At 33.0% G+C, this 125,567-nt stretch overlaps 11 protein-coding genes, 3 long non-coding RNA genes and 1 pseudogene across 14 annotated transcripts; 10 read left to right on the top strand and 5 right to left on the bottom strand.

Annotated features, from left to right (window-relative positions):
* Positions 1-971: 971 nt before the first annotated feature.
* Positions 972-2,387, bottom strand: LOC126683118 (uncharacterized). Its single transcript, XR_007641609.2, has 2 exons — positions 1,534-2,387; positions 972-1,245 (listed from the first exon to the last, which is right to left on the bottom strand). It is a non-coding gene; the product is annotated as an uncharacterized LOC126683118 (long non-coding RNA).
* A 17,256-nt stretch (positions 2,388-19,643) lies between these two features.
* On the bottom strand, positions 19,644-22,104 carry LOC130015591 (uncharacterized). The gene is made up of 2 exons (XR_008790793.1): positions 21,091-22,104; positions 19,644-19,801 (listed from the first exon to the last, which is right to left on the bottom strand). It is a non-coding gene; the product is annotated as an uncharacterized LOC130015591 (long non-coding RNA).
* A 2,072-nt stretch (positions 22,105-24,176) lies between these two features.
* On the top strand, positions 24,177-26,800 carry LOC126683448 (UDP-glycosyltransferase 73C5-like). Its single transcript, XM_050379348.2, has 2 exons — positions 24,177-24,663; positions 25,579-26,800. The coding sequence occupies exons 1-2, from the start codon at positions 24,201-24,203 to the stop codon at positions 26,757-26,759; spliced, it is 1,644 nt and encodes a 547-aa protein (XP_050235305.1). The 5' UTR covers positions 24,177-24,200; the 3' UTR covers positions 26,760-26,800.
* A 1,455-nt stretch (positions 26,801-28,255) lies between these two features.
* Positions 28,256-35,958, top strand: LOC126682218 (probable flavin-containing monooxygenase 1). Its single transcript, XM_050377817.1, has 5 exons — positions 28,256-28,837; positions 33,366-33,603; positions 33,765-33,940; positions 34,251-34,609; positions 35,434-35,958. The coding sequence occupies exons 1-5, from the start codon at positions 28,271-28,273 to the stop codon at positions 35,774-35,776; spliced, it is 1,683 nt and encodes a 560-aa protein (XP_050233774.1). The 5' UTR covers positions 28,256-28,270; the 3' UTR covers positions 35,777-35,958.
* Positions 35,959-36,063: 105 nt separating this feature from the next.
* LOC126682217 (protein DETOXIFICATION 45, chloroplastic) lies at positions 36,064-43,648 on the bottom strand. Its single transcript, XM_050377816.2, has 15 exons — positions 43,518-43,648; positions 42,751-43,129; positions 42,215-42,357; positions 41,171-41,311; positions 40,722-40,897; positions 40,346-40,481; positions 39,505-39,601; positions 39,313-39,413; positions 38,929-39,092; positions 38,508-38,579; positions 38,255-38,371; positions 38,077-38,172; positions 37,849-37,970; positions 37,002-37,059; positions 36,064-36,305 (listed from the first exon to the last, which is right to left on the bottom strand). Exons 2-15 carry the CDS (start codon positions 43,104-43,106, stop codon positions 36,294-36,296), a joined length of 1,791 nt encoding a protein of 596 aa, XP_050233773.1. The 5' UTR covers positions 43,107-43,129; positions 43,518-43,648; the 3' UTR covers positions 36,064-36,293.
* Positions 43,649-62,514: 18,866 nt separating this feature from the next.
* Positions 62,515-63,812, top strand: LOC126682924 (two-component response regulator 24-like). Its single transcript, XM_050378703.2, has 2 exons — positions 62,515-62,864; positions 63,472-63,812. Exons 1-2 carry the CDS (start codon positions 62,589-62,591, stop codon positions 63,655-63,657), a joined length of 462 nt encoding a protein of 153 aa, XP_050234660.1. The 5' UTR covers positions 62,515-62,588; the 3' UTR covers positions 63,658-63,812.
* Positions 63,813-67,557: 3,745 nt separating this feature from the next.
* On the top strand, positions 67,558-69,257 carry LOC126682923 (two-component response regulator 24-like). The gene is made up of 2 exons (XM_050378702.2): positions 67,558-68,075; positions 68,949-69,257. Exons 1-2 carry the CDS (start codon positions 67,797-67,799, stop codon positions 69,132-69,134), a joined length of 465 nt encoding a protein of 154 aa, XP_050234659.1. The 5' UTR covers positions 67,558-67,796; the 3' UTR covers positions 69,135-69,257.
* A 2,507-nt stretch (positions 69,258-71,764) lies between these two features.
* LOC126682858 (lysM domain-containing GPI-anchored protein 2) lies at positions 71,765-75,666 on the bottom strand. The gene is made up of 4 exons (XM_050378622.2): positions 74,863-75,666; positions 72,710-72,830; positions 72,424-72,623; positions 71,765-71,963 (listed from the first exon to the last, which is right to left on the bottom strand). Exons 1-4 carry the CDS (start codon positions 75,521-75,523, stop codon positions 71,872-71,874), a joined length of 1,074 nt encoding a protein of 357 aa, XP_050234579.1. The 5' UTR covers positions 75,524-75,666; the 3' UTR covers positions 71,765-71,871.
* A 15,196-nt stretch (positions 75,667-90,862) lies between these two features.
* LOC126679794 (uncharacterized) lies at positions 90,863-92,608 on the top strand. Its single transcript, XM_050374776.2, has 7 exons — positions 90,863-91,001; positions 91,148-91,220; positions 91,651-91,734; positions 91,831-91,870; positions 91,980-92,048; positions 92,125-92,234; positions 92,323-92,608. The coding sequence occupies exons 1-7, from the start codon at positions 90,950-90,952 to the stop codon at positions 92,456-92,458; spliced, it is 564 nt and encodes a 187-aa protein (XP_050230733.1). The 5' UTR covers positions 90,863-90,949; the 3' UTR covers positions 92,459-92,608.
* A 920-nt stretch (positions 92,609-93,528) lies between these two features.
* Positions 93,529-94,563, top strand: LOC126680352 (inorganic pyrophosphatase 2-like; annotated as a pseudogene).
* A 331-nt stretch (positions 94,564-94,894) lies between these two features.
* LOC126681499 (uncharacterized) lies at positions 94,895-96,557 on the bottom strand. Its single transcript, XR_008790674.1, has 4 exons — positions 96,386-96,557; positions 95,732-95,834; positions 95,445-95,633; positions 94,895-95,367 (listed from the first exon to the last, which is right to left on the bottom strand). It is a non-coding gene; the product is annotated as an uncharacterized LOC126681499 (long non-coding RNA).
* A 7,815-nt stretch (positions 96,558-104,372) lies between these two features.
* LOC126681498 (uncharacterized) lies at positions 104,373-105,089 on the top strand. Its single transcript, XM_050377039.1, has one exon. It carries the CDS (start codon positions 104,373-104,375, stop codon positions 105,087-105,089), a length of 717 nt encoding a protein of 238 aa, XP_050232996.1.
* A 20-nt stretch (positions 105,090-105,109) lies between these two features.
* LOC126681497 (uncharacterized) lies at positions 105,110-107,894 on the top strand. Its single transcript, XM_050377037.1, has 4 exons — positions 105,110-106,005; positions 106,099-106,136; positions 107,003-107,111; positions 107,807-107,894. Exons 1-4 carry the CDS (start codon positions 105,110-105,112, stop codon positions 107,892-107,894), a joined length of 1,131 nt encoding a protein of 376 aa, XP_050232994.1.
* Positions 107,895-110,698: 2,804 nt separating this feature from the next.
* On the top strand, positions 110,699-115,041 carry LOC126683480 (O-fucosyltransferase 6-like). The gene is made up of 10 exons (XM_050379390.2): positions 110,699-111,047; positions 111,144-111,215; positions 111,292-111,382; positions 111,953-112,029; positions 112,264-112,352; positions 112,440-112,623; positions 113,302-113,483; positions 113,638-113,740; positions 113,836-114,167; positions 114,288-115,041. The coding sequence occupies exons 1-10, from the start codon at positions 110,844-110,846 to the stop codon at positions 114,688-114,690; spliced, it is 1,737 nt and encodes a 578-aa protein (XP_050235347.1). The 5' UTR covers positions 110,699-110,843; the 3' UTR covers positions 114,691-115,041.
* Positions 115,042-119,465: 4,424 nt separating this feature from the next.
* Positions 119,466-120,563, top strand: LOC126680096 (uncharacterized). Its single transcript, XM_050375143.2, has one exon. It carries the CDS (start codon positions 119,709-119,711, stop codon positions 120,516-120,518), a length of 810 nt encoding a protein of 269 aa, XP_050231100.1. The 5' UTR covers positions 119,466-119,708; the 3' UTR covers positions 120,519-120,563.
* Positions 120,564-125,567: the final 5,004 nt, after the last annotated feature.

Here is a 125,567-nt window from a genome sequence, read left to right as displayed (position 1 = left end):
AAATATTGAGGTTTTTTTTTTAATTTTTTCCACTTTTTCTATAGAGAGTGTAGTTCATTTGCTTGGGTGAGAGTGAAAAAAGGGGCTTTTTGATACAAAAACGCAAGTTTTGAGTTTGTTTGTACCAAAAGCGGAAGTTGAGGGGGTGAATTGATCCTTTATTCTATATAAATTTCATAAAGTTTACAATTTTACTTACAAGTTTTTTAGTTTTAAAATTAGTTTTTAAGGAAAACTAATGAATTCTATTAATTGACTATATTTATCAGAGTTAATTAAAACCAAATATCAATGTATATAGATTTTCTTTTGAGAAAAATAAAATATTGTGAGCGGGCGCTCGCCCACGCTTATGGCTGACTTCGAATCTGAAAAGATTTTGAAAAATGGAGTCGTCACGTAGCTAACTAGAGAATGTTCTTTATACCAACTGGCTCTCGCATGGGTGAGAGCACCTTACATCGGACTAAAAGATTGGGTTCGATGTACACTATAAAAATTCTTATACTTGTTTATTGTTGCATCGTATGTACATGGCATATCCAGTTATCTCATGGCAATCATACATGCAGTCTATAGGATAATGTGCTGGAAACGTAAACAAGTTTGGAAAACGGTAAAGTATGTGAGACGTGCATATGACTCGATCTGGACTAACATGTGAGACATGAAGCATGTATTCCTAACACAATCATCTAATCATGGTGGTTTTCATCATGTAGCAAACAGAGGTGGGTATTTGTCATACATGCACAAAACCTAAACATGATGTATAAGCGAGATTGATTTTATTAGGTCATCTTAAATGGCTATACAACCACTATTACATTTTCATACCAGCACTATGACTTCTAAGTGATTTTCTGAACTTGCTGAATTTAGAGTTAAGGTAGCGTGGTTAGGTTCATTAGCATGTTAATATTTGGATCTGAACTTGCTAGATTTAGAGCTAAGTTAACGTGATAGGTTCATTAACTTGTTAAAATTTGGATATGGACAATGCTTTGAGAAACGTTAAAACAATACAAACATACACAAGAGCAGTATATATATATATATACATGAAAAAGGTTAGTAATACTTTTTAACTTTATAGACCCGGAGTGTCTTGCACTCGGAAGTTTTTCATCTTGTTGGTACGAATCCAGTAGTTAGAAACGGGGTTGAATCCGAGCTAGTTCAAACGAACCTGAAAAAGTTTCTATAATATCCTGGTCTCCGCCGGGCTTGCACTTCAGGGTCCGGCTGCATGGCGGATTAGAAAACAGAATTTTTGAGTCCATATAAGCTAAAAAAAACTGTTTCTAATACAAGTATTAAAATCATTTCAAATGGTTTTAAACAGTTTTTTAAATTATTTGAAAATATTTCTAAAAGTCTCAAAATGATATTTTGAAAATCTAACTTTAAGATAAGATGAACTAGTCAAATTTGTTTGGAGAAATCATGATGTGCAAAGTTGCAAATATATAATATGGCAACTCAAGTAATATAATTTTAAGTAGAGTAGTAATTCTAGGAGGATTGAGTTACCTGGAGAGCATCACCTTCAAGAATTAAAATCTTCAAACCCTTAAAAATTACCCAATTCAATGCTTCCCTTAAAGTCATAAACTCCAAAATTCCAGGATCCCATATATATCGAAAACAAAGCATCAAATCGAGCAATGATTACATCCGAACTATCTTTAGCCATCACAGCTACAACAACAAAAGAATGTTTAGCGGATGTAGCAGCATCAAAAATGAGCTTGATAGTACCTTCAGGAATTACCGAAGTATGAGAAGTAGTAATTGATGGAAGTTGCTCAGTAGATCCTGCATTCAAAGCCTGTTTTTGTAATGCATATTCAATCTGAGCTTGAAATGCCAATGATACTGTTTGAAGTTCTGAAATTATCTGATCCTTAAATATTCTGGAGTTTCTAGCTTTCTAGATATACCATAAGAGAAAACAAAGCAATTCCATATTTGCACTAGAATCATCAATTAAAGAAAAGCTAGTTTGCAATTGTTTCCACTATACATCAAAAGATATTAGTAGAAGAGAATCAGACCGCAGAGAAAGGGGAGAGGCAAACCATACTTTTTGAGCAAAACGACACATAAAAAATAAATGATGTAAATTTTCCTCATCGCCACAATGAACACAAGGAAAATCTCTGCCTAACCTAGTTAATAAGCCAAAACCAGTAGGCAATGCTTGATAGAAAGCTCTCCAAAGAAAAATCCGAATCTCAGAAGGTATATCAATGTTTCAAAATTGTTTCCATTCTGATTTTGAGAAGGCTATTATAGGATATATATGATCTGAATATTTTTCTTTATGAGCAATATAGTACCCAGATTTCGAATGATATTACCAGAATTAGTGTGTGTCCAAATAAGTCTATCTGGTAAACAAATATAAGGTAAAGGCAATGCCAATATACGATAAGCATCTTCAGGGACGCCCAAAGTAGCAATTTAATCTATTTTTGTGGGGCAAAAAATATCTCTCTTTAGATATCTCCAAATGACTTAATTTTTAATTTACTAAATTTTTTAGAATAACTAGTTCAAATCTTGTGAAGAATAAACTTATTTAAAGTCTATATTTTAAATTATTCACTTAATGCAAAGGGGTCACATATACAAGTAAGCAAATTTAATCGGATGTCAATCTTCAAAACATCATAAATTGGAAAATAGACCTCTGCTCCGATTGATTTTTGATACATTGAAAATATGAAAATGTCTACTGTAATTTTAATATAGAATATTTGCTCATTTATGTTTTTAAAAATGACAAAAATATTAATTTATCATTAAATTTAAATATATTTTTTCGTTTCTTTGCAATTGTTTATGATCCTTAATTTATCTATTTCTTACATAAATTATCTATAATGTTTTTATAAGTACATTAGCTCATTAAACAACATGATAAGTCACATCAAATCCGTTAAGATGTATACAAAATCTTCTTATCAAGTTATAAAAACAATTTCACCGTCTTTGAAGAAAAGACAATAATATATGAAAAAAAAGAAGAATCATTTATTTGTCCGAAAATATAAGAGAAATTTGCACAAAATACTTTTTTTTTTATAAAATATTTACAAAGATACTCCATTTTGTAAAATATTATTTTTTTACCTTTTTTCTGAAAATTTATTTTTTTTACTCCGAAAATTGATTTTTTTACTCTGAAAATTTGTAAAAATACTCCGTTTTTTTTTTGAACTGTTTGAAACTGTGTATAAACTGTTTTCAAAAATGTTAATTTAGAAACTTTTTGAAACCTTTTGAAACTGTAATAGAAACTGTTTTTTTTAAAACGGTTTCAAATTATTTTTTAAAAAACCGTTATAAACCGTTTGAAACCCAATTAGAAACTGTCTTTGAAACGGTTTATAAAACAGTTTCAATTTTTTTTGAAACCGTTTGAAACTCTATTATAAATTGTATTTGAATTTTGTAAAATAGTTTCAAATTGTGTTTTTTGAAACTATTTGCAACTATTTGAAACTGCGGAGTAAAAAATAAATATTTAAATTTTTAGTTACATTTGTAAACTTTCGGTTTTTGAAGTAATTTTAATAAATATTCTTAATTTTTTAGATATTTTTGTAAATTTCTCAAAATATAGTGGGTGTTTTGGTTTATCTTTTTGGTGGAGTTTTTAACTTTTACTTTTCAAAAAGTTCCATTAAAGTGTTTGATGATAATTTTCTAAAAGTTTTTTGAAGCTTTTTAGACTTCTAACAAATGGTTTTTGAAAAAATTCATTTTGGAGCTTTTTGAAAAACTTTATTTTGGATATTTTTGCTAACAGTTGATAGCTTTTTGCCAACAGCTGACAGTTTTTTTAATATTTTTAATTATTTAAACAAAACTACCCCTATTAGGATATATTACTTTTTAATATATATATATATATATATATATATATATATATATATATATATATATATATATATATATATATGTTTTTATTAACAAAACTATAACTCAATTATTTTTTAAATAATCATAAATAAATTTTTAGAATATTTGAAACATTTTCTATCTATTCGTGAATCAAACCGAAAAATTTGTCATTCGTGAATGGATTAAACTTGCCGATTTTGATGATTATGTTTGAAACTTTTTTTAGCGAAATCAACCCGAGTCGCCTAATTTAGTCCATTCACAAATGATAATTATTTCGATTTGGTTCACGAATATTTAGAAAAGATTTTATATCTCAAAATGAGTTAAATTAGTCGGTTTTAAAAGATTTGATTATAACTGATAAAATCCGCAATTTTATTGGGATTAATCTTAAAAAAATAGATAAATTATGTTTTAAAACTAGAGTAATTTTACAAATAAAGTTGGAAAATAGCATTTTTTTAATGATGATGGCTAGCAAGGAAATTTACATAGAACAAAGGGTCAACGCGCCCCCTAAACTTGTGACACGGGGTCATCTAACCCAATTTATACTTGTTTGAGCAACTAACCCCAAAACTCTTCATTTTTGAGTCAAATAACCCCATAATTATATTTTTAAAACGCGTAAAATACAAATCGGAGGTAAGGGATGTGATAACTTGTAACCTTGAATCGTAGCTATCTCTGATGAACACTTCTAGGCCGTACCTACAAGGTACAAAACAACCGTGAGAAGGGTGCCGGAAGGGGATTCCGGCAAACCACTTCGACGGTCTAGTTAGTAACTGCTTTAGTGAGAGAAAGAATAAGAAGTGAAAAGAGGCTAAGAGTTTTAGAGAGAGAAAGAGAATTAACCTTTTTACCTACTTTCCTTTTGCCTTTTATATTAAGTTCTTTGTTTCTCTTTGTCTGGGCCGACAGGTCTGACTTCATTCTCTTTGTCTGTGCAGCTGTTTTGTCTGGAATGTCAGAGTACGTTCTGACAGATTTGTCCCGTGTGTTTGGAGTGGTTGTGCTCGGTGACTACAGGGATATGCTCTATTTTAGGTTATCGCTCTGATCGGTTTGTGATGTCGTGACATTCCGGTTTATTCTTATTAGTTGCGTTTGGTGTACTTCGGTGAGTCCGAGATGTGTTGTGAGCCGCCCCTGGTGTGCTCTATTTGTTATGTTTGACCTATATCGGTGGGTCCGAGATGTGCTGTGGATTGGCCTATCTCGGTGGGTCCGAGATGTGCTGTGGATTGGCCTTTGCTGTTCTCGGTCCGTTTATCTGTTTATCACAAGTCCCCCCCTGGCGTGTTGGATATTTATGTCCAAGGATTTTATGTCCGAGTGTGTTTTGCTTTTATTGTGTGTATTTATTGCCAGCGCTTTTGTTACACGTGTCTTTTGTTTGCTGTTTGTGTCATACATGTTGTCCCCCACTAGCACATTTATTGATGTGTCCTTTGGTTTTGGTGCGTTTTTTGAAGTGACTCTTCAGTTGCCCTTGTTCGGTTTCTATAAAAACCTTTCTTTGTTTAATTTCTCATTTTCTTTTCTCTTGATTTTCTTTTGCTCTCTCAACTGTTCTTTTGCTTTTCTTGCTGTTCTTGCTGTTCTTGCTTGTTCTTACTGTTCTTCCTTATCTTCAAGATTTAATCGTAAGTTTTCCCGTTTTTGTTCCGTTTGATCTGTTTTTAATTTTTGCCTTTGTTTGTCTCTGTTCTTGCTTGTTTGTTCGTTGATCTTGTATACTTAGGGTTTATTTCTGTTGATTATCTGTTTTTCTTTTTGGCCTTTAGTGAATAAATGTCGGGCGAAGAAGATTCTCAGAACCTGTCCGAGCGAGACCTAGATATGAATATTGATGAGGACCTTAGTAGTAGTGATAGTGATCCTGTCGAAGATACCGAAGATGGTATTGTTGGTGAGAATAGGTTAGATGATTTGGTATGCTCGGAAGCGACTTCTTATGCTCGGCCTAGGCGTGTTAGACCTAGGAAGTCCAAAACTGCTGCTGTTAGGAGGGTGATGATGGAGACCACATTTGCCGAGCTTAACCAACATTATTTGGACTATTTAGGATCGAAACTTAGGATTCCGGACGGTTACACTTTAGAGTTGTCTCCCCCGGGTATAACCATAAATGCCCCTGTAGACCCGGGGTATGTAATTGTTTGTGTGGAGCATCTTCACTCTGGTGTTAGGATTCCCTTTCAGACCGACTTAGTTGATCTGCTTCGGTGGTATCAGATGCCTTTGAGTCAATTTCATCCGAACGGTATTAGGCATTTCTTTACCGTTCGGGCTCTTTGTTTAAAAAATAAAATACCTTTCTCGGTAAAAAATTTTGCTAGTATGTATTGTCTAGTTTTTAATGGCGAGTATGACTTCGCTTATTTTAAAATTCTTAAGTCGGAGCCTAGGCGAATAGTTGAGAATGTTACCACGTCCCTTAAACGTTTTAGGGTGGACTGGTTTAGACTTAGGCATCCCTCGGCTTTTACCGAACTGCCTCGCTGCTGGTCATGTGTATCTCCGGAGCATACTTTCATTAGGAGGGATAAGATCCGAGAAACAGCACATGCTCGTCTTCAGGTTTTGTTGGGGCAGATCGGCCCTGTGAATACTGAGGAGCTCATTCCTCGGTTGAGGATTGTAAAGTTTAACCCTAATCGCCAAGGTTGTTCTCGGTTTTTATTTTTGTAGTTTTTGTTTGTCTGTTGTATTCGCTTTGGCATAAGTGTGTCGTTATGTTGTACGTCGGTGGTTTTTAATTTATTTTGTTATTTTGCTTTTGTAGCGATGGATATGGCTGCTTTTACTGCTGGGAGGCGACCTAGACCGACCAAGGGACAGGCGTCTCGGACTGTGGATGCTTCTCAGCCGAAGATGGCTGATGTTCTTAAAGCTGGTGGTCCCGGTATAAATTTGGAGGCGGTGCCTCCTCTTGCTGAGAAGAAACGGAAAAGGGGGAAAACTGTTGGCAAGAGGCCTTCTGATCAGGGTGTTGATCCTTTATCTGCTGAGATTGACGCTTTTCAGGATGCGTCGGGTGACGAGAGGCCGAATGAGCCTGTTGTGTTGGCTTTGAATGCTGGTATGGCTGCTGCTGGACCGGGGGTTGAGTCCGTGTCTATCCCGGTCTTTAACGCCGATTTACCGGTGACAGATAAAGGTCTGTCTCGGAAGGGGAAGGGTAAGGCTGTGGATACCGTTGAAGTCCCAGCCGAGAATACAGCTGATCCGGTTTTGACTTCTTCTGTCATTGCTCGGTATTTGAAGAGGAAGACGTCGGCGGATACTGTTGAGAATTATCCTACCGCTCTTTCCCTGGCCCGTCTCTATTCTCTTCCGAAGGATGTAGATGGTATGAAGATTGTTCATCCTCGGGATTTTATTGATGGGGGTTGCCTTTCAGGTAGAAATTTTTGATTTTGTTTATATGTATTTTTATGTGGTTTGTGCTGATCCTGATTTTTATTTTTGATAGTTGATCAACCACCTGCTCGGTGCCCGTTCGGTTCAGGACGACTTAGTTAATCAGGCGTCTGCTGATCGGGAGAAAGCCGAGTCTGCTGCTGCTGCCTTGGAGTCTGAGCAGATTGCTCGAGCCAATGTTCAATCTGTGCTTGATAATCATATCAATGAGTATAATGCGCAGATTGCTGATCTGAAGAAAGAGGTGGCTAGTTTGACCGAGGCTCGAGTTAAGCTAAAACGAAAACATGAGTTGGAGCTCATCAAGCAGAGAGAGCAGCATGATGCGATTTTGGCTGAGCAGAAGCGGTTATCTTCGGAGGAGCTGGAGAAGGCTATAAAGGCTGTTCGAACCGAGGTTACAGCTGAGTTCGGTCAATTGACTGACCTTCTGGAGGATGATCTGAAAGATAGAGTGGGGCCTCTGTTGCTCCCTGACGCTGATCCGGAATGTCTTTATCTGGACGTAGCTGCTATGTACGAGGTGTTCCTGCGCAAGAAGGCCGAAGTGTCTGATGCAGCTACCGAAATGATAGCCGAGCTGAGCAAAGAGTTTGATCGGATAGATCAAGAGAATGCCCAAGTGGCTAGTGACCAGAGGACTGGTCAGACAACTGTTGTTCCTTCGGTGCTCGGCCATCTTGATGTGAGTCATTATGAAGAGGCCGGGCTGAGTGAGGGTGGTGGTTCCATGTCTGGAAACGGTGCGCAGTTGCCCGATGATATTTCTCGGGCTGTAATAAATTAGTTTTTGTAATAAATCAACTTTTTGTTCGGATTGTTCCAAGTGATCTATATATATAGTTTCCCTTTTTTGTTTCATCTGTGTGCTCGGTTTTTATTTGGTTATTTGTTTTTTCTTTGTTTCTATGTTGTTTTAACTTATGAGTTTGTTCGGAGAAAGCGATTGCTTTAAGTCTTTTAAAGCTATTGCTTTGTCTGGATAAAGCGATTGCTTTAGGTCGTTTAAAGCTATTGCTTTGTTCAGATAAAACGATTGTTGTAAGTCATTTAAAGCTATGGCTTTGTGCGGAGAAAGCGATTGTTTTAAGTCTTTTAAAGCTATTGCTTTGTCTGGATAAAGCGATTGCTTTAGGTCGCTTAAAGCTATTGCTTTGTTCAGATAAAACGATTGTTGTAAGTCATTTAAAGCTATGGCTTTGTGCGGAGAGGCTTTGTGCGGAGAAAGCGATTGTTTTAAGTCTTTTAAAGCTATTGCTTTGTGCGGATAAAGCGATTGCTTTAAGTCGTTTAAAGCTATTGCTTTGTTCGGATAAAGCGATTGCTTTGTTCGGATAAAGCGATTGCTTTGTTCGGATAAAGCGTTTGCTTTTTTCTAACTATGGTGTTGCACATTTCGTTTTTTTTTTTCTTTTTCTTTTATTGATAGGGGAAAAACTTGCATTTTGGGCCTACAGCCGACTTTGACCTAAATGCAAGTGAAAAAACCCCTGACAGACTCGATTAACTGAATGTTGTCTACTGGTAGAATCTTTTGAGAACTCTGGCATTCCAGGTTCTTGGTAGGTCTCTTCCGGACATGTAGGTTAAGTGGTAGGCTCCACCTTTTCCTACTTTCTTTACTTGGTAAGGCCCTTCCCAATTAGCTCCGAGCTTGGAGATGCCTGCGTTTCCTCTTGCTATATCGGCTCGTCGTAGTACTAGGTCGCCTACTTCGAATGTCAAAGGTTTGACTCGTTTGTTATGATATGTTGCCATCCTTTGTTTGTATGCTTCGATGTGCATTAATGCTTGATCTCTTCTTTCTTCTAGCAGATCGAGGCAAATTTTGGTATTTTCTTCGTTTTGTTGTTCGTCGAAGTATTGTACTCTGATGGTGGGCATGCCAATTTCGACTGGTACCATTGCTTCGCACCCATAGGTCAAACTGTATGGTGTTCTTCCTGTGCCAGCTTTTGGGGTGGTTCTGTATGACCATAGTACGTTGTGTAGCTCGTCGGCCCATCGACCTTTAGCTTCGTCGAGGCGTTTTTTCAGGCCATTAACAATGGTCCGATTGGTGACTTCTGTCATTCCGTTGCTTTGTGGGTGGGTGACCGAAGTGAACCTTAGGTCAATTCCTTTTTCCCTGCAGAATTCTCTGAAGTTTTTGTTGTCGAATTGCTTCCCATTGTCGGTTATGATGGTTTTTGGAATCCCAAAACGACAGATGATTTCTCTTCGGACGAAGCTTCGAACTCGCGCTTCTGTTATGGTGGACACAGCTTCGGCTTCTACCCATTTTGAGAAGTGGTCAACTGCTACTATCAGGAATTTTTGTTGTCCACTTGCCGTTGGAAAAGGCCCGACAATGTCTATTCCCCACATGCTAAATGGCCAAGGGCTTATTATTGGGTTTTGTTCCGCTGTTGGCTGATGGTGGACGTTTTGGTGGTACTGACATTTTTCGCATTTTTGTACCAGGTTTGCTGCGTCTTGTGCCAGTGTCGGCCAGTAGTAACCTTGTAAAACAGCTTTTCGGCAGAGAGCTAGATGCGAGATGTGACTCCCACATATACCTTTGTGTATCTCGGCCAATACATATTTCCCTTCTTCTACTGTGAGGCATCTGGACCAGGGGTGTGAGAAGGATTTTTTGTACAGAGTCCCGTCTCTGTATGAGAAGTGTGGTGCTCGGCGTTTTACTTTCTTTGCTGCTTTGTTATCCTCGGGCAGATTCCCATTCTCGATGTATGAAATGATGTGTTCCATCCACTGATCTAAAGGGTTTATGAGGAATGTGACTTCAGGATTTTGGATACTGCTGAAGTTTTGAACTGAGCATGGTATGCTCGGCATTATCTCTCTGGATGCTCCTGCCTTTGCTAGTGTGTCTGCTTCGGTGTTTTCTTCTCTGGGGATTTGCTCCAACTCCCATTTCCCGCCTTCTTCGGTAATTTTTGTAAGTAGCTCTTTTACTCGGTCTACGTATTTTTTCATTTCCGGGTCTTTCACCTCGTATGACCCGAGCACCTGATTAACCACTAGCTGAGAGTCACTCTGGATTTTGACATATTCAGTCTTGACTACTGTAGCCATCCTTAGTCCATTTATCAAAGCCTCATACTCTGCTGCGTTGTTGGTTGCTGGGAAATTTAGGTGGATCGAGTGTTGCATTTTGATTTTGTGTGGTCCTCTTAGTATTATGCCTGCTCCGGCTCCGGTTATATTTGATGCCCCATCGACCTGCAGTGCCCAGCTGGTAAGACCCTTGTCTACTTCGGTGGGTTGGTCGTGTGTTGTTGTTTCGGCTACAAAGTCGGCTAAGATCTGGGCTTTCATTGCTGTTCGCGGCTCGTATTTGATGTCGTATGATCCTATCATGACTGACCAGTTGATTAGCCGTCCTGATGTTTCCGGTCTTGCCAGCGCTTTTCGTAGGGGTTGGTTTGTTCGGACAATAACAGTGTGAGCTTGAAAGTATCTTTTTAGCTTTTCCACTGTTAAGACCAATGCGAGTGCAAACTTCTCAATTTTACTGTATCGGATCTCGGGACCTTTCAACACCTTGCTTGTGTAATATACCGGCTTTTGCTCGGTCAATTCCTCCTTCACCAGTACCGATGCCACTGTTTCATTAGTGACACTTAAGTATAGGTATAATACTTCTCCGGTTTCCGGCCTTCCGAGCAATGGTGGTGAACTCAGGAATTTCTTGAGTTCTTCGAAAGATTGTTGACATTCATCGGTCCACTCGAACTTTTTCGCATTTCTCAATGTTTTAAAGAATGGGAGACATCTTTTGGCCGAGTTGGACACGAATCGACCGAGGGCTGTGATTTTTCCATTTAGCTTCTGAACTTCTTTAGCTGATTTTGGCGCCTTCATATCTAGGATTGCTTTTGTTTTTTCTGGATTTACCTCGATACCCTTCTGGGAGATGAGATATCCTAGGAATTTTCCTGCTGGGACTCCGAAGGCGCACTTGTCTGGATTTAGCTTGAGTTTGTATTTTTTTAGCTTTGTGAAGACTTCTTCCAAGTCTCTCGCATGATCTTCTACTTTTTTGGACTTGACGATGATGTCGTCTACATAAACTTCCATATTGCGACCGATCTGGTCTTTGAACACGAAATTCATTAGACGTTGATATGTTGCCCCTGCATTTTTTAGTCCGAATGGCATTTGTTTGTAGCAGTATGTGCCGTTGTCGGTAACAAAGCTAGTTTTTTCTTCATCATCTTTGTGCATTGGGATTTGGTGGTATCCTTGGGCTGCGTCTATGAACGAGTAGACTTCGTAGCCGCTGGTTGAGTCGACCAACTGGTCGATGTTTGGCAAGGGATAGCTGTCTTTTGGGCATGCTCGGTTTAGATCTGTGAAATCTATGCACAGTCTCCACTTTCCGTTCGGCTTTTTTATGAGCACGACATTGGATAACCACTCAGGGTAATATACTCTTCTGATGAAGCCTGCTGCTAGCAGTTTGTCTACCTCGGCTCTGATGGCGATCTGTCTGTCTATTGCGAAAGCTCTTTTCTTTTGTTTGACTGGTTTGTGTTTTGGGTCGACATTGAGTTTATGTGATATTATGGCTGGGTCGACTCCCTCTATTTCTCCTGGTGTATTGACGAATTCGACTTCGTTTCTGATCAGCATGTCGGTTATCTCCTGTTTTACTGGCTTAGGTAGTTCTGCGCCTAACTGGACCGATCTTGGTGTTATACCTGCCAGACTAACTCTTTCTATCTTTCCGTGTGGTTCGAGCTTTCCTTCATCCGAGTCTGGTATCTCCATTGTTTCAATGGCTAGCGTCTCTGATACCGCTTCCATCGATACCAGGTAGCACTGCTTGGCTATGTCCTGCCTTCCCCTGACTGTTACCACTCCTTCCTCGGTTGGTATTTTCATGCACAAGTATTTAATGCATGTGACCGCTCCTGTGCTATACAACATAGGTCGGCCGAGTATGACGTTGTAAGCAAGCGGCATATCAACAACCATGAACAGTGTTTTAAATTTCTTAGTGATGCCGACCAGGCCTCCTTCTGTGGATCCGTTTTCTTTCCCCAGCTCTACCGTTAATTCTGCCACTCCTTCGGCTTGTACCGGTGTTCCCCCTAGGCCAACTAAGGGGGTTTTGACTGATTTAAGATTCAGTATTGAGCAGCCGATTCCGAGATATGCCTGTTTCGTGATTAGGTTAACTGAGCTTCCTTCGTCTACCAATTGTCTCATTACCCAGAAATTTTCTATCAAACCCGAGATTACCAGCGGGTCCTGGTGGGGAAAATCTATTCCTTCCCCGTCAGTTGGACCGAAGCTTACTTCTGGCATAGTTTTCGCCATTGATATGTTCATTACCATCTTCTGCCTTTTCCGTCTTCCTCGTTTGTATTCTGGGTCCGTCATTCCGCCTGCTATTGTGTTAATTATTCCTGACACGTTTTGTCTTTTTGGTGGCGGTGCTTCCTCTCTTTTTCCATTGTTATCCCTTTGGTTTCTTCCTCCTGAGTTGTAACTTTTGCTCTGTGCTACAAAGTCTTTTAACCGACCGACTTGTACCAAACGGTCGATTTCTTTTTTCAAGCTTCCGCATTCGTCGGTAACATGGCCGTGACCGTCGTGGAACTGACAATATTTTTTCCTGTCTCCCTCATATTGTAGTTTGGGTGGGTATCTCACTGGCTCATTGTTATTTTGTATCCACATCAAGATGTGTGATCTCGGGGTATTGAGTGGAATGAAAGCTTGGTCTTCTACTTTTACTGGTCGGTGTGGGTCTGCTCGCTGCGGGCCGGCTTGTTGTTGGTTCCTTGGTCCGAATCTGTCGTGCCTGGCACTTTGATCGAAGTTAGGCCTCGGTGTTCGGAACGATGTTGTAGTTTGTGCGGCTTTTCGCCGCTGTTCTTTGTCTAAATTTATGTAGTTCCAGGCTCGGTCCATCAGCTGGGAGTAAGTTTGTACTGGGTTTGTTATCAGGTTATCCCGGAAGGCCATCATTGTTGTGTTGTCTTTCATTGCGTCTATCACAGTATCATCATTCAAATTTCCCACTTCGACCGCTTCTGCGTTGAATCGGCTGATGTAACTCTGCAGACTTTCTCCTGGTTTCTGGTAGCAAAGTTTTAAGTCACTGGACTTTTTCTTTCGTTGTATGCTTGGAACGAAATGTGTTCGGAAAGCTCTTGCCAGCTCGTCGAAGCTTCGGATGGAGCCTTCTTTTAGGCTTTGATACCAGATGGCAGCTGGTCCTTTTAGGGTAGTCGGGAAAAGTTTGCAGACGGCCGCTTCGGACAAACATTGTACCATCATGACTACTTGGAAACAACTCAAGTGCGTGATCGGATCCCCTGTTCCATTGTAATCGTCTAACTGCGGTGTTTTGTAGTTTAAAGGGAAGGGTTCTTCTCGTATTTCTGCCGACAATGGGTTTCCGATGTTTAGGAAGCTTGTGTTTCTCGGCTCTCTCCTTCTACATTTTTCCATCTCGGTTCTGACTCTTTCGGTGATTTCTTGTTCCAGGTTCTTTTTCTTTGGTGAATTAGCGCCCGAGCTGTGTACGCTCTCCTCGATCTCAACCCGTTTTGGTGTCTTTTTATGCCCCTCTGGAGCTTTATGTCCGGTCTGTGCTGGTTCTGGGTTTTGTTCTCGTGGATTTTTCTCGCGGTTTGCTTCCTCGGGTGTTTTTTGGCCTTGGTAGAATTCCTGTGGGTAAGGTGGTGCGGTCGGTATGTATGGTGGAGTGGTAGTGTTATCCTGGGTTGCAGTTGGGGCTGTTGGTCGAGTATGGACCTGTTGTACCTGTTGAAGGAAAGCTAGCTGCCGAGTATGAAATTCGATGTATTCTTGGATTTGTGCTGGCGTAGGGTTTTGGACTTCTGTGGTGGTTTGTCCAGGTGCGGGGGTGGTGTTCGGGGTGAATGTGAGGTTGATGTGGGTTACGCCCGGTCGTAAGAAAGTTTGAGTGGTTTGGTGCGTAGGGGTGGAGTATGATGTTGGAGGAACGTTACTCGACGATGGCATTCCCCACGGGTAATAAGTGGTGATCCCTGACATAGGGCTCGGGTGAACGCCCGCCATCGATGTAGTGACCGGGCAAAACGAGCTTTCGCCGCCAGCTCTTCTCGGTGGAGCGTTGAGTCCCTCTCCCGTTCTACTGCTTTGCGTATTATTGTCTCCGATTGCAGGATCATCTCCTTCTACTCTACTCATCCTATTAGTTTCCAAAAGGATAGAAAGGGGAAGCTTTCTTATTTTCTTTCCCACAGACGGCGCCAAATGATAACTTGTAACCTTGAATCGTAGCTATCTCTGATGAACACTTCTAGGCCGTACCTACAAGGTACAAAACAACCGTGAGAAGGGTGCCGGAAGGGGATTCCGGCAAACCACTCCGACGGTCTAGTTAGTAACTGCTTTAGTGAGAGAAAGAATAAGAAGTGAAAAGAGGCTAAGAGTTTTAGAGAGAGAAAGAGAATTAACCTTTTTACCTACTTTCCTTTTGCCTTTTATATTAAGTTCTTTGTTTCTCTTTGTCTGGGCCGACAGGTCTGACTTCATTCTCTTTGTCTGTGCAGCTGTTTTGTCTGGAATGTCAGAGTACGTTCTGACAGATTTGTCCCGTGTGTTCGGAGTGGTTGTGCTCGGTGACTACAGGGATATGCTCTATTTTAGGTTATCGCTCTGATCGGTTTGTGATGTCGTGACATTCCGGTTTATTCTTATTAGTTGCGTTTGGTGTACTTCGGTGAGTCCGAGATGTGTTGTGAGCCGCCCCTGGTGTGCTCTATTTGTTATGTTTGACCTATATCGGTGGGTCCGAGATGTGCTGTGGATTGGCCTATCTCGGTGGGTCCGAGATGTGCTGTGGATTGGCCTTTGCTGTTCTCGGTCCGTTTATCTATTTATCACAACAAAAAAATAATTAGATTCTTCCCTAATTGTTGCGATATAATTATTCTAAATTTATTTTTTGAAATAAAAATATAAATGATGGGGTTATTTGATCCAAAAATGAAGAGTTTCGGGGTTAATTGCTCAAACAAGTATAAATTGGATTAGATGACCCCGTGTTACAAGTTCAGGGGGCGCGTTGACCCTTTGTTCAATTTACATATATACACGATCTTTTAATCAATTTTTATGTTGGGGGTACAAACACAATAATGAACGGAAGGAGAAAAAGAAAATGACGACCAAAATAAATTAATATAAATAAATGATAAAACAGAAATTGGAATGCTTATGCTTATTTGATGGCTTAATATATTGTTTGACTCATAAATTATATTATTTTATTCTTTCCTATCTTTAACTTAATTTTATGTATCGGACCTCTTAATTTTTTTTTGTTTTATTTAACCCCTCATTTGAAACGTGCACACAACGCATGCTGATGTGGATAAAATTGTCGACATGCCTTTGCTGACATAGCATTAAATAGAAAAAAAATAGTTAAGAGGTCCAATGAAACACTAAAATAGTTCAGAGGTCACATGAAATAAAAGGATAAAATTTAGGTCAAAAAATATATTAAATCTAAATATATTTCTTTTATTTAAAATAAAAAGTGATATATTATATATATTATTTAAAAAAAATCATGTAAGACTTGATTACTTTAAAAATCATAAAATTTAGCGCGTTTTTTTAATTTTAACATAAATTTAAAAAATTCAGATTAATTTGAAAAGTCTGAATTGCAAAAAATTAAAAGCAGGTATATTAAAATTTTAAAAATTAAAAATTTATGAAATACACTAAAAATTATATTTTTCTAAACAATTAAGTCTTTATTTATTATCATCGCAGTATAATAAATTTATATATTTTATAATATCATTAAAAAGAGACGAACTTCCTTTATTATTATTAAAATGTAAACAAATATTTTTTTGTATAAAAAATTATATCATGTAATTATTTGATTTAATTTTAATATATTTCATTTTTGTACATTTTCTTATTTTTATTGTTGTTAATAATTTATAAAAATATTATTAAAATATATTTATTTAAAAAAAATTATATATCAATGTAAATAAATTAATTTATATGTTTTTAATCATTCATGCTAGACATAAAATGATTGAAAATTATAAAATTATGTTTTTGAGGAGGTTAAATGGGTAAAAATTAAAAATTTGAAGGTGTAGTAGGAAAATAAAATAGTACAAGGATCAAATATAATAAAATAGTATAGTTTAAGGGGTAAATAGAACAATTTATATATTTTAATTATCTTTTAAGCGCTTTAAAGCGTTTGAAAACACACACTTTTGGCACACTGGATAAAAAGGACCATACCAGTAAAAATGTTGAAGTTGAAGGGTTAAATTGAATAAAAAAAAGTTATAAGATACAATAGAATATAAAATTAGTTTAGAAGATTTAAAAAAAATAAAAAGATATAGTTTAGAGTCAAATGATATATATATTAAACTCTTGTTTGATTATATTTTCAAACTGATGCTTTATTTTTTGTGAGAATGAGACAATTTCTTATTTTTTATTTTTAAATATTAATGTTGAAAGATTCAGTGAAAAAGGAGTCTTTAGAGCATCTCGAATGGTACTCTCTATTTTAAAGAGCATATTTTATAAGAATAAAAAGCATCTTGCATATAAAGAGTATATTTTTTAATTTTACTCCAATAGACTCGTTAGATATAACATTTTATTCAATAAGTATTAATTTATTTAATTATTATAATTACTTTTTTATTATAATTTTCATTTCTATAATTTTTTATATTAAAATAAAGTCAAAACACATATTTTTAAAAACAAAAGGATAGTCTAAATACTTTGAATTTGAAATTTTATTAAAAAAATAAGAAATAGAGAGTGAATTTGACTCTCCATATGTGGAGAGCCAAACTTACTTTCTTCTTTAAATTTAAATTATGGAGAGTTTGTTGGACTTTAAATTTTACATGAAACTCTGTAAATTAAAGAGTTTGATATATTTAGAGAGTGCATTTGGAGATGGTCTTAGGGTTATTGGATTTTTTTTCATAAAAATACGAAAGTAAACATTCTTAAAAGTTAAGACCCAATGCACCATAATAAAAAAAAAAATCCAAAAAACACCAAAAACAACAAATTGAACACCTAAAATACATTAAAAAACAATTAAAAAACTGATAATACTGAAAAACACCTAAGATAGCACGTGTTGACCACCACCATTACAAAATTTTCCAGAGAGAGCTTGGCGGTATTCTTTAGGTGTGTTTTTCAAAACAATATTTATATAAACAAAATTAAAATTAAATTAAAACTTCAAAATTGAGTGTGATTTTTCAAAATATGAGTTTAATTTTCAAAATTTTATAATATCTTTGTAAATAAATTTAAAAAGATAGTAAATATAGCACTTTTCTCTTTATAAAATTATAAAGTGATGCAATTAAAAACATTTATAAATACTTTTTGAAAGGTCAAAATTAATTTTTAAAATTATTGATTGCAAGATTTTCAAAATGTTCAATTAAATTCAGATAAAATTATTTTTGGAGATCAATTATTCTAAGTTCGACAATGTTATCGGACTATTATCATTGGACATTTACATCTATACTATATATAAAAGCACGAATGTGGGATGGGGGACATACAAATTTACTAAATAATCCTTTTAAATTTATTACTAGTCGATTAGGTAATTGAAGGTTTTATGGTAATTTGTTAACTAATTAATTTTAAATTAAAATATATATTTAAGTATTTGATTTAGAATAGAATTAGAAATTGATTTGAATAAGAAGCTAAGTAAGTGGGTACCGATTTTCCCGCTCCAACTATTACTACTCACACTCCAAAAATATTTAGTTAGACTAATATACCCTTATTATTTCTTTCTTAGTAAGTTCTTTTTATTTGGTAAGTCATGAACTATAAAATTGCTGTAATGTAGTACAAATAGACTTCATTTTAAAGCATAATTTTATACCACTGTTGTGTTGTTTTTTTATATTTATATCATTAATTCTTTTTATAAAATTAACTTTTTAATATAGATTACAAAATATTTTCACATTTTATAATGTTAAATAAATTTAATGTGATACTAAATGATAATTAAAGTAGTACTATACTGTTTTATTATTTTTTTATATTTATATCATTAATTTTTTTATAAAATTAATGAATTATTTTGTACCCGTTTTGAAACAAAATTAATTTATTTCTAAAGAAATTTTATTAAATTATTTTTTTAATTACTATATCATTATTTATGTTTATACTTATCCATGTGTCGGAATTGGATGATTTTGAATTGGAACTAAATAAGCTTGATTCTTTTAAATACAAGTCCAAGCTCGGCTATTGTCCGGCTCGGGGCTAATATTTATATCCAAACCCGCCACATATATCAAATTTATGCAAGTTCAAATCGTATTTTTTAGCGTATATTAAAATTTAACCGACTATAATAGACTAAATTCTATGTAAAAAAGTTTAATATCAGAGTCGGGCCAAATTTCATGTAAAATATAAATGTACAAATTCGGTCCAAGCAAGTATCACAATCAATAATTAAGCCAACTATATATTGAGAGTAATAAAAAGATATAATTTATTTAAATGAATAAATGTATATTGTTATAACTTCAAAATTCAAGGACTTGTATTGTTGTTTGGGGAATAAATATAAGTCAGGGTACATTAGACAATATAAAACTCATTTGGAGCGCAATTATAAAGTGAGGAGCACGAAAATCCGTCCCCTAAGTAAAACTGTTCATTAATAAAAAGTCTATTAAAACTGTTCATTAATAAAAAGTCTATTGTAATTGATATTTAATATTTGAAAGTTAATATAAATTACGGTTAATTTTTATTTTAATTGGTGGGTTGTTGTTTGTTTATTGAGTTATTAAGGAAAGCTGTGTTTTTTGTTGTTGCTTTTTGTTAATTGGGTTGTTTATTTGTTGAGTAAAATTTGTTTGTTATTTTGATGTTTTAATTTGGAGGTTGTTAAAGTGTATGCGTCTATTTTTGGAGATGTAGAGGAAAAATGTTGTGCTTGCGGGGTTAAAGGCGAAAGCTAATTTAAAAGTATGTTGGAAGCAAATTAGGGAGGCGTATATGAAGTTGCGATTGGGATTTTTGCACTCCACCATTTATACCACTCCAATTTTAATCATAAATGACTATATTATTGTCACGACCCGAAATCTCAAGTCGAGACCGGCGCTAGGGAATGGGAGTGGTTGCTCCGAAACCCGTAGCAAGCCTGAAAAACACTATAAATTTTTCGCTTTTAAAAGAAACGTATGAAACTTTTATTAAATAACTGATGGGACAAAACATCAGAGTTTAAATGCGCTTTAAAACATTTGAATACAATAAGACTATACTAATCTACTGCGGACAACTAGAACTTAAAACTTTCTTTACAGTCTTTTATCAAAGTAGACTTCCGAGAAATAAACGTTCGGAAGCCTTCTTCAAAATCGGACCAGCTTTCCTGAAAAATAATTCCACAACGTGGGTCAGATATACTGGTGAGTTCATGCCGTTACAAATAAATATTTCATAAAGTTAAAAACCGTTTTATATTTAAAACTTTATGTATTTTCGAAATCCTTTAAAAACGTCTTTAAAACAATTGAAGCCTGAGCTCACACATAACATATTTTGACAAGTCATTCCATATCAATAAAAGTCAACCATTCACCTTGACTTTTAAATTGAAAACACATTTCTCAATTCCATCCATCTATCATTGATGGCAAAACTAACAAATGTAATATACACACATATTACTATGGGGTCGATAGCATAGCTAACCGATCAACCATATTCACCTGAGACCGATAGCACAGCCAACCGATCTAACACACACACACAATATTATGGGACCGATAGCACAGCCAACCGATCAACCATATTCACCTGAGACCGATAGCACAGCCAACCGATCTAACATACACACACACAATCCTGACATCGATAGCACAGCCAACCGATGTAACACATACACACAATCCTGACATCGATAGCACAGCCAACCGATGTAACACACACACATAATCCTGACATCGATAGCACAGCCAACCGATGTAACACACACACACACAATCCTGACATCGATAGCACAGCCAACCGATGTAACATACAATCCTGACATCGATAGCACAGCCAACCGATGTAACACACACACATAATCCTGACATCGATAGCACAGCCAACCGATGTAACACACACACACAATCCTGACATCGATAGCACAGCCAACCGATGTAACACACAATCCTGACATCGATAGCACAGCCAACCGATGTAACACACACACATAATCCTGACATCGATAGCACAGCCAACCGATGTAACACACACACACAATCCTGACATCGATAGCACAGCCAACCGATGTAACACACAATCCTGACATCGATAGCACAGCCAACCGATGTAACACACACACATAATCCTGACATCGATAGCACAGCCAACCGATGTAACACACACACACAATCCTGACATCGATAGCACAGCCAACCGATGTAACACACAATCCTGACATCGATAGCACAGCCAACCGATGTAACACACATTCAAGCATAAGCAATTGCATAATAATTTTAAAAACTATGTGTGTACCTTTGTATATCAAAATAATATATACACATAGTATATGCATAAAACATACATCCATACAAGGCATGTAAACATATAACACCGCAACACATATATCACATAGTATATTAAAATAGGAGACTTTACGAATACCGAAATGTAAAAACATGTACTCACAGAAACCGTTTAACTACGGTATTACTCCGTCAATGCTCCTTTAAACAACTCCGTTAATTTCCTTGGTCCTCCGACTCGATAGCTCGACAACTTGTCGAATCTAGTTAGGATCAAAATATTAATTCTCTTAATTAATAAAATCCTACTCTGGAATTAACTCTATACCATCTTAATTTAATTCAATTAATTAATTCTAACCTCCAAATAATTTCTTATTTAATAAGTTCATAACTTATTTTATTCGTGTAATTTTTCTTTACCTATCTCTTTTTGCACATAAAACCATTTTTCAGAAATATTCATTTAAATACTTCATTTTTCATAAATATACTTTGTCATATAAAATATATTTTTTTATATAGAATAATACTTTCCACTTCAAGGTTATTTATTTAAATATATTAAAACAGCCCCATATTGTTCTAAATTCCACTTTCGGTCAAAATACCAAAATACCCTCAAACTTTTCAAAATTGACCATTTAGGTCCTTTTGTAAATCAATCGATTTTAAAATCGACAAAATTACTTAAAATAGCCAAAATAATTTTACCTCAGATTATTAACAAATATAATCTGGAAACTTTGGCTAACATACCATGTAGCCCTTCAAATTTTTTTAAAAAATACAATTTAACTCAAAAACTCTAGTTTTCGGCAAAAACATTCAAATCTTTCAAAAATCATTAAAATCATTTATAATTCTAAAAATCATTTCACATCAGATTATATACATCAATAATCTGGAAATATGGTTAAATTACAGGTTGGTCCTTTATTTTTACAAAAATTACATTTTAACCCCTAAACTTTAAATTTTGACAATCAAGTCCAAACCCAACCAAATTCAATAAATCATCAACTCTCAAACTCAGAATCCCATTTATGTTTTGATCACTCCGGTCACCAAATTCTGGTCACCGGATTCCGGTCAAGCTCCGATGAGCTTTAAAAACCGTTAAAACGTTCAAAAATCATTTTTACACAATTTTAATCACCCAAAAATCTACCAATACATATTTATTTTAATTACCATATTAAAACAGCAGCCCCAAAATTAAAATAAATTATTTTTCATAATTTTAACAATTTTAACAATTTAAAACCGCATAAACAATTAATAATCAAAATCGATTATTAATCCGTCAAAACACCTCAACTAAATCAATTAAATTCCATAAATAATCAACATATATATTTCATACATTTTTCATGAATAATTTCTGTCCAGAAATTAAAATGACAAAAAATACCCTTTTTAAACATTTTTTACCGATTAAACTATTATAAAAATTAAACCCGATTAACAAACCATTAAAAATTCACCATTAAACATTTATTCATCATCAATCCAACATTTAGATCAACCATGAACAAACTTATTTCCAGAAATTTAAAATCCATGTATTTACCCTTTTTAAGTGATTTTAAGCCTTTAAAACTATTAAAAATCGAACTCCAAACCATTAAATTAATATCCGAAATGTTTAACATTTTTAATCTACAAAAATCACACTTTAAAGCATATTTTAACCTCACTATTTAGATCAGCCCAGAAAATTAAAATAATTAATTTAATTTCACGGAAAAATTATTTTAAAACCGAAACCCAACAAACTAGCAATTAAAACCAACTAATCAACCATTAAACAACAAGTTTTAATCATCCTAAGCATGTATCTATGGTTCATTCAACATCAGCAAATAAAAGTTAAGATTTGAGCTTTGAAATTCACCTTAATCCAACATGCAAAGATAGATTAACGATCTACGGAAAATGCTCAACGTTTTTCGTTAAGAAACTTTTGTGAGTAAAGTTAAAAATCTAGGACTTGTGTTTTATTTTTTATTTGAGAGCTTTGGCACCCACACAACAATGGAGAATGAATATGTCTAGCAAAAATGAAGAAGAAGATTAAGAAACTTGGGCATCAAGTTTGTCTAGAGAAATATCTAGATATTAGTTTCATGTTTCATTTATTTACAAGTTTGCCATTATGGCATTTTTGTAAATAAATTGAACTCTAGGGGCAAAATAAACTCAAGTTTCTCAAATATTCAAAAACATTAAATCATAACATATGGGCTGAATTAAAATATTTTTGGGCCTTTAAAATAATTAAAATAATTATTTTGACGATTTTTAGCGTAAAATCGCAAAATTCACATTTAACACATAAAATTGCCAAAAGTTAAAGTTAAGGCAAAACACACACAAAATCACATTTTCACACTTATAAATTCATCTCGTGAATTTAATAACTATTTTCGAGGTCCTACTTAATAAAAATTAGACACGCGCGAAAATAAATACTATCAAATAATACGGGGTATTACAATTATTCTTCATAAAGAATCATTTATCTTTTAATTTTTACATTACTTTTATAATTACTACACTAGTTAGTTTTAATGCAATTTTCTTTGGCTTTGCCTATAATTTCTTAAGTTAGTATATTTATAACAGAAAATTCATGAACAAAAGATAGTAATTATAATTTAATATGAAAAAGTTATATTTAAAATTCATTTTACATTGTGTTATTTAACACTTTTTTATTATTTAGGTATTTTATAAATATTTGTGGTTTATATATAAATTACATTCTTGAAATTTGTTTTAGAATTTATAATATTATTTATTTATATGTTTGTATATATAATCATCTAATAGATTAAGTCAATAAAACTATTAAGTCAAACTGCCATTTTTTTTATTGAGAATATACTTCTTAATTTCATATTATCCGTGGATATATGAGGAGTGAGCGTTCGGTTTGTTCGGTTAAGGTTGAACAAAATTACTCGTAACTGAGCAAATTGAATTATTTTATTCTTCAACTGAACCGACTAAGTTAACTGAATTAACAGAAATCTTAAAATACAAAAACCGAACCGAACGAATAGTCGGTTAATTTGGTTAATTCCTTTAAACGGATATAACTATAAAGAATAATTATCAAAAATTAATTAATAGATTAAAAAGATTCGATTAACTTAATTTTTTGGCTCCAATTATTGGTGCAGCATTGCTTCTACAAGTACACTGATAGACCATTCATTCCCTGAGAAACAAACAACATTCGAACTCAAATCATTATCTAGAAGACTGATGCATTCTGAACCACAAGTACATCACCAGCCTAATGCTCCAATTTGCTTACATACACTCTTACATCACCGTAAAACAATAATATTATCATTATATATCATCGTTAATTATTATTCCAATGTACAATATCTGAAACTTGGAGAGTGGCAATTAATGGAGAATTTGGAGAGCAAGCAGGTTCATTTTGTTCTGTTTCCTTTCATGGCGCAAGGCCATATGATTCCGATGATGGACATCGCGAAACTACTGGCCAAGCGCGGTGTAGTTATTACCGTTATAACTACGCCTGTAAACGCTGCTCGATTCAAATCCAGTCTAGCACGGGCTCAGGAATCTGGACTCGCTATCCGAATAGTTGAGCTTCAGTTTCCATGTGAAGAATCAGGATTGCCAAAAGGGTGTGAAAATGTCGACTTGTTACCTTCTTCGGGCACGAAATCCATTTATTTCTTCACTGCAACAGGTATTTTAGTTGGACAAAAATTAATATTACATTAAATAAGAACACATGTGATATTTATTTAATAAAAAATTCAATTTATCTAAACAGTCTAATTTTTTTGATATTAGTGTGTCTTAAACTGCCTACCAATTTAAAATTTAAAGAGTATGTGGTTACATTTTTATGGGTAATAGACATCAGAGGTATCCAAACTATCACTATATTTCATTTTGGTTCATTACTAATTTAAATTCTTTTCAATTTGGTTATTGAAATTTATTTTCTTTCCAATTTGGCTACCAATTTTTTTTTTTAATTTGGTTAAGAAATTCGGCTGTCACGTCATCTTTTTTTAGACTAAAAATCTCTATTGAAATAATTTTAAAGTTTAGTAACCAAAATGAAAAAAATAATTACAATTCGGTCACTAAATTAATTATAGCAATAGTTTGGTACGTTTAGTTTCTATTACTCCATTTCTATTAATGCTAAGCAAATATTTGGATATTAAACTCTATAGGACATCAAGCTTTTCAAATTACAAAAAGGTCATTAGACAAAATTTTCTTACAAAATGGTCAATAAATTATATACAAATGGTTTATCTATATAAAACTTACCATATTCATACTAAAACACAACATTTTTACTTAATTGACGAATCGAAATTTCAAAAAGGGACATAGTTCAGTAATCTTTTTATAATAAAAGGTATAATCCAATGACTTTTTGTAACTTGCAAAAAATTTAATTTTTTTTTTGTAACAAAAGAAACATTTTTATAACAAAAAATATAATTTAATGACTATTTTATAAAAAAAAAATTATTTAGTAATCTTTTTATAATTTGAAAAAAGTCATGTGATCTGCAGAGTTTAATATTTCAAATATTATATTTTAATTTAAAGAATTTTATTTCAATTTCAATTGTAATAGGTAGGATGCAAGAGCAAGTGGAAGTTTTATTTGAGGAGCTAACGCCGCGGCCAAGTTGCATAATTTCAGATATGTGTTTGCCATATACATTACAAATTGCTTCTAAGTTTAACATTCCAAGGATTAGTTTCCATGGCACAGCTTCTTTTTTTCTTCTGTGCCTTCACTGCGTTCGCATTAATCGTGATATCATCGGAAGCATCACTTCCGATTCCGATCGCTTTACGTTGCCTGGATTTCCTGATCAAATCGAATTCACTAAACATCAGTTACCTCTATCGGATAAAAGATCGAAAGAATTTTTCGATCAAGTAATAGCAGCGGATTTAGCCTCTTACGGCGTGATTATCAATAGTTTCGAGGAGCTAGAACCCGAATACTACAAAGAATATAAGAACACTCGCGGAGGAAAAGCATGGTCTGTCGGTCCTGTTTCGCTCTGCAATAAGGAGATCTTGGATAAAGCACAGAGAGGTAATGACTCTTCGATTTCGGAGCACAAATGTCTCAGCTGGCTCGACGAGCAGGAACCGAAATCTGTAGTGTATGTTTGTTTGGGATCACTCTGTAATCTTCCGACAGAGCAGATGATAGAATTAGGGTTAGGCCTGGAAGAGTCAAACAGGCCGTTTCTTTGGGTTATAAGACAAAATGACAAATCAAAAGAACTCGAGAATTGGATTTCAGAAACCGGATTCGACCAGCGAATCAAGAAGAATAATAACAGAAATGGATTCCTGATTCATGGTTTCGCTCCACAAGTTCTGATACTATCTCATCCAGCAATCGGAGGATTCTTGACACACTGCGGTTGGAACTCTACGCTCGAAGGCCTGGCGTCCGGCGTGCCGATGATCACGTGGCCGCTCTTCGGAGACCAGTTCTGCAATGAAAAGGTGGTAGTAGAAGTGGCGAAAACTGGAGTGAGAGTTGGGGTGGAGTGTCCGGTGATATGGGGAGAAGAAGATAAGTATGGAGTGGTGGTAAAGAAAGAAGAAGTGAAGAAGGCAATGGAGAATCTGATGGATGAAGAAGATGATGAGGCACGAGCAAGAAGAGAAAGAGCCGAAGAAATTGCAAGTATGGCTAGAGCAGCGGTAGAAGAAGGAGGCTCTTCTTACCTCAACATAGGATTGCTAATTGAAGATATTATGCAACTACCACATTCATATTGTAAATAATTCTTTTCAATTTAATTTTGAATTATAGTTATTTTTTATCATTTGGGGAAAAGAGATTTTTAATGCTTGTAGAAAATTGATTTCATAATTTTAGTAGAATGTTGTCCAACATACATACCATTTGAACTATAATCCATCGATAATTTTTTGTTTTTGTTAGTTTATCCCTTATAATCCGTGTCTTAAAAACATAGTTCAACTAATTTAACCACTAGTTAAACAATTTAACTAAAAATAAATATTTATATATAAAAATATGAACAAAGGATAAAAGACCCTTCAACTTGGCAAGAAGAATGAAACACGTCAAATGTTGTGAAAATGAATCAAACAAATCCAATAGTTACAAAAATAGATCAAAAATATCCAAAAAGAGTAGGGAAACTTATCTCCTAAACTATATAAAACTTGATTAAATAACCTCTCCATTCAACGAAAACTACTACATTCCGACTATTGACCGCCGCAAATTCACCGGAAACCGTCGCACCCGATTAAAAAGTACTGCCAATATTTTTTTTAATTCTAAAGGAGGAGGAGCTGCTCCTCCTTTTCCGAGGAGTACTGCTCCTTAACGAGGAGCAACAACTCAGGCAAGAAGCAGATCTGCTCCTCACCTGAGGAATAGCAACTCCTCGGAACTCCTCCAATTTTTTTTAAAAAATTGTTTTTTAAATTTTAGATAGTAATTTGATTTTTTTAAAAGAATTATAAGGACTATATTTTATTTTTTATCAGGACGCGATGTGAAAGTCGATGAAAATGTGTGAGGGGTGTGTTTGACCCGATTTTCCATAGATGTGAACTTTTTTGATCCACTTTCGTAACCTTAAGCTATTTATTTAATTTTTGTGCCAAGTTCGGATAGTTTTTTTTTTATCCTTGATTTGTTCATTTTCCAACACTCATGCAGGTGTTGACGTTCCATAGTTCCAAGGTAGGATATTAAACATCCTAGATCATTGAACTTATCTGTTATTACAGAAAGGGTACTAAACTTCACTTTGTTACAAAAAGGTCACTGAGTTATACCTTTTATTACAACGGGAGGTCACTACGGCGGATTCAGTCAAATATTGTTACAAAAAAGTCACTAAACTTATCGTGAATTACAAAAAGGTCACTGAGTTATATTCCTATTTGTAATTCCGGCTTGCCACATAAGCAAAAACGGTGCGTTTAAGTGTCAAAACGGTGCGTTTTATATGAGTGACATCTCGTTGTAACAAAAAATATAGTTCAGTGATTTTTTTGTAACAAAATGAAATTTAGTACTCTTTCTGTAATAACAAATAAGTTCAGTAACTTGGAGTGTTTAATATCCTTCTAAGGTAGGATAAAGCTAAAAAAGATGGAAGATACGTTTTCTTTTGAAAAAAAAAATCACCATAGACATGGACGACGATGGATAGGAAATGTGGCACTTCAATGAAAAAAAAAAAATCAAATTTATTGAACTGTTACATCATTTAACTTTTCATTAAAAAAATTCTAATAAAACAAATGTAGATATGGGTGGGATTGGAGGGAGTGTATTCCTAAAATTTAGAAAACTCCTACCAGAAAATGACACACTGACAGCAAAGCTCTCACCACAAACCAATTATCAAATTCATCTTCCTCAACCCAAGTGTTCACCAATGGAAAAACAAATCGCCATAGTCGGAGCTGGCATCAGTGGCCTGCTCGCCTGTAAGTACGCGTTGTCAAAAGGTTACCGTCCCATCGTGTTCGAATCGCGGAGCAGCATCGGAGGTGTCTGGACAAAGACATTGGAGACCACCAAGCTCCAAACTCCAAAACAACTCTATCAGTTCTCTGATTTTCCATGGCCGTCTTCAGTTGTCGAAGACTTTCCGGGCCAGGATCAGGTGCTGGACTACGTTGAGTCGTATGCTCGCCATTTCGGGTTGATTCAATATATCCAGTTCAATGCGAAAGTGGTTGGTGTAAAGCTTGAAGGAGCTTCTGAAGAAGAGATGGGAGTTTGGGAACTATGGGGTGGTAATGGTGAAGCTTTTGGTTCAAAAGGGAAATGGATTGTGAATGTACAAGATACTAACAATCTTTCCACTAAGGTAATTCATGAAATTTCTACTTGCCTTGAAATTATTTTTATTTATTTAACCTTTTCTTTTTAATTTGATAATCTTAGGTGGCGTTTGGTAAAACTGGAAATTAAGTGCTGAAAATTAAGTGTTGAATTTTAAATGCTGAAAATAATAATTGCTCTTTTTTTAAATACTGAACTAAATAAGTCTGTTTAATAACTGTAAGTCTGAAATCACTGAATATTTATTGAAATTATTATATTTACATATTAGACCTTTTAAGATTACCTATTTTAAAAATAAATTACTAAATATAAATTATATATTATTTAAATTTTTAAATATAAATAAATAATATATCAAAATAATATTATATATAATACATATATCATAAATAAAATGATTAAATTTTAATTGCATATGTTGATAATTAGTCCTTAAAAATTATAACTATGATCCTTTTTAACTTGAAAATTAGCCCTTAAAATAAAATACTAGTTTTTAAGATTTTAGAAAATTGTTTAAATCTGATACTCTTCAAATTTGGCGAATCTCATAGAATCGGGTGTCGATACCATCAGGCTTCCGTCTTTTAGGCGAGTGTTAGGATTCTCCCATAAGGATAGATCTTGTATAACTTGGTTCTATTATAGTTATGCTGGAGTTCGGTTTCTATCAATTACAAATATAAATACAAATAATATTAAAAAGCGGAAATATTAAATAAATGACATATAGACTATAAAAAGAAAAATAAAGATAGAAAGTAAAATATTTCTAATGAAAAATATAGTACTTTGCAATTTTAAGTGTTGATCTAAATATAATACACTCATTGTGATATTAAAAAAAAAAAATATATGCGAGATAAAATATTTTTATTTGTGAGTAATAATTGAAAATAATAAGAATATAAAGTTTATTCAATGATAAAACTAATATTTAGTACTTAACGTTTTTAGTAAAAAAAAAGGGTTAATTGCAAAATAATACACAAACTTTACTCCAATTTGCAATTACAACACGAACTTTAAAACTTGGCAAATTGGTACACCGATTTTCATTTTTGGCGAATTGATACACCGAACTGGAAAAACACTAACGTGGACATTGTCATATACAGCCACGTGTTGTTGTATGATTTGTCGGTGTACTAATTTGCCAAAAAAATGAAAGTTGGTGTATTAAATTGCCAAGTTTCGAAGTTCGTGTTGTAATTGCAAATTAGGGTAAAGTTCGTGTATTAATTTGCAATTAACCCAAAAAAAATAAGTTAAAATTTTTGACTTATTATTTTAAATGGTTTTTGACTTAACTCAATAAATTAAGTTGAACCTTTTACAGTTATCAAACTAATTTAAAACAATTAAGTGCTTAATATATTAATCTAAGTAATAAGTTGGGTTATCAAACACGATAAAAAAATTAATATGGATTCATTAAATTATTGAAATCTCATAAAAATATAGGCTTGATCATCAAAATACACCAAACTTTGGGCCAAACGCGTATTTGGATCTTTCCACTATTATTTTTTTCAACTTGGGTCTCTGCACTCAAAAATATTAAAAATATGTCCTACACTATCAAGAGTCTCCAATTTAATCCGTCTCATTTTGTTAGAGAGTAAGAAGAAATAGGTATCCTTGATACTGGTTGTATTTACACTATAATTATTTTACCTATTAGATCCTTACACTATAATTTTTTACCAATTGAACCCCTGCACTATAAATCTAACTTAAAATTTAATAAATAAAAATTTATTCATTTAATTAAATCAAAATTAATATTTTTAAATATAAAATTAATTTTTAATTCTTTTAAATTAAATTTATTAGAATCATTCGTCTTTCTCGAGAGCGATCTTGATTTGTCTCGACAAAGATGAACGCTCTGCTTCATCTTCCATGTGAGGAATACAAACGAACCACATCTGGTTCGTGTGAACCAGATCTGATCGTCTTCCTCGAAATCAATTAAAATCACATTTCGAGTAAGACGAATGATTTTTAATATATTTAATTTTAAAAATAATAATTACATATTTAATAATATTTATTTTGATTTAATTAAATTAATAAATTTAAAATTATTAAGATTTTGAATTAGATTTAAAAAAAATATAGTCGGAGACGGTTTTAATGTTGAAAGCGCTAAAAAACAATTAATAGCATTAAAAATAAAATTAAATAAAAAATTTATTTATATTATTTAAATAATACGACAGAAGGACTTAAAATAAATGTTTTTAATAGTGTAGAAACTTATCTTTGAAGTTTTCTTTGTCCAGGAATTTAATTTAAAAATAATAATATTATAGTGTAGGGATCCAAATATGCACTTTGCCTTTGTTAATTGTTAACGTCATCCATATTCTTTTAACTCGTGGAACAATAGGAACTTACAATGGATGTTTTTGATAGTGTAGGCCATATCTTTAATGTTTTTGAGTGTAGGGCCCATTGAAAAAACTAATAGTACAGGGATCTAAATGTATATTTGGTCAAAAATTTGCGAGTTTTGTCAGTTATATACAAATTTTTAAAAATCGGCCCATTTTAACATGTTTTAGCATATTTGGTACATCTTGTAGTCATTTTTTTTAATCACATCGAATTTTTGACAACATATCCGCCACATACCTGTCAACTCAGCAAATTGCTGACGTGATAACACTCCTAATCCAATAAAGCCACATAATAATCCAACCAAAATCAAATCCAATTTTTAAATCAAATTATTTAATTATAGTATTATAAAAATTAATTTAAAAAAATAATATTTTCTGAATTAACTAATAAATTATTTTAATTATAATTTTTTAATATATTTGATAGATATATAATTATTTTAAATTTTATTAAAAATTAAATAAATCAAAACCGTCATTTTTATTTAAAAAATTAAATTTATATAATTTATCTTGAAAAAAAATCTAAACCATGATGTGAAATTTTAATTAATTTAAATTAGTTAATATAGAAAATATTAAATTTAAAAAAATACATGAGAGTTTTATAACTATATAATTAATTGATTTGATTTAAATATTAAATTTGATTTTGGTTGGGTTATTATATGTTTTGATTGGATTAGGAGGGTCGCCACGTCAGCAATTTGCTCAGTTGGAGGTGACGTGGCAGATATTTTGGTAAAAATTCGGCTCAATTCAAAAAAGGGCTACAAAAGATACTAAATGTGTTAAAATGGACTAAATGGATCGATTTTTAAAAGTCTGAATATAATTAACAAAACTTGCAAAAATTTAGTTTTTTATTTTTATGATTGAACTTTTCTTTTATTTATTTCAAGCGCTCTAATAAAACTCTAATCTATTAAATAAAACAAAATAGATTTAAAAATATAATGATACAAATAAAATATTAATCAAATTGGAAATAGTCAAGCCGCATATTTACGAAAGGTAGCCAAATCGGCTCTCAAAGTTGAACATATAATTATATGAGTGCGGAGTCTTAATTTATAGTATTGTTCCATTAGACCTAAAACCGCTTAATCTTTGAAACTTCATACTTTTCAAATTCCATCTTCCATGCGAATTCAAAAATTTAGATCTAATAAAACAAATTTAAGCATTAAAAAAGAATCTAAAATAACAGTTGATCATAAAAACTTCTAAAACTTCTACTTTTTAAGTTGAAGGTCTTAATTTTAATTAAGAGAACCTCTAACTATCTTAATCGGGTTAAAGAACCATCAAATCAACTAAAGAAACAAAAATCTCCAACTATAAATTTTAAAGAAAACTACTAGTTATATTAGGAGGTGGTTTTCTGACCATTAAAACCGACTCTTTAAAAATAAGGTCCTTTAAACATTTTTAAGGTAAAATGGACCTCCATCTATGTAGTTTTTGAAAAACAATCTAAATACGACATAAAATAAAAAAAACAAAGATTTAAGAGTGGAGGAGGTGGTTTTTTGATCAAAAAACCAATACCATCTTCTCCAAACTACGATTTTAATTTGTATTTCTAAAAGAGATAAAAACAAATTTATTTTAATTAGAGAGAGAACTATAATTTCTACTTAGCGGTTTATCTTGTTCAGATGAATGCATTGTTGTTGGTAATTTTATTTATAACTTTTATTTATATCATCGATTTCAAACATATTTAATTTAATCTAATTTTTCATCATATAATGGCTAACCCCCCTCAAAAACCACCGACTTTTTTGTTTTCAATAACACCATGACCTTATAATTTCGTCAATTGCACCCTATTTCATATTTTTACGTTTTAATAGTACCCTAAAATATCAAATTGAACTCTTTTTATTTGGATAAAGTTCAAAACAAATCTTTCATACAAACCATCTTTTACACTAAATTATGTTTTAATTTTAATTAAGTATTAAATATGGTTCATTAATTAAAAACATTAAATTATCTATTAGTGTTGAGGGTTGAGAATAGACTGAAAACATTAGTATATAATGACTTCATTTTGAGTACTTTTTTCAGACACTAAATGTTTGAACCGGCTTGATCAGTTGTTTTTTTTCCTGACCAAGTTGTCTATGAATGCAGGTTTACCAAGTAGACTTTTTAGTCTTGTGCCTAGGACGGTTCAGCGATGTGCCTAACATTCCAGAATTTCCTCAAGGCGAAGGACCTGAGGCATTTCAAGGCGATGTAATACATTCCATGGATTATGCAGCTATGGATTTCAAAAGTGCATCCGATTATATCAAAGGAAAACGGGTGATGATCGTCGGCCTCCAAAAATCTGCGATAGACATTGCAATAGAGTGCTCATCATCCAATGGTAATCATCTCTCTCTTTCGTATGGCTCGCAACTATATTTATAACCTATTTATTCGTATAATTAATGTCGTTTCACCGTTTCTCATTTTTATCTTTTCCATATCACCCTCCATTTTCGCACTATATAGACTGATGTAAAGAATTCTGACATTGAATTGTAGGAGTCGAAGTTCCTTGCACAGTTTTATACAAGACCGAAGAGTGGGCCGTCCCCGATTATCTTCCATGGGGAGTGCCTATGGCATATCTGTACCTGAATCGCTTCTCTGAGCTTCTGGTTCACAAGCCTGGTGAAAATTTCCTCTATAACCTATTGGCAACATTTCTTTCACCTTTGGTACTAATATTTTTATCTTTTAAGCATTACATAAATTGAATGGATAATTACTCTCATCCTGTCAAAACTATATTTTTTTTCTTCTAAATTTTAAGAATTTATTATTTCTTCCTTGATATCTTCTTAAGTATTAGGCAGCTAAAATTTTATGAGGAAATCTAATGATAGAACTAAAATATCAAGAAAACAATGAGTTTTTAAAATTCAAAACAAAACTATTTATGACATAATTTTGAGGATGATAGTAATCATCTCTACATTAAAACAAAGCGGAACTAATCTAAATCAATTTTCTATAATCACTCAACAGAGATGGATTTTTTCCAAATTTGTTGAAAGCTATATAAAGTCGAAGCTTCGTCTAGAAAAGTTTGGGATGGTACCAAGCCATAGTTTCCATCAGCAAATAAGTTCTTGCAGGGTCTCAACTATGCCAGAAAAATTCTATGATAATGTTGAAAAGGGAAGCATCATTTTGAAGAAATCAGAGAGCATTAGATTCTGCAAAAACGGGGTTCGAATCGATGGTCAAGTCGCACCCCTGGACATAGACTTAGTCATATTAGCAACAGGATTCAAAGGGGACGGAAAGCTCATAGACGTTTTTGTATCACCAACCTTTCAAGATCTCATTACAGGATCTCCCAATTCAACAGTTCCTTTGTACAGGTTAGTATCTTATTGTTATAATAATTAATCAACTACAGATTTAGACAAACTACCAATAGCAGCAAATTGTTTCTATTTTTAGAGGTTCAGTAGAGTGCGAGGAATATATGACCTTGGACTTAAGCCCCCTCAACTTATCACATAAATTAACTTCATGTGCAAATTATAGTTGATGGTTATATGGTCAATTAACTCTATTTTGAAAAATTAGCTTATAAATTGAAGGGTAAATTGCCAATTGAGAAGGCAATTAGTTTATAAATTTAGGGGGAAAATTGCTACTTACATATATATTTGAGTTCAAGAATATCAATTAGATTATTGAATCGGAAATCAATACCGATTATAAATTTTTAAAACATAGTAAACCATCTAAATTGTTGGAGGTCAATCACAACATTACCACAAAAAGTAATTTTTTTTTTGAGAAACCACAAAAAGTAATTTAATTTTAAAAAATATGCTCCCAGTAAAACATTTTAATTTATCAAAAAAATGATTTTTTTTCATACTTTACATACTTATTTTTTATACATATTTAATATCTATACATTTTTTTTGTCTCTTGTACATCTCTCATACGAGAATATACAAAGAAAAAAAATTTAGATACTTAGTGAAACTCATTAGGTACTAATTAAAAAAAATGGAAAGAGCATAGTTTTAATTTCTTTTACCGTTTTTTAGATTTTTCTGTATTTTTCTAGATTCTTGTATGAATATTAGTTATTACATGATGCAACTATCTTTATTATAACACCCATATTTTAAGTGAGCGTCCTGTTATATACAATAGTTATCTCATTTAAATTATATGACAACAGGGAATGCATTCAACCCCGAATCCCACAACTAGCAATAATAGGATTCGCAGAAAGCATTGCAAATTTGTACACCTCGGAGATGAGATGCCGATGGCTAGCTGAGCTTCTTGACGGTACCTTCAAGCTCCCGAGAATTAAAGAAATGGAGGAAGACATAAAGAAATGGGAGGGTTACATGAAGGAATACTCAGGAAAACATTATAGAAAATCATGCATTGGAGCACTTCATATATGGTATAACGACCAGCTCTGCAAAGATATGGGTTGGAATCCTAAGAGGAAGAAGGGATTTATTGCTGAACTATTTCAGCCTTACGGTCCCATGGACTACATTTCATCTTGATTTTTTCGTTACCATTAGTCATACAAGATTGATAAGAGAACTGAATTTATAATAATACACACGGTTCTGACCGACTTGATTATAAAGTTTATTTATGTAATAATCGACATGAAAGTGTTCAAACTGAAGAACAAATTAACATTTAATTTATAAAAGAAGTGACAACTTCCAAAAATTAAAGATGTTTACTCTTCCTTTCTATCAATAAAGACAATTACTATAGAAGTTGGTATAACTTCTGTAAAGAGAACAAGGAGAAGGTAGTCGAGTTCACGTGACAAGGGGAAGACAATGAAAAACTCAATATATTACTGCTGAATCGATATATTCGACTCAATAAATATCCTATAAGACATAATTCTAATGATAAAATTCTTTCTAAAATTAATGTGGAATTGATTCGTATTATTAACTTAGCCACCAATACTTATCTGCCAGTGCGAGTGTTTAACCAGCCAGCGACAAAAATACTAACGAAACTATACCTTCCAGCAGTAGGTTCTGTTTTCTTCACATCTCAACTGGCTAGCTGGAAAACACAGAAATGAAAAAAAATAACTCAGAGACAATTACACGACAGATGTAAAATAAATCAATGTATGTATAACGAATTGATGTAAACTGTTCATCATGGTGGACTCCATGTCGATAAAAAGTCAAGTTAGGGACAGAACTAATTACTGCACCAAACTCCCGACTCCGAATAGGCGAATATATTAAATCTATCTGTAGATGTCCTGAACCTAAATATAACCCGACTATTATTTCATTTGTGAAAACTTATCCAACAACGAACAAGACGATTTTTATAAACCGTAACATCAAAATGAAAGGCAGAAAACTAATTAAATCTATAAATTCATACAAGCATGTTCCAAAGACGATCATTTGTCAGTTAAAAAGAGAAGCTGACATGCTTCCAAGTTCCAACCTTAACCTTTTATACAAATAAAATTATGCTAGCAAACTGGGACACAAAATAACAGCTTTTTCTAACTATGGACGTTATTACTGAATCGAAGATCTTAGATTCTATTATTTGCATCTCAGATTCCCAAATTAATTAGATACTTCCCTTGCAACTACTGTTTTTGTAATGAAAAGATTCTGAAAGAAAGCAAGTATACAATACAGCCATTTTGCCAATAAACATGGAAATGAATATTTAATGAATGAGTTGCATGAATTTACAATGTTCAAATAATAATAACTCAAATGTACCTACCTGAATACTATGCAAGTCTTTATGTAGGAACCACCATGGACCAGATTTTGATAGTATTCTGAAATGACAAATACATAAACATAAATGGGAAAACACACATGGTATAAAATTAAAAAATCAAAGTACACATTTTTGACTGTCATTGGCAAAAAAATAACATAATCTAGAAAAGTTAGTTATGCCCGTAAATCCGTAATAGGCCATGGACTTAATTTATGTATGATATTGCATCATACATCAGTAATCAGTTGTATAAAGTAGCATTCTTTCATGTCTATTTCATATCCAAGCAACATTAAAACTAAAAATAGGTTACAAGATGGAATTTGTGACAGATTAAAACTAATCAAGTCTTTAAGTTAATCAGTTTATTTTGTTCAGTCTTTAAATTTCTTGTCCAAGAATATGAGAGAAATTCAAAGGAAGTAAATTCTGGATTAAAGCATACCAATCGACTCAAACTGGGAAAAACTCTTATATACATAAATTGATCTAGCTTGATATTAATTAAAATCTAAAAGCATCTTTTTCTCTCATTTAAATTTTCAAACTTCCTAGTTAAGATTTGAATTGACCTGATCATTTAAAAAGGCAAGCAATAAATTTTTAAAGATAAATAAATGTTTGAATAGGTCTTTTTATGATTAATGTACCAGTTCAAGGTTGAAATTTCAGAACTAAACACAATCATAATGTAAAGCTTATTTTGTTCGAATTCAACCTGCAAATAAATCTCATAAAAGAAAGGAAGAGAAGCCTATATAAACCATACAATGAGCTATATTATTATAAGAGATCTCAGAGTTAATTTTTAAAGAAGAACCTCTATAATGTGCTTTTAATGTACCTGATATACCCTGCCACTGTACGCAAACCCATAAAGAGAGCCAAACCTGACCAAACCCCATAAAGGCCAAATTTTGATGGAGCATAAAGCAAAAAGCCTGAAGATATTGCTCCAACCAACATCTGTAGATAATTATTGATGTTAGATTAATTGAAAGCAGGGACATAAAGTAGAAACGAAGTTAAAAATCAGAAGAGGACATGGAAACAGCGCAAGGTTCAAGCTCACCATAGAGCGGGCTGCATATGCAAAGTCAGAGATACCATAGTGAAGACCATCAAAAATAAAAGCCAGAGCATTCAAAGGCTGGCTTGCACTGACGAACTGGAATATTTTAGATCAAATCAGTATAATGCAGAGCCTTTCCAGAAATTATATACATTTAAATTGAAATAATTTCACAGACCAGTATTCCAGTTCTGACAATTCCTAATACTTCAGCATCCTTGGTAAACAATGTGGCCATGGAACCAAAAGATACACCAAGAATTGCAGCCAAGGTAACACCAGTCAGCAGACCAATCTAAACAAAAACATAAAGGCAAGCTGTAAGCAAAATCAAGAATATAGCATCTAATAATATCAAAATAATTATCTAACAAGCTATAATATTTGAACAGTCAAACTCAAAAATCAAATGAAAGGGAGAGAAATGAAACCTTCAACACAAAGTTCGTAATGTCTTTGACATTTTTATAGTCGCCTTTTGACGAAAAACTCGCTATTAGAGCCTAGAAAACAGATAGCATGTCAGACATCGTGAAGACAACATTGATAGGTAAGCATGTGTAAGATGAAGCACATAATATACATAGGTCAGCCGTAAATCACAGCATTTTATAGGAAGATTCATTACATCGGCCAAATTAAAAATTAGCATAAGATAATTCCTGTGTGAGAATATTTTCTTCATGAGTACCCTACAATTCAAAATATCATACTTAGAATTTTTTAAAACAGAAAGATTCCGAAGCCCTCCGTACGATAGATAGATATTAAATGAACGACCAAAATTGGATTTAAGGATAAGATACAGGCAGCTATAATTTATTGATGATCATTAATGAAGAGAGCTCCTACCTGCCCAGATGCAGCCAGTGCATCTGTAAGAAGAGATACAGCCAACCATACTTGCATGCATATCTGATGTGCAGCCATCGCTACAGGACCTTGGCGCGCAGCCATTGAAGTAGCTAATGTTGTTGTTACTAAAACAGCAAGAGTTCTCCCAATGAGAAAACCACCTATAAGATCTCAATAAGTGTAAGGATAACAGGCAGAATCTCAATACCAGAAGATATCAATAACGTACTGAACATACACCTGAAAGTCAAATAGCTATATTCAAAATGATCCAACCAATCAACGGTTATAATTGTACATTGTATTGCATTGTCCCATATAGTTACAAGAATCATTCTTTTAAAAGAAGGGAATAATAAAAGTTGAAAGTAAAAAACTCACCCGATTTCATATAGACGCCGAATTGCAGGTCTCCCAGCTTTGGGGGCAGCAATATAGCCCTCTTATTTAAATGCCAAATCATTAAGAAGGCAACTAAATATCTACAACATAAAACTATTAGCACAATTAGTACAGATATATAAAAGTTAAAATAAATGTTTTAGAAAGGGATCTAATATTTTGAGGACATACTGAGATATGACAGTGGAAATAGCAGCACCATTTACACCCAATTTAAATGTATACATCAGTATTGGAAATAAAAAGATGGCTGATAAATTACCCAGACCTGCATGCAGAGGAAGGAAAATAAGATAGCTAAAAAAGATTAACAGGAAGGAATTCATTTTCAAATTAAAATAGAAGAGAAGATAAATGCAGCTTTTAACAAAAGCAATTGAAGAGGGAAGAGAGGAGGAGCAACAATCAAAGGGAGAAACTACATTCTATATAATAATAGTTCTTGTCTGCATATTCTTCAAAAAAGAAATTTTCTAATTGATTAAACAACCAAGGCAACCGATTCAATGTCAACTGCTTGCTCATTTAAGAACCAAAAAAAATCTAGATGGCGACTTTCCTGTATGCAAAAGAGAGTTTCAAATACTCCATGATAATAAAGTTCCATGAAGACATGGCTAAAACCAGGGTCACTGTGAATAAGGGTACTCAAAGAGTGGTTAAATCATAGCTGAGAATCAAAGAGCAAGACCTCCCAAGTCTTGAAGTATAGCATCTTTTGCTGTGCAAATATATGGTTAGTAAAATTTTGCTCATCACGACAGAAGTCCATATCCCACTTATTAACATATGTTCGTAATAATTTTTCTTCTAATTGTAATAATTCCCAATGTAAACAAACAAAGCTGTTTTTGCTGGTAGAATAAATACCAAATTTGGAACATAGCATAAATGGAAAGTGTACATATAATATAGCATGTGACACAACTTTTGGGAAAATTTTAATAACAGAAAAAAATGAGGTTCCAATACTTGCAACTTTTTACACTCAGAAATTAGACAGAAGACTTGCCTAGACAATACACAGGAGTTTTTGTATCCTTGAAGCCTCTGAAAACGCCTTGAAGAGCCAAAGACACTACAAATGCAGGAGCACCAAGAGCTCTTAGTAAAAGAAATTGTTCTGCAAGTATGCGCATCGGTGAATGCTGTTCAGAAATTGATCAACAAGAAAATTTTGTTAAAAAGTTTGACAAGCTGCACTTAGCCCAAATACTGTATGCATCTTGATATTCCATCCAGAAGCAGTATTTTTGCATTTTAAGATATAATTCAGTAAACCATATACAGCTTCCGGAATTAGGCAATGAACTGACTTTCTATTCGGGCAGGGACAGATGCATGGGAGTGCGATTCCCTGAGTCACAAAGTAATCGTGCAAAACTCACCAATGGTATGCCCATCAAATTGAGAAAAGGTCCACATCCCAAAGACAGGGCTACTGCTTCAAAGATCCCAATGCCAATAGCTAACACTAAGGCTGTAGACACAGATGATAATTGCTTTCTTTCAGTCACCACAACAGCAGGTTTACCATTTGTGTTGTTTCTTTGAATACCCTTTTCTGCATCAAAAGCTTACCATTAGATTTGCAGCCAAACATGTCGACCACATGTCTAATTACCCATGTTCAGCAGTTTAAAAGTCTCTTGCTTAGACTCATACATAAACCCAACTCAACCATGCCAAACACATATCAAACACTTAAAAAAAGAAATGGGCACTTAGTTATGATCCTTCATGCATAAGAATAATAAAAAGGGAGGAAAAGACTAAACAAGTCCTTGTCATACATGAATATGCATCTGATGTCCACAGAACATAAGTTTAAATTTACCTAAAGGTGAATGTTTTGCATTCTTGGCAATGTCTTCTGCAACAAAAGAAGTCGCAACACTAAGAAGAGGCATATTAAACAACTTTGATATATTGTTAAATATTGTAATTGAAACGCCAGCTGAACCAAGCTCCACAGGACCTACAAAGGCAAGATAAAAGCTCAAAAAATTGGGTAACTAACCATAATCTATTATAGTCTTTCTGTATATCCTTATGGACAAAGAAACAAACAGAATCGCCAGTACTAGTAAACCTTCGCTAAATAATGAAATTTCTAAGCACATTGTAAATTGAACCATGAACATAAATTCAGTTGGAATTCACATCAGGCCATTAACTTCACTACCAAAAAAAACCATGAACTAAAAAATAATTTTTGACTTTGAACAAAAGATATGCATAATCACTGCAATCAAAGAAAAAAGAAGAAACATGTTTGACATTATCATAGATCAGATATTTTTAGTGTAAAAAATACATGATGGTGCTGGGTATATTAGCATCAACAGCTCCCATGCTTGCCTATGAACTAGATTTCAATAGATGTAGATCTTATCCTTCAGTAGCTTGTTTAATCACATAAATCAAAATTAGCTAGTTTTACCATTCTGTTAACCAAAATAACAAAGAAAAACGAGAAGACCGCCTGATTTTCAGTAATACTATAGACTGTAAGTTTTAATAAAAAATTAAATGGGGGAGGATGCAACAATCAAAGAAAGAACGTCGAAGAACCAAAAAGGAATAGGTATGACTTCGAAGATGAAAGAAGTATGATATCCTAAATTCACTCTCGTAAAAACTTGCATAATCCAACAAATAAACTAGGCCCATTTTCAAAAAAGTACGAGTACAACTTACATAAAATCCAATTCAAAGTGGTAATCCTACTAATAACTGGAGAAACTTTAAGAAATCTGAAAAGTATAAGGGGATAAAGGAAAACAAATGCATTGATGGAATTTAAAACAGAAACTACCAAATACATTCACATATTAAAGGAGGCAAAACCCTAAGCCCATAGTATTAAGATGCAAAATACCTAATCTACCGATATAAGCTGTCTCCATAAGCTGCACCAAAGGATCAATAGCCTGTCCAGCAAGTGCAGGCAAAGAAAGCATTAAAAGCTCATGTTTAGGATCTGAAGAGTGTGGTTCATCGATTTTTACTCTTGATGATTCACTGCAATCAAGAAAAAAGAGAACATAAAAATCATTGGCAAAGGGACCAGTTCCTCTAAACAAAAATGGCGGAAGAGAAACGCCGTGTCAAAAGGACTAACTAAATCCGATGACATCAGTTATCCAGTACATGAATCCATTGTCTGGAATAAAACATTCAATTCGATTGAAATGTTGCAAAATCATGTAACTTGTGAAAGCATTTCTTTTAAGAGAGCGTTTTCATATGCCTCACTTTAAAATCAAAAGTACGAATTACACGACTATAACCTATCCAAAAACGATAATGATTGCAAAATAAATGAACAAATATTTTTGCATTTTTAAGACTTACCAAACACTATGGATGAGTACATTCACAAAAGTAATGGCGAGTTTCTGAACTAACACTTACCCATCTATTAAACTGTCCATATCAGATTCATCTTCAGAAGGCACTGATCTCTCCTGCAAATCAGTAGATTCGACACCATATCCAGAACTAGACTGATTATAAACTACTTCGAAATGAGGCTTTCTGCGACGAGTCACAAGTGGGGATGAAGAATGTATGCACTTTGCATACATGAAAGAATTAGATACAATGCCATCTTTACAAGCCAATCGTTTGGGAACAATATCAGTCAGGCACCGAAGCAAAAACCTTCTACTTCCTTTTACTACTCCTCCCTTATGTTCGCCGCTTCTGCTGCTACCACTCAATCCCCCACAAAGTGAACTTCCACTTCCACTAAATAATCTAGTAGCCATAGTTAACAATACTCGACTAAAAGCTGAAATTTAAAAAAGAAACCAAATTAGAAAACTTTAAAGTTAAATACTGATAACTGTAAATTAACCATTAGGTAGCACAGACACTTCATTCAATCAACGTGTTCCGTTACAGAGATACGAAACTTCATTTCTTACATAGAAAACCTTGAAATAACACTGTTTCACGGTGTCCCTGCTACCTAGAGTAACAGTTATTGAAATTGCAATAATCAATCCCATAAAATGATAAACAAAATTTTTTTTTTTTTTTGAATTCAGATATAAGGGCATTCACAAATTAACAGAACAGAACAGAGCATAAGAATGAAATGATCAGCACTACTAGCACAATTACATATAAAGACAATACAAAATATTCGAACAAGGGCTAAATGTACAGATTAGTACCTGAATTTTAGGGTTTTAGAAGAGCAGGCTACAGAGGGTAGTATGGAAGAGGTTAATCGTCGCCATGTTTGATTATTCGTAACAAAGAAGAGAGCAGGCAGTTTGAAAGTCGTTTTTTATATGTGAAGCGATAAGCGTGGCGTACTCAATTCAAGGGAGCAGTTAAGTTTTTTGTAGGAAAAATTATAGTACTACCTAGTCGTAATCCCGCGCAATTGCGCGAAATTATTTAAATAATAATATAATTTTAAACATTAATACAAAAAATGTCAAAAACAAAATGTCAAAAAAATTATAATTTACAAACTAATAAAAATATATTCTAAATTTCTAATAATATAGCAATTAATAACTTTTAAAAATTAAGTAAGTGATTTATTTAAATTTACAACATGCTCATTTAATATAGGTATTTTATTTAAATTGAAAAACTAATTAGAATTGTTATTAGTAACTTTTAAAAATCAAATAAATACTGAGTGTTTTATCTAAATTGGAAATTCATAAAAATATTATTTTCGTCCTCTCAACTATATGAATATATATGTATATATATAAATAGTTTTTGTACCAAAATTTTATTTATACAAATTGGTAAATTTGGATTTGACTCTGACCACATCTTATTATAAAATTAGTATAACTTTCTTTTTTATTGTAGAATTCATAGAAAGTTACATATAACTTAAATTAAAATTCTACCGGAGAGATGGACATGGTTGATTTATTTATTTTTATATGGAAATGTATGTGTTTCAATTTAAAATTTAATGCAAATATTAAAAGACATCTCTAATTCTAGTTAAACTGCAACTTAATAAAAAAAATAAAATTATGTAATATATAATCATACTGCATAAGGGTGTGTTTTTATTAATAGATTTTGATTGCATTTGAACTCTAGTGATAAGCAAATGCGGAAAGCTATAAGAATTTAAATTTATTATTTTTCTATTAGTTTTGGACTATTCATATTTTCATACATTACTTTTTAATATTGATATAAATTCTTAACACTCCAAAAATTTACTAAATTTATAAAGATAAAACATTCGTAATAAAGAAAGTTTAAAAATAAAATAAAATAATACTAATAAAGATATTAAGCAAGAGATTATCATAGATGGATATAAAATTAAAATTAAAATCAATATCATTAACAAACTATAACAGCGTAAGACTGTTTTGGTCAATGCCGTTTATATTTGTCGTCCATCATCTTTCTTCTCCATATCTCAAATTTTCATGAAATTCTTCATCCGATATTTGATCGCTTGTGGTTTTTTTGTTATTTTCAATTGTGTATTCCACATTTTGCATTGCTTTATGTTTTAAACAATCTTTAAAACATAAATCAAATTAATAAAAAACACAGAGAAAAATATCTATTCAATTAATACTACAAAGAAAAAAGCAGTAATAAAGAATTAACCAATATAAGCAGTATGGATATACAAACTGCTCTGAACTACTTGATTAATACTGCAATTGGTTTGTCATTTATACTTTTGGTGACTTTTTCAATCGGCAAAGTAAATTATCTATTTGCATAATTATCAAACATAAATCAGTGCAACACACAAAACAATTAAGATAATAAAACGGTCCTACAATAAATATGAAACACGTATGCATGTAACTGCTAAATCTAAACAAAGGCAGGTCAAAGAAATAAATACAAAAAACTGCTAAATCTAAACAAAGGCAGGTCAAAGAAATAAATACAAAAAACATGTCCTTGCTGACATATATATACAAAAGTTAATCACAAATGCATATTAGAGCATCAATAAATTGGAAGAAAAATTAAGCTTACCTTTCATTTGCTTCCTCTGGACATTTTCTCAAAAAAAAAAAAAAAAATTGGAATTGGTTTTGAAAAAGAGAAGTGAGTGCAAATAAGAAAAAAATTAATTTAATTTCAAAGAATGAATATTATGCTGATATCGGCTACACAAATTGAAATCTGAAAAAAAAAAGAGATTGATATTGATTGAAAAAGTGAGAACTTATAGCAGTCTAAACCAATTACAATTCTTTTAGTTAAAATAAGAAGTCTAAATGGATTAAAATTCTTTTAATTAAATTATATGAAAAAATATAATTAACATAAGTGTTTTTGAAAAGGTGGGAACTCATAAAAATGCTCTATTTGGTGAGAATCAATGAGAAGCCTCCGTTGGTCCTCTCAACTATATAATATATAGATATTAATTTTTATCTTTGAAATTATCCAATTTTAATTCACTTTTAGAATAATTATTCAATTGTTTTTTTATTTAAATTTCAAATATTTTATTAATTTTTTTTTTAATATTTTTAAGGGAAAGCCGCTAAGGTTTGTCTTTATGATCAAGTAAGCTCTAAACGTCTGAAAAGGTTCAAATATGCCCCCAACATTTTAAAATGTTGACAACCAAACCCCCGATTTGGACAACCAGGCCCCTAGCGTATATTTTATGCGTCAAAATTAGGGGTTTGGTTGTCAACATTTTAATATGTTAGGGGTATATTTGAACCTTTTCGGACGTTGAGAGCTTCCTTGATCCAAAAGCCAAACCTTAGGAGTATAAATGACCCTTTTTTCTATTTTTAATTGCAAAACTCTTGTTTTAATATTCGAACTATAAACATTGACTATATATAAAAAGAAACGCGTATTTCACGTCTGCAGCAATTTAAACACATTTTTCAAAATTTGACATTGAAAGGCCAAACTTTTTATTTGTTGGCTTTTTACAGCCAACGTCGTTTTCCGATGTCGTTTTTATTTCTTGAAAATGTCAAAAATGATATTGTTTCGTGAAGAAAAAAAAATTTATGTTAGAAGATAGAAGATTTAACTTTTTTGTGAAAATAGTACTTAATCACTACAAATATGAATGTTGAGGCTTTTTTTTTTCATTTCAATGTCGTAGATACCTCAATCATCTTAGACATTAACGCATTAAAATATTTTAATGCACTTGATGGATATCGGACCTTTAAGGGCTAATTAATTAAGGATAGATACCAGACCAAAATTAAAAATTAGATTTTTTTTATAATTCAAAACCAAACCAAATGTATCTCAACCAAATCAAAATAAATTTCGGATTGATTCGGATTAGATTAATAATTTACGGTTTTTGCTCGCCCCTATCCAGACATGACTATAAGAGAAACCGACCTGAAGTAACAAGCTACAACAAGAAAAGCAATACACAACAAATAAAAATAGGTCTTTTTACAAAAATACAATATTCGCAAACATACGCTTTAATCTCTTTTGGAAAAACTCATGCCAGATGGCCATATTGTTGTATGCATTCTATCATAAAACAAGTATGATTATACTTATTGAAGGATCAAGGTACGTGCAACAAGATGCTGTGGGGTCTTGGAGGCTAGCTAGGCATTTTTTGTTGCGGGGTCTTGGAGTCTGGGCATTTTAGTCTTTGGGAGATCAAGTGGAAAGCAATGATGGACTGAATTTAGAGCCTTATAAAAACGGGAAAAAACTTAAGTGAATCTAGTTCACTAAGTAGATTGTGAACTTTACATTAAACACGTGACACATGACGTTATTGAATGGAAGTGACCAATAATTAAATGGTTTTTCATAATAATTATAAAATAATCAATTGATGTACTATTTAATAACTGGAGCATGGGATGCAGAAGTCGAAGCTAACATAGCACTAGAACCACTCGATCTCACTGGAGATTGGCCGTGAATTTTCTCAACACTACTACCACCAACTTCACAGCTTGATGCCCATTCGTACGACCTTTTTGTAGACGCTGCAAAAGAACATAAAAACACAAATCAAAACAAATTCTAAAACGAAAATCATAATTAAAAAATACAAAATCCACATCTCTAGTTTCACCTCTCTACCTGACAGAGCTTTTTTAGAAACCGACACGTCAATCATTTCATCAGGTGCCATTACAGTCGTCGGAGTTCCAATTGTATTCACTAGCACGGCCGCTGTTGGTGATGATTAGACAAAGAAGAAGGAATGGATGAAGAATTCAGTGGTAACATCTACATGGAACGACAATGTTTTGAAAAAAATAATTCCACATGTGAAACGATGAGTTTAACTTGTAGAGTCCGACGTGTCCTTCCATGTAGGATTCCAGTAGCCCAGTCAGAAAAGATATACCAGATTTTCATTCTGTGATGGATATGGAAAAAATAAAAGGTCGTGCTTTTATATGATGACTTTTAAATGTCGTGATTAAAATGAAATTAGGTGTAAATATCGTGATTTTTTTTATATAATTAACCATTTTTAAATCCACCACTATTGTCACTTATTATGTTCATAATATAATGGGTTTTCCTAAAAAAATCACGAACTTTACACGAAGTTTCATTTTAATCATGAACATTAAAAGTTGTCATTTAAAGGCACGAACTTTCATTTTGTTTCAAATCTATCGCCAAAGTAAAATCCGATGTATTTTATCGAACCAAAAATTCCTAATCCTATATACTCTAACTAAAAGATAATAAGGTTTAATGTCGATTTATAATTTGGGTCTTTCATTAATGGTTTATTGAAGAATTTAGTCAACAAAAATACACTGAAATGATAGATTTGAAACAAAATAAAAGTTCGTGCCTTTAAATGGCAACTTTTAAAGGTCATGATTAAAATGAAACTTCGTGTAAAGTTCGTGATTTTTTTAAGAATTAACCCTAATATAATAGCCTATATCATTCTGAACAAGTTTGAAAAAGCTTTTCAAAGCTTCAAAAGAATTATTCTTATGAGCCATGAATATAATCCATATATATCTAAAATAATCATCAACTAAGGCATTTGCTTACTATCTAAGCTAGCAACTCTTGATAGTCCAAGTAAATCCATATGAATTAATTGAAGAGATTTGGATGTACTTACAAACTTATTAGACTTGAAGGATGACTTGTATTGCTTTTCCATATAGCATGAAGCACAAACTTTGTCTTTCTCATATTCGATTTATGGAAATCCAACTACAAACTCTCATTTTCTTAAGTTGTCTATCAATTTCATGTTTGCGAGGGCAAGCTTTTTATACCATAGTCAAGACTCATTCTTTATAGACATAAGACACTTGAGATTCTTGTTAATGATTGAGTTCATGTCAATTATATAAATATTTTCATTCCTTACTCTAAAGATTATCTTGTTATCACTCATTTAAATGAGATAACAAGTCTTAGAATTAAAATTGACCCTTAAGGCACTATCACACAATTGACTCATACTCACCAAATTATAATATAAACAACTAAAAGAACATTTCTAATACAAGAAGTTGAACTTGAAATCTTACCAACTTACCAATACCAACTATCTTTCCTTTTATATTATCTCCAAATGTCACATGGCAACCATCCTTTGATTAAAGTGTGGTGAATAGGTTACTATTTTCGATCATATGCCTTGAATTTCCACTATCCACAAGCCATGATTGATTTTTATTGATGCCCTGGCCCTTGTTCTATAACATAAAAGCTCAAACAAATTTAGGTACCCAAACATACTTGGGCCCTTGGGGGTTAGTTTTGGAACCATCCAAATGAACTATGTTAAAATGGCCTTTTCTTACATAGCATCTATACCATTTGTATGCCCTATCTTCTTACAATAGAAGCATTAAATAGATGAATTAGCCTTCTATTCGCAAGGAAAGACGCATACGCTCAAACCATTGAATTTATAGAGAGGTAACATATGGTTCTAATGCTTTAACCAGTTCAACGTGGGAAAACATGACAGGGATTTAAATGACGTAACCACTATTCAAATAACTATGAGTATCAATGTGGGAATTCGGAGATCAGACGAGATTAATATCAATTCTACTCCAAAATTAAGATTTAATATGGAGATTGAGGGATAAAAAGTTTGAGCTTTATTTTGATTAATAATGTGTTGATAAAAAAAACAATAATACTAAATATTTATAAGGAATAAACCCTAATTAAGAGTCATAACCCTATGGAGATTTAATCTCTTATTTAAGAACAAATAAAAACTAAAGATAAATATATGGCTTCTTTTTGGGCTGAAATTCCCTCCTGAGCATATTTAACTCTTCTCATCATATCATGAACTTCTTCACATTTAGGTCCACTAGTCACCTCCTAGGCCGATGCAAATAATGCCCCCAATAAGCCTAATGTGTAAGGTTTGAGCTTGTTATATTCAGCCTTGAATTTGATTGGACTTCCCCTCTTTTCTCCTTGGCCCATTCGGTCAATAACTACTGACTTTTGAAATTCACCTCAATGTCACTTTTCAAGTATAAATAGTTATTTTTACCATTTTTGGATTTACTTGAATCTTTGACTTTTGCAAAAATCTATATTGAATTCTCTCCATCTTGCCGATTTAACTCAAGTACGTTACCTTCATTCAAACCTTGTATCGGCAAATCTTCAACATCTTTAATAAGTGATTCTGACTTATTTTCCTCCTTAGATTTGCACCATGTCTCAAGTTGATGAAGCCATCTCCAATGAAGTCCGTGAGAAGATTAAAGCATGTCGCTCAGAGGCAACTTCGTCTACACTTGAGGTAATAGCTAAATTTTACTGATCGAACCGAGAAATGGTTGGTGAACCCGAAAGCTAAAACAAACCACCCACATATCAAAAAGCCTACACCACCGACAATACAAAACCAGAGAGAGAAACAGAAGCACGAACCTAGAAATCGTCCATAAAAGTGAGGATAACCGGAAGCAAACGACCTAGGAAAAAAAGTAGTGTGGTGACTACAAAATGATACAAGCAAAGACAACAAACCACACTAGTAACCGTCTACCATACGAGCGCTGGAAATTAAGTGATAACTGGAGAAGAAGCATTAGTAATCGAGGCGGAAGTATATGGAATGCGGGTACGTATAGTATCAACAAATCCTAGAAGTGCGATGAACATGGTAACATGGACCGCATATTAAAACATAGGGGGAAGCATGGTAAGGATAAAACTACAATCGATGTTGATCAAAGGAATTGGGGTAGCAAGTCTACATTCGATGGGTACAACTAACATTCAACTTCAACTGAAAAACACAAACAGATTCAAGAAGGTAGTAGCGACCTCCTTTCATGTGGTCGATAGGAAACTCTCACACAATATAATACTCGAGGGGCCGTTCCTATATGAATCTAAAGCGGTAATCAACATTTGGAACTAGAAGGTGATGTTCCAGACATCCGAAGGCACGACCACAATATTTGGGACTTGAAGGAAGAAAAGCACTGCCATATGGTAGCCACTACAGAGCTGATACCAATGGAAGAGATACTAAGCCCACTTTGTGAAGCGCCCGTTGTTGAACTAGTATGAGAGAAGGAAGCGTGGAAGTCAACCTAGGATAGTCAGTCAAAATCAAAACCAATATTCTTGAGGAACTACGAGAGGAAATCAAGAAGGTATACTTTTACCGTCAAAGCATCAGAGATAAAAGGGATCGACCCGAGAATTGCTTGTCATGAGCTAAACACGGATCCTGTGGAAAAAGCAGTCAAGCAAAAGAAAAACACTCTGAAGAGTGATAAAAAAGCAATCGTTGAGGAAGTCGACAAGCCACAGGATTCATCAAAGAGGTCATATATGCGGAGTTGTTGATCAATGTGGTCTTGATAACAAAAGCCAACGGGAAGTTTCGCATGTGTTTGGATTTCACAGATCTCAACAAAGCCTACCCCAAAGATTATTTCCCACTATCCAATATTGACCAGCTAGTAAATGCAACCGCATGCTGCAAACTCTATAGTCTGGTAGATATGGCGCTAGAATACAACCAAATCCCCATGAAGGAGGAAGCCCAAGTCATAAAAAGATTTACAACAAATGAGGGTACATTTTGTTCGGATTGAAAAATGTGTGAGCCGCCTTCCAAAGGCTAATGAAGTTTATATTCAAAGAACGAATCGGGAAGACAATGAAAGTATACGTGGATGATGTAATAGTGAAAAAGTAGAAGGGAAGCAGACCACCCAAAGGATCTCCAAGTAATGATGGAAGTCCTCGACAAATTCAGCATGAAGATGAACCCCGATAAATGTACATTCGGGGTGGACGATGGAAAATTCCTATGGTACATGGTATCCGAAAGGGGGATAAAGGAAAATCCAGGAAATGATATCACCCAGGAACCAACAGGAAGCTCAAATATTAAATGGAAGAATAGATGTATTAAGACGGTTCATCTCGTCCTCAGCCAAAAGAGGCTTACTATTTTATCAAGCATTAAAATTGAAAACATTCAAGTGGAGAAAGGAGTTTGAAAAGGCATTTGAAGATCTCAAAGCGTCTATACTCAAACCGCTGCTCCAAAGGAGAATGACGGAACAAGAAGTCTTATACCTGTACATCTCAGTGTGCAAATATACAACAACAGTACTTGTGAGAGAGGAAGAAGGTCAGCAGCTCCCGGTCACTATGTCAGGAGCATCTTGAAATATGCGAAGAACAAATACCCATAAATCAAAATGATGGTCTTAGCATTAACTTCAACAACCAAAAAATTGAAACCATATTTCCAAGCACATCCTATAATGGTGCGAACGGATCAACCGTCAAGACAAGCGCTCCAACAACCTGAACTGTCCATAAGGGTTGTTAAATGGTCCATACAATTAGGGGAACACGACAAGTCTTTTCATTTATGATCATTTTTTTCTTTAACAATGAATTAGTTTGAATTTTTGTTGGATTAAAAAACATCTTATGAGCTGAATTCAATTTATTATAATTATACCAGTGCGTTTTATTTATTGATAATCAAAATTAGAATAGGTATAATTTTTGTTGAATTAGAAAATATCTCATGAGTTATATTATAAATATTAATTATATCAATTAGTTATATAAATAATTAAAGTAGTGATAAGGATATTGATAATGTAAATATGCATGTTAACCCATCCATTCATATTTTATTATTAATATAGATATCAGAAAATTTGGTTTAAATGCTTGCATTTGCCGATTATTCTTACTCTATTACTCTTCTATTTACTATTTCAAACTTATTTAGCCTTGTTTTAAGATGAGACGTTGTAGTTTGTGATTTGACTATTGGTTTAAGAAAAAATAAAGATGCATTGTAAAAAAATTAAAATTAACCTATGAAAAAAGTAAACTTTAAAAGGAAATGATTTTTTATAGCTTATTAGAGGTTTTTCGACACTAAAATTGCATATGATAAGTTATGGTTATCTAAGACTCTAGGCAAGTGTACTGTTAGAATATTTTTTTATTAAAGTTTCTATCATCACTTTATGCCTCATGTTATTTGTATGAACAGTTTAAAATTATGAACAAAGGATCACTTTACCCCCCGAACTTGGCACAAAGTATCAAAAACGTCCAAATTAGCAAAACCGGATCACTTTTACCCTGAACTTGTCCAAACCAGCTAAAAAAACCCCTATGCTGACGTGGCACCTTAATTGGAGAGTGGATTTTATAAAAATCTTAATTTATTTTAATTAATCACAATCAAATACTTTAATAAAACTTTAATAAAGTCAAGGATCTATTTGTATATTTTTTTCAAAAAAACAAATTTATTTTTTTTAAAATTTATATTAGCCTAATCTAATTACCATTTCTTATAACCCTAACCATTAGTATTTCACAAACAAAAATTCACCGCCTCCGCTCATCCTCCAACCTCCACCCATGGCCATCGCCTCCACCCATCCTCACCTTTCTTCTTCGTTGAACCATCGTCGCTGTTGTACCAGATCTTCTGGTGGCTGTCGTTCGTAAAGAGGAAGGAAAGTTTCTTTTGTGACTTCCAAGGATCTGCTGGTGGAAAAGAGGAAGACGAAGACTGATAAAATGAAGAAGAAGATGAAAAGAGGAAGACGAAGACGAAGACAGTAGCTGCTTTTCTACTCCTTCGTCGTTACCGGAGATGGACGAAAACGAAGAGAAGCTGCTGCCGTCCAAGGATCTGCTGGTGGCTATCATTTTTTGTTTGATTTTTCATGGTGTTTGCTGAGAAAAAGATCCAATTATTGTTAGCTTTGTGCTTTATTTTTCTAATTTTTGTTTGTGATTTGTTCTTGTTATTCATATATAAAGATCAATTTAAAAGTTTTGTGCTTTGTTCATGTTATTTTATTTTTCCTAATTTTGGTTTGTTTTCTTTTTCTTTGTGTACGAGTGAGATTGGCGAGGAGCAGATTTGTGCTTTCTTCTTGAGAGAACAGACTCATGTCTGTTCATCAAGAAGAGACCTGTGTCTGTTCTTCAAGACCCATGGGTATGATTTAATTTTTTAAAAAAATTGATTTTTTTTATTAAAATTATAAATTTTAGGGATTAATTTCGTATATAAGTAAAAGTTGAAGGACTAATTTGTAATATTAAATTTGAAATTAAAAGGTGAAAATGTTCTTTTTTAAATTATTAGGTATTAATTTAAAATGTTTAAAAAAATTAGGACCATTTTAAACCTTTTTCAATCAAAAACCATCTTAGAAAACCAAAACCACTATTAAAACCGGAGAGTGAGGTACACTCTCTAGGGTGAGAGTGGGGGGGGGGGGGGGGTTTGTACTAAATTTGACAAGTTCAGGGTAAAAGTGATCCCGTTTTGCTAATTTGGACATTTTTGATACTTTGTGCCAAGTTCAGGGGGTAAAGTGATCCTTTGTTCTTAAAATTATCATGAGTTTATGAACAATATAATAGAGAGAGTTAATTTTTCTAATTAAACCATTATAGATAGTATATATTTATATATTTTTTTCTACAATTTTAAGATGAATTCCCAACTCATTGACTATTTTATATTTTCAATATTGTCATAAAAATTATTAGTTGTAAAAGCAGGATGAGGCGAGGTGGGACAGCCGTCCCACTCTAGTTTTTTTTCTTCCAACGATAGTTCTATTAATAAAGATAATAATATAAGGATGAAAACCATATAGCAATGATATTTTTTTTATATGATCTTTCAAGGTTGTAGCAGTAAATAAAAGGCAACAAACGTGATACAAGCAAAGATTAAAAAAGAAGTTTAATCATAAATCCCGCAAACTTAACACAAAGATAGACCGTCGAACGGGGATTTCGATCTTCTTCTTCCGATGAGCCGGAAAATCCGCTCGAACCGTTGAAGCGTAGTATTTTGCCAAACAATCAATCATCTTCATCTATATCTATGAAGATAAAAGTCACAAACCACTCTATTATTAGATCTAAAAAGATATGACTTTGAAAAACGATCAAACACTAAAAATACTTGGTAGATCTAAAAATCAAAACAAAAGAGGTATCAACGACCTTAAGATTTATTTCAATATGATAAAATTAAAAAAAACACAACTAAAAATTAAAATTTTTGAGAAAGATTTATTGAATAGGGAGTAGATCTATAATAATTAGTAGTTTAGGCGGACAGAAGATGATTTTCCGACTAGCCGGAAATATCATTTTCTCCCACACTCAGGAAGATAAGTGAATGAAAGTTTTTTTTAAAGAGAAATGAGAACACAAATATCAGAGAGAGAAAATTTACCCATACACTAGTTGAATGAAGGAGTTTTTAATAATTTGAAAAGTCTACTAAATATTTTAACACATGTATTGATTAAAAAAAACATCTTGTTAAACTTTCAAATATACTTCCACAACTTCCATAACTTCAAACCTAAACTTTTAATATTATTCTAAATACTTGGAGGTTATCTTGCACTTTATAAATTTTTCACTCAAGAGGTACACATTTTATTTTTCTATTTAATTAGTATTAATTTCATAAATATTTGTTTTTTATTTAATAGCAAATCAAAAAATAAATTTTTTATGTTCCAAATTTTTGAAATAATAAAGTAAGAATATTTATTTTTAGAAAAATATGTTATATATGTTATGGATGGACATGAAACATTATATACGGATCTTAAATTTTTTTTTTTGAGCAAAATTGCAAATATAAGATTGTCACAATGATTGAGAAATGTTCTCACATTGGAAGTAGTTTAATGTATTTATGCATATACATATTGAAATAAAAATTTATGTAAATGAAAAAAATCTTTTTTTGCAGTGGAAAATATTGAAATTGCAGCTAAAAGATTGAGCAAAATAAAACGCCATAATAAAAAAATGTCAAAGATAATTAAAAAAAAAAGAGTGCTATTATGATTAATAGTGCAGCTATGAGTGGTAGTGCAGATATAGCTGGAATCGGCGAGCCTCCAATAAGACCATAAAACTCTCTTTTTTATTATATAAAATCAAAATAATGACTATAAACTCGCATTGCATAATTGTAAGATTTTACATAGCATATAACCGTATAAAATATATTCTTAAAAATATTAATGTGCATATAATGTGAAATACTACCAATTTTTTTATTCCATTAAATTATATCTATTTTCACGTCTATTTTTTATTTATAATAAGACTTAACAATCACTTATTAGGAATTTTTGTGGATATATATATGTATATATTGGTTAATAATCATGTACATCATAAGCATAAATCCTTTTCACAGCTTTACATGTTTGTTGAGCTTGTGATTGGAGATGCCTCATATAAATTACTTTTTGTCCTTTCCATTGTAATCTTTTAGGTGAAAAAGTCCAAAATTTTCTTATGAAATTTATTGGATGATTACAACCTCAGTATCACCTCATACCTTAAGCTTCATCACCGAGTCATGTTTCTCTATTTATCTTTCAAATCAACCTCAGTTCTATTCCAAAAAATGTCTTGCTTAGACCGCAAGATGAGTTTTCAGTTTTCGTGTCTAAACTTTTCCACGCCCCCTCTCTTCCGTAGTCCACCTCTTAAGCGACCTATTTTTTGACTAATTTGGTGGAAGAATTAAAATTCTAAGTGGTTAGTAGAACACGATAAAGGCGCTTCATCTGTAGTAAAAGTTTTAAAATGAATTTGAGTTATTTCATAGGTTGGGTCATCTACTGAATCATCCCACTCAAAGGTACAAGAATTAAAATCCTAAGTGGCAGTAGTAGGGAGAGTATTGACTGTAATATCTCATTTAATGCCTCAAAAGCAAGATCTACATTCTCTGTGGATATAGTGGGGACGATTAACAGTTTTGGACAAGTTAAATGAATGAAGAAAATGATCATCCAACAATAATTTCAACTCTCAGCAGCTGAATTCAAGTGTTTTTCTTACTCTAGTGATTTGTGACGAAGGGATTTCAGACTCCATAGTCATAGCTGGTTCTTTAGCAGAAAAGTCTGCATCTGCAATCTCCCTAGCAGCTAATTCAAGAAAAGGAAATGTCAATGCACCTTCATATCTTCTTGAAGAATATATGCATCTCAATCTCCATAACAGCTAATGAAAGAAAAGGAAGGCCCAATATACTAAATGTGTCTCTCAGGTAAACAGCAGAGAGACTCAAAAACTCATTCTCCCCACTCAACAATGCATTTGAATTACAAATAGCTGACTCTGCTTCCTGTTTACTTTCCATCAGTTCACCAGTCAACAATTGACTCTTCAGTCGCCCTAATTTTTCAATTATGTCACTCCAAATTTTCTTTACAGTTTCATGACCTTCATTGTTATCCCTCACAAGCCATTTTTTTTGTCGAACAACAGCGACAACTTAATAGGCCGATTCCATTTAATTTTTAATTTGGGCTGACTCTACGGTGTACAAATCTTCAATCATTTTGAGTAAATCGAGGATTTTTTACAGAAGACGCTGACCCATTAGCAATTTCGTCTTTAATAAAACGGAGAAAAAAATTCTCCCTAATATGATAATAGTACGATGAAATGGGGATTCTTAGATTTCCTGTAATTTTATCCAGCAAAAGCCTCGAAATTTTTTGGCGAATAAAGAACTTAACAATCCATGATGCAATATAAAAATCCAGTCATTAACCATCTTATATTTTCAACATTGTTATAAAAATTATCAGTGGCGAAAGCAGGATGAGGCGAGGTGGGGATGTCGCCCCACCTCAGTTGTATTAATGAGGAGGTCAGTTTGGTGATTTGAAAAGTCTACTAAAGATTATAATATTCTGATAAAAAATATCTTTAAGAGTTTAAAAATATGAATGGTGTAAAATAGAGTTTAAATATTGTTCAATATTGTTCTATAGACTTTGATTTTATCTTGTATTTCTTACATTTTTTTGCTGAAAAGATACACATTTATTTCTTAATTAATTAGCATTTAATTTTTAAATATTTGTTTTTCATTTAATAGCAAATAAAAGATTTTGATTTTTTACATATTTATATGACTTCTTCTTATCCATCCGCAAACGCTTACATTTTTGAAATAGAAATCAATGTTTTATGACGATATGGACATTTTTAGAAGGTTTGGACATTTTTGAAACAAAAATTCATGTTTCAAGACGATACAAATATTCTTGAAAAGTTTGGGTATAAGTGAAAGTTTAAGTAAACTTTTGACCTTTTTTTATCTTTCTATAAAATTGGACCTTTTTCATAAAACCCCCTTAGATATATGGGTTCTATATAATAAGTTTGGAAGAAACTATACTCTTTGCCTTCTTTTTCAAATTATTTACATTTTAGGTTATTTCAAGCGTGCCTCTTTTTCAAGTTATATTTGCAAATATACCTCATTTATTTAAATAGAATTATTCACTCTATTTCATCAAAGGAGAAGAGTAAGATATGATATTTTTAAAGGAATTGATTTATTGGCCTCATATTTTTAATGGAATCTCTCTGAGTTGGCGTGTCACCACTAATTCTATATAACCTCGTTTTTCTTAATTCCAATTCAAAACTCTTCATTTATAATTTTTCTGTTTTTTCATCTATGTGTTTTAGAAGATCACTATTAACTATTTCATTTCTTAGCAAGATTTTGTTTTTTATTTTTTTTTAATAATTTATGTATTTATTTTGTTTAAAAATTGTGCCATATTTTTATATAAGCTATTTGTTATTCTATTTTTAATTGCTAACTCCATGCAATGGTTCTTTTAAAACAAGAACTCCATACAATAGCAAATGTTAATGATTCGACGCGACATTTTCTTTATCATTTTTTTCTTGTTATATAAATGATGACAACATCAAGAATATTGCAGATTCAATAACTGAAATTTTATAAGATTTGAGTATATTGATCCTACTTTGATACATATTAAACTCTGATGTGACATGAATTACAATGATGATTCGAATATATATTGAATCGCTCTCTATTCCTCCACCACCATACCAATTATATAAGTAAAAAAGTTTAGACAAATTAAATAAATTAAATTTACAAAGTTATTTCAAAAGCAATAATTTATTATATGTACATTAAAAAAAGAATAAGAAGAGATATCTGTGTAAATTAAATTTGATTTAATTTTAATTTTGATTTCTTGTTCGTGGGTCTTTTGTTACTTATTGGCTTCTTTTTCGTTGCTCGTTGGTTGCAGTTTGGTTGTTTATTGGTTATTTTTTATTGTTCTTTGGTTGCTTATTGTATAATATATTTGTTTACTCTATTTTATTGGTTGCTACTCCCAACTGACATCATAACATTTGAATGACAAATGATCCTTCTAACTTCTCTACACCTAATAAACTAATTTAAAATTAAATAAGGTAGATAATTATATAATATTAGTTTAGAAGTCATGTCTGCGCTCACCGTTCTCTTAAGAAAAATTATATAACATGACCGTTGCGCCATGTCATTCATACAACAAACTTATAGTGCGTTGGTAATGTGGAAAATTGAATGATAAAAAAAGTAATAACTAAAAGATTCCCTATTGCAAATGCTTATTGGTTTGTTGACGTGGTGCAACGGTTGAGTGAGATAAACACTCATCTTTTAATTATTATCATACAATATACTAAATAAAATTGTCACAATCTCATATTAATATGTAACACGAGTTTGTTATTATTTTGGATACCCTTAACTACAACAATTTGTAATAATTAATATATTTGGTAAAATCACACGTACAACTTATCTATTTTTGTTTTGAAATATACAAAGGATAAAAGTCGTAAAGGGATATAAAAACATCTTGTGCTCCAATTTTTAAAAAGATGTTCATAACTAGGCCTTGTTTTATGTGAATTGTCAATAAAAACATGACTACAATAATTTATGAAGAAAAAACGACACAAACAGCCGTAAAACTATTAAAGAGCAACAAATTAAAAGCTAAAAATATTATCAAGAGGAGTTATCCCCCTTTAAAAATCAATAACAATATAATTTTATTTTCATGTTCGCATAGCACATATATAATATAAATGAGTAGTACAAATTTTAAAAATATTAGTTATGTTTTTTATTTGATAAAAAAATATTTAATAAAATAAAATAGATGATATTTAAATATAATAAAAGATAAAAAAGATATATTATTGATAATTGTAAAATTAAAAAAACATTAATATTGAGTGACTTGATAATATATTAATAGAGAAAAATAAAAAAATAAAATTACAATGGATATGACAAGTGGTCATATCAAAATAAAATAAATGTCCAAAGATAAATTAAGTGTTTTAATATTAAAAAAAATATGATAAATTTTTAATAGAAAAATTAAATATTTGTATTATAATAATAACAATAATAAAAAAGAGCAACCAAAAAGCAACTGGTAATTTCTTTTTTATTTTTTATTTACATCTAATAAATTGTTGCTTTTGAAATATAATTTATAAATTTTATCTTTTAATTTGTCCAAATTTTTTATAGAAAAAAATTATGTTTGAGATGAAAAATCATTTTTTTATTCTCTTGATGTTACTCTCTACATATTAAATCCAAAAAGTAGCCAATCAAAATGGAAATGTCAAAATCCAATTAATAGTTTTTTCAAAGGCTAATATAAGATGTATAAGAGAATAGGAATATGTTTGTTACATAATTAAAGAAAGAACACGTGGTCAGATGGGTCAAAGACAAACATTAACAGCGTACGTTTGTAAATTGAAAAATAAAAGAAGCATATAAATGCTAAAAGTTTATGTCCAGGCGTATAATTGTTATGCGGATCATTTTTTCAAGTATCTTTATGTAAAGCCCATAATTTTGATGCCCTAGGTCTTCGCAACCTAAGCCTAAGGCTATGCCTGACCATCAATTTACAGTTTAACTAGTTCAATTGATGTTCTATTAGTTTTATTAAAATAAAATAAAAATAAAAAAATAGTGACAAATGTTGGATATTGACAAATTGATATATACGTTTCTATTCTCTATGTTTGGTTCAGTTAGTTAAATCAGCGATTTAACCAGTTCAACTATTGGTTCAACTGACAGTTTAATCCGATTTAATCTAGTTGCACTAGATTTCCAATTGTTTGTATTTTTTTAACTGGATGACTGACCGGTTTACGGTTCAAGCCAGTTCTTTAGTCAGTGATTGTAACATATGACTATTAACCAACATCAACATAATCTTAACCCTAACCAATTAATTTAAAATAGGTAACTTACGAAAATTGTTAACCTAATAAAAGGTATATGTATTGGCTAACACACACAAAAAGCAATTTTCATTTGTCAATTAACCATCATGTTGTATTATTTGTTCATTAACTAACTTATTTTGAAACCAAAAAATCATTTATACCCATAAGTCAATTCAAAATAGATTACATTGTTTGTAAATATTTGGTAAATTAAATCCTTTTTAGATTCGATTTTGAAATTGGATAGTTCTAAAAGGCATCCATAAATGATAATATGAATAGAATATTTCTGAAATTAGGATAAGAGTTCAAGGAAAAAATATACTATATGTTGGACCTAATTAATTATCTCAAAGGTAATTAGTATTGATGAAAGACAGGATACCTAGAATCTAAAACAGATTTCGTAATACAGATGAATTAGTACAATTATGGAGATATTATTATAAGCGGTACGAATGTGATTTATTAAGTATCATGTGACTTTTTTTAGCCAAAATTCATCAAATAATGCTACATAATGTGTGTTTTGTAGCTAGTATTAGTGTATTACAATTACAAAGAATCACAAAAGGCAACAAATTTACATAAAATCTCTAATTCAATTTTGAATTAAATGAAGGCAACGTAATGTAAGAATGATTATGAGTAGGGCTGTTAATTTAGTTAAGATTCCATTGATTTAGCTAAACAATAAGTATACAACGCAACCGTTGCGTCACGTCATTCGTGTAACAAATCAATAAGGCGTTAGTATGTGTAAATATCTAATAATAAAAGAATAAGCAATAAATAAAAAATTTCTATCGCAAATGTTTATTAGCTTGTTGTAAAAATAATGTGGCACATCCGTTGTGTAGGATAAATATTCTTAGCTAAAATCAAGTTTATCAAATTATTTTATTTTTTACAATTGAAATAAACATATTTTCGATTTTAACTTTTTTTTAAAAATATAGATTGAAGTTGAGAAATTAGAAAACGCATCCGTATCTCATCTAGGTTAACACCTTATTAGCGTATTCAATTTAACCCGAGTTAATCAATATCTTAAAAATACAAAACTGACCTAACTGAATTAGTCAGAAACCGATGAAAAAATGAAAAATATAATTCTTTTATCAATTCAGTTAATTAAATTTTTTAAAAATTATGAATCATAATCAAGCCAAATGTTTTACCAATCAACTGAACTAGATGAATTAACCAACACTTTGACCAAATTTAATTAAAATAAATCGGTTTACCGATTAGTTTGATTTAACCGACGGTTTGTTCACTCTTGAATCCTGCCTAAAAGTAATTAAGGACAATATTGTATAACATGATTAATAACATCAATGATAAAATAAAAAAAAGGTGAAAAAGAAAAGAAAAATAAGATCACATGTAGCCGTCAAAGTGAACAGTATATCATTTAATTTTTCATGCAAAAAAATGAAAGATTCCATGAAACTTGTTCATTATGTAAATGTTCAAATGAGGAAATAAATCATATCTTATAGATCTCTCCTGATTTCTAACACAATCCAACTGATTCTACTTTTCATTTCGTCTTTTACAATTATTGGCTCTAAATTTTTTATTTCATTCTTAAACTCATCATCATTATCACTTGCTAGGTTTTGTTAGTTTTCATGGAGTTTGAATTTAAGAAGACAAGCAATTTGAAAATGGTGACAACAACAAGCTGCAAAAATGGAAATCATGAGAAGTTTCAAACGAAAATGTCGGCCCTCGTCGTGGATGATGATGCTATAAATCGTAAAATTCATCGAAAGATTTTGGAAAATCTTGGAATAGAAAATCAGGAGGTGAGAAATGGGAAAGAAGCTATTGAGATTATTTGTTCAGGCAGAAAGTTTGACCTCATTCTGATGGACAGGGATATGCCTATCATGAATGGCATCGAGGTATTATACATATATAGTTCAACACATTTTTTATTTTTTGAATATAAAACTTTTCGATTTGAATAGCAGAGTAGAGTTTCTTATACTTTGTACATCTTTTTATCTTTTTGTGATATTGTGTGTGAATAGTTTTTGAGCTTAATATAATACCGAGATTTTTACCAAAAAAAAATATAAGCTATGGCCACAGGAAGAATTACGAAGTAATTGATTCTGAAGGTTATCGTACTTTTTCTTTTCCTGCATTTTGGTACTCAACTTTTATAAATTGGTAATGTTCTTGCCATGCTTTCAGTAATTATTAGAAATTCTAATAAAATTCAAATTATTTATGCCTAAGCGTAAACAGGGACACTTCACACGTCTTTATAATGTAAACTTTTCATTTTTTAAAGTTTGAAATTTTATAGTGAAATCCGGCAGTCAAGTAGACATAAATTGTATATGGACTTCATTTAAAAATATGCCGGAGTCACTAAAACATAATACGGTTTTAAGTTTTATAACTAAACTTCAGAAAGAAAAGGTTGTAACCAACAAAAATATTATCAACAAAACAATATTATGATTATGTTTTTGCTAAAATGTTACGTACTAATGGTGATAGGCAACAAAGCAGCTACGTGGCATGGGGATACGCAGCACAATTGCGGGTGTATCCACAAGATCATCATCATCAGAAGTAGAAGAATTTATGGAAGCGGGCTTAGATGATTTTCAGGAGAAGCCTTTGACACCTGCAAAGCTTAAAAACATTATCGATAACATCAAGTACAAAGCTTCAGTTTCATAATTTTAATTAAGAAATCACAGACTTGTTTTATGTTCAGTTTTCTTTAAATTTTAAGAATATGTCAGTATGAATTGCTTACTAAGTTAAGAAATGCCGATGACTTCACTTTATAATGGTTATATAAATAGGTGAGACTGAAAGTGGAGAATCTGGTTGAGAACTAAGTATCAGCAAAAAATATATAAATACAAAATTTAATAGGGCCGTATATATTTTGTTGGTCTCATGCTGAGAGCCGAACAATAAATAGTAAATACTGAAGTGGTAAGACCCTATTTAATTGTGGGAAATATATTTGTTAATTAAAAAAAAACTAAAAAAATGAAATTTAGTGTTTAGTTGTGGTATTATTTATTTTAAAAAATTAAAAATTAATTTTTATAATTTTTCATTTTATAACTGATGGAGTCTGCCTTCTGAACTGGTGAATGAGGCCTGCAAAACAGGATAGAAGCTAATCGGACGGTGGTTGTCCGATTAACTCTCCAACGCTAAAGTCAGTTTAGAGTTTTGAGGAGCGTTTTGAGTATATGAATTTAATTGTGGTTTTAGGCATATCTCATGCTCATTTTATAGTAGATGATTGCATACCTAGCAGTGTTGTAGTAGAAAAGTGAATCCTATTTTATAGGGATTGACCCTGATTTGGCGTGATCTTTGCTTATTCAGACATGAGTCCTATTTAGAAACGTCTTCCTAAGTTAGAGCTTATCACTTACATTTGTTTCTTAATTAATTAGCATTTAATTTTTTAAATATTTGTTTTTCATTTAATAGCAAATCAAAGTTTTTGACAAACGTTTACATTTTAAAACGAAAATCTATGTTTTGGAATAATATAGACATTTTTAAAATAAAACTCATGCATGTTTAAAGGACGATATCAATATCTTTGAAAGGTTTGGATATAAATGAAAGTTTATGTAAACTTTTGGCCTTTTTCTTGACATTTGGTCTTTTATATTTATTCTATAAAATTGGGCTTTTTCATAAAAAAAAACCCTTAGATATGTGGGCTTTATATAATAATTTTGATGCTCTAAAGGCCTAAGTCTAAGCCCATGCCTGGCCATTACAGTTCGATTGATGCTCTAACGGTTTTAATAAAATAAAATAAAAATATAAAAATGGCGACAAATTTTGGATATTTACCCGATTGATATATTTGTTTATGATCTCTATGTTTGGTTCAGCTGGTTAAACCAGCGATTTAACCGGTTCAACTATTGATTAATTGACAGTGTAATTCAGCTGAACCAAATTTCCAATTGTTTATATTTTTTTGGTAAAAGATATAAAAAACCATTGAAATTTTTCAGTTTGTACAAATAGCACATTGTACTAAAAAAAGTACATATAACCACCTGAACTCGATTTCTTTGGTACAAAAAACCCGCTGCCGTTAAAAAATCTTAACTCCATTAAGTTTATAAGTATGAGGTACAAAACAAACAGCATACTTTTTAAAACGGACAAATATAATCCTATAAAACATTAAACCTTATATTTAATTTTTTAGACAATTATATTATTACCTTAATAAAGGTATGTATTCATTATAATTTTAGAAAATACCATGTAAATTATATATATAGTATTTGAAATATAAAAATATTTTTCATTCACTAATGGCTTATATATATTGTTAATTTTTACACATTTTTAAAATATCTATTTATATACTAATATATTATAAATGTATAATAATAATAAATTCTAAAAATATAATATGTATATATATATATATATTATTTTATATTTGTATTTTAAAAATATGTAAAATTTATAAGTTATATTTAACATTGATTGAAAAATATTTTTATGCACACACGCGTGCGCGCGCACACGGAAGTATAAATACTAAAGTTTAAAAATTATAATATGAGATGTTTATTAAAAAAATAATCATATGTAAATTTTAAAATATATTTATATTTATACTAAAATATTTCTAAATTTAAATTTAAATATAATTATCATAATATATAATTATATGTAAATTTAATATTATATGATATATTTATTTATAATTGAGGGAGGAGGAGCGTTTGTGAGAAGAATTGAATCCACGATCTTGACAGTTTTGTTGTCCAATACTTATACCGTTTGAGCAACAACTCGTTGGTTATTATATAATATTTTTATTAAAATAGCTGTAGTTTATTATTATTATTATTATTATTATTATTATTATTATTATTATATTCTTAGTAATGATAATATTATTATATATTTATAATATTTCAGTATATATATAGATATTTTAAAAAATATATAATAAGAATTAATAATTTATATATGTTATTATTGATTGAAAAATAATTTTATGTTTCAAATACTATATCTATAATTTACATGGTATTTTCTAAAATTATAATGAATATATACCTTTATTAAGGTAATAATATAATTGTCTAAAAATGAATATAAGGTTTAATGTTTTATAGGGTTATATTTGTCTGTTTTAAAAAGTATGATGGTTTTTTTGTACCTCGTATTTATAAACTTAACGGAGTTAAGATTTTGTTAATGGCAGTGGGTTATTTGTACCAAAAAATTGAGTTCAGGTGGTTATATGTACTTTTTTTTAAGTACAATAGGCTATCTGTACCAACTGAAAAAATTCGATGGTTTTTTTGTAAGATATTAAACTCCCTAGGTCATTAGGGTTACCTTAAATTACAAAATTATCACCGAACTTTATTTTGTTACAAAATGGTCACCGAACTATACCTTTTGTTAGAAAGGGGTGTCACTCGTATAAAACGCAACGTTTTTTCTTACATGGCAAGCAAAAATTACAAAAAGGGACATAGTTTAATGACCTTTTTGTAATAAAAAGTATAACTTGATGACTTTTTTTGTAATTCATGAAAAGTTTAGTGTTTTTTTTGTAACAATTTTAGCTTGAAAACGGTGCGTTTTATATGGGTGACACCCCCTTGTAACAAAAGGTATAGTTTAGTAACTATTTTGTAACAAAATAAAGTTTAATGATCATTTTATAACTTAAGGTAATCTTAGTGACCCAGGAAGTTTAATACCCTTTTTTTTCTAAAATTGTTTAATATCTCCACATCTGAAATTGCTTATCTATAACCCATTTACACATAATTCAACTAGTATAACAATAAATTTTGGGTTTAAAAATGAGAATTTAATTTTACCTGGAGAGGTAAAGCCAGATAAATGACCTCTTTATTGTATTTTAATATGAATAAGAACTTTATTAATTTTATTAATATTGTACAACTATTTTAGTATTTATTTCAGCTAAACAGTTTGTTTTGGGGCTTATATGAATCTCATGCAAAATTTGAAGAGTGTATTTCTTAAACATCTCTGATGATGACTGTTATTTTTAGTAACTTGCTATAGGCGGTGGAAACAGTAAGTGGTATATGAACTTCAATGGTACAGTAGATACACACACAAGAAGCAATTTCATTTGTCCATTAACCATCATGTTGTATTATTTGTTCATTAACCAACTTATTTTGAAACCAAAAAATCATTTATACCCATAAGAGAATTCAAAGTAGATTACATTTTTTGTAAATGGTAGATTAAATCCTTTTTAGATTCAATTTTAAAATTGGATAGTTCTAAAAGGCATCCATAAATGGTAATATGAATGGAATGTTTCTCAAATTAGGATAAGAGTACAAGGAAAAAATATACTATATATGCTGTACCTAATTAATTATCTCAAAGGTACTAATAAGTATTGATGAAAGACATTATACCTAGAATCTAAAAGAGATTTCGTAATGCAGATGAATTAGTACAATTATGGAGATGTTACTATAAGCTGTAGGAATGGGATGTATTAAGTATCATGTGACTTTTTTAGCCAAATTTGAGCAAATAATGCTACATTATGTGTGTTTTGTAGCTAGTGTGGGTATATCATTACAATTACAAAGAATCACAAAAGGCAACAAATTTACATATAAAACCTCTCATTCAAGTTTGAACTAAATGAAGGCATCGTAAGGTTAAAGAATGATTATGAGTAAGGCTGTTTACTTAAAAATCCATTGATTTAGCTATATACTTATTCTACTTTTCATTTCATCTCTTACGATTATTGGCTCGGGTATTTTTTAATTACTACAAGCTAGGTTTTGTTAGTTTTCATGGAGTTTGAAGTTAAGAACACAAGCAATTTGAAAATGGTGACAACAACAAGCTCTAAGAATGGAAATCATGATCAGAAGCTTCAAACGAAAATGTCGGCCCTCGTCGTCGATGATGATGCTATGATTCGTAGAATTCATCGAAAGGTCTTGGAAAATCATGGAATAGAAAATCAGGAGGTGAGAAATGGGAAAGAAGCTATTGAGATTATTTGTTCAGGCAGAAAGTTTGAGCTTATTCTGATGGACAGGGATATGCCTGTCATGAATGGCATCGAGGTATTATACATATATACTAGATCAATACATTTTTTATTTTTATTTTTTACTAACGTAAAAGAAATTTTTAAATATAAAACTTTTGATTTGAATAAAAACGTCCGTGTTTACTATAGTTGTGCTTATATGCTATGAAAATTTATTGAATCCTATGTTTTCATATTTTTTTTCTATTTTCAAAATGCATTTTAGAACTCAAACATTTTATATTTATTATTTTTTTTACAAAATCTTATCTTATTGTTTTCCATTTCAACTTAGGTTATATAACAAATAACCTATGTTTCACTGAGACTTTTTGATATTCAAGTTTTGGCGAATTTCTTTTTTAAATTATTTTGAATTTTTTAAATTTAATAGTTCACATATATTTTTGTAGAAAATATCGTTTTAATGTTTATTGTCTCAACGCTATATAAGCTATGGCCATAAGAATTATTATGAAGTAGTTAGATTCTGAAAGTTACGTACTTATTCTTTTTCTACAATTTAGTTATTGAACTTTTACATATTAGTTAATATCGTTGTACTTTCAGCGATTTCGGAAAATTTCTAACAAAATACGAATAATATATTCATCAAAAGAAAAATCCGAATAATATATGTCTATTTGTAAATAGGGAACACTTCACACGCCTTTATCTTGTAATTTTTTCATTATCTAAATTTGAAATCCAGCAGTCAAATAGGCATAAACTGTATGGACTTCATTTAAGAACATGTCGAAATCACTAAAATTATAATACGATAAGTAATTTCTAATGTTTTAAAATTCGATAACTAAACTGCAAAAACCAAAAACAATTGTAACCTTCATTATTACAGCATTATCATCATAATGTTTGCTAAAATGTTGTTACTAATGGATGATAGGCAACGAAGCAGCTGCGTGACATGGGGATACGCAGCACAATTGCGGGTGTATCAACAAGATCATCATCATCTGAAGTGCAAGAATTTATGGAAGCAGGCTTAGATGATTTTCAGGAGAAGCCTTTGACACCTGCAAAGCTCAAAAACATTCTCGATAACATCAAGTACAAAGCTTCAGTTTCATAATTTTAATTAAAAAACCTTTGTATTTAGTTTGATGTTTAGTTTCTTTAAATTTTATGAATATGTATGATTTGCTTACTAAGTTGGAAATGTCAATGACTTCACCTTATAAAGGTTATATAAATAGGTGAGAATGAAACTTGAGAATCAGGTCGAGAACCAATTCATAAAAAAAATATAAATACAATATTTAATAGGGCTATATATATATATATATTTGGTCTCATGCTGAGACTGAGAGCCGAACAATAAATACTAAATTGGTAAGGCATTGTGGGAAATAATATTATTTTAAAAAAAAATTATTGAAAAAAACTGAAAAATAAAATTTGGGGTTTAGTTGTGTTGTAGTATATTTTAATTTTACAACTAAAACAATTTTCATAATTTTTATTTTATAATTAATGGTTGAAAAACACCAAAAAGATGTTTTCTTATTTTTCTTTTATTGAAAGTAAATCTTTAAAAAAACACAATATTTCAATTAATATTTTTATCTAATAAGTTCAAAAAATACTAAAAATATTTAGTTTAAAAATTCAATAATGAGATCACAATTTATTTAATCTAACTATTGATAGTTAGCAAGCACTTGCATGTAAAATGGCCACTGTTCATAATTTTGCAGTTTCGACATGAACTACATGTTTACAGTTCGAGAAACACTTGAACCGCCCCTGAATCGCCCCTTAAAATTGGCTAATTCCGGCTGCAAGATCATTTAAAAAAATTAAAAATACATTAAATATTTTAAAATTAGAACTAAAGTTCATATAATCAATTAATTAATCATATTAACAATGAATTTGCAACAAAGATATTGTCATTGCACCAAATACTTAATACACGATCAATTCACCTCATCAACTTGGCATGAAATATCAAAAAAGTTTAAATTGGCAAAACAAAATCAATTTAAACCACAACTACGTCAAATCGGATCGGTTTCACTGTTCTGACAAAAAATAAAGAGTGAAATTTATAATTTCACCAAATTAATATTAATCAATCATAATTAACTCCAATTTGTCCTAATTAAAATCCTAATTATATCACTAATTCACTACTAAAAACCAATCTTTTACCGACGGAAAATGAAATCCGTCGCTAGTTTAGCGGCGGATTGACAGATGTAAATTCATTGTCGCTAAATAGTTAGCTACGTAAAAACATAATTCGTCTCTAATTTAGCGACGGATTACCGACGAATTTTGTAACTTATCCTAGATACCGATTTTTCAATAATTTCCAATTATTTAGCGACGGATCACCGACGAAAATTAGTGACAAATTTTTTAATTTTTTTAAAAATATTTTTAATTAAATCGTAAAAAATATTCATTTTAACTTTATTTAATATCATTTTTTATATCTCCGTAGATCATTTAAAATAATAATTATTTTTTAGAAAGAAATGGGCCAGTTAAGCCCCGCCCTAAAATTTGGCTATTTGACAAGTAGACTCTTAACATTTGAAAAGTGCAACTAAATTTCTAACGTTAGTAAATTGTATCATGTAAGTCCTCGTTCTTAACACCATTCTAACCTCCGTCTATTTTTGCCAGCTCATTCATTGCCAGCATCAATTGCTAGCATGGACGCAATAACCTTTTTTCGCCTCATTACCTAATGTTGATAGCCTCCAGTCTCTGTTTGTGTTCACCCTTTGGGGATTTTGGAAAGTAAGGAACTCTAAAATTTTCAAAAGTGATCCTTGGACTATAGAAGAGACAATCCTGTTCGCTGGGCAAACCAGGAAAGAATTTATGGATGCGCAGAAAATGGACCTTCATAAGGTTAGAACAATAGAGATATCCTTTAGAAATCGAAAGAAAATTGCCAGCTCAAATCTTGGCAATATGCCTGACTTGATCTTTGTGTGGTGTGGTAGAGGGGTAAACCATGATCTCAAAGTTGGTTCGGTGGCAGGGTTGGCTCGATCTCCATCCAGAGAGGTTTTGGGCAAATTTGCTAAATTCTATAGAGGTATCTAGGACCCGGGGGTAATAGAATTTTTAGCCCTTAGAGATGCTGTGTTATGGGCAAAAAGACATGGATGGCGAAAGGTGATTTTTTTGCTGGAGATGTCGTTCAAGTAACCAACTCGATCAACTGAGGCAACTATATGTTGGCCTCTTGTTGGGGACTTTGCCAAGACATATGGCTAAATTTAACCTCCTTTGATAATCACCAAGTCAACTGAATCAAGCGGACCAACAATAAAGAAGTTCATCGTCTAGTGTAGCTAAAGAAAGCGAAGTTCCGGCGATATAATGTCTTTTTAACCCTTTCCCTTAGTTTCTTGCTTTATAAGCTATCTTGAAAAAAAAAAGTAAACATGAGTGTCGTTTTTGTGGATTATTGATGAAAATATTATCAAATCTTGTAACCTTGTATTAATATAGTACCCAAACTTTTAATTTGTACTTTTTTTAGTACCCAATTTTCTATCATTTGTTACAGATTGTTTTTTTTTTTTTACAAATTCCGGCCATTTTTTTATGACGTGACAACTAGAGCAATATTTTTTTTAATTTTAAAATCGAGGAGGGATTGAGCAAACTTTCACGATATAAGAGGCAAATGTGTATTTGATATAACGAGAAAGAGACAATAGAAATTATTACAAGAAATAAAACAAAATCCTTCAACTATGGAGACTATTAAATCGTTCGTTTTACATGCTCATAATACCAACAAAAAAATAACACTCACAAAGATTCACAGGTAAAATAAATTACTAGAGAGGATTTACACAAAGAAAAATCAGGTGCAGACACATGAATAGGAATTTCCAACTCAACCCAATGCTTGAACCATAGTTTCCAGGACCTGTTTTATCATTAAACCAAAACCAAGAACGATTAGATATATATAAAAACACCCATTTAAATGAAATCTAATCGAGTCGAGTTGCAATACTATTAAGTTGAAACTCTAATTGACCCTAAATTTCAAACCTATAAAATCGACTAGAACTCAAACTCAATTATTAGTATAAACATTTTAAAAATTAAATTTTGATGTAAAAATTAATATAAGTCTCGCTGAGTATCTTGACACTCAAATTCGACTCAACAGGTGGTTCGAACTTGACCACAACTTAATTAACGAGTCAATTTTGAATTTTTTTCGAAAATGAGATGGTTGACTCGACTTGTTTACACCCTTCTTCAGTATACTACAATGAGAGTTCTCTAATGAAATACCGGCAAATAACAATAGTGAGATTCAAGCCACTAATCGGAACACGAGCAGAAAAATTAGGAATGGTAGAAACGATTATAGCTACCTGGAGCATTGACGGGACAAGTTGATGCAGTGGCAAGAGTGGTTAAGATAGTTCGACTATTGAAGCCAGAATAGGCACAAGTTGTGGTGTTGCAGCCATCAGTTGTTGTGTTGGTAAGGGATAATTTATCGCATTGTGCGGAAGGACAAGTAGACCAAGTCGAATTGGATGGTGTCATCCCAGATGGCTCGCATTGTAATCTGCAGAATGAAAGATTCAAGAAATTGAGTTGATTCAACTAAAGAAATCTCCGAAATAGAAAACGATGATAAACAAAGACACTTACGTCATGTTGTTCGCGGAGTTACATTGGCATCTAATGCAGTTATTCGCAGTGAAGACGTAAGTAGCGTTAGGAACAAGTAAAGGGTAATCCATGGAGTCGGTGTTTATCGATGAATTGCAAGCTGTTAGTTAAACACAGGAGCATTGTTAATTGGTTTTCAAAGAAAATAGACCATCATTTCAAGAAAACACTATGCAATTCCTAGCTATTAGTATAAAAGGTTGTGAAAGAAACTGTTGCCAGATTGATTATGAATGTTTCACTCCTAGCTTGCTAAATATTTTTATGTTCATGAATTTTGGATTCTTATTGAAGTACAGGGACTCAATTAAAATAATATTGTTAAACAGGGATCCAAATATGTGTTTTGCCTTAATTAATGGCTAAACCCATTATGAAACTTTTGTACTTTAACATTTTTGTTCATGAAACTCCCATCTCAAAAATTAATCTTTCCGGTCCTTCTACTTGTTATTTTCATGATTTTAATGCCCTCTAATTAATTTTTTTTTTCTTCTAGTCACGGAAAAAGGCATGAAAATCGAAAATTTAACAAATGTAGGGACCGAGAAAATATCATTTTTGGAATAGGAACTTTTTGAACAAAAATAATAAAATACAGGTACCTCAAGATGGATTTTACCTAATTTTATCTATGATTACTAAACTTTCCTTTGAACTTTCAACATGGTATCTTTATCTTCAACAAGTTCATCATCTATTTGTAACATTATTAAAGTCAAAATTTATCCCAGTAATTAGATAAACAAGCATTATGCATTATAATATTTCCAAACTTACATAATGGGGCAATATGACTGACAAACAAGAACTATCATAAATGCAACATGATAAGGACCCACCAAAGTATAGGCAGCATTTCATGAATTGAATCAGTGGACACAATTCCACAGAAGACAACTAGATATAAATGAGATTGGTCAACAATCTTTAACATAAAATTATATTTTAAATAGAATAAGTATTCCGTAAACCGGATGTACCACATTATTCGTTCAACAACACAATAAAATATTTAAAATATTCAAATATATAATAATAAAAATTAAAAAATTCTACAATAAAATATTTATAATATTCAAATATATTATAATAAAAATAAAAAAATTCTATTAAATATTAAATATTTCAACATTACAAATAGCTTATCGGCAGGTAATATTGAATAATCACTCATTAATTAACATCATTAGGTGGACCAACATTAACAATTAATTATTTTGGGATCATTACCATTTAGTTGACTCAATAGTTTTTAATAAAAATAACATTCTCGCCACATCATTTAGCTCCGTTAAAAAATCGAGTTAGGTTTGGCTAAATTGCTATAAATGAATTAAAAATTAGTGATATATTTGAACTTTTTAACAAATTGGCAATATTTGAAAAGGTCTTGATAGTTTGAGGGTATTTTTGGTAATTAAACCTATAATAAATTAATAGTAATAGCTCCTGTTTTTGTTTACTTATAGTCACATGTAATGCCTGATATTTGTCCTATAAATAATGCCCAGCAAATCCGGTAATGATTTGCCATTTTCTAGCATTTTCAATAAACTTCAAAAGAATTAAACAAATAAAGTATCCTTTATGCTTAGACAGAAAAAATTTGTGTGTGTGAAAAGCAGAAAAATAAATTTGAGAATCAAATTAACGGACTGCTCAATAATTAAAGGTAGAAATAAAATAAAGTATCATTTTAACAATTGGATAATATTGATTAGTCTAGTGTTCTTCTAGGTCTGAGAATAATAACAAATTGAAATATGATTAGAATGAAAAAATATATCTAATGAGCACAATCACATTAATTATTTTTTATAAAATTAAATAATTAAAATGTAAAGTCTAAAACAACTGATCACTGTAACATAATTTCAAAAAGAATTGGCACATATATGTATTATACAATGAGTTTGGACTACTAATGTCATTTTCAAAATCATATTTTTCAAATGAAATTTATACACATTAAAAATTGAAATATGCAGAATTTATCAAATTTTTTTGAAAAATACTTAAGGTTAATTGAGATTTTAAAAGTTAACAACTATTTTTCAATTAAAAATAAAAAAGAAGCATATTATTAACAAAAAAAAAGGAAAAAACGAGGGAAAAAGAAGAAAAAAAACCTTGAAGAGGAACATCAAGAACTTGACCAGCTAAGAGAGAAGTATCATTAACACCCTCATTAACGCTCATAATTATACTCTTACTCGTCCCATACTCCGCCGCAATCAGCTCCAACGTACTCCCACTCGCAACAACATGCCCATAATGCACCACTCTCTCCCCCGCCACCTCATCGCAGCTACACGGCAGCGGAATCTTCACCTCCTGTCCGACGTCTATTTTATCCGGGTCCGGTATGCCATTCACCGCCGCAATTTCTTGGTACGTAACCAGTGCAGAAAATATAGTTCGAGCAATATAATCAAGCCCGTCCCCTGGTTTGACCACGTAGACCGGCGTCTTGTCGGAGATGCCGGTCCCGTTGGCGCACATGCATGGGAAGGGGATTTTGACGATTTGCTGGGCGGAGATGGTGCGATTTGGCGAGGTTGAGACGGGGAGATTGTTGGCGCCGAGGAGAGTGTGGAGGTGTTTGATGGAGAAGAGGGTTTTGATGGAGGAGAGTGTTGTGGAGTTTGGGGGGGTGTAGTCTATTAGAGCTTGGCATGATGGGGCGGTTGAGGCTGTGCATTTGAATGGCTTGGCGGTGGAATTTGTGAGGGAAATTGCGAGGAGGAGGAGTGTTAGGAGGAGCGTGGCATGATGGGGCGGTTGAGTCATTTTGTTTTGTGTTTGTTTAGAGAGATTTTGGTGGAATTTGAAACAGGGGTGGGAGACTGGGAGGTAGAAGGGGAGACTGGGGATTGTTGTTGTATGTGGACAAGGGGAGATAATGACCGGAGTGCTGGACAGAGAGAGAAAGAGGAGACTTTGAGTAGACTTTTGATTTTTCTTTTCTTTTTCTTGCTGGGTTATGTAACTTGGATGTATTCGTGGGCCGGGCTCGGGTGGGCTAGGGTGGGTCCCGGCCGGACTTCATTATTTTTAATAGAGAGTATTTTAAAAATACTCATACTGTGTATAAATATTTTAATAAAATACAGTTTGACTAGTTTGGGTTGATTTCTACGGTTTGACTTTTAAAAGTTGCGTTTTTAAGTTGAAAAATACGATTTTTTATTTTAAAAAATCAGTAAGTTTACTATCGGGTTACTAACAGTTAACCAAGGGTTTACAAACAAAACGTTTACTAATGGTTTACTAACAGTTTTTATTTATAAAAATACGGTAAATCTCCTATCAGTTTACTAACAAAAAGTTTACTATCAAATTACTAACTGTTTACTAACAGTTTACTTGAAAATCAAATTTACTATTAATTTATTTGTTAACCGTATAGTTAATTCATTAATCGTTTACTATCAGTTTACTAAAAAAATAAGTTAATTTACCATACGTTTACTAACAGTTTATTAGTTTTACTAAAAAATATAGCTAATTTCTTAAATATAAAGTATAGTTATATTTATCAACCGTTTACTAACAGTTTACTATCGTTTTACTATCATTTTACTATCAGTTTATTTATTTATAAATAAACCATGCCCTTAATTTAAACCCACAGAACAGAGTATTCATAATAAACCATGCCCTTAATTTAACAATGAATTTAAAATAGCCAAATTGCCTATTATATGGATATTTTAATCAAAAACTAAACAGAAGAGAAGAGATTTTATCTCTGGTTCTATTTTCTACTTAATGGCTTCGCTAAAATAAATTTATAAAACTTTTAGTAAACTACTAATAAACCGTCAGTGAACTGCATACCCACTTACATTGCTCACTGACTCCCAAATCACCGCAAATCCATCAATTCCAACAAATCCACAAAATCTGGAAAACCCTTAGCCGCCACAACCATCGATCAACAACTCATCAATCGACGATTGTTCCATTTTCATAAGATTGAGTTGTTGTTGTAGATTTAGACATTTAAATCGACAACCCATCACCGCCACCATCGCCGGCAACCTATGAATCGGCAACTCATCGCCGTTGTAGTCGCAAAATCAGAGGAAAGACTGCTACGCGAGGAAGACGAAGATCAGAAGAAAGAAGAAAAATCCACAGCCATTGTCAAATCCACTGTAAAATCAAAAAGAAAAAAGTCTACAATTCAAACACGCTGAACTTCAGCAGTATTTCTGAAGCCGGAGATGCTGAACAGTAAAAGTGAGATTATTTTGAATTTCAATAGTGATGGGCCTAATTTCCTCTTTTTAATATAAGTTCGAGTTCAGACTAAAATTGGTGCAGATTTTATACTTACGATCCAAATCTGGCCTGAACATTAAATTAATATGGGCTTGGGATGGGCTTTTTATACGGCCCTCCGTGGGATATATGGAAATTTGAGTCCGTTCATAAAAAGTTTGACTGCGGGATTGGACTCGTGCCGGACTTAAGATAAAAGTTAAATGTTCGAGTTCGAAGAAAACGAAACTAAGCGGACTGGGTAGATACTCAGGCCAATGATCAAGTCTATTTGAGTTATATGTATTACCTGATAATTTGATTTAAGTCTGGCTGAATGCAATTCCAACCTGTTCAAATCCGATACGATCTCCATGAACAAGTATAATTTGATATGACTGTTTTACATGTAAGTTTAAATCGGGCTTGATTCCCGTTTAAATTTAAATTTATATTCCAGATAATTTAGACTTTTACTAAATATAACTGATAAATCACCAAACTGGATCCGAGCTTTATCGACCTGCACACCACAAACAGACAGAGGTCAGAAGAAACTCCGGTGGGGGTCACCGGACGTTCACTCCGACGCTCAAGTAAGGTTTTGAGGTAGAGAAAGAAGAAGAAGAGAAAAAGAGTATTCTTAGAGTGGAAAAGAGAAATTACCTAGGGTTTGTCCTTAAACCCTCTATTTATAGTTAGGGTTTAAGGACAAACCTGCCTTGCTGGCAGGCTGTGAGCCCAGTGGTCCCAGAAATCAGTTATGCTGACGTGGCAGAATATCCTTGCGGGAGGCACGGGTTGTTAGGTGTGTCAGAGGGAACATTCCTCGTGTACCTGTCAGAAGATCTTTTGTGGTCCCAGGATCTGGCACACGAGCGTGTGCTCATGAGCAGGACCTCGGAGCCCGGTCAAATCTTGAAGCCCGGATAACTTGGGGACCAAGTTATCATGGTTCCGGTATTTGAGAATATCTTGAAGCTCGGGCCAGGCGACCCGATCTTTAAGGTTTATGAACTCGGAGCTCGGCCTGACTCTGGGTTGAATATAACTCGGAGCCCGGACAGAATCCTTGGTCCGACCTTATTAGGCATGAATGTCTCGGATGGTGTTTGAATGCCCGTCGATCCGGTGACCCCCCAAGTCATGTGATCTGCGATTTCCAGAAAGTCGGATATTGTTACCAGGTCGGTGAAATGCTTGACTTAGTGATGTTCGTTCCTGGCGAGGTTGTTTCGCCCCTACTAGATGCTTTGAGTTATATGTATTACCTGATAATTTGGTTTAAGTCCGGCTGAATGCAATTCCAACCTGTTCAAATCCGATACGATCTCCATGAACAAGTATAATTTGATATGACTGTTTTACATGTAAGTTTAAATCGGGCTTGATTCCCGTTTAAATTTAAATTTATATTCCAGATAATTTAGACTTTTACTAAATATAACTACTATATATCCGTTTGTGTAAATAGAAACTTAATAAAAAAAAATTAAATATCAAAACCCGATTCAAACAGGTAGGTTTGGACGGGTACTTAGCTCAGTGAACAGTTATAGCCTATAATATGTGTTGTTTGTTAATTATTCTACAGGGATTGGCTAAGGGTGTTATTGAATTATGCTTTCACATTTTAATGTTGTTTGTGGAATATTTAGAGATTTCACATTAACGGTCTAATACTAGTTAGGTTGACTAGAGCATTTGAAATTAATTTGCAGGGTCTGAATTTATATTTTTTATCTCACAAAATAATAAAACACTGGATATTTGATCGAGTCTCTATTTTTATAGAGCTTTTGAATATTCTTGATGGATATCACACCCGAAACAGTACCAGAAGACTATGACATGACGCAGATCCAGAACAGATAGGACCAGTCGCAGGTCCTTGACCCAGAACTCAACAGTAACTAGCTGATAGCTCGGATAAGTCAAGCTTCCCTGAAGATCAGGGATAAAGACGAAGAACGTCTCATCATATCTAGAAGAAAAGATCAGAGTAAAGGAGAAGACTCCTAGTACATCACAATGACTATGGTGTATATAAACCAAGCCCTAAGTCAGGTAAACCTAATTTCACTCATATTCACTCTCAACACTACTCCAAGCTATCTGACTTAGGCATCGGAGGGTATTCGAGCCAACACCGGCTCGAATCCTTCTAACCTATTTTCTTTTGTAGGTTGGATCAAACTCAGACCGGCAGTTCAAGAACCATTATTTGGCGCCGTCTGTGGGAACGATTAGTTCGTTTTCTACGTACTTAAAAATTCTTAATTTTGGTTTCTTGCCGAGAGAATGAATAACGAGAGAATGAACAACGAGGAAGAACCACCACCGCCAGGAGTGGTGGTAACGACGGGAGCTCTTCCCATAAGCGGCGGGCCAATTCTTCCCCCTATAGCTAGCACCGGAGGAGGAATTGCACCAGGAATCAACCTCGCTCCCCCAACAACAGGAGTGCCGTACGACATTACTCCACCGCCCCTAAGAAGGGGAATTCCGGGACAGACGCAGTCCCCATGGGGTTACTACACCCCCCAGTATCAAGCACCCCTGACGTATCCGCAATCAGGATGGTACCCAGGATATCCCCCTTGGAATCATCCCAGTTACCAAGGATACCAAAGACCAGTCCAACCAATTCCGTTCCCGTCGTTAGACACAGAAGGGACGGTGACATCGACTACAGCTGTTCCGCCATATGTACCGCAAGGCGTACCATTGCCTCCATTATACCATGAAGCAGTAATGAAAAGTGTTAATGATTTTCAGGATTACATGGCGAGACTAGCCAACCAATCAGCAGAACAACATGCAAGGAAGGAAGCACAACCTACGATCCAGGTGGAGGGACGCAGACTTGAAGCTCAGACGCAAGGTAGAGGAACAGCCAGGAGAGGAACAGCAAGGATAAGGCGGATGCTCACCCACAAAACAAAGAAGGAGAATTGGGGAACAAAGAGAAGGACGCAGCCGCAGAGAAAACAAAGAGCAACCGGATCCACCTTGACGATGATCGCGGGTCCAAGGAGGCAGTATCAGCGCAGAAAAAGAAGAAGGTTGGAGAGAAAGACAGAGAGAGCCACTCCTCAAACAAGAGAAGAGGAGCAGAGGAGCAAATAGACATCGAGGAAAAGATCAATAATGCAATGAGAAAATTTCGAGAGGAAGGAAAGGGAGGAGACGAAGACAAGGAGGACGAAGACTCACCCCTCAAATCTGATATTCAACTGGTACGGTTCCCTTCGAGATTTAAATTACCAACATTTGACTCTTTTGATGGAACAAGAGACCCGAAGAGCCACATCTCTAAGTTCAAAACAATTATGATGCTACAAGACGTGACAGACCCAATGCTCTGTAGAGTGTTCCCAGCAACGCTGCAGGGTTCGGCACAGAAGTGGTACTCACACCTCAAAGCTGGCTCAATCGGTTGCTTCTCTGATTTAGCCACAGGATTCAAAGCACGTTTCCGGACTAACATTCCCTTGCAGAAAAATTCCAGCGACTTGCGAAAGTGCAAACAAGGAGACCAAGAAACACTGAAGAACTTCGTCGAAAGATTCAATAAAGAGGCAGTCCAGATCGAGAATCTCAACCACGACACAGCCATAGAGGCTATGAAGATGGGAACCCGATTCGAAGAACTCCGAGACAAAATCCTGATGAAAAAGCCAACGACCTTCCAGGACTTGATGCTGATAGCACACAAATATGTGGAACTAGACGAAGCAAGGAGAACCCTAACAAAGCAGTCGGAGACAACGAAGCAAGACAGCTCCAGGTATCGAGGAAAGAAGGAAGAGGAGAGACCTCGGACACAGAGATTTGGGGGACTGAGCAGACCTTACGATTTCACGCCATTGAACCGAGCCCCAGTCTATATACTCAATTGGATGAAACAAAATCGAGTAATGTTCAATACCCCCAGAAGAATGGACCCAGACAAAGAACGGGACAAGAGCAAGTATTGTCGTTTTCATGAAGGTTACGGCCATGACACAGATCGTTGCTGGGACCTTAAAAGAGAAATAGAACAGCTAATCCAATCCGGTGTGCTAAGAAAATTCGCCCATGAAAAGACAGGAGAAAAAAGGAAAGGAGACGCCATAGAAAAAGAAGAACAGACGAAGAAAGCCAAAGAAGTCGCAGGAGTAATACATGTCATCGATGGAGGAGACCCTTATAGCAACTCCCAAAAGAAGAAAAGGAACCGAAGAGGCTCTGCGACGATCTTCGCAATCGAAAGGGAAGTAACACAAGAAGTCTCATTCGGCCCAGAAGATGGCGGACATGTGCGAGGACCTCATAATGACGCATTGGTGATAGAGGCGGTCATAAGAAACCACATGGTCAAACGTATCTTGATAGATGAAGGAAGTTCGGTGAACTTACTAACCCTAGAGGCCTTTAAGGAGATGAAAGGATCAGTTACTGATTTACGAAAAGCGTCTGTCCCACTCATCGGACTCGGAGGAAAGCCGATACGGCCAGAAGGAACTGTGAACCTGTATGTAGAGCTAGGGGAGAAGACCGAAGGGCCACTCAAGAAACTACATGCCCAGTTCAACGTGGTGGATCTACCTCTAGCATACAATGGAATCTTTGGCAGACCTTTCTTGTACCAATCAAGCGCGGTAACCAGTATTAGGTTACTGACCTTAAAGATGCCTACCCCAGAGGGAACAGTGGTAGTAAGGGGAAGCCAAGAAATGGCCAGGGAATGCTGCATGATAACAACGGAAGATAGAGAAAGCCTACCAATTGCCACTTTCCCAGGGATAGTCGTAGACGAAGAAGAAGTAGAAGGCGCAGAACCAGTCGGAGACATGGAGGACTTCAAAATAATTGCAACCAAGGTAGTAAAGATAGGGACAGAGGTCCCAAAAGAAGTAAAAGAAGAAATACAGTCCGTCCTAAAGAACAACTCAGAGTCATTCGCTACAGAGCCAACAGAAATCAAAGGAGTCGACCAAGAAGTGGCTTCACACAAGCTAAACATAAAACCAGGGAGCAGACCCGTGGTGCAGAAGAAACGACGATTCACAGAAGAAAGACAAAAGGTCATCGCAGACGAAGTTAGGACATTGGAAGCGGTTGGTTTCATCCGAGAAGTGTTTTACCCAGACTGGTTAGCAAATGTTGTCCTAGTCAAGAAGTCAAATGGAAAATATCGAATGTGCGTGGATTTCACTGACTTGAACAAGGCTTGTCCAAAAGACAGTTACCCGCTCCCAAGCATAGACCAGTTAGTAGACTCAACCGCGTGCTACCTCTTGTACAGTTTCGTAGACGCAGCGCAAGGGTACCACCAGATACCCATGGACAAAGAAGAGCAGGAGAAGACTTCCTTTGTAACAGACCAGGGGACGTACTGCTACAACGTCATGCCCTTTGGACTGAAGAATGCCGGAGCAACGTACCAGAGATTGGTCAACTTCATGTTCAAAGATCAATCAGGAAGGAATGTAGAAGCCTACGTGGATGACATAATTGTGAAGAGCCTTACGGAGGATACACACGTCCAAGACCTAGAAGAAACCTTCTCAGTCTTAAACAAATTCAGAATGAAGCTCAACCCAGCCAAATGCGCCTTCGGGGTCAGAGCAGGTAAATTCCTAGGATACCTGATCAGCCAACGGGGCATAGAAGCTAACCCTGAAAAAATCCAAGCTATAGCAAACATGAAGGCTCCGCAGAGCATCAGAGAAGTGCAAAAGTTGAATGGCCGTGTCACAGCGCTGGGACGCTTCATCTCTTCATCGGCTAAAAAATGTTTACCATTTTTTAAGCAACTAAGGAATATGAAAAAATTCACTTGGGATGAAGAGTGCCAGAGAGCATTTGAAAATCTGAAGTCTTTCTTGACCCAACCACCACTACTGAGCAGACCCATCGCGGGAGAGACGCTATACCTATACCTCTCAGTAGGGAAGGAGACAATCGCATCCGTCCTAGTCCGAGAAGAAGGGGAAGAACAGCAACCTATCTATTATGTAAGCAGGACACTTAAAGGCGCAGAGCTCAACTACCCAGCCATCGACAAGTTGGCATTAGCAGTAGTGGTTACGACAAAGAAGCTCAAACCGTACTTCCAAGGGCACACAGTCATCGTCCGGACAAACCAACCTTTACGCAAAGCTCTCCATCGTCCAGAAACATCTGGAAGGCTAGTAAGCTGGTCGGTACAGTTGGGAGAGCACGATATAAGGTACGAGCCAAGAAAGACGCTGAAGGCACAAGCACTGGCAGATTTCGTCGCTGAAATGACTGAGAAACTACCTGACGCAGTCTCAGAGGACATAACCTGGAACCTGTTCGTAGACGAAGCCTCCAGTGAACAAGAGGCGGGAGCAGGAATAGTGTTACTCGGACCTCAGAAGATAGTTGTTGAGCATGCAGTGCATTTGAAGTTTCGAGCTACCAACAATGTGGCAGAATATGAGGCCTTTCTAACAGGACTCACATTAGCAAGAGAAGTAAAAGCAGAAAAGCTGAGGATCCACAGTGACTCCCAGCTGGTCACAAGTCAGATCTTGGGCCAATTCCAGACGAAAGACGCAAACATGGCAAAATACATGGAAAAAGCGAAGGGGATGCTAAAGGAAATAGAAAGGCATGGCGGGCAATGGGAGATAATCCCAATACCCAGAGAAAGAAACACACGGGCAGACGCCCTGGCAAAGGCAGCTGCGGCAAAAAGCCCCCTGTATCTCTCACTCTACATGAAAGAGGAGAGGATGAATCCCATAATAGACGAGGAAGAAATTTTACCGATCACAGAGATGGATTCTTGGATGCAACCCATAGTTGCATACTTGAATGACGGAACAGTCCCAGAAGGGAGAGCAGAAGCAGCCAAACTAGTGTGAATATCGGCCGCCTACTCCATGATAGAAGGTACCTTGTACCGGACCTCAGTCACACACCCATGGTCCAAATGCATTTCAGTAGAGGAGGGAGCCTATGTACTGAAGGAAATCCATGAAGGAGATTGTGGAGCACATGAGGGAGCAGCCTCTCTGAGCAGAAAAGCATTACTCATGGGATACTATTGGCCAACCATGAAGAAAGACGCAGAAACAATGGTGAAAAAATGCGACAAGTGTCAAAGATTTGGCACTATCATAAGAACTCCAGCAGCCCACCAATCAGCAATTGGAAGTCCATGGCCTTTCATGACATGGGGAGTGGACATACTGGGACCATTCACCCCAGGCAGGGGACAAGCCAAATTTATTGTGGTTGTGGTGGATCATTTCACCAAGTGGATGGAAGTGCAACCAATGAGCACCATAACGTCACAGAAGATCATCAATTGGCTTTCAAACGAAGTCATGAGCAGGTAAAATTTCAAAGTTATATAAATAAAGACCTTTCAAATGAAAGAATACTAACACGTAACAGGTTTGGGACACCACACACCCTAGTCACAGACAACGGGAAACAGTTCGATTGCGCAAAGTTTAGGGAATACTGCGCCGAGCTAGGGATCAACTTGAAATTCACTTCAGTAGCACACCCGCAAACCAACAGACTCACAGAAGTAACTAACCGCACTATCCTATCTGGAATCAAGAAGAGACTCGGAGACTTGAAAGGGAGATGGATAGACGAACTATACCATGTCATATGGGCTTATAGAACAACTCCCAGGAGGGCCACAGGGGAAACACCTTTCCGACTCACTTACGGAACAGAGGCTGTCCTCCCCGTAGAAATGGGAATGCCCACACTAAGGGTACAAGTCATAGACGAAGAGCGCAATGAAGAAACATTGAAGCTGTGCCTGGATCTACTAGAAGAGAGAAGGCACCAAGCAGCCATACGCGCAGAAGCTTATCGCAGACAAATGACTAGGTATCACAATGCCAGAGTCAAAGAACGAAGTCTGTCAGAAGGAGACTTAGTCCTTCGAAAAGCAGAGATAGGGAAAGGAGCGGCAGGAGTAGGAAAACTCGAGCCCAACTGGGACGGTCCTTACCGAGTCACAGAAGTCGTAGGAAAAGGAGCGTATAGAATAGCTCAGTTAGAAGGCACACCGTTGCCTAGAACCTGGAATATCGAGAATTTGAAGAAATATTTCCAGTGAAAGATGTAACAAACGAATAATGAATAAAGTTGCATCTCGTATTTTTTTCCATTTTTTAACATATCTTCTAAATTATCATGCATGACCATGACTCAGTGAATAGACGCAACAAAAAGCAAACAGAAACAACATTCATAACGTATCGAAAATGTTCAGAAATGACAGAAAAAGGAGAGTTTCCCATGAAACCCTCCAAGCAAAAGAAATAAAAGAACAGAAGTGCTACAGCAAAAGTAGTACAGAAATTAGAAAGCTAGCTAAATGGCCCAACAAACGGCCAACACTCTTCCTCTGGACGGGTCGCTCCCTCCTTTGGACCAATCGTTTCTTCCGGAATCTTGTCCTCCAAAGTTTCCTCGATTACATCAGAAGCTAAGGGATCTTGATCCTGAGCATCAGAAAGATGAGAGTCTGGGACTAATACCAAGGTCGTCTCTGACACAGAGGATTGACCCAGAGGACCCTTGTCACTACTAGCATCTGGGTCAGAACCCGATAATTTCTCAGGAGGATCTACAGCATCTTTCACACCTTCGCTGATAATATCAGAAGGAAGCACCGGTGACACAGGCAATCCAGCTTTCTTGGCAGCTACCTTAGCCGCAACACGTTGACCCAAAGCCCGGAGGTCAATCGACAGAAACTTGTTGATGTCATAATCTGGATAGTCTTCACGTACTATCTTGATCACTGTGGCACAAAAGTCAGTCAAGCACCCACTCATATAAATATTTGCATCCCTTTTGTTGTTCTGCTGCTCTTGAGACAACCTCTCACACGTAGCCTGAAGCTGCAACAAAGTAGCTTCACGGTCAGAAACTTTCTTCTCTAGGATCTTGACGCGATCCAGGGCTGTTTGATGTTGCTTGTTCAGCTTCGTCTTCTCCACAGACATAGAGTCCCGTAATGAAGCCATCTCTTTCTCATGCCTCAACTCCAACGACGCAGTCTCCTCCACCTTGCGACGGACTACGGCATTTCCTTGAATAAGCTGAAAACAGGAAAATAAGGGATGAGGAAAGAGAAGACACTAAAAGGTCACAAAGAAAAGAAACCATAAGAAATGAATACCTGCAACAAGGCAGAATCAATCCGGTCACAAGCACCTGACCCAGTACAACTGTCCCAAACTTCCATATCCTTCGAAAATTGCACAAATTGAGAAAACAAAGCACCCACCTCAGAAGAAGAAGCTGACAGCCCCTCAACATTCTGCTCCAACCACTCTCTAGGATTGGGGCAGGCATCTAAATTCTTCTTAAGGCGTTTCGTAAGCCCCTGTCTGGTTCGTTCACGGATATCATGCCCTTTCTTGCTAGAAGAAGCCGGCAGTCCAGGCTCAACGCCCTTCTCAATCTTGACAGAGGGACGAGGAGGCAAGGACGCAGGACGGGACCCAGTAATGACAGCAGAATCGTCATCAAAAGTCAGAGTCAAGGCATCAAGAAAATCATCCCCCATTCCTGCAAAGGCAACACGCATAAATAAACATCCAAATATGATAAAAGCAAAATAAAGACTAACAAGAAGCATACCCTGAGACGCAGACGTCAAATCTACAAAAGATAGAGGTGAGGGAGAACGGCAAGACTGGGACAGGGTACCATCACTTTCAAGAGGCCCCTCAATCACAGTACGAGGAGGTAACTCAATATGAGGAAACTTACGGTACAAGTACCTATCCACTAAGTCACAACAATCAAATAACTGAGACTGGGCATCATCTACTAAAGAATCTAGGGCTTCTGAGTCAGTAACGCAAAGGGGAGAAAAAGATAGGGACTCAGAATCATCCACCCAATCACAGGGGAAGTTAGCAAAAGCACTGTCGTGACCCACAACAAAGAAAGAGCGTTGCCAACGCTTAGTAATCTTTGGCAGAGCATCAATCAGACGCTTGCCTCGATGAGCAGCCAAACGATGAAAAAATTCATTACTCCTACGCGTTATAAAGAAAAGCTCATTCAACATACCCAAAGAAGGAGACAGACCTTTGTCACAGACTAACTCAATAAAGCAACACAAGACACGAATGGCGTTTGGATGGATTTGACCTAAGGGAATCCCATAGTCTATAACAAAAGATTCAATCAAAGGATCTAAAGGGAAACGTAGCCCACAACGGAATTGCTCCTTATAAACGATTACCTTGCCATCTCCCACATTCTCATTAGCACTCATACGAGCACCACAGACTGAAAGAGAATAAGCCACCGAAATCCCATAATCATCACGAATTTCACCCAAAGACTCTCTATCAATATTAGTGACTAACGAACTTAAAGAATTACGATAATCAACGGCAGCGCCGGATGAAGGGAGAGACACAGAAGACCTAGTACGAGTCATACCTAGTATGGAAAATCAAGAAAGTAGACGAACCTTACCTGGAAACCACAAGGAAGGACTAAGGCGAAAAGTAATAATGGCAGCGAAGAAAAGCAAGAAAATTTCAGAAGCAATCAGCAAAGAACAAGATAGAAGAAAAAGGAAAGAAAAGAAAGGAAATTTAAAGAAGACCTAGGTAACCGTGACAGCAGTTGCTAGGATAAAAACGTGGCGGACATTCAGGAACACGAAATGATGGCAGTTTAAATTTTGAAAAACGAAATTGAAAAGACAAGGGAGGAAGCAGTTACTCCCAACGGGCAAAAAGAAAAGGTGTACCACGAGAAACAGGCCCAAACAAATGGCCCGGACCAACAAGCATAAATACTTGAGAGACACAATCTTTAGGGAGGGACTAATGATGGATATCACACCCGAAACAGTACCAGAAGACTATGACATGACGCAGATCCAGAACAGATAGGACCAGTCGCAGGTCCTTGACCCAGAACTCAACAGTAACTAACTGATAGCTCGGATAAGTCAAGCTTCCCTGAAGATCAGGGATAAAGACGAAGAACGTCTCATCATATCTAGAAGAAAAGATCAGAGTAAAGGAGAAGACTCCTAGTACATCACAATGACTATGGTGTATATAAACCAAGCCCTAAGTCAGGTAAACCTAATTTCACTCATATTCACTCTCAACACTACTCCAAGCTATCTGACTTAGGCATCGGAGGGTATTCGAGCCAACACCGGCTCGAATCCTTCTAACCTATTTTCTTTTGTAGGTTGGATCAAACTCAGACCGGCAGTTCAAGAACCATTAATTCTAATCAACGAAAATTATTATGTGTTCTTCTTCTTTGTTTTGCTGATCAAACATCCTTTTAACTTATTCAAAATAATGAATTTTCGTGTTTAATTTAATTTTTTTACTTAAAACTTTAGTGCATAGATATATGTACATGTGTATTGGTAGACTAGTGACGAAACAAGGATCCCGACTCAGATGGAGCGGAAATTCTATCGTCTGGATATTTAAAATAAAACAATAATTTAAGTGAAAAATAAATGTTCAAGTAAGCTTCTTTTCTTAGAATTTAATTTTGTTCATCCTATTTTTTTTAAAACATTAATGATAAAATATCTATTATTTAACATTTTGTCTATTTTTAAAAAAAATAATAAATCAGCAAAATGTTGTTTTGATTTGAAAGGGAGAACGAGTTTGGAATGTGACATTTGCGGTCACTAGTAAGGCTAAGGCTTGAATAATTTGTTTTATTCTATTTTAATATTTGTCACAAAGAAGATATATGGATCTAGAGAGATTTTTAGGTAGATTTAATCCACCACGTCATCTATGAAGTAAGCTTATCACATAATGACACGTCATTAAAATGATGACAATCTTGTAAATTCGTTTATTACTTATTTACACATTTGAATAGTGATATTATAAGATTGCCATCATTTTAATAACGTGTCATTATGTGATAGATTTAGTCCACAAATGATATGGTGGACCGAGTCTATCTAAGAATTTCTCATGTATCTAAACCAATCTGTTTTATAATTGGATTCTGACTAAAGCTCCAAGTTAGATAATTTCATGCGCACCAGAGAGGCTAATAACACTAATAAAAGAAAGTTTATTCCACATAGATGACTCCATAATTATGATATTAAGCTAATTAAAGTTGATTGGCATAATTTCCATTTTAAAAGAAAAAACTATGGTAGATAATTAAGTGAGTAGAGAAGAAACTTGGAAAAACCTACATTTATTTTGAGAAACAGAAGCTTCTTGGGAAATGAATAAAATGGAAAGGAGTGTTTTTTAGTTTAGAATATTATTGGTTTGATTGCAATTTAGACTTTTGTCTATAGAGTAGACTTTGACAAATTCAATATTCGTCTCAAACTATTAATTGAGAATAATTTTCTTTGTTGGTTTGGAAAATATTTATATAAGTGGGGGTTCTATGTTCAAATGGAAAACATACTTCTTTTCGGTCATTAGAAAATAGAAATGAAATTATTCAGAAATTCCGACTCATCTCTATTTTAAAATAGCTCTATTCCCCCAAAGCGGCTTCGAAACAAATGAAAGGGTGCGTAGGCTGTATCCATCCCTTGATTCCGTCAGCCTCTTAGTTTTTATTTAAACATAGACTATATTTTTCTTCAACCACAAACTGTATTTTTAATTTTAAAAATATATTATCATTATATTATTTTTTATATTATGGTTATAATACTCCACCAGTCTCAGTCAAAATAAAAAAATAACACTTTCATAAAAATTAGAAGGTAGATAATTATAATTAATATTGTAATAATATAACTAAATTATTCTCTTTTATTTTTTTCAATTAAACCTATGAACAAATGATTTGTGCAGATTAAGATGCACATCTAATGCCGATATGATAAAATTGTAGTGAATGTAAAACATATTTTGATTTTTACATAAAAATAATAATTAATAATATAAAAAAATACATAAATTAAAAAAAGTATAATACCAATATAAAGGAATATGAAAATTTATACTATATTTTTTGATTTTTAATTTAATTTTATTAAAGTCGTATGCAATATATTCAATAATAAAAATTTAAAATTATAAACTAATATTTCAATTAATATTTTATTCGAAAGTAAAATTGTATAAATTAACATTGATGGCTGAAACAATTAATTTATAGAATTGAAAAATTATAAAAAATTTGTTATAAAAATATGAATGTAAATCTTTACATGCAAAGTAAAAATATAAAAACTATGAAATACAGTAAGTTTATAAAATTTGATTGGAGTTGATTTAATTAAGGCCTAATGGTGAAAGAAATTCAAATTTTTATAACTTGTTGCAAGTTAAACCAAATTTTTAATTTTAGCAATAATAATCAAATTGCATTTTTTGCAATAATAACCAAATTGATGGCCAAAATAGCAACATCAAAATACAAGTTTGGCTATTATTACAAACAAAAAATACAATTTGACTATTATAATAAAAATTAAAAAATTTAGTTTAAATTACAACAAATATATAAAACCTCGCTTGTGGAGCACTAGAGGATCAGTGCTCCACCGACGAAGAGCACCAGAGAATCAGAGGATGCACCAGAGGATCAGTGCTCCTCCAACGAGGAGCAGATCCGCTCCTCGCCTAGGGAGTTGTTGCACCACCTCCTTAGGTGAGGAGCTCTTGTTCCTCGTTGGAGGAGCAGTGCTCCTCTCTTGACGAGGAGCTCCTTATAAAATAAAATAAAAAATAATAATTTTAAAGTATTAATTTTTTTAATGTTTAGGTCTGTTTGATTTAAAATTGTTAGAAATGATATTTTTGATGTTTTGTGCCAAATTGAGGGGTGAATTGATCCTTTGTTCGTAATATTTTACTATTGAAAAACAAACAAATGGACAGGACTGTGCCAAGTGGCTTATTACTTGGCCATAATTCACTTTGACTAATCCATCCTCTTCATCCCTCTTGGCCACTTTCTGACATGTTTGGCAGCAACGAAAATCTCTCTCCCGCACTCGTCATGAAGGAACACGGTAAGCATCAAAAACTCTTCTCCTCAATTATATAGCAGATTTAATATAGTAGTTGAGTTTTTGGTTGAATGGCGATTCAGTATTAAAGTTGTATATCAAAGGTTTATGAATGATTTAGATTGTTGATTTATTTTATTTATATGAAGAAAAAAGTGGAGAGACGAGGGGAGCACGCGAGTTCGGTGTCGCTGACAATATCATTCCTCATATTCTCAATTTGTTAGTTTCCTTCTTCTTACTGCAAAACTATAGATATTAAACTCTCTCGGTCGCTCAGTTTATCCGAAATTACAGAAATGACGTTATATTTCAAATTGTTAAAAAATGGTCACTCAGTTATGGTTTATTGGTTTATTATAATTACTGTGATAAAAAAAATAAAAAAAAAACTTAAAAACATAGTGTTTTTGCTTAAATGGCATGCGACAATTATGACAAGAAGTATAATTCAATGTCTTTTTTAACATAAGGTATAACTTAATACTTTTTTGTAATTCGCTCTGTATCGTTTTTATAATTAAATTTTAAGTGATCCGGATGCATTGACCTCCTACTATAAATTCAGGTAAACTGAGTGATCCAGAGTTTAATTTCTGCAAAACTCTTTATTTAGATATCCAAAATGTTGTTGAAATTGTTTTTGTATCAGATACGCCTCTCGCGCCACAGCTCGTGACTTTGAAATCTATGCTCCAAATGCTTCCTTTGAAGATCCTCTCATGTGTGCGCATGGGTATGGAGATGTTAGCATTTGTTGTTGTTCTGCTGATTGAATCACATTTAGAGATTGAGTCATTTACTTTACTAACACTCATGCTGGATTTCACAGGGTGAAGCAGATCAAATCTTCATTTTATTCACTTCCCAAGGTAGTACTTTTTTGTTTGATTTGTATCTTACTCTGCAAACTATTCTGGTTGTTTTAGATTTTATTCAAATGTTTTATGTCTAATACAATAGACTGAACTACCTTTTCAGGTGTTTAGTAAATCAAAAATTGAGGAATATAGCGTCAAGGAAAACGTAATGGCAGCAGGAAAGCGAGAGGTGTGCTTATTCTTCGCTTTCTTCCATCCGCTTAATTTGATGATTAGAATGTTAATATAAGAAATGTGAAATGCAGATACTAATTGACAACAAGCAGCATTATGTGTTCTTGGGGAGACGTATAGATATGATTTCGCTTATCAAGCTCTACGTCGAGGATGGAAAAGTTGTTCGTCATGAAGATTGGTACGCATTATGATACCATTTCATTTATTGATATCTAACGCAATTTACTCGGAATCACTCTTAATTCTCATTCAATATGGTTTTGTAGGTGGGATAAGAAGCCGATTGGGAATCGAGAAACGAGTAAAATCGCGATAATAGGACGCTTTAAGGAAATAGTTCGTCGGGGATCAATGCTTGTAACACATGCTATGATGGGGTTCGGTAAGGACCCAACCATGTAAACTTGGTTCTGTTTCTTCTGCTTATGTTCAAATGCTTTTTTAGTGAAAGGGGTTATTTAGTGTCTAGGAGTTTACATACTAAAGATGTTTTTAGTGATTGCTGTGCTTGCAAATAAACAATTTAGTGAAATTTAAAATATGTTGTCTTAATATTTTTGTTTATGATTTTTATAGAATCCATATCATATTCTGGTTTCTCACAAAATTATATATTATATTCTGGTTTGATTTTGTATTTTATGCTCCGAGTCGTAATCTCCATTGTTCCTCTTTGTATGTGCCATTTTTTGTACGTAAATTCGTAAGTATGGAATTTTTTACCACTTCTTGTGACTTTTTATATTATATATTTATTGATAAAAAAATATTGTTTACACTGAGAGATATAAATCCTATTAAAAATGAATGACATGATAATAAATATAGTATATCTAAAAATTTCTTCAATTTTAGATCAAGAAAAGAATATGAAAAACAAAATAAATATTTGCCGCGAGTAATTTTTACTAACATAATTATTATATTTACAAATATTGTAAATAAAATATTTTTGATGAAAAAATTAATAATATTTTTTTTCAAAGAAAATTAATAATAATTAAAGTATGTAGATTTTTATATGCAATTAAATTACTTAATAAAATATCCTTTTAGATATTTAAAGTTAATAATTAATTTAGAGATTTAAAGACACTAAAATGCATGATAAAAGAGTCGAATACATTATTTTGAAAAGTATTTATCATTTTCTACACCAAATTTTCATAATTGCCCACTCTACACTAATAATAAACATACAAAAATAACCTACTATATATAAATACTTTTTTTTTCTTCTTAATCATTTTCTTTAAAAAAAATCACAGTTTGCAAAAATAAGTAGCAAATAAGAATACGAATTAATTTAACGTCAAATGCTACTAAGCTAACTATTAAAAGTACAGGGAGTGAACTTATAAATTTGCCATGATTCAGTGGAAGGGCTCTCTCGCCAATGACAGCTAAAAACTTCTAAGCGAGTAGTAACTAATCTCCTAGCCCTAACAGGAAAAGACGGTTCAAAAGGGAATAATTACAAGAACAAATACCCTAACTATCTAAATCAACCCTAGAGTAGTATTTTACGACTACCACACTAACTTGCTTACCAAGTAACTAATCTCCTACTCCTAAAACGAAAAGGAACAAATACCATACCTATTTAACTCAGTCCTCTGAGTAGGGTTTTACCACTCCACCACTAAATTTCTTTTGTTTCTTTGAGAGTGAGTTAGTGAACATGGCTGACATTTTGGTGATTCTCGATTTCGACAAAACAATCATCGACGTTGATAGCGATTACTGGATTGTCGATGAATTTGGCGTTCGAGATATGTTCGATGAACTGCTGCCCACTATGACATTGAATTCTGTCATGACGCGGGTGATGAAAGATCTTCACACGCGAGGAATAACCATTCTTCAGATTGCGGAAGTGCTAAAGCGTATTCGGATTCATCCGCGTATCGTTAATGCGCTTAAATCCGCTCATGCTTCGGGTTGATTAGCGATGCTAACACATTCTTTATCGATACGGTGTTGGAACATGTCGGTTTAAGGGATTGCTTCTCTGAGATTAACACAAACCCTGGATTTCTTGATGAACAAGGCAGGTTGAACATCGCTCCTTTCCATGATCATGGGTGCTGCCATCTCTGCCCTGCAAATATGTGTAAGGGTCTTATCATTGAAAGAATCAAAGCTTCTATGGGAGGAAACAAGAAGCGAATTATATATCTTGGCGATGGTGAGGGTGATTATTGTCCTAGCATGAAGCTAAGTAAGGGCGATTTTGTGATGCCGAGGAAGAACTTCCCAGTCTGGGATTTAATATGTCAGAATCCTGCGATGATTCGCTCAGAAATTTATGAGTGGATAGACGGGGACGAGTTCGAACGCGTTCTACTCAAGATTATTGGTACAATTTCAGTGCAAGGGATCATTGATGATTTCAGGTTGCTGTGTTCACCAGTTGCTGCCAGTGAGGCCTTGCCTATTACGGCTCTATCTGTTACATAGATTTGTATTTTTCAACATTACTAAAAGTGCTTTGAAGTAGTCATGGATAGTCTTCTCGTTTATTAGTCAAAATAAGGTCTGATTTAGTGCCATTGATATCTCTGTTTAGTTGAGTTCTTTTAGTAGGTTATCAGTTCCTTGTAAGCCTATGAATGGGCACTTTCATTATTCCATAAAATAATATACAGAACACATTTGTAGTTAAATCTCAGTCTTTCAGATTTATGTTTAGCAAACATGTGTTGACATGACATCATTTTAGGTGCATTATAATTTTTGTATTTTCAACTTATAATAATGCAATCAGTATTATTTAGTGTACAAGGTAATTTAACAAGAGAATTTTCTATTAAAAGAATGTAAAATGTACATCAGTTATCTTTTTATAAGATTCAGGTTCCCATTCTATAACAACCGCGCCTTACGGAAAGAAGAGTCAATAAATGTTACAGCTACTAATGGCTTTGCTGCAAGAAGCTGTACTTCTATGCAAGCCTATTCTCTATAAGCAATCATTACAAATATCTGTTATCGAAACCTGCTTATTCACCGAGTCCTTAACTATATACAAGGCGCTCCTTCTCGTGATGAAAAAATGGTTTGGCTAAGAGCATTTGGTCAGTGAGAGAGCAGTCTCATTTGTTTGTCAGAGACCAACTCCTTCAGTTCTAGTTGGTCTATCCTTGGTAAGCTACTTATGAATAAATCACCCTTCTCCAGAGCATCATGTTCATTCTCTATATAATCTATATCCGATGAATCCTGTATTCTTGTTCATGCTCATAATCTGTTAAGGCAAATTCTTCCCATGCATGTTTTGTGGAATTGTTGGCTTTTGCCCAAAATATCTCCTGCAACACTTAAAAAATTTATAAGAATGTGAGAAGAAAATGATGAAAATGGTACCAACTCATCTTTACGGGCTAACCTATCTTTCGAATAAATTTGGAAATCGCGCCTTGAGTGGTGCTAGAGTCTCTTCACCTCCAGAGACTTCCCCTGATGCCACATACATGTTCAGATCACTTCCAAAACCCAATGCTCTCAGCATAAGACCAACTTCCTCAGGAATCAGTGGACATCTTCCTTGCTTTCGTTCTTTGTCCGGGTTTTTATCCTGTAATCAACCAAAAAGATTAAAATCTCTACATGTAATGCGACATATACTACTGCTACAGAACGGTAGTTAAATTACAATAAGTGTTTGATCCTCACATGTAAAGTTTTCCACCTCTTCCGAATTTCCCCAAGTTCTGTCCTTTCCTTTTGTCCACCTCCATAATTGCATCCGGAGAATGCAAGCATATCAGGTTCAAATCTGGAAAATAATAATCAAATGCATTAAGAAGTTTCTCTCTACCTATCAACATTTTAACTCCACAAGTACGAATCACACTACGTGCAAGTAATTATCACAATCACATTTGATATGCAATTAAAAATTAGCGAGCAACCAATAATGTACTTAAAGATCGATATAATAGTTAAATGACAGCATGTAAATGAATCGAGCATTTCTAACTTCTTCTTACCCGTTTCAGAGGACCAATAATATGATTCTACAACAAGATTATTCATGCCTGTCTCATCCATAATTAATAGGTTTCCACGTTATAGTATTAAGTAGAAAATTAGAAAGATAGAGTTAAACATATGCCCGTCTTTATTAGTTTAATGAAAACAGAGAATTCACACTACAATATCACACTCCAAAAACAAAATAATTCAATTAAATTGCAATATAAGCAGTAAGTTCATATTATCAAATTCAATTCAATTAAAAAGATTACGAATGATTATAAACAACTCAAAAATAAATCAATTATGATCTAATACACAACAAAAATCCACAATAAAGAAAAAACTCACATCAACAATGGCACCAGCCGCCTCAGTTAGCGCTGGTGAAATGTCCAGGAAATCACGCCTAATTGAACAAGTGAAAAAATAAGAGGATAAAGAAAAAAATGAAAATCGTACAGGCGAAGCTTGCCGAGAGGTTCTGGATGAATGGAGGTTAAGATAATCCGATTTGACCCATGAATTTGATAACTACGTAAGCATTGAATCTCTCAATATATAAATTCTTTTAGAATGTTTCAAGTGCCAATTGGATACATAGAAGTTTAATGTCTACGTATTTATCTAGTTCAGGGGTCAAATAGGATTATTCAATAAATTTAGAGATTCGATAGGTGAGACGTTAAGTTTAGGAATTAGATGAATAAAAAGATATAAATTCAAGGGTTAAACTAATATTACATGCACACCAATATTACATGTACACCATTTTTTTAATAAATTCTTTTGTCTCTATCACTTTCTTATTTTTAGATTATTATTATTATTATTATTCGGTGTGCATTTGTTCAACAATGGCTCCACAACCATGCAACATAATATTTCTAAATAAATTTTAATTATTAATGATAGATTTGTAAGAAATTAGTTTATCAGTTACAACATACCTCACCTCTAAGGTGGCAGGTAATGAGTTGACATCATATTGTTTAATTTTGACTAAATTGTAATTATCTAATCTAATCTAACAAATAATCTATAAACAAAGTGTTCAATCCGGCATTTGGTTATATAAGAATAGATCACTTGATAACCACTTCATTTGGTTGTTTATTTTTTTTACAACAGAATAAATTTAAGTCACTCAAATTTAAAAATATAAAAGTCTATTATTAAAATATATTATATATGTGCCCAAATTATATTTTAAAATAAATAGGTGATCTTATTAGATATATATAAATTTCTATATAAAAAATTAAAAGTTGCAAAATCCATCTAGTAGGAATTTAAAATCATGCATTCATAATTGTATATTTTCCAAAAATTAAAATATTCCAAAAAATAATTATTTAGAAAGTTACTATTTAAAAGTAGTAATCAATTTTTCTTTATTAATTTTTTCACAAAATTGATTTTTTAGGAAATATTATTAATTGTTAAATATAATAATATTTTTATTAAATAGTCCAAGTAATTAACTTTTAAAAATATACTTACATTAAACAAGTTATAGAAAAGTAGAAATAATCTAAAACATTTGTATCAGAAATACAGATATATCTTTACATTTTTATTTCAAATATGCTCTCAAAATTTTAAAACAGTTCAACTTTACTTCGTGTGAAACAAACGTTGACACACTTGAAAGAATAATCAACAAAGAACCAATTTACCCCCCTCCAATTGGCCAAAAAGAATAATCAACAATTATTTTCAAACAAACCGGATCAAAAAGGCTCTTTTTCAGTCCCACCTGCGCGTAATACACTCTCCATTATAAAATAGAAAAAATCAAAAAAACTCTTAATATTTAGTTTATTTTTCAAAAAAAAAAAATTATCTGATCATGAGGTGTGCTGAAGGAATTCCAACTATAAAACGGCACCTATAAACCTTCCATATTCAAACTAATCCCCACTCGAGTCGGATAGGTCCCTTGCGGGAGGCAAAACTCTGATCCCAAGTTTTAAACAGGCAGCATACATGAGTATAGTTCGAATCCGCGAACTCACTTAACTTAAAAGAGCGCCCTACCAACTCATATAGACCTTGGGGTTAGTTCATTTTTCAAATTACCAGCTCTCGTGCTAACGTACGCCATTTCCATGGCGAAGAAGCAGGGAAGGAAGCCAAATTCTCAGCAAGGAGGCAGCAATAAGGTTATGAACAATGATGAAGTAATAGGAATTTTACAGAAGGAAGTTGAAACAGAAGCCATGAATGAAAGTGTAAACCCAGAACTTGTGTCGAATGAAGGAGGTACTGGGATGAAAGATCTGAAGGATACGATTGATTCAAATGAGGGTGTATATGGAGATACTAAGAGCAATACTGAGGGATCTGGGGAAAACAAAGAAAATAAGAAATGGGTAGATCTACTCAAGACGAATCGCAACAAGGGTTCTGGAAACTCTCTGAAATTCATTCCTCCCCTGATAAGTGGAGGAGTTCGTATTGCCAAAATTTGTGAAGAGGATATCCTGGATGAAGAGGAACGTTGGAAACACGCCATTATATGTAGTGTTTATGGGTTGGTCCCAAAGTTTTTGAAACTCCAGAACTTCATCAAGAACAGATGGGGCAAGATAGGGATGATTGATTTTCATCAGATCAAATCAAACCTATATGCCTTCATTTTTGATTCAGAAGAAGGGAAAAAGCAAGCTATGGCTTATGGCCCAATCACCTTTGATAGACACCCCCTCATCTTGCAAGAGTGGCGGAGAAACATGTCATTTGACATCATACAGGTAGCCTCTGTTCCAGTGTGGGTCAAATTCCCTCTGTTACCTTGGGTGTTCTGGAACCCTAATTCTCTAAGTGCTATTGCTAGCACCTTAGGGAAACCTCTCTTTGCTGATAGATGCACAAGGGAAAGAAGCAGACTCTCTTTTGCTAGGGTTTTGATAGACATGAAAATCAAAGGAATTTTTCCTGAGATAGTGGTGATTGAAGATGCATATGGGAACTAGCATACTCAAATGGTAGATTATGAATGGAAGCCAATTTTGTGTGAAGTCTGTAATAAACTGGGTCATAGAAACTATGAGAAACAGCAGATATGGATGGCTAAAGCTAATGATAAGGAAGCTGTTGATATTAGTAAAGAAGAAGGAAAGGTGAGTACAGAAGGTCCAGCTGCTGACGATCTGGAGGTGAAAGAATCCCCAGTTATTAGAGAATTGAAGGAGAATACTGCAAAGGAGAGTGAGCCTGCACCTCTTAAAGAAAAGTAAATTGCTAAGCAATCTACTCCAAAAGTTAATCTACAAGAGGATGGGTTCCAATTAGTTACCAGTAAGAAGCAAAAAAAGCAGGCTAAGAACAATGAAGAAGAAGTAAAAGCTGCAAGTAAAAATAAAGGTATGATGTTTAAAACCCCTATCGAAAGAGGTCCTACCAAGAGGCTTATCAAGCCTCTGGATAGAGGCAGATGAAGTTGCTTACATGGAACATCAGGGGTCTAAATGACTCCCTGAAGCAAGCTGAGCTTAAGAAGCTGCTTGCCAATTTTAATATTAGTATTGTTGGTGTTATAGAAACTAGAGTGAGAAAGTGTAATAAAGATAAGGTTTGGGGTAGCCTGAATCTTAGGAGGTGGAGCATTATTGATAACTATAATTTTTCTGATATTGGTAAAGTTTAGGTGATTTATGACCCTAATAGAGTGAAAGTGCAGCATGTGGTGTCTACTGAGCAAATGATTCATTGCAGAGTGGAGGTTGATAGTGTGAGTTGCTTTTGGACTGTCATTTATGGGTCTAACCATGTCAATGATAGGCAGAAGCTCTAGAAGGATATTGCAGATATTTCTTGTTGGTAATTTTACTCACCAACTTATAATAGAGTGGACTAAAAGTCCGGGTTGTCGAACCCACAGGAATGAGAGGTTTAATGAGAATGAAATATGATTTTGAACTCCAATTCGGATAGCAAACGAGTGATTGGTTTTTCGATGAACAACTACGAAAATTAAACTTAAGCAATCAACTATTCAACTATAAAAACAAACAACAATCAACAACTAAATGATAAGAGGATTGAAGACAATAAGATTAAAGTGTTTGAGGGTTGATACTAGCTAATTAACATTGCAACAAACGGAAATGAACATCATGGCATTCAACAAGAACCGAGTTGTTTCTAAAGCATCGTTCCCGCTCTCTCGAGCCTCAAAGAACAACAAAACCACCTATCGAGCAACCAATTAAAGCTTAACTCACTCTCGTGATACTAAACCTAATCAATTAAACAACAAGCAATGATTAATCCAACTCAACGGCTACCTAATCCCTAACCCGCTCTCACGGTGTTATGACTTAGACTTTTAATCACATATGTCTATCTATTTAACCATCTCTCAATACATTAAACAAACACTAATCATGCTTTAGGAGATCAATCTAAAACAAGCATTAAGAACAATGATTAAAACATGTTATTCAAGCCATACATACAAATCCATTCAAAGCAACATTTAAGAGTTCATATCAACCCCCAAACATGCTAAACATCACTAATAACTACTAAGCAAATGGAAATCTTATTGAATAAATACTTATTGGAAAAATTGAATCAACAATAAAGACTTGTATTAATAGATAACTCTTGTTCAACACAAATCATAAAGCTCCAACACCACAACAATGGTGGAAAAGATGGAGGCACAAAACCCTAAAAATATTCCAATCCTAACTAAAAGAGACAACTACAAAGAGAACTAAATGATGTAAAAAATGTTGTCTATAAATTCTATCTCTAATTTGGAGATATTGTTGTTTATATAGTACTAGACAAAAGAGGAAATAAAAACATCAACTACAAGAGTGTTTGGCCCAAAGAAGCAATTAGAATCAAGTCTTGTTGCATTTTGAAATAAGAAATCTCCCTTCCAGCAAGCCCATGCTCGAATCGAGCTTCCTTGGTTAAATGAGGAGCTCGATTCGAGCTGCCTTTTTCTGCTCTGGATTGCGATCTTCAAACCTTCATAACTCGGTGTAGAAATGTCTGATTGAGTCGATTCTTGAACCATTAGAAAGCTTGGGACGTCTACTTTAACTTTCATGAAGAACACAAATTCATTTGAAGCTTCTAGCTGGTTCCAAATTTTCCAATTAGTGCAGAGGGGTCGGCTTTTCAGACTTGTAAATGAGCTTTTGGATCTCTTTTGTCGACTTTTCCAACTTTTGCACCAAAATGCTTCCGCAATGCTCCTAAGTACCTGAAATACTAAAACACGTAATAAGGCATTCAGAATACCATAAAACCGTGATAAAACATAATAAAAGCATGCGAAAACGACACTCTAAATAGGAGTAAAATACTCCTATCAAACCTCCTCACACAAACCCTTGCTTGTCCTCAAGCAAGAAATGAATCTTACTCGGGGACGCATGCTAGCTAATAACCTCAAACCTGCATATATGTCGCACACAATATTCCAACTAATGAATAACCTAATGAATGATTCCCGACCTAACAACTAAGGGTGATGCAAACAAGTGAGGAATGCAATTATAATGACATGATCCGATGACATTAAGACTACAATCACGCAAGCACTTTAACAAAACAAGTTACATCTCGAGGTTGTTATCATATGCGGGACATGTACACAAATCTATCACAAGTTAACTTGGGCAAAACATGGCATAGTTTTTAAGTATTAAGCAATGGAATAATCCTCTCTAGATTTCACTCACTCAAAAGATCAAGGTGTAAAAGAACACATGCAAAGTCACCATAGGCTTGTTTATAGTCCGGAATCCACTACTTAGTTCGGTTTCCGACAATTATCATATGGACTTTATTGGGTTGTAATGGGGCTAAGGGTTAGGGTAGGTAGAAAGGTAAATTTTTTGGTTAAACAAATAACTTGATGACTAACTCACAAAATATATCAAATCGATCTAACTTGGAATTTTGCACAATGTGAACATTTTCTTCTTTTTCATGCCTCTATTTATTCTTTTGCATTCAACTCCTTTTTTTTTCTTTTTCTCTTTTTTTCTTCTTCTAAACTTTCTTTATTCTTTCTTTGTTTTGATTTTCTTTCTTTTCTACTAGGGCATTTTGTTCACTTTTTTTTTCATCAAGTTAGGATCAAGTGTTTCTACATTAAAGTTAATCAAGTCAAATGTAGTGTTTAAAGAGGTAGATTTTGAAAGGTTAAATGTGTGAAAATGTGGTTTAAAAACAAGAAAGGTTTTAGGCTCAAGTTTATGTTATCTAGGGGTAAAAGGGTAGGATTTTTAAGTGGTTTAAAGAAATGTGTAATCCTAATTGCCATACTCATCTAATTGCCAAAAACTCAACGATGAAATCTTGAACGGACACAGAGCAAGTTCTAGGACTAAGCATGCAAAACACATTAAGAAATGTAGGCTCAAAATATTCAATCAATGAAAAATGTGTGTTTTCGCCAAATGCTAGAAACTACATCAACTATGCCAAGCATGCCCAAATTTTGAAAATTACACAATTTTATGACATACATATCATGAATCCGCATCAAGCTAAATCGAGCATGCGTCGAGGGTTAAAATTACTCACAAGTGAGTTCACCCTAATCCTATCGAATCATGTCATACGATTGGCATTTCATTAGACAAGCATCACCAAAATTGTTTACTCGAGAAGCATCATTCTAAGCATTCATTAACCGGAAAATCGACAATTAATACAGTTCAAACATTTCATTCAACTTAGATAACATGCTTACAAAATTAAGCAAAGGCTTCATGCACTAAAGGCACCAAAATCCCAACCTAAAACAACACAAACATCCTAAAACATTTAAACTAAATAAACACATAAAAACAACCTAAAATAATCTAAACACAAACGAGATTCAATTTTCCAACCCTCCTCACACTATTTCTAAGCAATGCCCTCAATGCTAAGAAATAAAATAAACCTGAAAATTGCATGAGTTTGGTTTAGAGAATCAAATCGTTTTCGATTAAATGCAAAATAACATAAATGAAACACTAAAAATAAATAACAAAAGATAAATGACAAGAAAAGAAATCGAACCTCTCGGGATTGTCTCCCGAGTGCGCTTTAGTTGGAGTCCAAAACTAGACTCTTCGCGTAAGGTTGTTAAAAATACAACCTAACATGTGGAAGCCGTCTTGGTAGCATCTTCTCCCTCTTTTGCCTTGTTGGCTCCTTCAAATACAACTCCAATAATATAGAGTATGCTTGCACTCCATAACAAAGAACATGAGGAGTATGAAGCATCTTCATATATTTGATATTATTTCCGTCATACTCGGAATCAAACCCCTCTAAGAATGGATCTTTATAGTCAAAAGATTTGTTGAATTCCTCGTAGAGTACCGTAATACCAAATTTCTCCACACTTTCATCATTTACGCTCTTGGGACAAGTAAGTGGCTTGGAAATTGGAGCTTCAAGTTCAACATCCTCACACTTTTCTCTTTCGATCTCTATGTGAACCATTGTGTGAGGATGTTCTAATAAAGTACCATCATCTTTCAAATCTATGGCCATAGAATGTTGTGTTGGAGTAGCGTCAATTTCGGCTAGTAATCCTCTTGGGTTGTCCGGCGCTCTGTTGAGTCGACTCGAAAAGGGCACTCTTGGTACATAAGGAGGTGGAGGTGGTGGTCTAGCATAAGGAGCTTCAATCTCAATTACAACTTCCTCACTAGCACTAGGTAGTTCTTGACTAGAGCTAGCAACATCAATCACTACTTGAGGCTCATCCTCCTTAACAACATGCTTCTTCCCAATGGCTTTCTCAAGGTTCCTCCCACTTTGAAGCTCTATCGCTTTAAGATGCTCCCTTGGATTGTTTTCCGTAGTGGATGATAATCCGCCTTGTGCCCTTCCTTGAAGTGCTTGGCCAAGTTGGGAGATTTGGGTCTCCAAATGATGGATTGTTGAGGCTTGGTTTTTCTCTCTTTGCCTAGCATCAAGCTCTCTTTGCCTCGCTTCAAGCTTCATCTCTCTAAGCTCCTCCAACAACTTAGCAAGCATGTTCCCCTCATCAAACATTCCATCTTTCTGAAATTCATGTGATTGTTGTGGTTCATTGCCAAAATTTGAGTTGAAGTCCCATTGGTTTTGATGTGGGTGATATCTTGAATCGAAGTTCAAGTTTTCATTGAAGTTCTCCCAATTTTTGCTCCAACCATAATTCGGAGGGTTGTGCCACCCCGGATCATACACGTTGGAATAAGGGTCACTAACTTTCCATATCCACCCTGGATCATACACGTCGGAATAAGGGTCACTAGAGATGTTTAGGTCTGGGAAGGGCCTGAGACAAGGGGATCCCATATCCCCCCTCATTTTTTTCATATGTATGGAGTATTTAACTAGAGACCTCAAGAGAATTAATGTTGATTTTAAGTTCCATCAGGGCTGCAAAGAGCTTAAAATCAATAATTTGATGTTTGCTGATGACCTCCTTCTCTTTTTCCATGGTGATGAAAAGTCTTTGAATTTTTTGATTGATAAACTCAATGAGTTCAAAGAAATTTCAGGGCTTCAAGTTAATGCTTTAAAAAGCCAGATTTTCTTCTGTAATGTTGAAGAGATTATTAAGAGCAGAATTATTGGCAAGTTGGGTTTGAAAGAAGGAGAGCTTCCCCTAAGGTACCTGGGGATCCCCCTCATCTCCTCTAAGCTATACAAAGATGATTGCAGGGGAATTATCATGAAGATCACAAGCAGAATTCATGCTTGGACTAGCAAGCTCCTCTCCTATGCAGGCAGAATCCAACTCATTCAGTCAGTACGAATGAGTATGCATGTGTTTTGGGCATCAGTTATGATCCTCCCCAAGCAAGTTACTAAGGAGATTCAAAGCATCTGTTCTAAGTTTCTTTGGACAAGCAATATAGAAGGGAAGAATAAAGCTTTTGTGTCTTGGAAAGAGATGACTAAACTGAAGAAAGAAGGGGGCCTCAGCATAAAAGATATTAGTTGTTGGAATAGAGCTGCTTCAGCAAGCACATTTGGCATATTTTCAACAACAAAGACTCTATATGGGTCAAGTGGATTAGAGCCAACAAGATAAAAAACAAAAGCTTCTGGGGTATGAAATTCAACAACACTACTAGCTGGATTTGGAGAGGGATATTGAATGTCAAGTCTGAGCTGAGGAAGATTGTTGATTTTAATATGGGAAATGGGAGGAAAACCAGCTTCTGGGATGATCCTTGGCTCCAGGGTCTGTCTCTCCTTGAGAAGTTTCCTAGAGTCAAGATGAAGGATTCTGACATCCCTTGGAACACCCTTGTAGCTAATCTTTTGAGACATGGAAGATGGGTGCTTCCTGACCCTAGTGATGAAGATATGGCTGCAGCCTGGAACTATATCAAACAGAATTGTTCTGTTTCTGACAGAGATGATGAAGTCAAGTGGAAAGTAGTGAAGAACAATAACTTCTCTATTAACCAGACTTGGAAGGAGTATAGAGAGAAATACCCTGAAGTCAGTTGGCACAAGATTGTTTGGAACAAAGGTTATATGCCTAGATTCAGTTTTATCTTATGGCTGATTTTGAGAGACAGGGTCAAGACTAAAGACAAGCTTAAGAAGTGGGGGGTTACAGAAGATGACATATGTGTTCTTTGCCCTGATGGGGTTGAATTTGTGAACCATTATTTCTTTAACTATGAGTTTGCTACTTGCATTTGGAGAAGTGTTCTGAAAGCTTGTCATTGCAGCATTGAGATTAGAAGCTGGAGGAGCGTGATAAGCTGGTTCAGTAGAAGAGCTGCTGGAAAAAACAATATGGCTGAGGTAAGAAGATTGGCTCTCTCTGCTATTGTTTACTACATTTGGACTGCTAGAAACAAGAAAGTTTTTGCTAAGGAGACCCAAACTGCTGAGATGGTGATGAGGAAGATTAAAACCATCTTAACAGACAAGATCAGTACTATGAAGCCAGACCAGAGACTGATAAGTATCATCCATGATTTGCACATTATGTAATTATTTATGTTGTTCTTAGCTTCTGATTTGGCTGTGCTTGTTTAGCCAGCTGTAATTTTGGTTTTTTTGCCCTTGTTGTGCTTGTTTAGCCAGCTTGTTTGTTTGGTTGTATTGGCAGTTTGCCAAAGTAGTATTCTTTATTTCAATCAGAAGTAAAGCTTTTTTGGGCTTTTTTACCAAAAAAAAATTCAATTATAGACTTATAGGTTTAGAAGTTTAAAAAATTATTTTATTTTTAAATAAAAAAAATCGCCTTTTTTTCATTTTCTACCTTATTTTTGTTGCCGCCAGTTTTCACACAACATTTCAAAATCATTCACAAACAGACAAACTCACTTTGGTTCCAATTCATCTAGGTTTAAATAGACTTGTTTGGAGAAGACGACGGGGTCGATGTTAAGGATCAACGTCGGCAACGGTTTGAGGAGCGTCGACGTTCAGTTTCTTAGATTAAGGTTAATAATTTGGTATATACACTGAGACTGATTTGTGCTTTTATGTTTAATTAGATTTTGGTTAGGTTTAATAAAAAATTAATTAATTAAGGCCAACTAGATTTAATTATGATTAATTATATTTAATTAAAAATCTCATTCTATATTTCTTTTGTCCGGAGGGTGAAATTGATCCCGTTCTACTCAAAAATGGTATTTTTTAATCTTTTATGTCAGGCTAGGGGTGAAACAATCCTTTGTTCAAAGAATAAAATAATTGCCCCCTGTTTAAAATTTGAAAGGTGTACTTATTTGGGATCAACTTTTTTAAAAGAAAGTCTTAATTGTTTTCCAAAGTATAATTTAGGTGCATGTTGATATATTTTTCTTAATTATCGATATTTAATCTAAAATATTTCAGAACAAATAATTGAATTAAATTAATACTATCTAACATTTTAAACCTGTTCCGTAATAATTACTATAAAATATGATTCGAATTAATTTTTTAAAAAAGTTGGTTTATTTAGGTTTATAAATTTTTTAATCCAATCGACAGAATGCAGAGTCCTAGTTACTGGCTTGAGTTTGAAGAGAAAACCAAAGGGGTTCAGTGAACACATGCAGGGGCACGTGCATGAAAGCAAGCAAACAAAGATCTTGCCAAGGCAAGTAAAGAATAACGAGGAAAATGTTTGGGTGTTTTTTTTTATCCCACCTCGTTTTCCCTGCAGGGTGTTGGTGTAAATAACATGATTGATTTTTTTTTTATTAAATTTACTAATCCATTATTAAATTTTTATTTTTATTTCAAAATAAAATAAAAAAGTCTCTAAATTAATTTTCAATCACCCATATCTTAAATTAGATAAAGTAAATATCGTATATGTTTAAATTATATTATTACGTTAATACAAAATGTATAAAAATGAATATCACTAATACATTTATAAGATTTAGTTCATTTTTACTAATAGTTAGATTATATAAAACGGTTAGCAGAATGCGTTTGTGGGAGAAATTGATCTCACAGTTTAACAGAATGATGCCCAATACTTATAACATTTGATTAAAAAAATACATTTTTAATAGTTAAAGTAGTTAATTATTTTAAATACTGAAATAGTACAACGAATGTTTAGATAAATTTTATTTTTCAATTAAAAAAGGAAATAAAGTGCACCCTTCGCTATCGTTTAAATTTATATATAAAAATACTGCAAAGTTTTAGAAAAACTACACACATACTTTTAAAATTGTACACGTTTAACGTCATTTTAATTTTTATTTATGAAAATACTACATTTATAATAACACCTGAAAAATACAACAAAAAAAATACTACTCGCTGAAATTTTTTCAGGATGTCGGTTTTTGGTCGGAAATATTTCCAGCCAGTGGCAGTTAATGGGGTCAACAACGCATTCGACAGATGCTATATGGATTGCTAACTTTATATATGAGTACTTTAAGTGTTTTTAAGTGTATCTTAAGTGTTTTTTGTGTGTTTTCTTAGTGGCTTTCAATGTTTTTTATATTTTTTAATTTTTGTTGATTGTTATGGATGAATGTATTTTAATTATTTATTAAGTGTATGTTAAGTGTTTTTTTTTGAATTTAATTCGGTTTAATTTTGCTTTACTGAATTACTAAAAATAAACCATAATTAAACCCAAAAAATTTAAATTTAATATCGGTTTAGTTTTGATTTTTTTTCTTTCTAATTTCATATATTTGTGAATTTTTTTTATTTCGGAATAAAAATCAAGTCTCGAGATAAATTAAAAATTAATGAACTAATTATAATTATATCTCGAGATTAATTATAATTGTTAAATTAAGTATAATTAATTAAAAATATTAATTATTTATAAATATATGAATTTATAATATTATAATTAATCAATTTAATTTAAAAAGTGGATTTGAATTTTTTTTTGTAGATTAAGTACAATGATTTTAATGTATTATAGATTAAATATAAGAGTTTTAATATATATTTTATTTTATCTTATAGTTAAAATGTCATATATATTTTTTCACACACTCAATAATGGAGAATGTGGTACACTCTCCAAATTCCATCCATAAAATAATACAATAACAATGAAAAAGAAAAAGAAAAAGAAAAAAGGACACATAAACAGAATATTAAAATAGAATGACCTCATGTACAAAAGAGTTTAGAAGGCCCCGGAAATGGATTTGACCTTTAAATCATATCCAAGATAAAAATGTAACTATATTAAACAAGGAAGGAACGATTTTTAAAATAGGATAAATTACAGTTCTGAGTGAAGTAACTTTGTTATAATAGAGATATTTTTTTTAAAAATAAAAATAAATTTATAGTGAATTTAAATTAAATTAAAATCAATTAGATTGATAGAAAATTAAAAGTTAAACTCGGACCGAGAAAAATCCTAGATCCGCCACTAATATCAAATGAATATTGATCTAATGGCATGGAAGTTTTTTTTTTTTTTTTTTTGAAAATTAATGGCATGGAAGTTATGTTAAGTTATACAAACCTATAATAGAATTTGCTGATTACTTGAATTGGAAAGTCACAATTCAATTTGAACATTTCATTTTAAAATGTGGTAGTTGTATTACCTAATAAAAAAATACCCACATATTTTCCTCAATTTACAAGTCAAACAACAATATAATATTATGAACATATTTAGCAAAAACATAAAACAAGAAATCACAAGCAGTTAAAATATGACACATGGCAAAACTGTAGAGGATTAAAGAGATGAGAGCTGAGTCAGATGAATGTCAACACCGAAGACAAAAGCCAACCTCTAAAAATAGAATTTAGGCGCGATTTGGTCGAGGTGGTAACGGTGAATCTTAGGCGGGCAGTGAAGAAGAAAAACAAGATTAATTTCCCCCTTTTTTTCTATTATGTGGAACTTATCCATATATCTAAAGATTATCATATTTAAATTAGTAATTTTTATCATTAATTTACATTCCTAAAATTCAATTTTATGCATCTAACTTTATTTTTGTACATGGGAGTCCCTAATTAAATGATTTTTAAGAGTTATAATAATTTTTGATTTTATTTCACATATTTATATGATACTCCCTCCGTCCCAATAGAGTTGTCCGCTTTGAGAAAAAAATTTGTCCCAAAACTCTTATCCACTTTCAAAAAATAATTAACTTTTACACTCAATATTTCTATATTACCCCTATTAAAAGTCTACTAATGAGTAAATTGTAAGTGGATCCCATATTAAATAGGGGTATGACAAGAAAAGTAAGATAAATTTTACAAAACCCATAAACAATAATTGCTTTTCTTAAACTGTGTGATAAAGGCAAAGTGTATAACTCTATTGGGACGGTGGGAGTATTATAGGAAGATATTTATGCAAATTAAATTTTAAATTTTTCAGACAATCTACAAATTATATTGTGCACATTTTTATTTAAATATCACATTCTATGTTAGCTCATCATAAATATATTTATATGGTGACATAATCAATAAGGATTTAGGACAGGCTCTAATCTGGGCTGGCAATCAAAAAAAAATTAGGTAAATAAAATAAATTTTATAGCAAATATAGAAATAAAGAGAGATTAAATCCGGACTGCTGGAAAATTAAAAGTCGACTAAACATTAAGTCCGAATTGAAACGAAATTCTAATTCCACTGCTGTATTCCTGATATTTATAATTGTTTAGGACATATAATGGCTTGATGAAAGTTAATTATATTAAGAAAAAACAATAAGAATGTTGTCTTATGATGTACATATAAGTTTAGATTAATATTTTTCTTTTATTATTTGTTATTTAAGGATCTTGGCGTAAAAGAAAAAGTAAAGTGTGAGGATTTGGATGTGTAAAAATAGAGTGTTTATCCCATATAATGGTTGTGTCATATCATATTCACAACAAGCTAATACACACTTGCAATAAAAAAATTAAAAATTTCAAATGACAAATACACAATTGGTTTGTTATACGAATGGCATGGCGCAACATTTGCATTGAATATTTTTTCATAAAAATATAAAAAGTTAGAGGAGCTAAACTTAGATGCATAAAGTCAAAATTAATGGGTACAAATTCATTTAAATCACAAATTGAGGGTCTTAGATATTATATTTTACCTACATCTAAAAATATACAGAATAAAAATTAAAAAAAAAAACTGAAAGTATAAAAAATGAAAAACAGATTTGAAAAAAGTAAATATAAATTAGAAAAATCTAATATTTGTTGTAGTAGCTTGCAGCCAGCCAGCCAGCCCAACAAAAACACACCCTTTTTTCAGTTATTTTTACCTTTCTTTCTTCTACTTCATAATCTCTTCCTCTCCCATATTTTCTTGTTTCCAAAACATAATTCAAAAACTCAAAATATAAAACATCAGAATGAAGAAAAAGAAAAGCAAGAATATTATCATCGCCATCAGTAGCAGCATTAGCCTACGGCGGCGCCACCACCCCCACCCCCACCTCCACCAGCCGCTGTTTCAGTTCTTTTACGCTTTTTCTTGTTTCCTTCTTGTTTTCTTCGTTGCTTTCTCCCTTCTCGCTTCTCCTCCTCCGATCACCGACCACCACTCCTCGCCATTGGTAACCTTTTCTTTAATATTCTGATCGTTTTTGTTCTGCTTCTTTAACTTTTTGTTTCTGTTCTTTAACTTTAGTTTTGTTAATGTTTGATTTTAGTCTGAAAATATTGTGAGCACAGTGACAGTTGGCTCGAGTTCTGATGTACATACGACGTCGTTTCTTGTTCCGGTGAGTAGTATATTTTAGTTATGGTGATGAAATTAAATTTATTTATTTAATTTAGTTATTTGAATTTGAATTACAGGAAAATGGAGAGAATAAAGGAGGTGATATATGGAAATCAAGATTATCTAAATTTTACTTCGGTTGTAGCAATGCCACCCTTAACTTTTCAAGTAATATATTATTCTTTTTCTTTTTTAGTTATTTGGTTATCTATTTAAAGATAAGATATAGATATTTGAATTTTAAATTAAATGCTTAAATTAGTCATTTCCATATTTATATATTGATAGTTAGATAGATGTAAGTGCAGCTCACGTTTGTTTTGTTTTTTCTTATTTTAAGGTTGTTAGCTTGGTTCATAATTGTAGATGATCAATCTTATTATAATTCTATTTTTTCACATAATTGAGAATTGAGGAATTTAAATTTAATTCTGTTTTTAAATTCTACTTACAACAATCTTCATATTATGTGTAAGTAATTTTGTAACAGATTTTTCTAAATTTTTGAGTATGGTGCAACTGCAAGTCAGTAAAACTACCAGCTACATTGAAATTGGATTTGAATTTTCAAATTATGTTTTTTACCGAAATTATTGTATATTTTCATGTTAATACAGACTATATATGTGGAAATGTAGGCTTATATAGAACTTGTGTAGGAAAAAAACAGAGTAGGGGGCAAGGTTCTTCAATAAGTATAGTCAGAGGACTAGTTTAATGAAGCTTTTAATGTTGTAGCTGCTGGGGTGAAAACTCACGCTGATCGCTACTTGCTGATTGCTACAAGCGGAGGCTTAAATCAACAGAGAACAGGGGTGAGTTTCTTTACCAAAGAATTCTATGTTTCCGTTTCATTTATCGAGTATTTGTGTCTCATTTACGGAACATGGTCATGTGAGAATCTTGACGTTTCGTTTGTGATTGTATGTGCACGTTGATTGAACTTTCTTGCTCCTTTCGTGCTATCAGTTTTAATTTAATGTTTGAGGTTTCAGATATAAAAGATCAAGTCAACAGTACTAGTTGTCTGATTTCTATCATGGCTGCAGATAACAGATGCTGTTGTTGCAGCTTATATTCTGAATGCTACTCTTGTTGTTCCAAAACTGGATCAGAAATCGTTCTGGAAAGATTCTAGGTATGCTTCTGACTTACATGGCTATGCTATGGTTTTATATTTCGTTTTCTTGTCAACGTGATTATGTGCATCCTGTATTTGATGCAGTGATTTTGGTGAAATATTTGATGTGGACTGGTTCATATCCTTCCTCACAAAGGATGTTAAAATCATCAAACAGCTCCCGGTGACGAATGGGAAAGTTATTGCGCCTTATCACATGCGTGTCCCAAGGAAGTGTACCCCAAAATGCTATCAGAATCGTGTTTTACCTTTGTTTAATAAGAAGCAAGTAAGTGCGCCCTTTCACACAAAACCATAGAACAATATTCCTAAAAAATCTGTGGCGCTTTTGCTTTACAGCTCTGTTGTGTGCATGTTCAAATTTAACGGTATGTAAATCCATGAACAGAACATTAGTAGTTTCTTTTTACTACTGCTGTGAAAATCCATAAACAGATCACATATGCAAACGCTAGGACTTGATAAGGTCAAAGTTTGGAAGTTCAAGTGAAGTTACCAGTCATACTGTCTGTTAGAAATCCTTAGATAAACAAGGCATTAATGGAGAATGATCTGACTCGGGTACTATAAGTCTGTTTGTAATTGTATGTGCTATTTTTAGTTGAATGTTACTTGGGGACTAACTAGATGATCTGGTGGCTTAAGTGTTAGAAAGTTATAAAAGCAAAGAAATTGGTGTTAGACATGCAGTCTTTGTAATCCACAGCCAGACAGAGGCAGTATGGTTATAAAACCCAACTACTATTGCTGGAAAAGATGAATGTCTAGTTGTGTTGTATCTCAGCAACTTTTTTGGATATTCATTTGATCTCGTTTTGTAAATGTTAGATTGGTTTAGTATGCCATAGCATTTGCAAGGTATTCGTAAATATGTCTGCAAATGTTAACTGAGGTTTTATGCTATTTCAGTAAAGACTAATTTTTGCACGATCTATTTCTTTTGTAGGCTATACAACTTGGGAAATTTGATTACAGGCTCTCAAATCGGCTGGACGTGGATTTACAAAAGCTGAGATGCAGAGTTAACTACCATGCTTTAAAATTTACTGATCCCATTCATGAAATGGGTAAAAAGTTGGTTGAAAGAATGCGAGTGAAAAGTAAGCACTTTATCGCCCTGCACTTGAGGTAAGGTCCTTCTCATGGTCGATTCATTAATTTATTATTGCACGTTAGATGTGATTTTGATAATTAATTGCACAAAATGCAATCCTTACTTGTGGAGTTAGAATACTAATAGCAGGAGAGAAACTTCTTAATGCGATTAACTATTATTTTCCAGATTTGAACCTGATATGCTTGCATTCTCTGGATGCAATTATGGAGGTGGAGAAAAGGAAAGGACAGAACTCGGTGAAATTCGGAAGAGGTGGAAAACTTTACATGTGAGGATCAAGCTCTTATTGTAATGTAATTTACCATCCGTAGCAGTATATGTCACATTACATGTAGAGACTTTAATCTTTTTGGTTGATTACAGGATAAAAACCCCGACAAAGAACGAAAACAAGGAAGATGCCCACTGACTCCTGAGGAAGTTGGTCTTATGCTGAGAGCATTGGGTTATGGAAGTGATGTTAACATGTATGTGGCATCAGGTGAAGTCTATGGAGGTGAAGAGACGCTAGCACCGCTCAAGGCACTATTTCCAAATTTTTATTCAAAAGAAAGGTTAGCTAGCAATGATGAGTTGGCACCATTTTCATCATTTTCTTCTCGCATGGCTGCACTAGACTTTATTGTTTGTGATGAAAGTGATGTCTTCGTCACCAACAACAACGGCAACATGGCTAAAATACTAGCCGGGCGAAGGTAAGCTACTCATTCATTTCATTGTATATGGAATTGCACATTCAAGGACCTTGACCTACAGCGTTGAAACCAAAATCTTATTCGATGAAAATAGTGATTCCAATTGTTCAAATGTTGCAGGAGATATTTTGGGCACAAGCCAACAATTCGGCCGAATTCTAAAAAGCTTTACAAATTGTTTTTGAATCGACAAAACATGACATGGGATGAATTTGCTTCAAAAGTTGGCACACAACAGATTGGCTTCATGGGGGAGGCAAATGAGGTGAAGCCAGGCAGGGGCGAGTTCCATGAAAACCCATCATCTTGCTTATGTGAGGATTCCGAAGCAAAGGCTCGAGAAGATCCGAACATTCTGACTCATGCCGTGGATGATCACGCCACAGATTATGAGCATGAGCAGGATTCGTCTGATACAGATTATTTGGAGAATGGACGCGATGCTCTAGAGAAGGGTGATTTGTACATAAGTACCTTACCTAGGACAGACCAACCAGAACTAGAGGAGTTGGTCTCTGACTAACTAATGAGACTGCTCTCTCACTGACCAAATGCTCTTAGCCAAACCATTTTTTTTTCATCAGGAGAAGGTGCTCCTTGTATATAATTAAGGACTTGGCGAATAAGCAGGTTCCGATGACAGATATTTGTAAATGATAGAGATTAGATGCGCATGGAAGCACAGCTTCCTGTAGCAAAGCTATTAGTAGATGTAAATTTTATTGATTCTTGTTTCCGTAAGGCGAGATTGGTATAGAAAGGGAACGTGAAACTTAGTAAGATATAACTGATGTAATTTTTACATTCTTTTGATAGAAAATTATTTCTTGTAACAAACCTTGTACACTAAATAATACAGATAGCGTTATTATAAGTCGAAAATACAATACAGGCCAGTGTTTACAATAAATTGTGTTGGCATAATTACGCCGAAGATTGCTATTAATGACAATTTAGAATTAGTTTAGATGCATATAAGAGCATTTTCACTCCTATAGTCTAAAACAATCTCACAATGTTAATAGTAGCATTTACAATGAAATATGGAATGTTATATCATGTGCTAAATTTAACACATGCTAAACTTTATACTATATTTGACATCAAATTTAGCATATGCTAAATTTATCTATCCATCTAGATTAATTATAGAAATGTCATTAATAACAACTATATTTAGCATAATTGTACCCATAAAATTTATTTAAATTAATGAATTATAGAAATTTATTTATTTAATTTTAATCATTAAATATAAATAATAAAGATAGTATTAATATAATAGATTTATAAAAAAATAAATTATAAAATAATTAATTAATATCATATTATATAAAGAATATTAAAATAATTTAAATTTATAACATTTTTTAATATTTTATTTTATTTTAGTATATCTAAATTTTAAAATTATATTATTTTTATTAAAAATTTAAATATACGTTTTGATATGTATTTAATAATTATTAACGAGATTTAGGAATTAAATTAAACTTAAAATTATTGATAAATATTCTACGTTTTTTAAAAATTAAAATAAATATAAAATTAGAAATTCATTATTTAATAAAGCATTATGCATTGTAGCTAAAATCTAAATTTTTTTGATATATGTAGCATTTTGCTATATTTTATGCTAAAAATAGCACAAAATATAGACTATATGGAGATGCTCTAAGGATTTGGCATATGTCAAATTAAATGTCAAATTTGACATCAAATTTAGCAAAATGTCAAATTTAACGTCTGATATAGTGTTGTAATGTAGATGTGCATTTCATTTTAAATATTAAATTTTAGTATTATAAGATTGATTTAGCACCACAATAAAGATGCTCTTACTTATTTATTTAAGTTCTCAAAATAAATTAATTATTTTTTCTTTAAAATGAATATTTTTTTACTATAAAAATAAACAAAAAAATAAAATAAAATTAACTAATAGTTATTAAAATAAAATTAAAAAGAATTTATAAATTAGAGAATTTTTTGTAGATATAAATTAGAGAGTCTATTGAAGAAAAAAAAAGTTGACTCAAATTATTTATTTTGATTCTTTTAGAGTCTATTGAAAAAAAAACAAATTTTAAAATGTAATGAATAAAATATCTTTATAAAAATATAATAAAAAATCTCATTAGAAATCCCCTATTATGATATAAATAATTATATTGTTAAATTTTATATATGAATAACATTTTAATTTTTTTAAAATTATACAGTAAAATTTTATATTAATTTTTAAAAAATTGTGAAGTGGATAATAACTTATTTTTTTAGGTCTGTCGTGATGACACATGCTATTATAGTTTAGTGTGATGAAGTTTTTATTTCAATTAAGAGTTATTACTTTGCTCTTTTGACTTTGTGCATGGCGTGGAAGTAGTGAGCTCTAAATTAATAATATGCTGAGTACTTTCGGAATAGGCTTAATTACTTAATAAACTCCCATCTTGAAATAATTTTTTGTTTATACCCTGATCTAGAAAAAAGTTCATTTATATCATTTTTTTGATTTTTCGTTTTCAACTATATCCCAAAATTTTATTTTTTGACAATTTAATTAATTAAAGGATGAAAACATTAAAAATAATTAAATAGAAGGGTTATATCATCTTTTTTCTATTTGAAAAAATACAAATAAGTTAAAAATGAAGGATTACTTTAAGCTTTTTTTTAAATAAAAAAATTCAATTTAGTGCTTTAGGGTAGAGTTGAAAATGAAAAATCAAAAAAAGGGTACAAATAAACTTTTTCCTAAGTCATAATATAAACGAAAAAATATTATAAGATGGGATTTTTTTAAATAATTAAGCCTTTGGAATATCATATGCAAAATATTTTATTTTGAATCCCTCCGCTATAGTATTATGTTATGTTTCAATTGCAATATTGCATACACAATCAGTTTATGTAGATGCATTAGTATGCGAATGGGAAAGAATAGCTAATTAAATATAGGTTTAATGCCTTAAAAAAAACCCAACCTTTTATTTCTTTTTCAATTCTACCTTGATATTTTTATCAATTATACCCCATTTTATATTTTTTCATTTCAATTGTACCCTGAAGCATAAAATTGACCTTTATTTATTTGATAAAAATTCAAAAGAGTTCTTCAAAAATGGTCAATTTAATATAAAAAGTTAATCTAATGCAAAAATGGTCAATTTAGAAAATTTTTGCCAAATAAAAAGAAAAGTCAATTTTATGTTTTAAAGTACAATTAAAATGAAAAAAAATACAAAATAGGGTAAAATTGACTGATTTGCAACGTTAGGGTAGGATTGAAAAGGGAATGAAAGGTCAGGGTTTTTTTAAGTCATTAGGCCTTAAATATATATCAATTTTAGAGATAAAGGCCAAATAATCAAAAAAGACCAAACCTTTGAAGAAAGTTTTATAAAAGTCCAAACTTTTCAATTTTATCCAATTTATCATGAAATGCATAGTTTCATTTCAATTTTGTCCAAGTTTCAATTGGCACATGATTATGCTTATGTGGCGCTGATGTGGTGTGCCACATAATGTGCCACCATATCTATTAGTAGATTATGTTCATTTAAGTTCTTACATTTAAAAAAAAAATCAATACCCTTAAACTTTAAATCATTTCAACTTTTTTTCTCAAATTTTAAAAAATACTCTAAATAATCAATATTATAATTAAAAATAATTTTTAAATATATATTAATTTTTAATTTTTAAAATAACTAAAATCCGTTTGTGTTTTCTGATCGTTCCACATCTAACACTATTTTTCGATTAAATTAAACGAACTAATTCAAAAAATTAAAATTTTATACACTAATTTTTTTATATAATTTTTTTTTTCGGAATCGGAGGAGCGGCTGTTGCTCCTCCTCCTCTTTTAAGGAGCTGCAGCTTCGAAATGAGGAGTTGTTGCTCCTCAGGCGAGAAGCTGCTGCTCCTCCACGAGGAGGAGGCTCATCGGAAAAAAAAAATTATTTTTTTTACAATTTTTTTTTTAAAAAAAAAATTGTCGGAAAAATTGTTGTATGCAAGAGGGACAGGATAATTATTTAATTAGTTTTAATTTATATATTTTATTTATTTATAGATAAAATAAATGAAGAAGAGGGTTACAATATTTAAAAAAAATTATAAACATAAAATTGATAATTATTTTAATCTTTAAGTTGAAATGATTAAAAGTTTGAGGGTGTAAATGTTATTTTTTTAAAATCTAAAAATTTATTTGGACTTTTTACATTGCATTCGTCAAGGTGGCATACGTGTGGCATGCCTGGTCAGCGCCACATATGTGCCACATATGTGCCACATATGCGAAATCAATTCAAAATTGAGACTTGAAAAAATTGAAACAAAATCATGCATTTCAAGGCAAATTGAATAAAGTTGAAAGGTTTAGATTTTTATGAAACTTTCTTTAAATGTTTGGCCTTTTTTTGAGATTTAACCTAAAATAAATTATCTAAGTAGATCCAGTTCGACTCACAATCACGTAAGGATTTGATGTGTGTGTAATGAGTGTTTATCATTTAATTTTCCACATAACTAACGCACTATTGGTTTATTGCACCAAAAACATGATACAACGGTTTTCCGTATGCAATTGATGGTGTAGGGACTTAATGGAGAATTTTTTAGGTAAACTCAGTCCGCCACGTCATCTATGTACTAAACTTATCACATAATGACACGTCATTAAAATAATGGTAATTTTATAATATTACTATTCAAATGTGTAAATAAGTAATAAACGAATTGGCTTAAGGTCTGAAAAACTACCGACCTTTCAATTTTTATTCAATAGCACCCTCACCTTATAATTTTTTTAATAGCACCCTATTTTATATTTTTGACTTTGAATAGCACTCTAAATTAAAAAAGTTAGATGATTTGATTACTATAAGGATGAAAATTTTCAAAAAAACTAAATTTAAAGGTGAAATCATACTTTTTTCTACTTGGACACTTTTAAACAAGTCCTTTAACTTAAAAAAATTCAAATAAGTCCTCGAAAAATGAATTTAATTTGATGATTTATGGTGCTATTGAAAGTTAAAAATAGGATAAAATTGATTGTTTTACAAGGTCGGAGTGCTATTGAAAGCTAAAAATACGAAATAGGGTGTTATTGAAGAAATTATAAGGTGAGGGTGCAATTGAAAAAAAAATTAAAAGGTCGATAGTTTTTCAGACTGTAAGCCAAACGAATTTATAAAATTGTCATCATTTTAATAACGTGTCATTATATAATAGGGTAATCTATAGATGACGTGGTGGACTGAGTCTGCTTAAGAATTTCTCCACTGTTACATATAATAGTAAAGGGATCCAATAAAAAGACGACTCTAATATGCCTTTGCCAAAACACTTACCTGGATGTGCAAACGGACACTCTGTCCAGTCGTGCGGACGACTCCGTATTTGAACTCAAACATGCAGAATTTTTTCCATATAACATCTCCAAACTCCAATCCAGTATAACCCTCTCCCCCATCTCCAACTCCCACCACCCCACCACCACCTCAGGCGGTGGTTCAGCCCTAAAAAATGAACCCAATCCTCTCCACTGCCCAACATTGGCTAGTGAACCACCCCAAAATCCTCAACTTTTCATGGACCCCTGCCCTAACCTTTGCCTCCACTCCCCAATTTCTCATTCTCACAGTCCTAACCTACCTTACCTTCACTCTCCTCCTCTCTCATAATCCCATTTCATTACCCATAATTGCACCCAATCTCCTAAAACCCATCACAGCCATCCATAGCCTTACCCTCCTCCTCCTATCTTTAATCATGGCCCTTGGTTGCACTCTAAGCATCATTCACCACCACACACATGACCATGATCATGATCTCACCCACATCATTTGCTTCCCTCCTTACACTAAACCATCTGGGCCCCTTTTTTTCTGGGCCTATATTTTTTACCTGTCAAAAATTCTTGAATTTGTGGATACCCTTTTGATCATTCTTAGTAATTCAATCCAAAGGTTGACATTTCTCCACGTGTACCATCATGCCACGGTGGTGATTATGTGTTACTTATGGCTCTCCACATCTCAGTCTTTGTTTCCAATTGCTTTGGTTACTAATGCAGGTGTTCATGTTTTGATGTATTTGTATTATTTTTTGTGTGCAATGGGTATTCGGCCCAGATGGAAAAGATTGGTGACTGATTGTCAAATTGTCCAATTTGTGATTAGTTTTTTAATTTCAAGTTTAATGGTTTATTACCATTTTAGTGGAGTAGGTTGCTCTGGAATTTGGAGTTGGTGCTTTAACGCTGTATTTAATGCTTCTCTGTTGGCCTTGTTTCTTGATTTTTATTTGAAGAGCTATGCCAAAAAGAAAGTTTGATGATCTTGATGAAGTAATGTCCTTCAATTTTGCTTTTCTAATTCATTTTTTTGGTTGGTTTTTTCTGTTCATGTGATTGACATTCTTTTTACTATACCATGTTATAGTAGGAAATGTTGAAATTTATTCCTTTTTCTTTTCCAGAATTGCAGTGGTTCTTAAGTTATTAGGATAATTAATTTTGAGGGTCAACTATCATTTTTTTTTATTTCAGTTATTAATTATCTTTTTATTATTGATTTTTAATTTGTTTTGAAATAAGTTTTTATGACCAAAAACACTTTAGTGGTGGTCATATTTTGACAAGTTTTGGTTAGTTTAATTTTAAAAATTTATCACATATATAATTTCATTTTAAAAGGATATACATACACAATAAGTTTTCATGTAACAAAAATTCAACTGCCACTTAAGTAATTTTTTTTCGCCGGAAAAAAAATTGATTTCAGTGATAAAAAAAGAAGTTTAATAACTGAAATGAAAAAAAATGAGATTTCAATAACACTCCGAAATAATTACCCTGCATCAATGAACACTTTAGTTCTTCAAGAATCTAATCATACATTTTCACGAATGATAATACAATAAATGGCAGAAATAATAATGAAACGAGGGGGTGAAAGAGGAGAAAAAGACTTGGTGATTGAAAAGTGCTTGTGTAGAAAATTTGAAATGCAATTTTAGTTGAAAAATATCATCAGTAAATTTGTTGTAAAAAACCGTCTATTGGGCATCTCCAGTAGTGGGAGCCAAAATAGTATAAATTTTACACTAAAATCTCATTACTACAGTGTTTCATTTCCAATAGTGACTCTATTTTTTTAAACTAAAAGAATATTCTCAGCATATTCCTATCTAATAAATTAGTCAAACATTTTACACTTACACCCATGAATTATTTAAGACTTACAATATATATTTATATATTTTTATTTTTATTTTTAATTATGTTCATTTATTTAATTATAATAAAATATATTATTTATTTTAATAATTTATTTTCTAAATATGTTTATATATTTTTAAATATATAAAATTACTATATTTATTTTAAAACATATTTTTTAAAATAATTAAAGACATTAAAATATACTCTATTTATTAAAAAACACCAATAATTTATTCAACACTAAAAAACATTAAAACATATTTATTATAAAACATAATATTATATATTTAAATTAAAGTAGTCTATTACAATCGCCACCTTTATAAAAAAAACACAAACACACATTAAATTTAAAATTAAAGTAGTCTATTACAATCACAATTTAATTGAAAACACAAACACACATTTACCAGATTATTAAATTATATGTATTTATATTTATATTTTGTGTCTTTAGTTTCTATGTCGTTGTTGTGTGTCTTTTTAATTGTTGAAATGCAAATCTATTTTATGTTTATGTATCTAATATAAATATGTTTATATATATATATATATATATATATATATATATATATATATATATATATATATTTTAAATTTATATAATAACTATATTTATTAAAAAAATTAAAAATTTATTAAATAATAAAACTATTAAAATATACTCCACTTATAAATTGTTGAATTTATTAATATCGATATTTTTTTAATATTATATATTTACATTTTTGACTCGGAAAAGCTTATTTGGACTATATTGTAGCAAAAACTAACAAATGTTTAATAATGAAATTTATAATAAAAAAAGAAATCAAAAGTAAAATAGAGTTACTCTATTTTCATCTCCAATAGTACTCCATTTTAAGGCACATTATTATAAAGTGACTCTACATATAGAGTAAAAAATGAAGGACACAATAATAGTGTTGGATATAGAGTACTATTGGAGAGGATTTTTACTCTATATTGGCAAAATAGTGGACTATTGGAGATGGCCTTATACTCAACATGGTTAAAGGTACATCATGGTTTGTAGTTTGTTTTTACTAGTTGCGCACATGCAAACTCCAGTTAAGTTACCAGTTACACTGTGGAGAATGATCTGGTTTTGGTACTATAACTCTGTTTGTATGTGCTATTTATCATTGAATGTTACTAGACAACTGACTTGGGGACTAACTAGGATCAAGATAATGATGGGTAAGTGTTTGAAGAAACCAAGGGAATTGGGATCAGACATGCATACATCTTTATAGTACTCCACAAGCAAGCAGATCAGGAACCCCAATACTATTGCAGCAAAAGCTGAATCTCTATCTCATCAACTTTGTTGGTTGTCATGATCAGGATTTATCTGGAGAAGGGTAATATGTACATAAAAGTACCTTACCTAACCGACCAACCAGAATCTGAGGAATTGATCTCTGCCTAACAAATCAAACTGCTCTTTCACTGACCAAATGTTCTTAGCCAAACCATTTTATGCTGTATTTTACCTATGACCATTCTGTATTTGCTTCAATGCGATGCTCAGGAGAAGCACAACTTCTTGTAGTGATTGTAAGGGGAGATTTGTATAGAAGGGGAACATGGAACTTAGAAAAAAAATGCATTTTCACATTCTTTTGATAGAAAATTATCTTTTGCAACAAACTGAATAGCACAGAAAAAACTTGTTCTCATCTCTCGCAGCTTTTTCTGTTATAAATGGATGCCCCGCAAGTAGCACCTTGTTCATTGTCTTCTTCTTCGTCTTCCCTACGTCCATTGATAGGTCCCAATCAGATTTGAATTGTATTTTTGAGATAGAAATTCTACTTAGGGCGAGAATTAAACCACAAATATCTCTTAGGGTGAGATTGAACCACAATTCTAATATTTTTCATTCCTCCTCTACTGCTAAATGACAGAGTTTAAATACATAAATGACTTAACAACTTTTCCTACTTTTAAGCACACAACTCTTAACTAAAGACCTCACTAACTAGTGGCAATAATTAAGCCGATAATCACTCAAACAATAAAATATAATATACTAACAAATTGACCTATTTTTATGGAAAAGAAACTACTACTACCCACGTCAATTGCATGGCCCATGCATGTATTTCAACTTAACAATACCTTCCTCTTCAAAGAACCTTGTCCTCAAGGTTATCAAATAATTATGTGCTTTCTTCATCATCCCATGCATCATCATCATAATTTCCTTGAAGCAATAATAATTGAGGCCCTTTACATTTATGTCCAGGTATAAATTTTTCGTCACAATTAAAACAAAGGCCTTGAACTCGTCTCTTCTGCATTTCATTCCATGGAAGTTTTTTAATTGGAGAAGAATCGGGAGTTGTGTTGGTAAATAGACCTGCAACTTTCTTCTGACGAATTAGTTGTTCATCTTGCATTCTAGCCAAAGCGATAGCTTCCTTCAAGGATTTAGGTTTAAACATTCGAATTCCATATGCAATTTCAGGTTGAAGACCTCCCATAAATGTCCCAATAAGTGCCTTTTGTGTCCATCCTTGCACCCTGTTCCCAAGATTTTCAAACTCCTTTTGATAATCACGCAAACTTCCTTTTTGTTTTACTCGTGACAAAGCCTCATCAAAGTCTTCACAATCTGTTGGACCAAACCGAGCCCACAATTCTTCATAAAAAATTGCCCATGTCACCTCCTTTCTTTCTTCTTTGTAAGCCTTACGAAGCCATTGCCACCACTGATTCGCTTCCCCCTCGAGGTGAAAAGAAGCCAGCGAAACCTTTTGATTTTTGGGCGTTGATAGGAGTAGAAATACTCCTATATTTATGTGTTTTATATGTCATATATGTGCATTTGACGTTTGGTTTTGAGCTTCTTTATACTCATTTTTGTGTTTGAGCATTTCAGGAATAATTGGGAGTTTGTCATGATATTCAAGCTAATTGGAAGCCATTTGGATCATAATTGAAGGTTAAAGGAAAGTTGTTCGAAGATCCGATGAAAATAGGCGCCGAGAGCACAAGTTTCTACTTGTGAAATTGACCCTTCTTCATTGATTGACGATTTTTGATTACTTAGAGACTTCAATTGACTTTGTGTTCTTCATAAGAAACAAAGTAGACCTCCTAAGCTTTCCATAGAATCAAGAATCGACTCATTCCGACATTTCTACACCAAGTTATGACCTTTTGAAGTTGACAGTGTGCAGCAGATTGGAAGTGTGCGAACGCACACTAAAGTGCAAAGGAGTGTGCGAGCGAAACAGCCTTTTGTTAGCAAAAATACTAACTTGTAGTAATCCGGAAATACGGAATCGATCCCACGAAGACAAGAGGTTTAAAGTGAGCGAACACGTAAATGGAAATTCAATTCGGAAAGCAACGATCAATTGAAGGTTCAAGTATCCAATTACTAACTAAGAATTAAACTAACGTGAAATTGCAATTTAACAAGTAAGAGAATTAATTATCAAGAATCTAATTCAATAAAAGGGGAATGTCAAGGAGTTAGTAATCCAACCTAGGTTATGCAATCATGATTGGTCAAGTGTAAACTACTAAGGACCGAGCGAGGCCTAAAACGTCATTCCCGCTCTCTCGAGCCTCAAGGAATGCCAAAACCGCTATCTAGTCATTCAATCACACCAAGCTCACTCTCGTGTTACAAGGCAAACTAAATCAATATCAAACGATTAATCAATCCGCTCCAAGGTCACCTAGATTCAAACCCACTCTCGTGGAGCTCTAAAATCTAGGTTTTCTAACCTAAAGGTCGATCTAATCAACCACCTCTCGGTGCGTCAATCAAACTATGGCAATGATTAAGGTAGCTAATCCTAATCAAGCAATGAGTAATAGGAAAGAAACAAAAGCATACAACACTAAAGACCAACCAATCAAGCAAACCCCTAAATTATCATACTAACCCCCTAACAAAGGAAATTTAGCTACTCATATTTAGATTAACACAAACAATCAAGGAATGAGCAAAGTAGAACATTAAAGTAAGAAGAATTACCTTGATTAAATAAATAGAATAGACAACCATAAAGATAATGAAGATTCACAATAAGTAGCTTGTAATAAAAATGAAGATCTTGTTATCATAAAGCAAATAAAACTTGCATCAAGCTCCAACAATGGAGGAATCTCCAAGGAGAAGATGGCTAATCTAAAAGAGG

This window comes from Mercurialis annua, linkage group LG5 (assembly GCF_937616625.2).
Source record: "Mercurialis annua linkage group LG5, ddMerAnnu1.2, whole genome shotgun sequence".
Taxonomy (NCBI): Eukaryota; Viridiplantae; Streptophyta; class Magnoliopsida; order Malpighiales; family Euphorbiaceae; genus Mercurialis; species Mercurialis annua.
The sequence above is the reverse complement of the archived record's forward strand: the minus strand, read 5'-3'. Positions and strand labels throughout refer to the sequence as shown.

What these genes read in the sequence shown, in the direction of transcription:
- LOC126680096 (XM_050375143.2), top strand. Translation starts at nt 119,709, where the DNA reads ATGAACCCAATCCTCTCCACTGCCCAACATTGGCTAGTGAACCACCCC.
- LOC126683448 (XM_050379348.2), top strand. Translation starts at nt 24,201, where the DNA reads ATGCATTCTGAACCACAAGTACATCACCAGCCTAATGCTCCAATTTGC. An exon ending in TTATTTCTTCACTGCAACAG is followed by an intron (nt 24,664 to 25,578) that starts GTATTTTAGTTG and finishes CAATTGTAATAG; the next exon opens with GTAGGATGCAAGAGCAAGTG.
- LOC126682923 (XM_050378702.2), top strand. Translation starts at nt 67,797, where the DNA reads ATGGAGTTTGAAGTTAAGAACACAAGCAATTTGAAAATGGTGACAACA. An exon ending in CTGTCATGAATGGCATCGAG is followed by an intron (nt 68,076 to 68,948) that starts GTATTATACATA and finishes AATGGATGATAG; the next exon opens with GCAACGAAGCAGCTGCGTGA.
- LOC126681497 (XM_050377037.1), top strand. Translation starts at nt 105,110, where the DNA reads ATGAAATTCAACAACACTACTAGCTGGATTTGGAGAGGGATATTGAAT. An exon ending in ATCCATGATTTGCACATTAT is followed by an intron (nt 106,006 to 106,098) that starts GTAATTATTTAT and finishes GTGCTTGTTTAG; the next exon opens with CCAGCTTGTTTGTTTGGTTG. An exon ending in TGTATTGGCAGTTTGCCAAA is followed by an intron (nt 106,137 to 107,002) that starts GTAGTATTCTTT and finishes TCCAATCGACAG; the next exon opens with AATGCAGAGTCCTAGTTACT.
- LOC126679794 (XM_050374776.2), top strand. Translation starts at nt 90,950, where the DNA reads ATGTTTGGCAGCAACGAAAATCTCTCTCCCGCACTCGTCATGAAGGAA. An exon ending in ATTCCTCATATTCTCAATTT is followed by an intron (nt 91,221 to 91,650) that starts GTTAGTTTCCTT and finishes TTTTTGTATCAG; the next exon opens with ATACGCCTCTCGCGCCACAG. An exon ending in CATTTTATTCACTTCCCAAG is followed by an intron (nt 91,871 to 91,979) that starts GTAGTACTTTTT and finishes CTACCTTTTCAG; the next exon opens with GTGTTTAGTAAATCAAAAAT.
- LOC126682218 (XM_050377817.1), top strand. Translation starts at nt 28,271, where the DNA reads ATGGGTGGGATTGGAGGGAGTGTATTCCTAAAATTTAGAAAACTCCTA. An exon ending in CTAACAATCTTTCCACTAAG is followed by an intron (nt 28,838 to 33,365) that starts GTAATTCATGAA and finishes CTATGAATGCAG; the next exon opens with GTTTACCAAGTAGACTTTTT. An exon ending in TCAACAGTTCCTTTGTACAG is followed by an intron (nt 34,610 to 35,433) that starts GTTAGTATCTTA and finishes ATATGACAACAG; the next exon opens with GGAATGCATTCAACCCCGAA.
- LOC126682858 (XM_050378622.2), bottom strand. Translation starts at nt 75,523, where the DNA reads ATGACTCAACCGCCCCATCATGCCACGCTCCTCCTAACACTCCTCCTC. An exon ending in TCTTGATGTTCCTCTTCAAG is followed by an intron (nt 72,831 to 74,862) that starts GTTTTTTTTCTT and finishes TTTAACTAACAG; the next exon opens with CTTGCAATTCATCGATAAAC. An exon ending in TTGTCCCGTCAATGCTCCAG is followed by an intron (nt 71,964 to 72,423) that starts GTAGCTATAATC and finishes ATGATAAAACAG; the next exon opens with GTCCTGGAAACTATGGTTCA.
- LOC126681498 (XM_050377039.1), top strand. Translation starts at nt 104,373, where the DNA reads ATGGAGTATTTAACTAGAGACCTCAAGAGAATTAATGTTGATTTTAAG.
- LOC126682924 (XM_050378703.2), top strand. Translation starts at nt 62,589, where the DNA reads ATGGAGTTTGAATTTAAGAAGACAAGCAATTTGAAAATGGTGACAACA. An exon ending in CTATCATGAATGGCATCGAG is followed by an intron (nt 62,865 to 63,471) that starts GTATTATACATA and finishes TAATGGTGATAG; the next exon opens with GCAACAAAGCAGCTACGTGG.
- LOC126683480 (XM_050379390.2), top strand. Translation starts at nt 110,844, where the DNA reads ATGAAGAAAAAGAAAAGCAAGAATATTATCATCGCCATCAGTAGCAGC. An exon ending in CGACGTCGTTTCTTGTTCCG is followed by an intron (nt 111,216 to 111,291) that starts GTGAGTAGTATA and finishes TTTGAATTACAG; the next exon opens with GAAAATGGAGAGAATAAAGG. An exon ending in TTTATCGCCCTGCACTTGAG is followed by an intron (nt 113,484 to 113,637) that starts GTAAGGTCCTTC and finishes ATTATTTTCCAG; the next exon opens with ATTTGAACCTGATATGCTTG.
- LOC126682217 (XM_050377816.2), bottom strand. Translation starts at nt 43,106, where the DNA reads ATGGCTACTAGATTATTTAGTGGAAGTGGAAGTTCACTTTGTGGGGGA. An exon ending in CACTGGCTGCATCTGGGCAG is followed by an intron (nt 38,580 to 38,928) that starts GTAGGAGCTCTC and finishes TCTGTTTTCTAG; the next exon opens with GCTCTAATAGCGAGTTTTTC. An exon ending in TTACGAACTTTGTGTTGAAG is followed by an intron (nt 38,372 to 38,507) that starts GTTTCATTTCTC and finishes GTTTTTGTTTAG; the next exon opens with ATTGGTCTGCTGACTGGTGT.